The sequence below is a fragment of the Petromyzon marinus genome, chromosome 45 (assembly GCF_048934315.1).
Source record: "Petromyzon marinus isolate PM22_M1 ecotype Great Lakes invasive population chromosome 45, UKy_Petmar_22M1.pri1.0, whole genome shotgun sequence".
Classification (NCBI taxonomy): Eukaryota; Metazoa; Chordata; class Hyperoartia; order Petromyzontiformes; family Petromyzontidae; genus Petromyzon; species Petromyzon marinus.
Window position 1 is genome coordinate 6227081 of NC_133711.1, and position 143505 is coordinate 6370585.

The 143505-nt window shown below is 50.8% G+C and overlaps 3 protein-coding genes and 1 long non-coding RNA gene across 11 annotated transcripts in view; 3 read left to right on the forward strand and 1 right to left on the reverse strand.

The window, feature by feature from the left end:
• LOC116952078 (secretagogin-like) overlaps positions 1-18092 on the forward strand; it is a 66071-nt gene extending 47979 nt beyond the window's left edge. For 4 of the 5 annotated variants that reach the window (XM_076074055.1, XM_076074054.1, XM_076074056.1 and 1 more), the window contains exons 8-11: positions 25-80; positions 2265-2319; positions 4526-4585; positions 10666-11289. In XM_076074055.1, coding sequence (XP_075930170.1) covers positions 25-80; positions 2265-2319; positions 4526-4585; positions 10666-10905 — 411 coding nt within the window. In that variant the 3' untranslated portion in view covers positions 10906-11289. The other variant, XM_032971114.2, reaches the window with a different exon arrangement.
• A 36711-nt stretch (positions 18093-54803) lies between these two features.
• Positions 54804-118008, forward strand: PARD6B (par-6 family cell polarity regulator beta). The gene is made up of 4 exons (XM_032971098.2): positions 54804-55238; positions 86339-86561; positions 113127-113335; positions 114111-118008. The coding sequence occupies exons 1-4, from the start codon at positions 55179-55181 to the stop codon at positions 114945-114947; spliced, it is 1329 nt and encodes a 442-aa protein (XP_032826989.1). The 5' UTR covers positions 54804-55178; the 3' UTR covers positions 114948-118008.
• On the reverse strand, positions 91396-97575 carry LOC116952089 (uncharacterized). Its single transcript, XR_004404386.2, has 4 exons — positions 97431-97575; positions 92653-92694; positions 91694-91766; positions 91396-91521 (listed from the first exon to the last, which is right to left on the reverse strand). It is a non-coding gene; the product is annotated as an uncharacterized LOC116952089 (long non-coding RNA).
• Positions 118009-133733: 15725 nt separating the features above from the next.
• LOC142930915 (uncharacterized) lies at positions 133734-143154 on the forward strand. Of its 4 annotated transcripts, none has more exons than XM_076074058.1 (5): positions 133734-136140; positions 137620-137691; positions 138757-138858; positions 139664-139789; positions 141326-143154. In XM_076074058.1, exons 1-5 carry the CDS (start codon positions 134728-134730, stop codon positions 141542-141544), a joined length of 1932 nt encoding a protein of 643 aa, XP_075930173.1. In that variant the 5' UTR covers positions 133734-134727; the 3' UTR covers positions 141545-143154. The 4 variants fall into 4 exon arrangements, 3 of the variants coding, with proteins under 3 accessions (XP_075930173.1, XP_075930175.1, XP_075930174.1); XM_076074060.1 differs by having other exon boundaries at positions 133734-136119; XR_012946897.1 differs by lacking the exon at positions 141326-143154 and adding an exon at positions 141161-141313 and having other exon boundaries at positions 133735-136140; positions 139664-141130.
• The last annotated feature ends 351 nt before the right edge of the window (positions 143155-143505 follow it).

Below are 143505 nucleotides of genomic sequence, written 5' to 3' on the forward strand. Positions count from 1 at the left end.
TCGGTTTTTGCGAAAACATTTCAGATGAAGCTTTTTGATCGAAATCAAGACGGACGCCTGGATCTCACGGACATGGCTAGGTATGGATGCTTATCCACTTGCAGTTAATCGATTCATTCACTCGCTCATTCATTCAGTTATTCACTCGTTCGTGCGGCCACTCATTCCGTCGATTGAACGATTATAACGGGGCCTTGTTTGATTGCCATGAAGAACACTGAACTTCGTTTACCCACCCATTAAGAATTCATTCACTCCCTCATTCGTCAACTCATTATATGTAATGGCTCATTTGTTCAGTCGTTCAGTCAACGCGGGTCGACTGGGCCTCCGCTAGGTCGACTCGGACTCAAATGAGCACCCGGTGCGGTGTGCAGAGATCAGCACTGGGGAGACAAAGGCGGCCGGGCGTGGTGCTGGCCGCAACACCCATTAGGGTTGCTAACTGTTACATTGCTGCGGCATCTCTGTCGGTGGTAGCGTCGTTTAATAGGCTTTTTATTTAATACAACAGTAAATCTATAAATAGTGTAGCGCTGGAGATGGAGCGGTACCTCGTACCGTCAGTGGCAGCCCAAGAGGGGAGGGGCTGCTGGGGGCTCAGGATCCCAGACTGCTAAGCCCCTCGGCGCTCCCAAAGACGGTGGGGGGGGGGGGTGTTGCGGGGGTTCTGGGATTCCACGCAGCCCCACCCCTCGATGGGCAAGGGGTATAAAAGGGGACCTCCTCAGCCGATCTGGACCCAGTTGTAGACCGAAGCCCAGCAGCTAGCTAGGACCCTGAGACCCCCTAGCCCCGCTGTCCTTATCAGGGCCGGGACTCTGTGCGGCTCAGCGGTGAGACCCTGGGAGCCCCTGGCCCGACGTCCTTGTAAGGGCTGGGTCCAGTGGGTCAGTGGTGGGAACTCGCACCCTGGCTAGGGCGAGTTAGAATAGCCTCCCCCTAGGCACCCATAGCCGGAGGACCCTGAGTGTAGTCCTGTGTTAGGGCACGTTAGCCCGGAGGCAGTACCCTCCCTAGACAGTGGTGTAGGTGGACCCTGAGTGTAGCCCTGTGTTAGGGCACGTTAGCCCAGAGGCAGTACCTTCCTAGACAGTGGTGTAGGAGGGCCCTAAGTGTAGTCCTGTGTTAGGGCACGTTAGCCCAGAGGCAGTACCTCCCTAGACAGTGGTGTAGGTGGACCCTGAGTGTAGCCCTGTGTTAGGGCACGTTAGCCCAGAGGCAGTACTTCCCCAGACAGTGGTGTAGGTGGACCCTGAGTCTAGCCCTGTGTTAGGGCACGTTAGCCCGGAGGCAGTACTCTCCCTAGACAGTGGTGTAGGAGGACCCTGAGTGTAGCCCTGTGTTAGGGCACGTTAGCCCAGAGGCAGTACTTCCCCAGACAGTGGTGTAGCCCTAAGTGATCTGGGACTGTACTGCCGAAGTGTGGTGTTAATAAATAGTGTTGCCTCTCACTACATTAGCATTGCCCTCTCATCTTAGCAAATGCCACAATGCATGTTTGATTGTCGCACTTGTTTTTTAATGGGGATATTAAGCCAGTGGCAGAAGAAAAACAAAGTTATTAAACTTCAAAGAGCTCGGCGTAATCTGTCTAAATATTCGCCGGTTATTGCTTAAACAAGTATTGTTGCACCTTAGACAATCCCAGTGCGTGGTGGGTTATCATAATAGACGTGGCCGAATGGAGTCGTTAGCTGTGCAATTTGTACGTGGCGCTGTGTGGCTGTGAGAGATTGTGCCGCTCATTACGGGACACCTGATGCGTGGCTGAGTGTGGTGGGGTGTTATTTGTGTGCGACAATGACTCTTTTGTTTGTGTGTCTGTGTGTGTAGCGGGGAGCGGTAGTGTAGTGGGGAGCGATAGTGTAGCGGTTAGCGCGCTGCGCTATGAACCCGGCGACACGGGTTCGATTCCCGCTCACGGCCAACACCAGTGACGATTATCTTAACCGGTCCTGGGCCTCCCCTAGGTCGACTCAGCCTCAAATGAGTGCCTGGTGCAGTGTGTAAACATTGCCACTAGGGAGACAAAGGCGGTCGGGCGTGGTGCTGGCCACCCACCCCCTCGTGTACCGTTACCGGCCTTCATAGGTCTGTTAAGGCTATATGGGGGATCATTATCTTCGTAAGTGTGCGCATTTATTGGCCTTAATAGGTGCTCGCTAACAACCCTTTCCCCAACACTCTTAGCAGGTCAAAACAAAAATAGATGTTTAAAAATATCTTGTAATCATTATTCTTATGTTATTGTTTTCTTGCAGAATTCTCTCACTGCAAGATAATTTTTTGCTGCAATTCAGAATGGAAGCCATGGAGGTGATGTGCCTTCTTGTCGTCATCATCACATTGTCAACGCGTGCCCCTTTCACTGGTAGACTCACTCAGGTGGTGTCAGGTGGTGTCAGGTAGTGTCACGTGGTGTCAGGTAGTGTCAGGTGGTGTCACGTGGTGTCAGGTGGTGTCACGTGATGTCAGGTAGTGTCAGGTGGTGTCACGTGGTGTCAGGTGGTGTCACGTGATGTCAGGTAGTGTCAGGTGGTGTCACGTGGTGTTAGGTGGTGTCAGATTCCTTGTAAAATGTTTCAGTTTGGTGTTTTAACATCTTAACACCGAATTTTGATTTAAAGCTTTCGTGACTGCAGTAATTCATATTCTTAGCTCTTTCGGTAAAGCCACGTTGAAGGGAAACAATAAAATATATTTTATTATTTTATGAATATGAATATCTTAACACCGGTTTTTGTCGCCAGAAAAAAGGGGAGAACTCTATTATTAATACTCATCTTGAGACGAAGTCGCCCGTGATCAAATCATGTTCTCGTGTGCACCGACTCGGTGTATGTATGTACATTGAACTTCTATCGCACCGTGCGTAGCCAACCGTGCTCATCGTATGTGTCCAGGAAGGATAGCAATGACTGCACACACACACACACACATTTCATTAATTCAAATTTTATTTTCGCAAAATTCATTTATTTTCCGCCTATGAGAATTAAACGTTCGGATCTGATTGGCATGCCATGCAAGCTCTTTGTGGGGCGTATAAATAGTATACATTTTACGCGCGAAAGAGGCCTATTAAAAAGTGTGGAATTGACATTATTATTTTTACGACGTTCAATGGGTACAAAAATAAGAACCCCGAGTGAAGCGTGAAATATTCCGTGGCCAAACATCGAGAGCAGACGAGTTGTTCACGAGAGTTGCCCTCTTCGGTGTAGAATTTCATTAGATGAGAAGAAAACAAAATCGGAAAGATGCCACCGGCGTGTGCGAGCGTGCTTGTCCAAGCACGTTTAGACTCGCCATGCGGCTAACCATCTACACAGCGAACTATGTACGAACATCGTTCATTGCGCCACGGTGGCTAGGAGATGATAACTACCTCGCCCGGTATACAGGAGGTCGTGGGTTCGATCCCAACCCTGACGCCTGCTGCTGCTGTATATTTGGAGTTTGTGTGTCTCACTCCACGTGGTCGCATGGATTTTTCTCCGGGTCCTCCGGTTTTTTGCCTCACACATTTAGAATTAACGTCACCACACGTTTAGAGTATTTGGCTGCTATACATTTGCATGTGGTAAGCCGCTTTGTTGAGCTATCATTCGTGGTCAGGTCGCTTCTGAAAAAGAGCTACATTTCTAAGTGGTCCTTACCTGGTAAAAAAAAATTTTAATTGTAAAATAATTATGTATCGACCATTAAATATATATATATCCACGTGTCAGCCCGTATCCACTCGTGGGCAGAGTGTTGGCGCAGTGGTTAGCTCACGGTGCTCCTCACTTGGCGGTCCGAGTTCGATACCCAGCGACGGGTAACATCAGTGGCGAGTGATATCTGAACCGGTCTCGAGGCTCCCCATTCACCCCTCCCCATCACCTGCTTCCCCCTCGCCCCCTCCCCTTCCCTTCTTTCACCAGCCTGCACTATGCAATGACCAGCGTGGAGAAGTATGGCCAAATCCCCCTCCGCCCCACCCACTCCATGACCAGGCACGGTGTGGTGAAGGCCGTTATCCGGCAGTTGATTTACAAATTGGCCTTCGATTTTTTTTTTCTTACATAATTGCAAGCCGTCATTTTCGCCGCGCGTGCTGGGTGCTTATTTTAAGGGCGTTCACTTGACCTGACGAATCTCCCCGCCACGCGGAGCGAAACGTCGGACACCGTTCGCGGAGCCGAACATGACAAACAAGGGGCCGTCGGGAGAGCAGCCCACCCGGGGAAAAATCTCACGGCAGAAGATTTTCGTAGGCTCGCGTCTCACGTCACAGTCGTCAAGCGGGCTTGGGAATTTAAAAAATAAATAAAAATGTTCTGACAACCAAATTATGTTACGTTTCATCTCCGCATATAAAAAGGACATGCTGTAATAGATTAAAATTACCGACTGATTAAAGGTCTTATGCGGGGGGGGGGGTGGATTGGGGGGGGGGCAGCAGTGATTGAGAGTGGAATGTGCGGCGTTCTCGTCGTCCTAAACCTCACACTCCGCCGTCTGTCTCCATCGTCGCCAGGATTCGGGAATGGATCAGCGGAGAGCTGATTTTGAGAAGATCTTCGCCCATTACGACGTGGTGAGTGTTCACTTTCGAATACATCTCTATACCGCGTTGAGCAGCAATCGTCATCATCACCGCCACTTGATGAAGGCCCCCCCCCCCCCCGCACGCCGTGTCGGTCATGGGGGCGGGGGTTGTTTTGACCATACTTCACCACTCTGCTCAATGTGATTTGATTCAAAGGGGAGGCTTCAGATATGGTTGCCACCGTAAGGTGTCGCTGGCCGTGTGCGGGGATCGAACTCGGCTCCGCTGGGCTTGCCACGCGGCACGCTCAACCGGTGTACGCACGCCGCCGCCACGTACATGCACAGTGTCGTCATCGTGAGCCGTGGTCAATCCGCTGCTGGCTGGATGAGGGTCTCCCCAAGCCACCTCCGGCAAATCCCTGCGATGTAAAAATAAAAATAAATAGAAAAAAGATACAAAATAATGATAATCCCGTAACCGATAGTTTACGCAGAGGAAATGAGCGAGCGTTTTGATTGGCGGGACGACGGCTGGTGCAACGCTACGCTCGAGAATCGAAGGCGAAAAACGACTTCGTGTCAAACCCGAAACCCACTCGCCAAATCTGACAGCTGCGAGAGACAACTTCAAGCGCCCCCCTCAGATTAATCGACCGCAGCGCGTGGCGCTGAGGGTTGTATTTTTAAAATAGAATTTTAAATATATATATTTTTGAATCTCCTTATCTCCCCCTGATTCTCAATTTGTTTTAAATTGGGATTTTCGCGTAGACGGACTGCCCGCGATGAGCAGAAAGCCGTTCTTGTCTGGTCTTATTGTTCCTCCGATATCTCGTTAAGGCGCCACGTATAAATAAATTGCCTCTTCCCCTTTTACCCCTACTCTTCCTCGAACCGGGGTCTATGCCACCCACGCTACCCCCCTGCGTCGCTCGTCCACCTCCTCGTCCACCTCCTCTTTCTGCTGCTGCTGCTACTCCCAGAGGGCGGCTGTCTCCAAGCTGCCATGTGGCAGCTTTTCATGAGCCCCCTTCACAAAGACAAAGATCCCCACCCCCCCATATAGCCTCGCCAGACTTTGGGAGGCAAGTGCTGTTAGCGAGCACCTAACGAAGGCCGCCACGGTATGCGAAGGGGTGGGTGGGCCAGCACCACGCCCGACCGCCTTTGTCTCCCCCCCCTCCTCCTCGTGGCCTACGTTTACACGCCGCAGAACAATAATTGTTTTAGGGCCGAGTTGACCTAGGGGAGACCCAAGGCCGGCAGAGACAATCGTCGCCGGCGTTAGCCACGAGCGGCGAGTCGAGCTCGGGGTGGGAGCGGGTTCGCGGCGCTAACCGCTGCGCCACCGCTCCTCGCGCGCGCGCGAGCCCGGTTTGACTGGCAGACAACTCGAGGGCTCCCGCGGGCAGAGCGAGGGTGGCCCTCGACGCCGCTCGTGCTGGATGGGCCCCCCGAGTCTCCAAGGTATGGGGACTCGTGGTCCCGAGCCACCTCAAGGCACAGCCACACAACACGGGAGTTCGTTACTCTTTGGTTTTATTCGGTAAAATCACGTAGGTAAAAAAAAAAACTAATTATAAATAAAATAAACAATTAAAACACGACGTTTCGGCCACAACACAAGTGGCCTTCTTCAGGTGAAGGCACAGAACTGTCGGGACGACAGCACTTCAATGTTGTCCCGACAGTTCTGTGCCTTCCCCTGAAGAAGGCCACTTGTGTTGTGGCCGAAACGTCGTGTTTTAATTGTTTTTTTATTTTTAATTGTTTTTTACCTACGTGACTTTACTGAATAAAACCAAAGAGTATGAATTCTTGCAGTCACGAAAGCTTCAAATCTAGAATATATGGGAGTTTGCTGTTTGCTCTTAGCATGAACCTTGTTTGCGTCGATTAAGGCACGCATTTTCACGTCTGAGACAAAGATATTAACAAAGTCGCTACTGCATAATCCATAATAGACGTTCTTTTTCGGGTTAGATAGCATAGATATATCAGTGTGTCGTTAAACCCGCCACCACCCGGTACAGCCAATTAGTGAGGTTCGTCACGTAACCAAACAAAACGTGCCAATTCGTCACAAGTGCAGCTCACCGGTGTTTACAGACCTCGCCAGGTACTCATTTGAGACCGAGTCGACCTAGGAAGAGGCCCGGGACCTGTTCAGGTAATCGTCACGGGTGTTGGTTGCCGTGAGCGGGAATGGATCTCGGGTTCGCCGGGTTCGTAGCGGAGCGTAGCGCTAACCACTACACCACCGCTCCCTCACAGAGCTGGACACAAGCAAGGGCACGCGCACACACACACGGTGAGACGCGCAACTGCCAAAGCAACTCGCTTTGTGTTCAGGCATCAAACGTGTGGCATGCGTGTGTGTGTGTATGCGTGCGTGCGTGCGTGTGTTCGTGTGCTCCTGTGCTGGTTACTTGTGGGGAGTGGTGGCGCGCTAACCGGTTCGGCCTTCAAAGGTGCTGGCTAACAGCACTTGCCCCAACAGCCTGTTAAGGCTACACGGGGGATCTTTGTCTTTGTGTGATTGTTACTTGTGGGGAGTGGTGGCGGGGCGGTTAGCGCGTTGCACTGCGAAACCCGGCCATCCGAGTTCGATTCCCGCTCACGGCCAACACCGGTGACGATTATCTGAACCGGTCCTTGGGCCTCCCCCTAGGTCGACTCGGCCTCAAATGAATACCTGGTTCGGTGTGTAAACATCGCCACTCGGGAGACAAAGGCGGCCGGGCGTGGTGCCGGCCACCCCCTCGTGCCCCATTCCGGCCTTCATAGGTGCTACTCGCTAACAGCACTTGCCCCAACAGCCTGTGAAGGCTACTCGGGGAATCTTTGTCTTTGGTACTCCGCAAGAGCTCTTCAAACAAACCGGCACCCCCCCCTGCCCCCCCCCCCGCCAGAGCCACGGCAACAGCCGCCAATGGCACAGAAATCTCCACCGAAATTCAAAGGAGGCTCGGATATTTACAATATCAAAAAACAAGCATGAACAGCTTTCAAACTAAACTAAATACAAATTCTCTACTGGCACTGAAAAAGTTTGCAACATTTTTAATTGGGTGGTTTATATCCTGCGCTCATTTGCGTTTTACATTCAGACGGTATTGTGTTCTTTTTGTCACAATAGTAATACATTTTTTAAAATATTATTTATATTTTTAAATCGACCGCTTCGTAGACCCACCGATGGCCTCTCTGCTGATGAGACCCAGGAGGTTGAAGCCGATCCCGCGTTTTGTTTTGCTGAGACAAATCGGGCCTGGGTAAATATTCACTTCTGCGAAGCCAATAATTTCGCGACGTTGCTGCTGCTGCTGCTCCGTTACCAGTGGTGTGTACAAAGCAGCAAACTAACGAGAAATATTCAAAACGTGCCATCAATAACAACGCTGTGTGGCATTAACATTAAAAAAATATATATATTTAGAGAGGCTTACGTTTTAGGAATTTGACTTTCTGATGTGCTTTGGAGAAGAGCCATCGACAGAAAGCGCGTGGCCCTTCTTGCAAATCGCCTTGAGACATTTGCGGCTTTACGAATAAATGTAAATTATAATGATAGCGCATTTTTGGTTTGTTAATGCCACAGTGTTATTGACGAATGCATTGAGTACACACACATCCGCACCGGGGATACAAAGGCGGGCACGAATGGAATCTGGCCGCACCACGACAAACCGCTTGTGCGCCCCGCACGCCCATGAAGGTGCCTCCCTTAGCGAGGCCCCATCGCTCCGACAGTCCGTTATGGGCCAAAACCGTGGCGTGTGTTTTGTTCTTCGTGTGTGTGGGGGGTGGGGGTGTGTGTAGGGGTGTGTGTGTGAGGGTGTGTGTGGGGGTGTGTGTGGGGGGGTGTGTGTGGGGGTGTGTGTGAGGGTGTGTGTGGGGGTGTGTGTGAGGGTGTGTGTGGGGGTGTGTGTGAGGGTGTGTGTGTGAGGGTGTGTGTGTGGGGGTGTGTGGAGGGTGTGTGTGGAGGGTGTGTGTGGGGGTGTGTGTGGGGGGTGTGTGTGAGGGTGTGTGTGTGAGGGTGTGTGTGTGGGGGTGTGTGTGAGGGTGTGTGTGGAGGGTGTGTGTGGGGGTGTGTGTGAGGGTGTGTGTGGGGGTGTGTGTGAGGGTGTGTGTGTGAGGGTGTGTGTGTGGGGGTGTGTGTGAGGGTGTGTGTGGAGGGTGTGTGTGGGGGTGTGTGTGGGGGGTGTGTGTGAGGGTGTGTGTGTGAGGGTGTGTGTGTGGGGGTGTGTGTGAGGGTGTGTGTGGAGGGTGTGTGTGGAGGGTGTGTGTGAGGGTGTGTGTGGGTGTGTGTGTGTGGGGGTGTGTGTGGGGGTGTGTGTGGGGGGTGTGTGTGGGGGAGACAGAACGGAATGGTGGGGAGCGGTAGTGTAGCGTGCTGCGCTACGAACCCGGCGAACCCGAATTCGATTCCCGCTCGCGGCCAACGCCAGTGATGATTATCTGAACCGGTCCTGGGCTTCCCCCTAGGTCGACTCGGCCTCAAATGAGTACCTGGTGCTATGTGTAAACGTCGCCACTGGGGAGACAAAGGCGGCCGGACGCGGTGTTGGCCACCCACCCCCTCGTGTGCCGTGCCGGCCTTCATAGGTGCTCGCTAACCGCACTTGCCCCTACAGTCTGTTGAGGCTACACGGGGGATCTTTGTCTTTGGGTGAGAGGGAACGAGCGGTGTCTCCCGCACCCACCTCTCTCCCTCTCCTTCGCGCACAGTATTTGATGTTCACACAACCGCGTCCGATTGGAGTCTCCGTCCCTTTCCCTCTCTCCGTCCGGCGTTCCAGACCCCTCACAGTCCCCTGCTACACGGCCACCATCTGTCCGTCCGTCTGTCCGTCTGTCCGTCCGTCCAGCCGGCCACCCTGGGTCACGCGCCTCCACAATCTATCAGCGCGGAGTTCACCTTTTGCCGTGGTCTTTACCGCAGGCCCGGTGACGCGTTGCCACGTGGCCTTGCGCTTGATCTGTGCCGGTGGTTTCCTGCTGACGGTCGTGGCCGCGGCACAGAAGGCTGTCTCTCGAATTACTTTCCTACTTTTCCAAAAGTATTGTTTTTAATTCGCTAAAACGACTCAGGTGCGCTTCCACGATGGGACATGGACGGGGGGTTGACAGCCCACGCATGACGGATGGCAGTCCAATGCAAAGCTGTCGGTCCACACCGCACGTTTCAACAAACTTCTCCAATAAACTCTGGAACAACCGCCTGGTGTCTTCCTATAGGCTCTGATAGCCCCTGTAGAAGGAAACACGAGAGGGGTGGTGGAGGAGGGAAAGGGCGGGAGGGAGGGGGGGGTGCCTAAATGCACTCACGAATGCTCTGAAAAATCAAAGTTTCACGGGAGAAGAGGGCAGTGAAGGGGTGGCGACCTTCCTCCTTGCCCCCCTCTTGCACGTATTTCAACCGAACGTCGTACAGCCGGCAAGCTGCCGCGAACGGCGAGAGGAGTTCCACGTGCCCACGTGCAAGCACTGAACGAACCGCATCACCTTCGCTTGCAGCACGCGGCTTTGTGATTGCGTGCGAAGCAACCCCCCCTCCCCGCCCCGCCCCCATATTCCCTATCTAATTTCACTCGAGTTGATAAATTTATTGCGGCTATACATGGCAATTTAGCAGGACTTTTGCCCGCCCAGCGGTCGTGTTAAAGACTCTACGGAGGGAGGGAGGGAGGGAAGGAGGGGTGGCGGCGATGGATCTTTGTCGTGGTGGGCTCCAGCCGGGCCTATTGCTGGCGTCATCCCGAATTCTCCCAGCCCCATTGGCGAGCCATCGCGCCCTTAAGTACAGCACACCGGTGTGTTGGAGAGTCAAGCCACAACATTTACAATCTAAGTCAGTGGACTTGTCCGCAAATCTGACTGTCGCCTGATGAAGCTAGTTTTAATTACTAGCGAAACCTCGTACTCAGATTGTAAATGTTGTGCCTGGCTCTCCAACACATTGGAGAGCCAGGCACTAATTGGCTGTGTCGGGTGGTGGCGGGTTTAACGACACATTTACATATTTACGCGATCTAACCCCAAAAACCTGGATTATGGATTGTTTTTGTTGTTGTTGTCGTTGTTGTTGTTGTCGTTGTTGTTGTCGTTGTTGTTGTTTCTCAGAGCAAGACTGGAGAGCTGGAGGGCCCGGAAGTCGATGGCTTTGTGAAAGACATGATCGGTCTCGTCAAGGTATGGAACCACCCTGTAGAAAGAGACGAAGATGCCCTTGTAAATAGCCTTGGCAGACTGTCGGGGCAAGTTCTGTTAGCGAGTAGCACCTGCGAAGACCGTCACGTTTACAGGTGGGTGGCCGGCACCACGTCGTGTTCCCGGCGCAAAGGGAGATCAAGGGGGTGGTGACGATGATGAGAGGAGAGGAGAGAGAGCGAAGGGACAACTGAGAGAGAGAGAGTGCGCGTATGTGTGTGTGTGTACTGTTTGTTGAACTTCTAACGCACCGTACGTAGGCAAGCGTGCTAATCCCAACGCGAACTTCTAAAGAAATCGATTAGTTCAACGTAAACGATTTAAAAGTGCACGTCTCCCGGTGGCTGCAGGGAGGGAGCAGCGTCCCTTTCCACAGTGGAGGCATTCACAATTGAGAGGGGGGGGCACACACAAGTCAAGCGAGAGAATTTTGACATACGTGCGTGTACACGCGTACACCGGGCCCTTTTGTTTTGCTTGAGTCAGATCAATGGACGTACCGTGGCTCCCCTTGCCGTGCCCGCCGTTGCCGTTCCGTTGCAGCCCAACATGAGCGGCACCGACCTGGACCAGTTCCGCGAGGTCCTCATGGAGCACTGCGACCTGAACCACGACGGCAAGATCCAGAAGACCGAGCTCGCTCTCTGCCTCGGCCTACGCTTCAGGCCCCTGGACTAAGACGCGATCATCCCCCACCCCCGCCACCACCACCACCACCAAGCCACGGCTCCTCCGTGCCGGGCGAAACGAAAATCCCAATCCGTAACTCCGTGGCCGACGGCGCTTCGAAGTCATTCTGCTCTCGGAAACGACGAGCGAAATCCGTCAGCTTATCGTCTCTTCTTTTTGTGTTGTCATTGCGCTTGCGCGAAGCCGATCTGCTGGTCGAGCCATGACCGCGCTTGCGAGCTCCTTGAGAGAGAGTATGTTCCCGTGGCAAGCACGTGTTCCCGTCGCAAGCCCGTGTTCCCTTGACAAACCTGTGTTCCCGTCGCAAGCCCGTGTTCCTGTGGCAAACCCGTGTTCCCGTGGCAAACCCGTGTTCCTGTGGCAAACCCGTGTTCCTGGCACACGCGCGTGTTCCTGGTGCAAGCCGTGTTCCTGGTGCAAGCCGTGTTCCACAGATGTTGCTGTTGTCCCGAGCATTCCCGCGTTTTTGGCCGTGTGTTATCACAGTCGATCGCTTTGATGCACATCGAGCCATGGTAGCTTGGATGTAAATAGGGCCCACGTGTGCGACAGGTCTCGTTGTCGTCATCGCCGTCAGCCTGTAACCCCCCCCCCCCACTGCTGACTAAAGTTCAGTTCAGTTCAGTTTATTTTGGTATAGCCCTGTGAGCCATTCGGCTCTTGAATCGGGTGCAACCACAAAAAAACAAAAACACGAACAAGAAAAACATCTTAAAGTGACTACGTGTCTATCCAAATTCTGCTCAAGACTCCCGTAAAATCACGTGACTCCTGCGTGGCCACGCCCACTGTGAAGCCCCTCCCCTCTCCCTGCCGCCCCCTGTGAGAACAGACTCCGCTCCGTGCATCAGCGTGGCGCCACGGGGTCCGACGGTTCCAAGTTCCCTCCTTCCGCTCCTTTCCTTCCCCTAGCTCATTGACACTTCACTCATTTCCAGAGGTGGGGACGAGGGGGTGGGGGCGGGGGGGAGGGCCGCCAAATCATTTGAAACCATTGGAGGTTTGACAGCAGCGCGATGATGATGATGATGGGGATGTTGTCACTCATTGTGTGTTGTCGGGGGGGGGGGGGTGCGCACGTCAGGGCCCCCCACTAAAGGCCACGAGGGACCTTGCATTGAAGATCACTCTCCTTGGTTGTTCCCGTGCGGTGCGTTCCGCTGATTCTTCCCCCCACCCCCCGCCCCTCTTCATTTGCTTTTTCTCACCGTCTCCACTTCTGTGGTTAATGAGCGAAATTATTTTGGCGACGCAGCGGCAGCAGCTGCTGCTGCTGCTGCTGCTGTGTGAGCAACAGGGGCACAAGCACAATTAACAAAAACAACTCAGCGAAAACTTTAAGTTATTGACGGGGTTTGTCTCTTACTCAAGAACCACCATGCGTGCAACTATTCATACGCCAATTTAAAAGTTGGTCGTCAGATACGAACTTTTATTTCATTCAAATCAGGCCCAATGCTGTAAACAAGTGCGGTCTCCAATTCTTCATGATCCACTCTGTCTCTATCGTCATCTTGTTTATATGCCATGAATAAGGGCCAATTGCCCGAAACGTCGTCTCATGCATATGTTGTTTTTTTTTATTTTAAGGCCGCCGTGTTGTCAACGAATTCGTGTATTGTGCGTGCTCACAACTGTCAATACAACAGCAGCAGCAGCATCACCATTACAGTTTGTGTAATGTTGTTGTTGCTGTTGTTATCGGAGTCTTGTGGACGTGATGAAGGGGAGCGAGCCCGAGTTGGCAGCAAAGTCGCCCTGCCAACCCCGCCTCTTTGCTCCCTCAAAGTCACCTCTGGGGAAACGCTCCCACGTGCTCCCTTTATCCGAAGCTTCAAACGTCTCCAAATCGCTTTAACCGCGGAGTCGTCGATTCGACGCGCGGTGCGGTCCCCCCCCCCCCCCACCCCCACCCCCCCTTCGTCACGCGTGAGCGGAGCCGACGGAGAGCGAAACGGCTCGGAGGTTGTCGCCGTTCGGTCCGGCTCCACAACAGCAAATCATGAAAAATACAAAAATAAAATAGCGCCGGAGCATTTACATCGCACGCACACGCTCAAGCAGCATTTGTTTTTGGTTTAACACGTAGTCGCAGGCTTTCGCGACCAATATCATCCATAAAAGAGGTGTTTTGGGTTAGATCGCGTAAATGTATAAATGTGTCGTTAAACCCGCCACCACCCGACACAGCCAACTAGTGAGGGGTTTGTCACGTAAACAGAACGTGGCCAATTCGTCAGCCAAACCACAACATTTACAACCTGAGAACGACGTTTCGCCAGTAATTACAACCGGCATCATCAGGCAACAGCCAGAGTTGTGGAGAAATCCTCCTCCTGTTTCGTTCCTTAAATAGAGGCGTAGATGTGATGACGTCACTTGTGAGCCCTTCACGTGTGAAGCCCACAGGAGGAGGGGGGGGGGTGTTAATGAATGCATATAAATGACAATGGGTAACCATTACCGGCTGGGATATGAATTTATTTATAAATTAATTTTTGTTCTTTCTCCGCGAGCCCGCCACGGCGAGGGCAGGACAGGTACGGGGGACGAGAATGCCTTTGTGTTGTTTTTTGGTTCCAGGCCGACCCGTCGCTTTCAATGTGTCGCGTGGAGAGCCCTAAGTGACGTCGTCACCGTCGTCATTGATGACACGCCGGTGTGACGCCGCTCACGCCTGACCCTCCTGGGGGGTCAGAGGGGGGCGGAGGAAGGGAGGAGGTCGTGATAGGACTGCGTGGTGGCACTGGGGGTGGTGGCCGGGTGGCTCATAGGTCAGGGACGCTGAGACCCTGCGTTCGAACCTGGGTTTCGGCTGCTACCTGTGATATAAAACGGGTGGTCAAGTATAGTCAGTTTATGATCTCGGCCTCTGCGAGATCCATAGATTCGCAGAGAGATGCACAGCGTCACATAGAGGCCCACAGACTCGCATTGACTGTGACTAAGCCGGGTTCTCTAGTATAGTGAGCCCATTATCTCAGCCTGGTGAGATCGAGACTCACACAGAGATGCATGGTATGTCTATACGTAGCACTTATTTCACACCGTACAATGTCAACTGTGCTAATCGGAGACGCAGCAGAAAGGCAGCAAGCTAAACGCACACAAAAAAAAAACTGTTCTAAAGAGATGAGTTTTCAATTCGGATTTATCAGTGCATCGCTCCAGTGGCTGCCTAATTTCGGAAGATAGAGACCCACATGCTCGCATAGACTGGCTCGTGAGTAAACCGAGTTCTCGAGTTTAAGTGAGTCGATTATCTGAGCCTGGTGAGACCCATAGACTCGCACAGCGATGCATAGAGTGACATAGAGGCCCACAGACTCGCACAGAGTGGGTTGTGGGTAAACCGAATTTTCAAGTTATAGTCAGTTGATGGTCGCCATCGACTGCCCAACAACAACAAAAACTGTCGCACTTAATTCGGCTTAAGTTCCACTGGCAACACAGACACCGACTAAGTGTAGAGAAGACTTCGACGCACTTGGCCTGTGAAGGATTCCTTATTCAAGGAGCCACGTGCTCGCCCTCGAACAGGCGAAGACGCCCACTGCAACAGCCACGAGTCTCCAGCGCATTTCCCTTATATACGATGCGTAGCCACGCCCCTGTCCCCTGGCCACGCCCCTATTCCCGAACCTTCTCGCTGGCCCTAGACGACTCGCTCTGCAGTTTGACTCTATTGTCATTGCACAAGTGATAGCGTCATCGTTTGCGATGTAGGGGCAGCCAAAGGGGGGGGGGGGGTGAACTGCTCACATTCGACTATCAACATTGGACCGCTCTGCATGTCGTTTTTGGTAGAATCCTGTGTTTGGCAGGCGAATGCTGCTCGTGATTTCTGTCGTCGTTGCTGATTAAGAGCCCTGTCTCTGCTGCCGCTGTCAGCTGCCCCTGTCAGCCTGGAGCCTCCCACTGCTTAGCAAAGACCCCCCCCCCCCCTGCAGCCAACCCCCCCCCCCCGTATTCCTCCCACCCTCTCCCCAGCTGCCCCTTGCACGGTCGTTGCATCCATACTTCGCCGTCTTCTGCTCCTGCTCCTTCTCGCAGGCTTCGCTTCCCCGTCTCTCGGTCTCCATCAAGGAGTTAATTCTGCCTCTCATCTCTCCTCTCCGCCGTGCGAGATGTCCCCCTATCGACGATGTTTTCCCCCCTCCCCCCCCCCCTAAAGGTTGTACGGACTTTGTAAGAAAACCATATATAATCCCTGCTCTTCCAGGTACGCTTTGTGGGCATGCAACGATTTCACTGAAAATCTATTATTTTTATTTTGCGCGTGTTATCGTCAGCTCTCTCCGATGTCGGGGTGTTTACCGCGCGTCGCTCGCAAACGACGTCCGACGTTTCGCACCGCACGCGCGGAGCTTCGTCAGGAACTTTTAAAGCTCCGGCACGTGCGGCGGAACGTCGGGGCCGACCCGAAAATGTTACGCACTATCCGCATGGTGATCATCGTCGTCGCCGCCATCGTCGTCATAGTCCTCATCGGCATCGTCACGCTCACGAGTAGACGCGATTATTAACGCGGTGTGCCATTCACGGCTTAGCTTCCTCACCGCATAGTTCACTCGGTCACTGGCTGGACCGCAGTAGACACATGACCAGTCGCCACAGCCACGGCAAGTGTGATCGAGTGTTACCCCCTCGCACGTGTGGGTTCGCTCTCCGGGTGCCCCGTTTTACTCCTACACGAGTAAAACGCTCGTAATTAATTCGCCGATAGCATCTCCATATATAGAGGACCGCAGAGCTTGAGGGAGTGGTGGGTTGGGGGGATTTGGCACCGGCTCGCCTTCCAGCTCGTCTGTGGTTCCACCTCGCACCGCCTCCCTGACAAGATCGACAAGGCAATGTGGTTCAGGGGGTCGTGGGTTCGATCCCGACCCTGACGCCTGCTGCTGTATATTTGGAGTTTGCGTGTCTCTCTCTATCTCTCTCTCCCCGTGGTCGCGTGGATTTTTATCCGGGTCCTCTGGTTTTTCCCTCCGCATTCAGAATCGAGCATCACGCGTTTAGAGAATTTTGGCGGCTGCTATACATTTCTACGCGATGATGATGAGCCCACTTCGTTGAGCTATAATTTGTGGCTAGGTCGCTTCTGAAAGAGAGCCGCGTAGCTCAGTGGGGCATTACCTGGCAAAAATATTTTTTAAAAGTGGCATGCACTTGAGTGCGACCTTATGATAACGCTCATTAATGGCCGTGTCGCATGACCCATCCAGCCATCTTCATCGAGGGCCTAGGTTTGAATTCAGGCTCGAGTCACCCGTGATTACGTTTCGTGGTCTCAGCATCGGCGGTCAACATTGAGCAGCAGTTTCACAACTTAGGCGATGCCACCACAATCACAATTTTAATATCATCATCAAGATCATACGCTTATACACCCGGGTGTCACTTTACTGGTAAACTCCATCTGTGGTTTTAGAAACGGTGGCTTGTTTCACGGATCTTTGTCGCTGGGGGTTTTATTTAATTTATGGCACATACCGGAAATCGACCCCACGTGGCTGAAACGGGCGGCTCTCAGGCGCGCGTTAGGTTTGTGCCCGACGTCCGACGTTTCGCGCCACGTGCCGAGCAGCTTCTTCGAGAGCTGAATCGAAACTCCCCGGTGCTGTTTTCGGGTCGTGCCGTGGGCGCGTCGATCGTGCACGCGCCACGGACGTCCGACGTTCACGCCCGACGCAGACTTGGATTCAGCGAACCGAATCGAAGCTCCCCGGCACGCGGAGCGAAACGTCGGACACGCGCGAGCGACACGGCGGCCCCTAAAAACAACGTCGGTCGGAGAGAGCTCATGCGGCAGTGGTCAGTGACGGATGAAGCTCGTGCGGGCCTGTAGCATATGTTATAAAGGGGCCCTAACTTAGAAAAAAACACACATTAATATTAAAACACAAATGTTTTACTTACATCGTAAAGTAATTGTATGTTTTTCATTTGCTATACAGCCAGATAATACGACAAATCGCTAACCTTTAAACACCCAGTCGTTCGTAAAAGTTGAAGGCGGTATAATACTTTAGTTATAGAGCAAGTGCAGAATCACTGAACCGGAATTGATAGCTTGAAATGATTTAATCGCGGGGGCCCTTGAAAGTGCGGGGCCCGTAGCTACTACACGTGTAGCAGCTACTTCACGTGCAGCTACTACACGTGCAGCTACTACGCGTGTAGCTACTACACGTGCAGCTACTACTACACATGTAGCTACACATGTAGCTGCTACACATGTTGCTGCTACACATGTAGCTGCTACATATGTAGCTACTACATATGTAGTAGTTACATGTGTAGTAGCTACATATGAAGCTACTTTTGCTACTCCGATAATATATAATCCGGCACTGGCTATGGTAGTGAACATGGCAAGTGCGCTGGTGGGGTGGAGGAGGAGGGGCGCGGGAGGGAGTCGGAGTTGATGATAAATGTATATCGAGAAGAGAACGTGGCCCCTATTAGTTAAGGCGTATTTATGTATGGTCACCAGTGTTTACGGGATGAGTGTCGTGATTCAACGTGAGGTGGGCATGCGAGATCTGGAGACCTTTTGCTTAGTGTTGAACTAACTCCTGCACTATTGACAAACGCGCCCTTTCTGTGTGTGTAATAAATTGTGCTAAAAAAGAGTAACTTGAACCCTGCTGATGTTGTACAAGACTGCTTGCTTTACTCTGATTATGAGTGTTGCCGATATCATCATCATACAATCATTATTTTGATAATCATAATCATTATTATAATCATAAGTATCATTTATCATCACATATCAATCGTGATTATCATAATCATTCTTCATCACAATTATTAATGATTATGATGCTCAGTGATGGCCATCATTGATTATTAAAATCGTCATCGTTATTTTTTTACATTATTTGTCATCATCATGATCACAAATCATCAGAGTGATCCCGTGATGATGCCGCACTCACATTCTTGCGGAAGTACTGATGTCACAAAGACCAAGATCCGCGTGAACAGACTGTTGGGGCAAGTGCTGTGAGCGAGCAGCACCTATGAAGGCCGGCACGGCACACGAGGGGGTGGGTGGCCAGCACCACGTCCGACCGCCTTTGTCTCCCCAGTGGCGATGTATACGCATGACACCAGGTACTCATTTGAGGCTGAGTCGACCTAAGGGAGGCCCAGGACCGGTTCAGATAATCGTCACTGAGTGTTGGCCGTGAGCGGGAATCGAACTCGGGTCACCGGATTCATAGCACAGCGCGATAACCGCTACACCACCGCTCCCCATACACACACTCCCACACTCAATACAAATAGCCCTGTCGATCTAATAAGTATGGCACGGCACACGTATAAGATGAGTGGTTGGTGGGGGGGGGCTAGCACTCCACTCAGCAGCCTTCATCTCTGCACTATTGATGTTTACACACCACACACCGGTAGTCATTTACCACTGAGTTGACCTAGGGGAGGAACCGACGGACAGGTCCTGGCCCATCGCTTGGAAGCCGTGCCCGAGGGTGAAATCTCGGGTCACTGATTTCACAGGGGCAGTGCGCAAACCACTGAGCAACAGCTCCCACGAGATACGAGCACGCGCGCATTTCACAGAGAAAGGCAAAGACCCCCCGTGTAGCCTTTACGTACTATCGGGGCAAGTGCTGTTAGTCGGCAACCATACAGGCCGACATGACACAGGAGAGGGCGGGTGGCCAACATCACGCCCGGCCGCCTTTGTCTCCCCGGCGCTGATGTTTACACACCGCACCAGACACTCGATTTTGTATTGTTTTCGGCTGAGTCGACCTAGGGGAGGCTCTGGACCGGTTCAAACAATCGCCACTGGTGTTGGCTGTGAGCGGGAATCGGACTCGAGTCGTCGGGTTCACAGCGCAGCTAACCGCTACACTACGTACATACACACATGCACCACCGACACATGCACCACCGACACGTGCACCACCGACACATGCACCACCGATACGTGCACCACCGGCACATGCACCACCGATACGTGCACCACCGACACATGTACCACCCACACATGCACCACCGACACACATGCACTACCGATACATGCACCACCCACACATGCACCACCGACACACATGCACTACCCACACATGTACCACCCACACACCCACCATCGATACGTGCACCGCCCACACACGCACCACCCACACACGCACCACCCGCACACGCACCACCGATACACATGCACCACCGACACGTGCACTACCGATACATGCACCACCCACACATGCACCACCCACACATGCACCACCCACACACGCACCACCGATACGTGCACCACCCACACATGCACCACCGACACACATGCACTACCCACACATGCACCACCCACACATGCCCCACCCACACATGCACCACCCACACATGCACCACCCACACACCCACCACCGACACACATGCACCACCCACACATGCACCACCCACACACCCACCACCGTCACACATGCACCACCCACACATGCACCACCCACACACCCACCACCCATACACATGCACGTACACTCATAAGCCCTTAATCTGTCGTTGAGCAGCACCCATGCCTGGCGTCACTGCCGCGCCTTTCGTGGAACCGCTGTCAGTATTCATGACCGGGGCTCTGCATCAACCAACCACTCTGAAATCAACAACAACACCAACAACCACCACCACAACAACATAAATAACGCTACACATTCGGTGCGTTTGGTGTTCGCGCAATTTTTGAAGCGCCAGGCAATCAGCAGGGCGCTGCTGCTGCTGCTGCTGCTGTTGATATTCACAGTTAGGGGGAGGGGGGCAAAGTTGCAGTGATTTTTTCGAGAATTTGGCCAAATGTGGAGAGTGAGGCCGCTGTATACACTGGCCCCCTCGATTCGAATGACGCCAGGCGACCTGCAATGTCCACTGTGAAGAAAGGGGTTGGGGTAGTGATAGGGGTTGGGGTAGTGATAGGGGTTGGGGTTGTGATAGGGGTAGTGATATGGGTAGTGATAGTGGTAGAGGTAGTGATAGGGGTAGTGATAGTGGTAGTCATAGGGGTGGGGGTAGTGATATGGGTAGTGATAGTGGTAGGGGTAGTGATATGGGTAGTGATAGTGGTAGGGGTAGTGATAGGGGTTGTGATAGGGGTAGTGATAGGTGTTGGGGTAGTGATAGGGGTAGTGATAGTGGTAGGGGTAGTGATAGGCGTAGTGATAGTGGTAGGGGTAGTGATAGGGGTGGGGGTAGTGATAGGGGTAGTGATAGTGATAGGGGTAGTGATAGGGGTTGTGATAGGGGTAGTGATAGGTGTTGGGGTAGTGATTGGGGTGGGGGTAGTGGTAGGGGTAGTGATAGGGGTAGTGATAGGGGTAGTGCAGTAAGCCTAGTCGTAGCTGGGGTGGCCGGGACAGCGAGTAGCAGTAGCAGGATGGGCTATGGGACAAGAGATAAGTTTTAATTGTGATTATTATTCAAGCCGCAGTGCAATTGATGAGCGTGTTGAATCTTCGCGTTAATCCCGCTTGTGCCCCACTGCCACCAAAGACAACGTGCTGAACTGACACGCACGCCTAGGCAGCTTGTGCCTCTCAAGCAGATTAAAATAACGCCTCGCCTGCGCTCCCTCGGTGAGATCTCACACGTGGTGCTGGGTTTGCGGAATTGGGCGGTATATTTCACCTTCAGAATTTTGCGACGGGGTTTATGAGATTATGACGAAAACAAAAAATAAAAATTTTCACGGACGGAAATTTTACGAAACGTGATACTGCAGTAGGCTTCATATCGGACACAGATTAGGGCATCATTTCTCAATGGTTTGAGGCAGTATTAAAGTTCAGATGGATTTCCTCAACGCCACAAATATCTTGGCCTACGATCCATTTAATACGTCTCTGTCATTGCATCTGCTGCTGAGAAGAGCCCTCCAATCTCTCCACCCATCGGCTCGTGTTATCGCAGCGCCTCTCACAACCTCCGCCCTCATCTCTTACACCAATAACCAGGACCAGCCGCGTGACGAGCGTGGGGGGCAAGCAGGGGGTGCCTTGCTCCCCTCCCCGCCCCCCCCCCTGGTGACCGAAGCTAAGAGTTGGCGCTCCCTTCACAACCACCATCAGGTAAGTTTTTAACAACAGTGTTTAAACAACAACACTTATTTTGCGAAGACGGAGCGCCCCATACAGCGCTAAACGTTCGAGACCGTGTGAGCGTAACGACGATGAGATTAGGGCAAGAGGAGCCCGCGAGACATATCTATGTAATCGTAGCCTCCAGGTGCGACCGTACGAGACAAATCAATTACTGGGGGGCCCCACCTGACCGCTTGCCACACCCCCTGAGCTGATAACGTCGCTACTGCGCCACTGATGAGAAGCCCGGAATCTCTCCACGCACAGACCTCCGGCTATCGCAACGCCGCTCACAACCTTCCCCGTCGATCGCTCGCACCTCAAGAACCGGCGTCGTCGTTTCTCCGTGGCAGTCTCCGCTGCACCTACATCTCACTTAAAAGTAAACTATTTTTTAAAAAAAGTTTTACAAGGTAAGGCCCACCTGAGCCACGTCGCTCTCGGTTTTCTTTTTTTAAATTTCTTTTCAGAAGCTGCCAGGCCCTATCGCGAATGATCGCTCAGCGGGAATAATGTTTCGCGGGCGGCCAAAGCGACACCCTAAGAGCCACGCGCAGCTTCCAACGGGGTCCATTCTAGCGCGTGCCAGGGGGGGGTGGGGGAGAATTAGCCGCGGATCGATCTTCGTTAATGACGAGCGCGCTCGGCGACGATGTCAAACCCAATCAATGTGGTGGCGAGCAAAATGTCTCGCGTCCGCACGTGGACCCATCTCGTTTGGGGGCACGGGGGAGGCGGGCGGGGGGGGGGGTGTGGGAGTCTCTTCGGGGATTGTTCATCTCTTGATCAATTTACTCTCCGATCGATGTGGCCATTTAAGGGCTCAGCTCCCCCAAAGAAGAAGAGGCGGCCACGTGGCTCAGCGGTCTGAGCACCAGGGTTCGATTCCGGGTTTCAGCCGTCCAGCCATAGGTGGGGATTGGGGCGCGGGGGGACAACGCCCTTCCCCCACCCCCGACAAAAAAACTGGGCACCTTTATTCATTTATTTTCAGTATAAGATTTTAAAAAATTGCGTGCATCCACGATTTCATTCCGAATGTGAGGGACAAAGCTCATCCCTGCTGCCAACCCTCCCCCCCAATTCTAGAAGTCAAACTCCACCGATGCGCTCAACCACAGTGGTTAAACCGGGTTTAAACCGGGTTTAAACCGGGTTAAACCGGGTTTAGACCGGGTTAATCCGGGTTTAAACCGGGTTAATCCGGGTTTAGACGAGGGTAAACCGGGTTTAGACTGGGTTAAACCGGGTTTAGACCGGGTTAAACCGGGTTTCTCACGGGCGAGTCACACAGGGACCCATAGACACCGGCGGAGCCAGTGGGGGAGGGGAGGGCTGGCACTTGCCCCTTCAATGATCCGATCGAAATCCTAATTTCCAGAGACTCTATGAGATGATAGGACAATAGTCTGAGTCCATAATTGGCAATAACTAACGGCAAAGCAGTTATAAGCGACTCACAGAATTGTGCGTAGTTGCGTATACAGTACACGACTTCCCTGAAGGCATTCACCTTCAGCGAGCGCGATGCCGATCACACAACGCGGTTCGAATTCGTCCTTCGATCGATGGCTGCCCCATTGCCGCACACACGTCGAATAAAAAGCAAGGGACACGTCTTTACTTACTAACAACTCCTTACTAACAAGTCCTTACTTACTAACAACTCCTTACTAACAACTCCTTACTTACTAACAACTCCTTACTAACAACTCCTTACTTACTAACAACTCCTTACTAACAAGTCCTTACTTACTAACAACTCCTTACTAACAACTCCTTACTTACTAACAACTCCTTACTAACAACTCCTTACTAACAACTCCTTACTTACTAACAACTCTTCTATAATTTTTCATTGCTGGAGGGGTTGCCCCCCCTACCTGCAATGGCTCCGCCATTGCCTATAGACTCACACAGAGACCCATAGACTCACACAGAGACCCATAGACTCACACAGAGACCCATAGACTCACACAAAGTCCCATAGACTCACATAGGGACCCATATATTCACACAGAGGACCATAAACTCATATCGAGACCCATAGAATCACATATAGACCCATAGACTGACGTAAAGACCCATGGACTCGCACATAGACCCACAAACTGGCATAGAGATGTATAGATTCACGTAGACAGTTGTCATTAAACCGTGGTCTCATGTGTAGTCAGTTGATGGTCTCAGATTGTGGTCACAAATGACTAGCATAGAGACTCATAGATTCGCATAGAGACCCATAGACTCACACAGAGACCCATAGATTCGCATAGAGACCAGAGTCCCCATAGACTAACACAGAGACTCATAGATTCGCATAGAGACCAGAGTCCCCATAGACTCACACAGAGACTCATAGATTCGCATAGAGACCAGAGTCCCCATAGACTCACACAGAGACCCATAAATTCGCATAGAGACCAGAGTCCCCATAGACTCACACAGAGACCCATAGATTCGCATAGAGACCAGAGTCACCATAGACTCACACAGAGACTCATAGACGCGCATAGAGACCAGAGTCCCCATAGACTCACACAGAGACTCATAGACGCGCACAGAGACCAGAGTCTCCATAGACTCACACAGAGCCTCATAGATTCACACAGAGACCAGAGTCCCCATAGACTCACACAGAGACTCATAGACGCGCATAGAGACCAGAGTCCCCATAGACTCACATAGAGACGCGGAGGCAAAATATGTTGAGTTGTGATTAAACCGGGTTAATCGTATTCTAGTGCAGTTAAAATAAACACGGAATAATTATATTCAAGTAAATCTAATTTACCGCAAACCAAATTACCGTACGTAATGTAGTGTGGTGCATTTAATATCCTGTATACGTGATAAGGTACACAACTTATTCTGACGCAATTAAAATCTATATTAAGCATCGTACTCACATCAACGAAACATCACGTGTATGCCCCAGAATCGGATAACCAAAGATAGATCATCTCAGCCAGAAGTGTAACATTCATATTTTCAATTTCCCTACAGATAAAATGTATTTTGCCCGTATGTCACCATGCCATGTTTATTTTATATCCTTAACAGACTGTTGGGGCAAGTGCTGTTAGCGAGTAGCACTTATGAAGGCAGGCACGGGCACACGATGGGGTGGGTGGCCAACACCACGACCGTCCGCCTTTGTCTCCCCAGTGGCGATGTTTACACACCGCACCACTGCTCATAGACTAACACTATCCATAGATTTTGATTTAAAGCTTTCGTGACTGCAGGGATTCATATTCTTGGTTCTTTCGGTAAAGTCACGTAGAAGGGAAACAATAAAATAAAAAATATAAAACAATATTATTTTATTTCGGTAAAGTCACGTAGAAGGGAAACAATAAAATAAAATAAAAAATATAAAACAATAAAATAATATTATATAAAACAATAAAATAATATTGTTTCATATTTTTTATTTTATTTTGTTTCCCTTCTACGTGACTTTACCGAAAGAACCAATAATACTATCCATAGACTCAACACTGCACTTACGAATAGCACGGTTGACTACGTAAGGTGCGAAAGAAGTTCAACATACGTATTATGTAATTTGCTAGATTTATTTTCGTGAATTGCTGAGCGAGCTGCAATAATAATTGTAATAATAATCGACGTGCCGGTAAAAGCGCTTGCACACCACGTGGTAATTGGATTCGTTTGGCTGCGTCGGGTGGTGGAGGTTTTTTTGTCGACAGAGAAATTGGTCCAATCATTATGTAGTAGCCTAACCCGATTATATATAAAAAAAAGCATTTATAAATCATAACATTGGCTGCAAAAGCCCTTCGCGTGTTAAGTCAAAATATTTCATTTCAGTTTCCACTTTCCAATAACGCACGTCATAACTAAACCTCGTTTTTCCCCTTTCAGATTTTTATATATATATAACATCGCTAAAATCTCGGTGGGGGCGGAGAAGTGGGGGGGGGGGGGTGCGGAGGCGTGTTTCATGAATCCCAAAGCTACGTTTTGATTAAGTCAGATTTCCAGCATCGCCAAACGACGGGGGCTGGAGTGGCAGGAGTGAGGAGGCGCTCTGTTCCAGCCCAGGGGATGCCGGAGAAAGAGAAATCCCTGGGACAGTTAACGAGGTTTAGCAAATTGGCCCGTTACGTTTCACCGTCTCATCGCATTTGCGGCTCTGTGCCATGCCCCATCGGGGAGGCGAGTCACTGATAATGGACGTCAGCGGTTTGCCATATTCTCTGAGCAGATGCAATCGAAGTAAATTGGGATTTGTATATATATAAAAAAAATCACACACGGCAAACAATTATTAATATATAATTTGCACACACACACAGTATTATAATACTGTTATAATAATATTTAATTACAGACCATTTGCTGGATGAATTCCTCATCCCCGCTTCGCACAGCGCGGAGGCAAATAATACCGATGACGTCACCGCCCCATCACCTCCCGTCCAGCGGCACACCTGGGAGACGACTTTCTTTCCTCCCCAACGAATTGGTGGATAAATCGAAACGCAACATGAGTTTGTAAAAAAAGTTGCGTCTTTCGAGATCCATATTCGTTGTTGAGTCAGGATTCAATCCTTCGTCGTTAAGAACAAGAAAAACCCTCCACCACCCGACACGATCGTCACGTGTGCCCCTATGTGTTTTTTTCCTTGCAAGTGTATTTTTATTTAGTCACGAAAAGGTCCGAAGCCACTGGGGAACTTCGCCGGTCAGAATTTCGTCAACTCATCGGCGAGTGTAAACACAGTGAGACAATGTCGTTGGTTTCTGGATACGCACATTTATGGGCCATGACGCTGGCACTCAAGAGGCAGTAATAACCAGGTGCGGCCTGCCGGATTGCAACCGCGAATCATTTCAACGAGCCGTGAAAGCGCTACCGTTGGGCCACGTCACAGACGGCGGTGGTGGTGGCGGCGGTGGTGGTGGCGGTGGTAGTGGCGGTGGTGGTGGTGGCGGTGGCGGTGGTGGCGGTGGTGGTGGTGGTGGCGGTGGTGGCGGTGGCGGTGGTGGCGGTGGTGGCGGTGGTGGCGGCTCCACGGCATGTGGCCTTGAAATCGAGCGCTGTGGAGGTGGCAGCAGCAAGGGTTGGTGGACCACCGCACAGGGGGCTGCGGTGGAGAGACGCTAACTACCTCGCCTGGTATGCAGTTGGTCGTGGGTTCAACCTCTCTCTCATCATCATCAGGGTGGCTAGAAGATGTTAACTACCTCGCCTGGTATGCAGGTGGTCGTGGTTTCGATCCCGACCCTGACGCCTGCTGTATATTTGGAGTTTGCGTGTCTCCCTCTCTCTCTCCCCGTGGTCGCGTGTATTTTTCTCCGGGTCCTCCAGTTGTACCCTCCACTATTAGAAACGCGCGTTCATAGCATTCGGCTGCTGTAGATGTCCACGTGACGATATGCCCACTTCGTTGAGCTGTCATTTGTGGCCAGGTCGCTTATGAAAAAGAGCAACGGAGCTGAGTGGGCCTTGCTTGGTAACAAGTAGTTTAGAGTTTTTTTTGGTAACAAATAGTTTAGATGTTGCGAAACGTCCTTCCCCGCGTGTGGTTGTCGAAGAGAAGCCGGAGGACCCGCTGCGGCAAATGTGCTGTCTAAAACCATAGCGAGAGCGTAGAATGGATGTGGTGTGCCGAGTGAGTGTGGATGGATTCCCACACCCTGTTGCTTCGTTATACGATAAGGTGTTTAAAATGTTCTTTGTGTATCATTATTATAATAATTTTACCAGGTCAGGCCCACTTAGCGATGGAGCTCTTTTTCACAAGCGACCTGGCCACAACTGGTAGGTCAACGAAGTGGCTTATAGTGTGGGAATTTGAAGTAGCCAAATACTCTGAACGCGGGTCGAGATCGAACCCACGACCTCCTGTATACCAGGCGAGGTAGTTAACATCTCCTAGCCACCCTGATGATGATGAGAGAGGGATTGAACCCACGACCTCCTGTAGACCAGGCGAGGTAGTTAACATCTCCTAGCCACCGTGATGATGATGAGAGAGGGATTGAACCCACGACCTCCTGTATACCAGGCGAGGTAGTTAACATCTCCTAGCCACCGTGATGATGATGAGAGAGGGATTGAACCCATTTCCTCCTGTAGATCAGGCGAGGTAGTTAACATCTCCTAGCCACCGTGATGATGATGAGAGAGGGATTGAACCCACGACCTCCTGTATACCAGGCGAGGTAGTTAACATCTCCTAGCCACCGTGACGCATCCAGTGTTGCACTTTCGCACCCGTTGGTTTTCTCCGTGGGCCGCGCTATCACCCCCACAGGCAAAAACGCTCCTTAAGTGGCCGATAAGACCTTAATATATAGAGGGCCGCAGAGCTCGGGGGTAGGGAATGTAGCTTTGGCTTAGCTGCTCATCTGCGGTTCCCCCTCCTCCTTCCCGGCGCCTCTGAGTCGTCCCCATTTCCCCTCTGTGATACGGGTTGAAATTACGATTATTATAATACCAGACCCCCCCCCAGACCCCCCCCCCCCTGTGATGGGAGTCTCGGCCGTCCCAGAGTAACTGTGCCAGTTCCTACATTGGGCGTGGGCTGATGAAGCCAAGGGTGGTATACAAGGTTCAGCCAGGGTCCCCCTCCCACACCCAGCCTCGCGTGGTTATTCCTGCCCCCCCCCGCCCCCCCGTGCCAGCGAGGCTTGCAGGAAGGCAGAGCGACTTCTGTGCAGAGAGGACATGTACGCATATTCCTCCTCCCGTCACCCACTCGCCGTGTAGCCCGTAACAGACTGTCGGGGCAAGCGCTGTTAGCGAACAGCAAACCTGTGAAGGCCGGAATGGCACACGAGGTGGTGGGTGGCCAGCACCACGCCCGGCCGCCTTTGTCTCCCCAGTGGCGATGTTTGTTACACACAGCACCAGTTACTCATTTGAGGCTGAATCGACCTAGGGGAGGCCCAGGACCGGTTCAGCTAATCGTCACCGGTGTTGGCCGTGAGCGGGAATCGAACCCGGGTGTCGCCAGGTTCGTAGCGCAGCGTAGCGCTAACCACTACACTACCGCTCCCCGCGTGACTACACACACACAGCACCACGCCCGGCCGCCTTTGCCTTTAGATACCCCACCAGGGTACTCGTGTACGGCTGAGCTGACAGCAGCATCACTGCCGCTGTCAACCGGTGGCATTTAGCAGCGTGCGTACTGACATTTGTTGAGATGTGGACTTCAAGCGATAGGGACTGCAAGGCAGTTCTACAGGACGTGCTGATCGTTTTAGTTGTCGTCGTTGTCGATGCATAATGCACAGATGGCCGCGTGCCGATTCAAACACGGTTTGCGTCCTATTGATTTAAGATTATCGTGGAGCGTTGCGGTTCAAAACAAATCGCTGCACGCGAATACAATAATACTGTTATTGTACAATAACACTGTTATTGTACAATAACAGTGTTATTATGTATCGGTCAGCATTTTGTATTTTATTTGTTGGTATGGGGGGCGGGGGTGGGATAGGACCCCCCCCGACTAAAGCAGGGAGGACATCAGATATTCATTCACCCTCTCTCGGGGATTCGGGATTTTGGTGAGGAAGCGCACGGAGGCATGGAAACGCGTGCAGCCAATTACCCAGGCAATCAATCTGTGCGGCGGGGAAGAGGACTGAGTCTTAAGTGAAACGAATATCAGCCGCGTGACAGCGCAGCCAATTCGGCGTGGCACGTACACGCGTAACAAAGACAAAGATTCCCCCCAACCCCCCGTAGCCTCAACAGGCTGTCGGGGCAAGTGCTGTTTAGCGAGCGCCTATGAAGGTCGGCGCACCACACGAGGGGGTGGGTGGCCAGCACCGCGCCCTTTAGTTGACTATACGTCGCACCCAGGTACTTATTTGAGGCTGAGCCGACTTAGGGAAGGTTCAGATAAATTGTCACCGGTGTTGTCCGCAAGCGGGAATCGAACTCGGGTCGCCGGGTTCGTAGCGCAGCGCGCTAACCGCTACACCCACCGCTCCACACAAACATATACAAAGACAAAGATCCCCCATATATCCTGTAACAGATTGCAACAGACTGTAGGGGCAAGTGCTGTTAGCGAGCACCTATGAAGGCCGGAACGGTACACGAGGGGGTGGGTGGCCAGCACCACGCCCGACCGCCTTTGTCTCCCCAGTGGCAGTTTTTATCCACCGAACCAGGTACTCATTTGAGGCTGAGTCGACCTAGGGGAGGCCCAGGACCGGTTCAGATAATCGTCACTGGTGTTGGCCGTGAGCAGGAATCGAATCCGGGCCGCCAGGTTCATAGCACAGCGCGCTAACCGCTACACTACCGCTCCCCACAACAGACACACACACAGAGACACACACACACGCGTACATACGGATAGGTGAACATTTATTTCTTCAGGTAAGGGCCCAATTGAGATGAAGCTCCATTAGGCAAGGTTGTTAAAATCTTTATCTCGTACATCGCAGGGTCGTGAGAGATTGGCGGCGGCTTGGGGGAGGCCTTCATCCAGCAGTGGATTGACCATGGCTGATAATGATGATGATTACTACGATGAGATTCATAAACATAACGGATGACGGGTTGCATCTCGTCATGTTAATATATGTATTTAAAAAGCGAAAGCACGTGAATATATCAACCTATCAGCCTTTCTGAACGACTATAAAATATATAATCGGCGACGAATCGGGCAGAGCGACGCGTCTACTCGACATGGAAGAGTAGGCCGAATCCCGGTGCCGAGTTCGCGGTAGTGGGAAGCCCCTTCCGCGAGCACCGCAGATTTGTGACGGGAGAGAGCGACGGGCGCTGTTGGTTTCGAGTTCTGTGCTGCCAACCCGGAAAGCCGAGTTCGATTCCCGCTCGCGGGCTAACGTCGGTGATGGTTGTCTGGAACGGTGGGTGGTGGTGGTGGTGGAGGTGGTGGAGGTGGTGGGAGGTGGTGGAGGTGGTGGTGGTGGTGGAGGTGGTGGTGGTGGAGGTGGTGATGGTGGTGGAGGTGGTGGTGGAGGTGGTGGTGGAGGTGGTGGAGGTGGTGGAAATGGTGGTGGTGGAGGTGGTGGTGGAGGTGGTGGTGGTGGAGGTGGTGGTGGTGGAGGTGGTGGTGGTGGAGGTGGTGGAGGTGGTGGTGGTGGAGGTGGTGGAGGTGGTGGTGGTGGTGGTGTTGGTGGTGGTGGAGGTGGTGGTGGTGGAGGTGGTGGTGGAAGTGGTGGTGGAGGTGGTGGAGGTGGTGGAGGTGGTGGAGGTGGTGGTGGTCGACTCAAAATCAAATGAGCGCTGTGCCTGGTGACAATATCTAAACACTGTCACTGTGGGGGGAGAGAGGCAGTGCCGGATTAAGCTCGTGCGGGGTCTGTAACATACGTTATTAAGGGGCTCTAAATAAATAAAACATACATATTAAAACACACATTCTTAACTTGTATAGTAAAGTAATTGTATTTTTTACTCGCTATACAGCCAGATAATAGGACAAATCGTTAACCTTAAACACCCAGTCGTTCAAAAAAGTTGAAGGCGGTATAGTACTATAGTAATAGAGCAAGTGCAGAATCACTGAACCGGAACTGATTGCTTGAAAGCGTTTAGCGCGGGGCCCTTGAAAGTGCGGGGCCCGTAGCTACTACATATGCAGCTACTACACGTGTAGCTAATACACATGTAGTTAGTACACATGTAGCTACTACACGTGTAGCTACTGCACATGTAGTTACTACACGTGTAGTAGCTACTAAACATGCAGCTACTACACATGTAGCTACTGCACATGGAGCTACTACACATGGAGCTACTACATACGTGGCTACTTTTGCTCCTAGGATCATCCGGCACTGGGTGGAGGCGGCACGTGCGTGGTGTTGGCCCAATGCGCGTGCCCCGACCTTCTAGCGTTGGTTTGCTATTCGCTAACTGCACTTGTCCCCTGGTGAGGCTGTTGCGGGCTACACGGGAAACCTTTGTCTTTATGCATGTGTGATTCACCCCACCGTGTACTCGAATGCCCCTGATCACCATCATCACCATCACTGCTGTCATCCTGCAATTTAAGCAGACGTCTCTGCGAAATGTCGACAATTAGACGCTCTCCCACAACAACATTGTGCCCGTTGCATCGTCGGCAGTTGGCCACGTGTCCCCCCCCCCCCCACCTAGAATTGTTTGGCGCAGGAAGATAATTTGGAGTACAGATAGTTCTTCCAAAATATATTTTGTGCATATATAGGAGACGTTTCAGGCAATGACCCCTTCTTCGTAGCACCTAGGCAGACAGGCCAGAGGGGTAGAGAGTGGATACGGGTTAAGTGCAGTCTCCAGCTCTCATCGTCCATTCCGGCCTTTCTATTTACGTGCCATGATAAGGGCCACTGCCCGAAACGTTTGTATTTACAACTTTGTTACTTTTTAAGGTCACAATTGTTTTTGACAATTCTGTTGAGTTTTTTTTTCGTTTGCTTATTACAGAGAAACACAGACTGGAATGCGTCATCATCTACACAGCTCGCCATTGTGTTACGATTATCAATCAGGACCATTGCCCGAAACGTCGGCTATTATATAGTTTATTCTCTTAAACCCGCGGTGTCATTGTCGAGGGTTTTGTTTTCTTAACTGTGCTACGCGTCCGAACATATGTGAGCCCACGTGGAGGGAAGAAACAGAGAAAATTAGAATATCAATTGAAAATAAAATCCTTGAAAAATATCGACAATCTTCGAAATTACGACGGTCACACACAACGACCAATGGGAACGCACGGTTCCAGGACAATGCGGAACAATCCGGTTCCTGGAACAGTGCAGTCTCCCGCAGAAGTTACTAGGCATGCGGAGCGAAACGTCGGACATCGTGCCGAGCAGCGCACATATATACACACACACGGAGAGCTGCAAGCAGCAGCGATATCAGCAGCACCGAGAATCTGAATCTTTATTTCGACTGCAGGATCAATCCGATGAGCTATGAAGCTCTTGTTCACAGATAGCCAGTATGGGGGTGGGGGGGGGGAGGGTCACCACACGCAGCGTTGATAAATCCGTGTTAGGCCAATCAACTTTTTTTTTACAATTATGGTTTTTATCCGGGCCATGCCCCACTTCCTATCGCCTCGGATAATTGAGAACTGACTGCCCGTTGATATGACGAGAGGAAGCTCCCGCGCCAAATAATATTCCGGTGGGTGCAGTAATTACGCACACAATGTTTTCATTACTCGGAGGCATGGAAGCTGTGTTCTCTGCCCTCCGCTCCGTGTCATGCATAATGCATGTGTCACGGCTCAACGGATTACGCTGCAGCATAATGCTATCCGTGCTATTGGTATATGTATCATAATAATATGAATTTTACATTTCTAATACGACGCACAGAGAGGACGACTCAGAGAGAGAGAGAGGGCGACTCAGAGAGAGGGCGACTCAGAGAGAGAGGGCGACTCAGAGAGGGCGATTCAGAGAGAGAGGACGACTCAGAGAGAGAGAGGACAACTCAGAGAAAGAGGACAACTCAGAGGGCGACTGAGAGAGAGGGCGATTCAGAGAGAGAGGGCGACTCAGAGAGAGGACGACTCAGAGAGAGAGGACGACTCAGAGAGAGAGGACGACTGAGAGAGAGAGGTCGACTCAGAGAGAGAGGACGACTCAGAGAGAAAGGGCAACTCAGAGAGAGGGCGACTCAGAGAGAGAGGACGACTCAGAGAGAGAGGAGGACTCAGAGAGAGAGGGCGACTCAGAGAGAGAGGACGACTCAGAGAGAGATGACGACTCAGAGAGAGAGGACGACTCAGAGAGAGGGCGACTCAGAGAGAGAGAGGACGACTCAGAGAGAGAGGGGACGACTCAGAGAGAGAGGGGACGACTCAGAGAGAGAGGTCGACTCAGAGGCGCCAGGAGGAGGAACCGCAGACGAGCGGGAAGGCAGCAGCAGCAGCCACGCGGTGAGCAGGAACCGGCACTACCAACGATTACCCAAGCTCTGCGGTCCTCTACATATCAAGACATTTTCAGCCGATCAATGAGAGCCTTTGTACACGTGGGAGGAAACCGGAGCGTTCGGAGAAAACCCCAACACAGTGCGAGGGGGCAACACTCAATCCCACGCGCAGTTTTGAGTTCACATTTTGCCGTTTCGCCTTCTCCCGACGAGCCCGGAGTGTCTATGGCAACCTCTTCGACCGCCCCGGGGAAGGGAATTGGACGAAGATGGAGATGAGAGTCCGTACTTCGCTCCACCGCCTTCTCCAGGCGAGGTAGGCTTACGGCTCCTCCTTGGCGCACACAGGAAGAGAGTTTGACAAGATCTGTGCGTGATCCACCAACCCTGGCTGCTGTCTCCGCAGTGCTGGATTGCAGCCAGCCACATGGATAGCCATGTATCTTGGTTTAAATCGTTTTTCTTTTTTAAAGTTCATCGGTAACCCCATCCGTACGATGGTTACCCGATTTCTGCCCGTATAGAAGTGTCCACCTTTGGCGAGGCCTGGTCGCCAGCAGTGGCAGGAGCAAGCGAGGCAGCCCTACTACTTCTTATCCGTACATTGTGCTCGAAATAAACTCAATACTTTCGCATTATAACACTGTGGCTTTAAAATATATTGATATATTTATAAATCGATATAATCGGTGACGTTTGGAACAATGACCCTCCTTCATAAAGCATGAATAGCAATGGACTTTCTTCATAACACATGAAGAAGGGAAATTGCCCGAAACGTCCACGATTACATATCTATTTTTCATAGCACATGAAAAAGGGTCATTGCCTGAAACGTCGCCTATTACATATCTTTTCGTTTTACAAAGCACATGAAAAACGGGTGATTGCTTGAAACTTCCACCCGTGAGATATATATATATTTATTTTCTTCACGGCACGTGAAAAAGATGGAGCCATCGCCTGAAAACGTCGCCCATTACAAACGAACCGCAAACGTCCTTCCTGCTAAAGGCCACGTGCGGCAGTCACTGAGGTCACGTGCCAGTTGGTCGTCGTGCTGCCTGGCGGCCGCTGACCCGCGCGAACGGCAGCGGCCACCACCACCGCCACCGCCTCCCTCCCCCACCCCGCCACCGAGGCCCCAGCGCCGGCGAGTTAGCCGCCGTCGCCCGGGAAGGATTCAGAGGCGGCAGCGGCGTTGATGTGGAGACGTGAGACTGGGGCGGCGTGGGAGCAGGGGGGGGGGGGGTGCAGGGCAGCTTCTCCACGCCTTGACGTTGTGACGAGATCGATAGAGGAGAAGAGGAGGGGGGCGGTGAGACGGGGGGGGGGTGAGATGGGGTAGGTGGTGAGACGGTGGGGGGGGGGACAGAATGGGGGGGGAGGAGGGATGACACCGGAAGGGGGGGGGTGAAACGGGGGGGTGAGACGGGAGGGGGGGTGACAGGGTAGTGTGGGACGGCGGGAGGGGCAAGACGGTGGGGGCAAGTGTTGTTAGCGAGTAGCACCTATGAAGGCCGGCACGGCACACGTGGGGGTGGACACACACACAGACACACGCGCACAGCAGATGACTTTTGGGTTCGCGTTGTGAACAACTTAAAAATTCAAACTTTATTACTCCCTGTGTGTGATGTGTTTTGTGTGTGTGTGTGATGTGTTTTGTGTGTGTGATGTGTTTTGTGTGTGTGATGTGTTTTGTGTGTGTGATGTGTTTTGTGTGTGTGATGTGTTTTGTGTGTGTGATGTGTTTTGTGTGTGTGTGATGTGTTTTGTGTGTGATGTGTTTTGTGTGTCTGTGATGTGTTTTGTGTGTGATGTGTTTTGTGTGTGTGTGTGTGATGTTTTTGTGTGTGTGATGTGTTTTGTGTGTGTGATGTGTTTTGTGTGTGATGTGTTTTGTGTGTGTGTGATGTGTTTTGTGTGTGTGGTGTGTTTTGTGTGTGTGATGTGTTTTGTGTGTGTGTGTGATGTGTTTTGTGTGTGTGATGTGTTTTGTGTGTGTGTGATGTGTTTTGTGTGTGTGTGATGTGGTTTTGTGTGTGATGTGTTTTGTGTGTCTGTGATGTGTTTTGTGTGTGTGATGTGTTTTGTGTGTGTGTGATGTGTTTTGTGTGTGATGTGTTTTGTGTGTCTGTGATGTGTTTTGTGTGTGTGATGTGTTTTGTGTGTATGATGTGTTTTGTGTGTGTGATGTGTTTTGTGTGTGTGATGTGTGTTGTGTGTGCGATGTGTTTTGTGTGTGTGATGTGTTTTGTGTGTGTGTGATGTGTTTTGTGTGTGTGTGTGTGATGTGTTTTGTGTGTGATGTTTTGTGTGTCTGTGATGTGTTTTGTGTGTGTGTGATGTGTTTTGTGTGTGTGTGATGTGTTTTGTGTGTGATGTGTTTTGTGTGTCTGTGATGTGTTTTGTGTGTGTGATGTGTTTTGTGTGTATGATGTGTTTTGTGTGTGTGTTGTGTTTTGTGTGTGTGATGTGTGTTGTGTGTGCGATGTGTTTTGTGTGTGTGATGTGTTTTGTGTGTGTGTGATGTGTTTTGTGTGTGATGTTTTGTGTGTCTGTGATGTGTTTTGTGTGTGTGTGATGTGTTTTGTGTGTGTGTGTAATATGTTTTGTGTGTGTATGATGTGTTTTGTGTGTGTGTGATGTGTTTTGTGTGTGTGTGATGTGTTTTGTGTGTGATGTGTTTTTTGTGTGTGTGTGATGTGTTTTGTGTGTGTGTGATGTGTTTTGTGTGTGTGTGATGTGTTTTGTTTGTGTGATGTGTTTTTTGTGTGTGTGATGTGTTTTTTTTTGTGTGTGTGATGTGTTTTTTGTGTGTGTGTGATGTGTTTTGTGTGTGTGGTGTGTTTTGTGTGTGTGATGTGTTTTGTGTGTGTGTGTGATGTGTTTTGTGTGTGTTTGATGTGTTTTGTGTGTGTGTGATGTGTCTTGTGTGTGTGTGTGATGTGTGTGATGTGTTTTGTGTGTGTGTGATGTGTTTTGTGTGTGTGTGTGATGTGTTTTTGTGTGTGTGTGATGTGTTTTGTGTGTGTTTGATGTGTGTGATGTGTTTTGTGTGTGTGTGATGTGTTTTGTGTGTGTGTGATGTGTTTTTTGTGTGTGTGTGATGTGTTTTGTGTGTGTGTGTGATGTGTGTGATGTGTTTTGTGTGTGTGATGTGTTTTGTTTGTGTGATATGTTTTGTGTGTGTGTGTGATGTGTTTTTTGTGTGTGTGTGATGTGTTTTGTGTGTGTGTGATGTGTGTGATGTGTTTTGTGTGTGTGATGTGTTGTGTTTGTGTGATGTGTTTTGTGTGTGTGTGATGTGTTTTGTGTGTGTGTGATGTGTTTTGTGTGTGTGTGATGTGTGTGATGTGTGTGATGTGTTTTGTGTGTGTGTGTGATGTGTTTTGTGTGTGTGTGATGTGTTTTGTGTGTGTGATGTGTGTTGTGTGTGCGATGTGTTTTGTGTGTGTGATGTGTTTTGTGTGTGTGTGATGTGTTTTGTGTGTGATGTTTTGTGTGTCTGTGATGTGTTTTGTGTGTGTGTGATGTGTTTTGTGTGTGTGTGATGTGTTTTGTGTGTGATGTGTTTTGTGTGTCTGTGATGTGTTTTGTGTGTGTGATGTGTTTTGTGTGTATGATGTGTTTTGTGTGTGTGTTGTGTTTTGTGTGTGTGATGTGTGTTGTGTGTGCGATGTGTTTTGTGTGTGTGATGTGTTTTGTGTGTGTGTGATGTGTTTTGTGTGTGATGTTTTGTGTGTCTGTGATGTGTTTTGTGTGTGTGTGATGTGTTTTGTGTGTGTGTGTAATATGTTTTGTGTGTGTATGATGTGTTTTGTGTGTGTGTGTGATGTGTTTTGTGTGTGTGTGTGATGTGTTTTGTGTGTGTGTGATGTGTTTTGTGTGTGTGTGATGTGTTTTGTGTGTGTGATGTGTTTTGTGTGTGTGTGATGTGTGTGATGTGTTTTGTGTGTGTGTGTGATGTGTTTTGTGTGTGTGTGTGATGTGTTTTGTGTGTGTGTGTGATGTGTTTTGTGTGTGTGTGTGATGTGTTTTGTGTGTGTGTGATGTGTTTTGTGTGTGTGTGATGTGTTTTGTGTGTGATGTGTTTTGTGTGTGTGTGTGTGATGTGTTTTGTGTGTGTGTGATGTGTTTTGTGTGTGTGTGTGATGTGTTTTGTGTGTGTGTTTGATGTGTTTTGTGTGTGTGTGTTTTGTGTGTGTGTGATGTGTTTTGTGTGTGTGTGATGTGTTTTGTGTGTGTGTGTGTGTTTTGTGTGTGTGTGATGTGTTTTGTGTGTGTGTGATGTGTTTTGTGTGTGTGTGATGTGTTTTGTGTGTGTGTGTGTGATGTGTTTTGTGTGTGTGTGTGTGATGTGTTTTGTGTGTGTGTGATGTGTGTGATGTGTGTGTGTGATGTGTTTTGTGTGTGTGATGTGTTTTGTGTGTGTGTGTGATGTGTGTGTGTGTGATGTGTTTTGTGTGTGTGTGATGTGTTTTGTGTGTGTGTGTGATGTGTTTTTTGTGTGTGTGTGATGTGTTTTGTGTGTCTGTGATGTGTGTGATGTGTGTGATGTGTTTTGTGTGTGTGTGTGATGTGTTTTGTGTGTGTGTGATGTGTTTTGTGTGTGTGTGATGTGTTTTGTGTGTGTGTGATGTGTTTTGTGTGTGTGTGATGTGTTTTGTGTGTGTGTGATGTGTTTTGTGTGTGTGTGTGATGTGTGTGATGTGTTTTGTGTGTGTGTGATGTGTGTGATGTGTTTTGTGTGTGTGTGATGTGTTTTGTGTGTGTGATGTGTTTTTTGTGTGTGTGTGATGTGTTTTGTGTGTGTGTGATGTGTTTTGTGTGTGTGTGTGATGTGTTTTGTGTGTGTGTGATGTGTTTTGTGTGTGTGATGTGTTTTGTGTGTGTTTGATGTGTTTTGTGTGTGTGTGATGTGTTTTGTGTGTGTGATGTGTTTTTTTGTGTGTGTGTGATGTGTTTTGTGTGTGTGTGATGTGTTTTTTGTGTGTGTGTGATGTGTTTTTTGTGTGTGTGTGATGTGTTTTGTGTGTGTGTGATGTGTTTTGGGTGTGTGTGTGTGATGTGTTTTGTGTGTGTGTGATGTGTTTTGTGTGTGTGTGTGATGTGTTTTGTGTGTGTGTGTGTGATGTGTTTTGTGTGTGTGTGATGTGTTTTGTGTGTGTGATGTGTTTTGTGTGTGTGTGATGTGTTTTGTGTGTGTGTGATGTGTGTGATGTGTTTTGTGTGTGTGTGTGATGTGTTTTTTGTGTGTGTGTGATGTGTTTTGTGTGTGTGTGTGATGTGTTTTGTGTGTGATGTGTTTTGTGTGTGTGTGATGTGTTTTGTGTGTGTGTGTGATGTGTTTTGTGTGTGTGTGTGATGTGTTTTGTGTGTGTGTGTGATGTGTTTTGTGTGTGTGTTTGATGTGTTTTGTGTGTGTGTGTTTTGTGTGTGTGTGATGTGTTTTGTGTGTGTGTGATGTGTTTTGTGTGTGTGTGATGTGTTTTGTGTGTGTGTGATGTGTTTTGTGTGTGTGTGTGTTTTGTGTGTGTGTGATGTGTTTTGTGTGTGTGTGTGTGATGTGTTTTGTGTGTGTGTGTGATGTGTTTTGTGTGTGTGTTTGATGTGTTTTGTGTGTGTGTGTGATGTGTTTTGTGTGTGTGTGTGATGTGTGTGTGTGTGATGTGTGTGTGTGATGTGTTTTTTGTGTGATGTGTTTTGTGTGTGTGTGATGTATTTTGTGTGATGTGTTTTGTGTGTCTGTGATGTGTGTGATGTGTGTGATGTGTTTTGTGTGTGTGTGTGATGTGTTTTGTGTGTGTGTGATGTGTTTTGTGTGTGTGTGATGTGTTTTGTGTGTGTGTGATGTGTTTTGTGTGTGTGTGATGTGTTTTGTGTGTGTGTGATGTGTTTTGTGTGTGTGTGATGTGTTTTGTGTGTGTGTGTGATGTGTGTGATGTGTTTTGTGTGTGTGTGATGTGTGTGATGTGTTTTGTGTGTGTGTGATGTGTTTTGTGTGTGTGATGTGTTTTTTGTGTGTGTGTGATGTGTTTTGTGTGTGTGTGATGTGTTTTGTGTGTGTGTGTGATGTGTTTTGTGTGTGTGTGATGTGTTTTGTGTGTGTGATGTGTTTTGTGTGTGTTTGATGTGTTTTGTGTGTGTGTGATGTGTTTTGTGTGTGTGATGTGTTTTTTGTGTGTGTGTGATGTGTTTTGTGTGTGTGTGATGTGTTTTGTGTGTGTGTGATGTGTTTTTTGTGTGTGTGTGATGTGTTTTGTGTGTGTGTGATGTGTTTTGGGTGTGTGTGTGTGATGTGTTTTGTGTGTGTGTGATGTGTTTTGTGTGTGTGTGTGATGTGTTTTGTGTGTGTGTGTGTGATGTGTTTTGTGTGTGTGTGATGTGTTTTGTGTGTGTGATGTGTTTTGTGTGTGTGTGATGTGTTTTGTGTGTGTGTGATGTGTGTGATGTGTTTTGTGTGTGTGTGTGATGTGTTTTGTGTGTGTGTGTGATGTGTTTTGTGTGTGATGTGTTTTGTGTGTGTGTGATGTGTTTTGTGTGTGTGTGTGATGTGTTTTGTGTGTGTGTGTGATGTGTTTTGTGTGTGTGTGTGATGTGTTTTGTGTGTGTGTTTGATGTGTTTTGTGTGTGTGTGTTTTGTGTGTGTGTGTGATGTGTTTTGTGTGTGTGTGATGTGTTTTGTGTGTGTGTGATGTGTTTTGTGTGTGTGTGTGTTTTGTGTGTGTGTGATGTGTTTTGTGTGTGTGTGTGTGATGTGTTTTGTGTGTGTGTGTGATGTGTTTTGTGTGTGTGTGTGATGTGTTTTGTGTGTGTGTGTGATGTGTTTTGTGTGTGTGTGTAATGTGTGTGTGATGTGTGTGTGTGTGTGATGTGTGTGTGTGATGTGTTTTTTGTGTGATGTGTTTTGTGTGTGTGTGATGTATTTTGTGTGATGTGTTTTGTGTGTGTGTGATGTGTGTGTGTGTGATGTGTGTATGATGTGTGATGTGTGTGTGATGTGTTTTGTGTGTGTGTGTGATGTGTTTTGTGTGTGTGTGTGTGATGTGTGTGTGTGATGTGTGTGTGTGTGTGATGTGTGTATGATGTGTGATGTGTGTGTGATGTGTGATGTGTGTGATGTGTGTGTGTGATGTGTGTGTGTGATGTGTTGTGTTTTGTGTGTGATGTGTTGTGTGTGTGATGTGTTGTGTGTGTGATGTGTTTTGTGTGTGTGTGTGTGATGTGTGTGATGTGTGTGTGTGATGTGTGTGTGATGTGTGATGTGTGTGATGTGTGTGTGTGATGTGTGTGTGTGATGTGTTGTGTTTTGTGTGTGATGTGTTGTGTGTGTGATGTGTGTGTGATGTGTGTGATGTGTGTGTGTGATGTGTGTGTGTGATGTGTTGTGTTTTGTGTGTGATGTGTTTTGTGTGTGTGTATGATGTGTGTGATGTGTGATGTGTTTGTATTATTGTAACTTCGTTGCCACTGTCGACTGGCCCCGTCGGCTCGTTCATTCGTGCGATACATTTCCCGTGCTCCGCTCTCGCGAACTCCCCAAAGCAGACTGCAAATTAAATAAAGAAACGCGTGTTTGTTTTAAAATACATATATATAAAAATCATGCATACATTTAAAAGCGGTGAAAAATAAACACGGACATGAATGCTCTCTCCCTGGCGCTACGTGATTATATTCTCGACATTTATGAACGATGGACCAGTACCGCATTCTCCAGATTACAAGGCACGCTTTCCCCTCCCCCCGTAATTTAAATCCAAAGTTGCGTGGTGCGTCTTATAATCCGCGCCTCTATTTAAGGAGCGAAACAGGTGGACTTCCCCACAAATCTGTCTGTCGTCTGATGAAGCTGGTTGTAGTTCATAATAAAGGTGTTTGGGTTAGATCGCGTTATTTATAAATGTGTCGCAACCCTCCGCCACCCGACACGGCCAATCAGTCAAAAAAAAATGTGTCACGTTGACAAAAGACAAAATATTTCATTACAATTTGAGTAGTACGACGTTTCGCTGGAAATTTCATGCAGCATCTTCGGGCGATTTGCCAGACGAGTGAAGCCATCCACCTGCTTCTGGTCTTAAATAGTGCAGGATGGCGTCATCATTGTTGATCCCCATCACGTTTCGAGATCAGAGGCGGAGGTGGAGGTGTATGTAATTATTTAATAGATCGGTAATCAGCCACTTAGCATGTGATCCACCTGTAAGGAATTGCAATATGTGTTGTGTATTACTTAATAATACACTTCCAGGCTGCGCTGAGTCTATAGCTATCACAGCGATTGAAATTATTTGAATTCTTCTCAATTTCAATTGATTCTCTAACTAATTTTGGCCAGTAATAATTAGTTCTGCATACCACTTCAACGTTATCAAAATCAATTGAATGTCCTTGTTGGCAAGCATGCTCTGCCGCTGCTGACAGCTGTGTTTAGCATAATGTAATGTTCCTTTGGTGTTCTTTGAGTCTTACGCTAATCAGCTAATGTTACGTCCGCCACTTGGTGGCGAGCACCGATTGTTTACGGTATCACCGTATTGACGGAGAGGCACAAGTGGGGAGCGGTGGTGCCGTGGTTAGCACGCTGGACGCGCTACGAACCCCGCTCGCAGCAAACTTCAGTGACGATTATCTCAGTCGGTTTTGAGTCTCCCCCAGGATCGGCCCAGCCTCAAAAATAAGCACCCGATGCGATGGATAAACAACATAGCCGCTCGGGAGACAAAGGCGGCTGGGTGTGGTGCTAGCCATCACAGGTGCTACTCGCTAACATCACTTGCCCCAACAATCTGTTAAGGCTACACGGGGGATCTTAGTCTTTGTGGGACAAGATTATTGTTTTTGCTCCAGCAACACCGGGCACCGTGTTTGGGCTACGTCTTACCCAGGGATTATTGGTATTTATAATTATTACTCGGCTCGCTTACCCAGGAAAGTCTCACGACCCTTGATCCGGAGAGTCTTGCCGTGTGTTTGGCAGTAGGAAGGACGAAGCTGGTGCTGCTGCTGCTGTGTGCAATCGAAATTGAGTCATTTTCAGGGTAACTTTTCAGCATTCGGATGTTTGGCCAATACCACGTCCATTGCATTTCTTTTTTTACGTATTCCTCACTAAATGTGTTTTTGTTTATTACCGGAACGCTGCTTAGCGGCTGGCTCGAAGCATAGATCATCGGCGTAAGGCACTACCACGAGGTGAACAAGGTACCGCCTATCCATAACAATCTTGTATTACCGTATACCGATGTATTGCTATTACCCGAGGGGCCGGTTTAAGGCAACATGGTGAAAATTTGGACAAAACAAATCCCGGAACGGAGTTGCAGACAATTTCCGGGCTTAAATAAGGCGACCGGTCTTCACTTTGCGGAGGGTCCCTATATTGGGGAGAATACGGTCCATCTATTTTGCGCGGCTAAAACCAATAGACGGGATTTTTGCCCGTGAAGGCTATTGACTCTTTAATTGTTCGCAAGCATCCGCCCAGCCAACCACCCACACCCACACGTCGCCGCGTTTCATTGGGACGAATTCATTGGCCCGTTACTTCCCCTACCCTGCGTCTATTTGCAGGCCGTCAGTCATTCTCACAGCGCCGGCGAAATATAAGAGCAAAATCAAATTAGCAATTATCCAAATTCAACCGTTCATTCAGTCAACGGCGCCCCCTAAGTAAGGCCAACATGAGAGTGAGCTGTGTGTCTGATGGGCGCAGAACAATCGTCACCATCGTTAGCGTTACCTCTTTGTGGTCCATTAAATGAGCACCAGCTTTTATGAGAAATTGTGCCACGAAGAAGAGCCATTGTCCGAAACGTCGCCAATAATACTGTATATACTTTTTTTCTGTTACGGCCACGCAATGGTGTCATTGACGAATGTCTTGAGTGTTTAAAAATGATTTTATGAGCAAATTTACTCAGGTGGTGAAACGCTCGACTAGTAACCAGAAGGGTTGTGAGTTAAACACCAGGTCGGCGATTGACTTTGCCTATTATCGTCATCATCATAAAGCGAATACCACCGTGGAATATAAACAATACTTGCCCTCGCCATAGCAATGAGTAATTTCCACCACCGGCTTCCATCCATCATCTCTGTCCGTCTGTTCATACATATGTCCATCTTCCTCTTTGTCTGTCTGCCTGGTTGTCTCTGTCTGCTTGCCAGACTGTTGTCTGTAAATCTGTTTGGCTCCCTGCCTATCTGACTGCTTGTCGATGTGCGGGTTTATTGACACGACTCTCCATCCGTTTGTCATATTGTCCATCCTGTCCATCTGTCCGCGTCTCTGTCCATCCGTTCGTTCTGTCTGTCCATATGGTTCGCTTGTCCACCTATCTGTCCGACTATCAGTCCGTCAAATCAGTTCACACATCCATCTGTCCAACCTTCCTCCATCTCTCCCTTACGTCCGCCCGTCTCCGGATCGCCAGAATCACGGGGCAGTGATCGAGCTACTGCGGTGCCATCACTCCGCCCCCCTCCCCCAACTTACTCCGCGGTGGCAGTCGGGCTGCTGTTGCGTGGGCCACCATAACAGTGAGATATGTGAACTTGAGCCCGAGGAGGTGGGTAGGGGGGGGCAAAGGGAGATTTGGGTGGTTACGGCGCTCCACCCCATTGCAGCTTCCCGCTCACGCCGTTGCTGGGCGTGGGTCAGTCGTGGGTCAGTCGTGGGGTCAGTCGTGGGGTCAGTCGTGGGGTCAGTCGTGAGTCAGTCGTGGGGTCAGTCGTGGGGTCAGTCGTGGGTCAGTCGTGCCAACGCAGAGCGAGGCCACAGACAGAGGCCGCAACGACCGCCGCCCGTCCCCGCTTCTCACATCACCCCGGGCGGGCCGGGTGGGCGTGCAGGGGAGGGCGAGCGAGCCTATCTGTTGACGGTGACGAGGCCGCTCGCCCTGAAAGATGAAGGGGTTTCTCCACTCGTGGACGGAGCGATCCATCACGCGCGCGGATACTCCGTGGGGGGGGGGGTGGACGATGCTGGAAACACGACCCAGAGTTATCAATCCTCATCGTCCGGCAGTGAATCTTTGCCAGCGGGCGCCGATCAAAGCCATAAATCAGGGGTTTTTTTTCGTGTGGCGGTAATTTTGGGGCCTGAGTTGGGGGGGAGGGGGTGGGGGGGGGGATTGGAGAATCGCGTAGAGATCGTCAAGTGAAGCGCTCCGATGGGTTTTCGGGTTCGGCGCGATGTCCGACGTTTCGCGCCGTGCGCTGTGAGTTTCTGCAGGATTGTCAAACAACGCACGGTACACATCGGAGAGTTAAAGCAGGTTACGCGGTATTTGCTTAAAATATCAGCGAGACTGCCTTAAAGGGTATATAACATACAACGTTTCGGGCAATGATCCTTCTCCATAGCATATAAACAGAGAGGCCAGAGAAGTGGAAACCCAGTTTGTGTGATGCAACAGATAAGGATCGTGAAACCTTACCCCACGCCCCCTATTAAATATTGACAGGATGTTACTGAGACCTATGCATACGTAGAATCAGAATATGTGTTTATCGTGGAGGAATCCGATGAGCTATGAAGCTCTTTTTTCACAGATGTCCAGTAGGGGCAGCTCAAAACGTTACAATAACAGACTCTACAAAAACACAACAGAAGTGCAAAGTACAGTGTAAGAAATGTAAACAAATCACTTTAAAATATAAAAATAAAACCAAACAGATTGTTTTTATTATCTTGCCAGGTGAAGCCTACTGAACTACGTATTAGCTTATTTCTCAGAAGCAACGGGGACGCAAATAAGAGCTCAACGAAGTGGCTAATAGTGCAGAAATGTATGGCAGCCAAATATTACTGGTAGGAAACGTAGTGGACTGGAAGTCCAACCGGGATTAATTCACAGGAGGCAGGGGATTAATTGTGTATGTCTGTGGATGTCTGTCCACGTGTATCCGGACACCCGGATACAATGGGAGGGGTGGGGCTGGGTGGAGCGGGGAGGGTGGGGATGGGCTGGGGAGGGTGGGGAGGGGCTGGGTGGGGAGGGTGGGGCTGGATGGGGAGGGGCTGGTCACCCCGTGGTGCCCTTATAAAACTCAACGTTTAACCTACTCACGCCGGCTTGTGCCCGCCCTCACAGTCGGGCATATTTGCGGAATACACCACGTGGTACCGCCATTGACCCTGGCCATTGACCGAGCAACCCGACGTTCCTACCAGCTCCCTCCGCAGGAATGTGTTCTAAACGCGTGATGTCGATTCTAAATTTGGAGGGAAAACACCGGAGGACCCGAAGAAAAATCCCCGCGAAGAAAAAACAAACTCCAAACTCTTTGGTTCTTTCGGTAAAGTCACGTGGTAGGTATAAAATAAAATAAATCACGACGTTTCGGGCGCAACACAAGCGTCCATCATCAGGTGGGAAAGCGTGGTCTGCTGCTGAGGCAAAACAGTCTGCCTTTTCTACCTACCAAAGAGTATGGATTCCTGCAGTCACGAAAGCTTCAAATCAAGATTACAAACTCCAAATATACAGCAGCAGGCATCGTCAGGGTCGGGATCGAACCCACGACCTCCTGCATACCAGGCGAGGTAGTTAGGCCACGGGTAAAACGATCTGTCAAAATTTTATGTCGTAACACCCTCCACCACCTGACGGAGCCGGACAAATTCAATTGTCACGTGGCGTACAAGCGTTTGCGGCGCAGACGATTACTTGTACACCAATAAAATAGGGGCACCACGGTGGCTAGGAGATGTCAACTCCCTCGCCTGGTACACAGGAGGTCGTAGGTTCGAGCATTATCCTGGCAATGCCTGCTGTATATTTGGAGCGTGCGTGTCTCTCTCCTCATGGTCACGTGGATTTTTCTCCGGACCCTCTGGTTTTCTCCTCACACATTTAGAATCAACGTCACGCGTTTAGAATTATTTGGCTGCTATAAATTTCCACGTGATTATAAGCCCACTTCGTTGAGCTATAAATTGTGGCCAGATCGCTTCTGAAAAATAGCTACATAGCTCAGTGGGGCCTTACCTGGTCAAATAAAAACAAGTGTTAGTTTGTTAGTTTCTGAGCCAACGGGACGTCACGAAATATATTTGTTGGTCTCTCCTCTTCCCCTTGATTCTCTGTGTCCGTGTCTATTATTTCCCACGTCCTGAACCGACCCTCCTGATCGCGAAAGGCCACGACGTCACCCACATTAGGGTTTGGGGAGCTTAACCCGCTCCTTACCCTAAACCATCCGCCGCTTTACTAAATCATCCAGCTGGACAGTTCTGCTTGGACGCAGCAGCAGCAGGCAGGGGAGGCCCAGGACCGGTTCAGAATATTGTGAATGGGTGTTCACCGTCAGCGGGAATCGAACTCGGTTCGCCGGGTTCGTAGCGCAGTGTAGCGCGCTAACCGCTACACGACCGCTCCACCCACACATACTCACGAAGACAAAGATCCCCCGTGTAGCTTTAGCAGACTGTTGGGGCAAGTGCTGTTAGCGAGCACCTATGAAGGCCAGCACCGGTAGACGAGTGGGTGGGTGGCCGCACCACGCCCGACTGCCTTTGTCTCCCTAGTGGCGATGTTTTACACACTGCAGCAGGTACTAATATGAGGCTGAGTCGACCTAGGGGAGGCCCAGGACCGGTTCAGATCATCGTCATCATCGTTGGCCGTGAGCGGGAATCGAACTCGGGTCGCCGCGCTAACTGCTACACCACCGCTCCACCCCAATACCAACACCCGCTATTCGCCACCAAGTGACGGTGATATCACCACGGCGACTGTGCCAGGCCAGGTGCACTTTGACGACAACGCACTCTGCAGACCAGGGTGGGGGGGGAGAGGGGGGAGAGGGGGGAGAGAGGAGATAACGCGAACACCAAATACAACAGGGGTATCGCCAGGGTCCGGGATCGAACCCGCGACTTCCTGCGTACCAGGCGAGTGAGATCAACGGCTCATTGTGCGTCTCATCTGGACTTTGCATTTGAGCCGCCTGACATTTGACGAATCCGTCGGCCACTTTCATCCTCACGGCAACCATTTAAAGACCCTCTTTTTGTTTTTTGCTGAGTTTTGTCATCTGCTTCAGGTGCGTGGCACGCGCGCGGCCACCCACACTGACTTTTACCGTGGGGGGGAGGAGGAGGGGGGGGGGTCAATGAGAACTCGGAGCAGCGCGTCTTCCTATTCAGCTTAACCTCTTGTACGCAAAAAAGGGGGGGGGGGGTAAACAACATCAATCAAAGACATCGGGCCCTCCGAGTGAAGTACCTCTCGGCCAGAGGCGCGACCTATAAATCCAATATCTGTGCATTCTAGCGGATTGGCGACAACGACTCCCAAATCACCACCCCCACACCCCCCCCCCCCCCCCCTTAATTAATTTCAGAGCGGTGCGAAATCACAAAGGTTACAATTTAACAAACGGCAACAACGACAACAACAACGACGACGACAACAACAACAACAACAAACTCGCGTTCGTAACGCACCCAGAGTGTTACAAATGTCTCCGAGTGTGTAATTAATTTCACGCGGGGAACGAGAGAGAGAGAGAGAATGGAACGGGTTGAGCAAATGGGAAGGGAGGGAGGAAGGAAGGAGTGAAGAGAATGAATGAATGAAGGAGATTCGAAGATGTGGGTCTTTAACGCGGGTGTAAGGATGTCCGTGTGGTGTCACAGCAGCAGCGAGGCCGCTCCGTCGGAGCCGTGCCTGCCACTGTGATGCAGCAGCAGCGAGGCCGTCCTGGCGACTCCGTGGCCGCGACGCCGCCACCTCCGAGCGACGGGGCCGACGCTGCTCTTGCCTCACCACCCCCCACATGAAAACACACACACAGAGCCCCCACATGAACACACACACACATAGAGCCCCCACATGAACACACACCCCCACACAGAGCCCCCACATGAACACACACACACACCCCACATAGAGCCCCCACATGAACACACACACACACATAGAGCCCCCACATGAACACACACCCCTACACAGAGCCCCCACATGAACACACACACACACCCCACATAGAGCCCCCACATGAACACACACACACCCACATAGAGCCCCCACATGAACACACACACACATAGAGCCCTCACATGAACACCCCCCCCCCCACATAGAGCCCCCACATGAACAGACACACCCACATAGAGCCCCCACATGAACACACCCCCCCCCCCCACATAGAGCCCCCACATGAACACACACACACCCCCACATAGAGCCCCCACATGAACACACACACACACATAGAGCCCCCACATGAACACACACACACACCCCCCACATAGAGCCCCCACATGAACACACACACCCACACAGAGCCCCCAAATGAACACACACACAGAGCCCCCACATGAACACACACACCCACATAGAGCCCCCACGATGTACTTACAAAAAAATCCGCTGACTACCTACTGGATCTCCTCTCTGTTTCAAAGAACAAATTTGATCTGAGGTCTTCGCTCATCTACCAGCTTCACATTCCCTATTGCCGCACAAAAACCGGAGGAAGGGCCTTTGCTATTGATGCCCCCAGGGTCTGGAATGCTATTGCCAATAAACTGCAACTTGAATCACTACCTATGATATCTTCGCTCAAAACTGCTCTAGAGGAGTTGTACACCCCTAGCTGCCACTGCTATTCAGTGGCCTAAAATATGGCTCTAGATTTTGGTGTAATAATTTATTTATGTCGTTTATCGTTAAAAAATCGGTCACAGTCCCTATGATCACTGTTACATTGCATTTATGGCTTTTATTTTGGTGATTTCGAAAACGTTTTTTTGTTTTGGCCATGTTTTTGTTTATTGTATACAGAGTTAGACTGATGTCCTTAATCTTAGTTGTCTTGTGGTTGTTGTTGTTGTTGTTATTTTGAGTTGCATCCCACTGGGATTTTTTGCACACAGCGTTGGTGTAGGGTGCTATTTCAGGAATATTTTTGATATTTTTTTCCTGGATTTTTCTGTTTCCACAGTCACATAATCACTTTAAGATGTTTTCTTGTTCGTGTTTTTTTGTTTGTTGCGGTTGCACCCGATTCAAGAGCCGAATGGCTCACAGGGCTATACCAAATAAATGAACTATGAACTATGACATGAACACGCACACACCCCCACATAGAGCCCCGAGGGGAGGTCACCTGGCCGACAGGTTTTCACCCAGAAGCCCTCTCATGGGACCAATCTTCACGGTTTCCTGCGACCAGGGAATTGGGCGACCTACCCCGAGGCTAACTCGCACCGTGGCGCCGTGACCTGGGTTGTAATCACGTGGTCACGACGGGGCTGCCGAGCCACCGCCGATAGGAAACAACAAAAAACACACACGGGCCAGCAGGCAGGTAGAGAGGGTGGGGCAGAGTAACGAGCGGCGGGGAAAACACGGGGCCCCTCCTCTCCGTGTTAGGACGTGTGCGCTTGTTCAAAGAGTAAAAAGCGGACGTCGGAGAGAGCACTAATCCGATTAGAGAGAAGAGGGAAGAATCCGAGGCTCCTGATTGGACGAGAGGCCAGGGGATTAGCGGCACGTTACTTTTGATGTAAGTACAATAAAAAGGGGGAGAGGAGGTAGTAAAGGGCAGTCGTGTTCTGCTGAGGTCAAGGATCGGCGGAGTCATCGTGCCTGCGACTGGATCGTCCGTGAGACGAGTCGCAGTGCAGCCAGGCCCCGTTCCCAGCGAGGACTACGTGCAGCCTCGCCTTCCCACGGCTTCCTACACCTCGGAGTCGAACCGTGAGTACGTAGGAGAGAGGTGAAATCAAGGGGAATATCCGTAGGGAGAGTGATTAGGGAGAGACGGGGACAGATTGAGTCCTAGACCACCGGGAGATAGGTTAGACCTGCCCTGCTGGCCCACACTGACACGGGTAGTTTAGCTACGTTGTTCGCGGAGAATAAATCGCCGGTAGTCAATAAACCTTGCCGTGTCGTCCCTGCGAGTGCGGAGAGGAGTGCACGGTGCTGTGAGCCTTCTCGTTCTGGTATCCTGTGTTCGCGCACGAGCGTGTATTCTACCCGCGTGTGTGCGCTCGCCGCTGCGTGTAGCTCGTAGTTAACGTGTACGCGAGGTAGACGGGCATCGTGCACGCGAGATCACGCGTGCCGCCTCTGCTTAAACGTGTGCGTGAGATAGACGGGCGGCGTGCACGCGAGATTAGCTGTGTAGCTCGTGGTTAACGTGTGCGCGAGGTGCACGGGCGGCGTACCCGCGAGGTTAATCACACAGCCCTTTAAATCTTCTCCGGGGCACCTCCTCCAATCGGCTGCACGTGTACGAGTGACGCCCCCTGCCCTCTGACCCCCGACCCCGGGTCCCGCGCGTGCGATTTGTGCGCGGCGCCGGGCAGGTAGCCGCGTCGAATTTTGGTGGCTACGCGCCAGCCCTTTAAATCATGCCTCGTGGGGCCGCAGCGAAGAGGGGTGGGGAGTCGGTGAGCAGTAACCCTCCCCAGGACACGGAAGAGGGGAGCAGTGGATCCCACATGAGCGAGGGGACGGGGGTCAGCCTCCCCGACATCCGCCGCCTTTGTTTTTGGCCCCCCACGCTCGACCAAGCCCGGGCCAAAGTTCGTTCTCAGTAGCACTGAGGGTCTGTTATGAGAACTGCACGGTGGTCACTCTTCAATAAAGTTCAGCGCATCAGCAGCATCAGCAGCAGCTGCAACAACAACCACCGGTAGCTGATCTGGCCCACAAATTAAATTCCCGCTGATGCCACCACCACTACCACCACCAGAGCGCAGATGCCAAACAAACCCCCTAAGTGTGAAAATTTACGAATACGTTTTACCCTTTCTGGCAATAAAACAGGTGTTAAGAGATTCAAACACCAAATAAAAACCTTTTGCAAGCAATCGAGTCTGCATTAACCACACGCAGTACTTGTGGTGAACATGCAAACAAACGTGCTGTCATAATATATGCATTGTCTTTGAAACTGATTGGCTTTGATACTGGCAAAAAAGGTCCCATGATAGAGCTGCTCACCCCGAGCGATGTTCCGATACGTGTGGCATTGTCTTTGTACTGGTCGCCTTTTGGCGTTCTCTGGTCTGACACTGCTGAGACTTTTAGGCTATAAAGAAGGCTGCCTCTGGTGTAGGCCGGTCAGTTTCAAAGACAATGCATATATAATAACATTATCAGAGCATGTTTGTTTGCATGCTCACCACAAGTACGTGTGGTTAATGCAAACTTGATAAGTTGCAAAGGGTATTTATTTGATGTTTGAATATCTTAACACCCCCTGTTGTATTGCCAGAAAGGGTAAAACCTATTCTTGAATTTTCACGCTTTGATACTGGCAAGAAAGGTCCCGTGATAAACCCACCGAGTGACCGAAGCGCCCTGGCATTTCATCAAAATACTTATTTATTACGCTGCAGGAGGAATGGGATGAGCTACAAAGCTCTCCCACCCTCCCCCCCCCCCCACAGATGTCCAGTAGGGGGCCAGTAAGAACGTTCCTTGCGATGCAAGAGGGTCACCCGTTCGGTTCGACCTCCCGGCGCGCCCAGTTGGAACCACGGTGCCAGGGTTGGACGCGTCGCTCCCTCACGCCTCGCATGCTTTCGATGCAGAGGACCCGCGGTTAAAGTTCAGCAACAACAAAAATGTAACGACTCATTTCGACCAATCGTCGGTCAAAATGTCCAAAATTTTCATTTCCTATTCATCACCCTTATGCCCGGGTGAATTAAGAGGCATTTTAAAATTGAATGTGTCAGCGTGACAACCCGAGTTGATCTTGTCTGTTGGGTTGGTGGAGGGACATGCGGTCGTTAAAAATATCTAATTATCCACGACACACGACAAACGAACTCAAAAGTAACTAATTATTAATAATTGCAAAGGTAATTTTCTGGAAAGTGTCATTTGCAATGATCGCTATTGCATTGTTTTAAATAAATATGAACATTCCACCAGTTATCGCCTCAGCGATATAACGTTCTGCAGCCCCCTCGTGATAAAGAATTTAATTGCAGTTTTGGTGGAGCGGAATAAGATATGCCGTTGTCGCGGGCGTTTGAATAGTCCGTGTTATGATCGTCGCTGCGATATGTTAAAGTAACGTTCAATGCAAATCAGCTGGGTTAGGAATAATACGGGTTGGCTGTTACTCGAACCAATGCTGCTCAGATTATGTACTCCGACAAAGGCCGCGTGGCTGATGTAAAAAAAATATGTTTTGGGGTGCAGGAAAAGGTTATGGGGAAGGAGGCGAATTGTGACTATTACATTTTGAACGACGCTAATAATGTATTTCGCGTTACGTATTACTACTGGTACAGAGAATCCTGTAGTTGCGAACGAGCTAGGTTGCAGAGGTCTGTTCGTAAGTCGATTTGTCCGAATTCACTCCTGTCGATTTCAAACGTGTTGTACGGCATGTACACTAAACACGGGGAATGGCTTTAAACGTTGTATGATCTCCCGTAGATGTAGATGCCACTGGTTCTTCATGTTCTGCAGATGTAGATGCCACTGGTTCTTCACATTCTGCAGATGTAGCTGCCACTGGTTCTTCATGTTCTGCAGATCTAGATGCCACTGGTTCTTCATGTTCTGCAGATGTAGATGCCACTGATTCTTCATGTTCTGCAGATGTAGATGCCACTGGTTCTTCATGTTCTGCAGATGTAGATGCCACTGGTTCTTCATGTTCTGCAGATGTAGATGCCACTGTTCTTCATGTTCTGCAGATGTAGATCACTGGTTCTTCATGTTCTGCAGATGTAGATGCCACTGGTTCTTCATGTTCTGCAGATGTAGATGCCACTGGTTCTTCATGTTCTGTAGATGTAGATGCCACTGGTTCTTCATGTTCTGCAGATGTAGATGCCACTGGTTATTCGCGTTCTGCAGATGTAGATGGCACTGGTTCTTCGCGTTCTGTAGATGTAGATGCCACTGGTTCTTCATGTTCTGCAGATGTAGATGCCGCTGGTTCTTCATGTTCTGCAGATGTAGATGCCGCTGGTTCTTCATGTTCTGTAGATGTAGATGCCACTGGTTCTTCATGCTCTGTAGATGTAGATGCCACTGGTTCTTAATGTTCTGAAGATGTAGATGCCACTGGTTCTTCATGTTCTGCAGATGTAGATGCCGCTGGTTCTTCATGTTCTGCAGATGTAGATGCCGCTGGTTCTTCATGTTCTGTAGATGTAGATGCCACTGGTTCTTCATGTTCTGTAGATGTAGATGCCACTGGTTCTTAATGTTCTGAAGATGTAGATGCCACTGGTTCTTCATGTTCTGCAGATGTAGATGCCACTGGTTCTTCATGTTCTGTAGATGTAGATGCCACTGGTTCTTCATGTTCTGCAGATGTAGATGCCGCTGGTTCTTCATGTTCTGCAGATGTAGATGCCGCTGGTTCTTCATGTTCTGTAGATGCAGATGCCACTGGTTCTTCATGTTCTGCAGATGTAGATGCCGCTGGTTCTTCATGTTCTGCAGATGTAGATGCCGCTGGTTCTTCATGTTCTGTAGATGTAGATGCCACTGGTTCTTAATGTTCTGAAGATGTAGATGCCACTGGTTCTTCATGTTCTGCAGATGTAGATGCCACTGGTTCTTCATGTTCTGCAGATGTAGATGCCGCTGGTTCTTCATGTTCTGTAGATGTAGATGCCACTGGTTCTTCATGTTCTGTAGATGTAGATGCCACTGGTTCTTCAGGTTCTGTAGATGCCACCACCGCCATAGATTCCACGACGGTTGAACTTACGACTCTCGGTCCGAACAGGCGACTGGACATACGGACAGGTTTGTTTGTATCTCTGAAAGTTCGTAAGTTGAATGTTCGTGAGTAGAGGAGTCCCTGTATTTACGTTGGCAACGCCTGGAATTCCTGTCAGGTGGAACCGGATTAAGTCGAATCCGGATCTGGGATTTCTCCACCCAGCGATTACAATATTCCGAAGACGTCACCGACCAAACCTCTTTGTTTATTCCACAACGTATAAGAACCGGTGGCGAGGCGCGTGGGGGGGGAGGGGCGAACTGGTAACCACGTGACACCCGTTCGTCCAATGGGCGCGCGCTGTCCCCCCCCCCTTCGCGTCTCCTTATCGTATCCACCAAATACAAAACACCCCCGCCCCTGTGTTCGGCGACGTCACGACCCTGGTAGAGTTCACCGCGCGCCTCGATTACAACGCTCGCGACTGCGACGCGTGGATTCCTGCGGCCATCTTGGGTAAGGGATAAACAAACCGGCTTGAGCTTAACGGGTCGGGTGAAGGTGGGGGATAGGAGGTGGGGGTAGGGTGGGGAGTAGGGTGGGGTAGGGTGGGGGGGGTTAGGGGGTGGGGGGTAGGGGGGGTTGATGACGTCATCGGAATGTCCACGCCCCCCCCCTCCTCCCGCCATGTCCGTCTACCCCCTAGCAAGATGTCCGATCCGGATTCCGCCCCAGTGGAGCGGCGCGCGTGCGTTGAGCGCTCGCGTCAGGCGTCCGGACGTCGTTTCAGAGCCACCCCCTTCCCCTGTGCCACCCCATGGGGTTCACTTTTCAGCATTTACTAAAAGTCTTCGGCCTCTTCGTGCTCTCTCGCTCACACGCTCTCTGTGGGTTGTTGTTGCTGCCGCTTGAAACCTAGTTTGTTGTTGTTGCTGTTTTAAACCCGTAACAATTAGAGAGGGGGCTGGGTTTATTTTTTTTTAAATATAGATATTTAAGCAAAAACACGCAGAAGTTAAAGTTTTTATTACTTTTCACGGTTAAAAGACGCCTTCATGGCAAAACATCAGCGGGCCACGTTGCGGCAAGTCAACCTCATAGAAGTGAAAAGCAAGGTACGATTCCGTCCCCGGTGGGTTCACCGACCCAGCGGGGTGAAGTATGGTCATTTGAGCACAACATCCGTGGACGCTTGCAACAACAACAAAAAAACACACACACACATTGCTCACGCACGGCAAAGCAGCAACCCGCCTCCACCCGCACCTCTTTGTGGATCAAATCGACTGCTTTGGACGATGTCTCTCGCGACGCACGATCACTCCCGCGGGAAGTTGCTAGGACCATACTTCACCACGCCGGGCGTTTGGTGATGGACCGAAAGTGTTACGCACAGTTACCTCCTCCTCCTCCACCCTGTGCAGTGTCCACGTTCACCGACTCGCCATCACCAGCGTGGTGAAGTATGGTCAAACGGGCTTTTGACACGGCACGTAGTAGGGTGGGGGGGGGAGGTGTGAAGGCCTTCATCCAGCAGTGGATCGACGCTGTCACAATACACTGGGCGGTGTTCATGGGTCAATCCGCTGCTGGATGATGATGATGGTGGTAGATGGTTCACTATGCACTGTTAAAGTCGTTTATTTTGTCGTCGTTGCTGCTGCTGCTGCTGCAAACGTACAGAATGTCAAATAGTTAACGTGTTGACGCGTAGGGTTGCGGTGTGGGCGAGCAAGTGGCCCCTGTACAGTGCGTGTACACACCTCCACTGGCCATACTTCACCACTCTGTGTCCTCTGTACAGTGCGTGTACACACCTCCACTGGCCATACTCGCTGGTTTCATTGAAGGTTACGTTAATGCCCTCCCTTTTAAATGCATTAACTGGTACGTAACTTTAACCAACGTGTGCTCTCAAACGTTGAAACGTGTTTTGGGCTAAGTGTGTGTTATAGTGCACCAGCGTGGTTGTGGTATGGTCATATGAACGACGAGGTGCAGGGGGAGATCATTTTAAGTGGATTGGTTAATTAGTTGACGCGTGTCTGCGCGCGCGTGTGTGTGAATTTGATGGTTTTATGGAATAGTTTTGAATGTCTTTAATGTTTTGCAATTGCGTTATTAAAGGCAGACCCGCGGCTTTGAAATGTTGCTTTCCCCCCCCCACCCCCCCTGGGCTCCATACATCGGTTTGTTCATTTATGCGAACATCGTGAATACTGATTAGATCTTTAATGTTACTCGAAACACTTCGGTATTGTCAGATAGATGGCTGTGCGGAGTGATTGCCTTCGTCAACGAAAACGATGCCACCCGCGTGTCTCACTTGCGAGCCCCTCGGTGTGTTCCTCCTGCCTTTTAGAGCGCATTTACTTTTAATTTCGCCACTCCCATCTCCACGAGCTTTGTGATCTTTTGGCTGGCACCTTATTGGGTCCTCCGTTCCCATCACCATCATCACCACCATCACCACCACCGCCGCGGAACTGGCTTGTGACAGCTCCGCTTTGTTGTTGTTTAGCCACGGTGTGTTCCTCCTGCCACAAGCCCCAAACTTTTCAAGGAGACATTTCAAACATCGTCAAGCAGTTTTTATTTAAACGTGCGTTCCATCAAGGTCACACGTTGCTTTAAGAATCATATAGTCCAATAATGTCCGCAAGTGCGTTTAAATACATTTTCGATTCGACCTTCGTGCATGGCAGTTCAAAACAATGGGGCGAGTTGATTGATCTACTAAATTATACTTTTTATTTTATTTTATCAGGTAAGGCCCACTGAGCTGTATTGCTGTTTGTTTTCAGAAGCGACCTGGCCACAAATGATAGCTGAACGAAGTGGCATATGTGTAAATTTATAGCAGCCAAATATTTTAAACGGATGTTTCCAAATGTGAAGGGAAAAATCGGAGGACCCGGAGAAAAAATCCACGCCACCACGGGGTGAGATACACCGCAAACTCCAAATATACAGCAGCAGGCGTCAGGGTCAGGATCTAACCCACGACCTCCTGCATACCAGGCGAGGCAGTTAACATATAGACACTGGTCATGATGAGAGAGAGACACCGCAAACTCCAAATATGCGGCAGACGTCGGGGTCGGGATCTAACCCACGATCTCCTGCATACCAGGCGAGGCAGTTAACATCTAGACACTGTGGTGATGATGAGAGAGACGCACCGCAAACTCCAAATATACAGCTTGCGTCAGGGTCAGGATCTAACCCACGACCTCCTGTATACCGGACGAGGGATTTAACATCTCCTAGCCACCGTGACGCCCAATTTGGCTGGGTGCCGCTCGGAGTTTGTAGTCGCGGTGTTAGAGACACTGAACGTGGGTGCCCACGCCCAGGGCCAATACATAGAGGGGCGTGGGGGCCCCGCGCAAATCTCACCGTGTGGGAGCCCCCCCCCCGACGCATTCAAACTAAACTGGAAGTATTTGACCTCTTGACACCGTGACATCGAAGCGCGGCCCCCCCCCCCCGCACAGCGCGGGGCTCCGGGCGTTCGCCCCGGTTCGCCCGTACCCCACAAGGACGGGCTCTGCGTCGACCACAGTCGATCGGCAGGTCACACGTAGTGGGGTTAAAGTGTGGGCACTGCCGCCATCTCTCTTCTACCAAGCCATCTGGCAGGCCTGGAAGAGTAGGCCAAGTACTCCTTTTAAAGTAGCTTGCTAGAATTCTCTCAATCAAGGGCCCTTATGGCAGCGGCAGCAGCAGCATGAGACGAGCAATTTGCTCTGAGAATTGTTAGCTCGTTGTTTACTTGCGCGTGGGTTTTATGGGTCTGTGTACCATTCTTGTGGAATGTTGTAAGATTTCGAGTTAAGTTTATAATATTTGGACACTGCTTTAATAAAAGGCCCTGCTCGTGAAGTTTAAAGACGCCACCCCACCGGCCCCACCTGGTTTTACGACAGAGTGGTTAGCAACTTGATGCAGTAGTTCGCCGAGCTGCGCTACCAACCCAGCGACCTGAGTTTTGATTCCCAGCCACGGCTAACATCAGTCCTGCACTGACTGGCGTGATGAAAGTGCCAAACGTGTTACCCCATGGCCGACAAGGTATGGGGGAAGTGGTGGATTCATAAAGGGGTGTAAGTGTACGTTTGGTTCCGTGAATCATTACATTAACAATGTTTTTTAAACTACTATGTAGATGTTCGTGGTTGTGCGGTAATAGCTTTCCGATGTGTTTTTTCGGCTTGGTTTTTTTTACTTTAAACTTATCTTTTTGTTACTAGTTATCCTATTTGCTCTGTCGCCGTTTTAACTTTTTTTGAACGAATATATTGTTCCTGGATAAGCCTCTTGAGATTTCACATCTCATTTTGCTTAAAAGTATAAAGGCATGCAAGCAGTATGGGCAGATATCACGCTGCACCTTTCGGCATCGTAATCGTAATGTTTTTACTGTACGCAAACTCAAAGTCAAAAAGTCACCGTGCCCTCATGTCCCAACTTTTGCACTCATATCAGCTGTTAATGTTGAGCAAGTGTTGTAAACTCCACATTCCTGTGGTAGGCAACGGTCTGTCCGTATGTAACCGAGGTGGCATGTGTATTTCGTGGAGAGAAAGGAACTGTCAAAGACAGAGGTAAAGAGGGGAAGGCCTTTCGCCCGCGCTTGAATAGTGGTAGGGCAGGAAATTACGTATTTTTCTGTATGAAGTTGTGGAAGAACTCAGTTGGTTCCTTAAGAGGGATCCAATTGGGGTGAAGTGGTGGTACTGTGGTTCAAGCTCTGCGCCATTAAACTGGCAACCTGGGTTTTATTTCCAGCCATGGATAACATCAGCGGCGCATTATATCCCTGAACTTGCCCCACCAAAGCTGCATTGACGACCCACCGTGGTACAGTATGGTCAAACTACTACACCCCCCCCCCCCCGTGACTAACATGGCACGGGAAGACCTTCACTCAGCAGTAGATTGACAAAAGGCTGTAAATATTACATTTCATAAGGATCGCTTGAATTCTCACACAATGGAGAGAATTCCATGTTAATATGGCAGGGACCGCAGTGTACCATTAACACAACAGTAAGCACTTGCCCAAACTGATGTGCAAGGCGTTTAAGACACCGAGCCAGCATCTCGGACAAGGCTGGGTTCAAGTCCGGGGTTAGAATCTGGCGGGGTTAGAATCTGGCTCTTAGCCTCCGTGATTAAACCGGCTTTTCAAGAATAATGAGTTCGTGGTCTCAGCCTGATTTTTTAACTTGTATTTTACGAGGTAAGGCCTACTAAGCTGTATAGCTCTTTTTCACAAGCAACCTGGCCATCAAAAATGATAGCTCAACGAAGTAGCTTATAATTATGTGGAAATGTATAGCATCCAAATACTCAAAATGCATCTTGATTCAAAATGTGAAGGGATAAAAACCGGAGGGGACCCGGAAACAAAAATCCATGCGACCACGGGGAGAGAGGAGAGACATGCAAACTCCAAATGTAGAGCAGGCATCAGGGCCAGGATCGAATCCACGGCCCCCTGTATACCAGGCGAGGTAGTTAACATCTAGCCACTGTGTCACCTCTGCACGAAAAAAACCCGCTGTTATCATAATAATCCAGAGATGTTGATGGCTTTTAGGTGATCTTCACTCGGCAGTGATTTTAAAGAGTCTGAAAGTAAGATTTGTTTCTGGTTTGTAAGAAAAGCAAACACGGAATCCTTAAAACAAAACAAGCGTTGTTTTAGCTTGATTGGAGTTGCGTTTTAATAACGCGCGTGCGGAAGGAATCCCGTGGGAGTTGCTGCAAAATTTTCTCCGATTAATGACATTGTTTGTGTCTTCAGCAAGTTAAAAACAGAAATAATAAAAGTAGCATTGTGTGTGATTGCACTTGCGTTGTCTCTCTCTCTCTCAACGCAAGTGCACGCTGAACCGCGCGTCGCGCGCGATTGCTGAGCGTAGACCCACGGGAACGAAAACGTCCAACGGCACTTCCAAAGTTGTAGGAGGCGAAAAGGTGTGCATGGACGCGTTTCTTGAAGTGGGTTTCTTGACTTCGAGAGGCGTGCCGGGGCATTCGCGAGCGGAAGCATCCCGATAGAGAGGAGCGTTTTGACCTGCGGTGGGATGAGACGGTTCCATCTCCCCGCGCGGCATTTGGAACGGCGGCGCAAGTTTCTTGAATCCCCCCTTGCCTGCTGTTCACCCAGCAGTGTAAATGGGTGCACAGCGGTTGGTTAGCTGATTTGTAAATGTGGAAGAGTGTATGGCGAGATGTTTACTCCCTCGCCTGGAATACAGGAGGTCGTGGGTTCGATCCCGACCCTGACGTCTGTATATTTGGAGTTGCGTGTCTCTCTCTCTCTCCCCGTGATCACGTGGATTTTTCTCTGGATCCTCCGGTTTCCCCCTCCACATTTAGAATCAGCATGAGTTTAGAGTATTTGGCTGCTATACATTTCCACATGAGATTAGTCACTTCGTTGAGCTATAATTTGTGATGGCCAGGTCAGAGCTATATATAGCTCAGTGGGGCCTTACGGGGGGGGGGGGTTATTTAACCATACTTCATTGTGTTGATATTAGGAAGCCACTGGGAGCTATACATTTTAAAATCTAGATTGAAAACAAATTTCTTTCGAACTGCTTTTTGTGTTTAGTTTGTTGTCCTTCCCCCGCACCTTCGATGAGCACGGTTGGCCATGTACGGTGCGAAAAAAGTTGAACATACATACGTACTACGCAGTACGCTACATACTACACTACGCTGTGCAGTACGCTACATAATACGCTATACACTACACTACTGTACACTACACTACACACCACCATACTAAATTGAAAACTAATTTCTTTAGAACTAATTTTTGTGTATAATCATCCTTCCCCCCCGCACCTCTGATTAGCACGGTTGGCTACGTACGGCACAAAATAAGTTCAACGTTGTACATACACACTTATGTACGTATCAGTCATTCGGGATTTTCCGAAGGTGCAGAGAGTATAGGCGTACAGCACAATAGTGGAATTTGCTGCACTGTCCTCTTCTGCACACAACAACGTAACCCCATAGTCTACAGCAACTGTTATGCCTCTGGTAGCTCCTTCGTGTGCTGAGGATCGGCAATTGCCTGAAACGTCTCCCATTATTATTATATACATGATGCTTCCAAGGCCGCAAGTGTTATTGACGAGTCTTTTGGGTCGTTTTCTTTGGCCGCCCATTGGTGGTTGCCCATCGGGCTCAGCCCTGCTTGGCATCCGCAATTTGAGGAGGTCATTCCGGGGTGATTCGGTTGAGGGCGGTGTTGGTGACGTTTAAGTCTCGGTCTTCTCCTTGCTCTTCTTCCTTTTAATCCTATTCATCCTCTTCCACTTCTTCCTCTTCATCCTCTTCTTTCTCGTCCTCATCTTCGTCGTGTCTCCTCTCCAACCTCTGTGGTCTTTTTCCCAATATTCTGTACAGGCCACCGCTTCCGGTGTTAGCATTGCTCACATCTTGAGGAGTGCATTGTAGGTGCTGCAGGGCATCTCAGGAGTGTCGGTAAAAAAAACGTCCACGGCGCAAATTGGCGTTAAACGCTACGCGCGATTCGACACGTCGCTTCCTTCCCCCTGTTGGTAACGCATTTTTCCAAGTTCGCAAATGACTCGCAGATTACTCAATTGGGATTATACAGTGGCGCAATCATCGCCAACCCCCCACTGTTGCCAACACTAATGCCACATGTCATTCCTGCAAATTAGACTTATCCTGATCTCTGGAGTACTCGCCTGCTTAAAGAAAATAATCCCAACTCAAATATAACCTTTGTTTTGCTGCAAGGATAACATTGTCGTTATCAGAATCAGAATGCTTTTTTCTACTCGAGGAATCCGATGAGCTTATAAAAGATCTTTTTCACAGATATCCAGTCATCTTCATCATCATCATCACCAGCAGTGATCATCTTCATCACGAGCTTTAACGTATCCACTGCTGGACTAAGTCCTCCCCAAGCCATTGCCATACGATCTCGCGATCCGCGTAACCACCTCTGTGCGAAGTGGGATCATTGCCTCACCCTCCGTGGTAGACATCCTCTAGGGCGCGTCCCCGACCCCCCCCCCACCCCCCCTTTGGCTGCCACTCCATCATCGCACCTCCGGTTAGCACGGTCGGCTCGCTACGTATGGCGCGAAAGAAGTTCAACACGCAGCCTGTTCTATAGCGCACGCGGTAGCAGTCGCGTTCCTGAAGAACGCCGCTTTATGGAGAAAAACAAATTGCGTTCAATTAATATAAGGTAACGTGCAGTCCGCGATGACACGTGAGATGCGCACGCACGCCGAACAAAGACTTGAGGTGCGTGGGTAGCATCCTAGAAGCATCCAGCAAGCATCCCACTGCCTTGCACGATGCTACGCCGAGTCAACCATTACTGACCGCCTATTCCTACTCGCGCGAGACCAAGTGCCGTTGGCTCACCCGCGTGAAATCCAATTCGCATCCGCGTTGACCGCCGGCTAATCATCGTCCCTTCTGAGCTCCATGTCCTGCCCAAGCCCACTTGCTTTGTAAAAGTCAGAGCAATGTCGACAACTTGCAAATGTTCTTTTGCTTCCACGTCCCCGAGTCTTCCTTCGTCTCTGCAAATTCCAAGCGTCCACCTCTCGGATTTTCTCTTTTCTTTGTAAGTCCTCTCGTGAATCGAAAGCATGTGCGCACGTTGCAGCGGTGTAAATTTCGCCATGTGGTTGCAGCTGTTTCTATATCTGGACATGAGTGCAGAAGTGGGTGTGGCCGGAGCATGACTGTGATCCAGAATCAGGATCTGAATATTTATACCGGTGGAATCCGATGAGCTATAAAGTTATTTTGCACAGATGTCCAGCAGAGGCACGGGGTCATGACGTTACAACAACAATACAAAAACACGATGGGAGTGGCAAAGTATAGGAAATGTAAACGAATCGCTTGAAACCAAAATATTTACAAATAAAACTAAACATTTTTTTTTCTTACCAGGTAAAACCCACTGAACGATTATCTTCCTTTTCAGAAGCGTCCTGGCCACAAAATGAAAGCTCAACGAAATGGCTTAACGCGTGGAAATTTACAGCGGCACATAGACACTGGTGCATTGGTAGCTCGGGTTCGCGGATCGCAACGAGATTTGTGAATCTCCCAAGCCCCGGCGGGCACAGCAAGAGGGTTCCTGAACCTATCTGTGCGGACGTTAGTGCGTTAACCTTTCAGTTGAACACGTAGGCTTTCGCGACCAATATTATTCATAATAACGGTTTTTGGGTTAGATCGCATTTATTTATAAATGTGTCGTAACCCTCCACCACCCGACACGGCCAATCAGCAAAAAAAAAGTGTCACGTTGACAAAAGACAAATAATTCACTACTTTAGCCCACCGGTGTGTTGAAGAGTGAATTCACATTTACAGTTTGAGTACGACGTTTCGCTGGTAAATACTTCCAGCATCATCGGGCAATTCGCCAGAATGGTAAAGCCCTCGCTTGCTCCCGGTTTTATATAGAGCAGCAGGGTGACGTCATCACTTAACTCATATCAGGTGCAGTGATTAGAGGCGGAAGGGGGGGGGTATTGTAATTATATAATCGATTAGTAATCAGTCATTGGTTATGATTAGTAATGAGTTGTAGATTAGTAATTCTTTAAATCAAAATGTAATGTGTATTATTTCATAATAATTGTTCATGTGGCAGCTGCTACATTGGGCAGACGGGACGTAACATCAGTGTAAGACTAAAAGAACATCAGAGAAATATTAAATTATCTCAAACACAACTGTCGGCAGTGGCAGAACATGCTTGTCAACAAGGACACTCAATTGATTTTGACAATGTTGCAGTGGTGTGTAAAACTAATTATTACTGGCAAAGACTAATTAGAGAATCCATTGAAATTGAGAGGAACAAGAATAACTTTAATCGCTCTGACAGCTACCGGCTTAGTGCGGCCTGGAAGCGTATTATTAAATAATACACATTACATTTTGATTTAAAGAATTACTAATCTACAACTCATTACTAATCATAACCAATGACTGATTACTAATCGATTATATAATTACAATACCCCCCCTCCGCCTCTAATCACTGCACCTGATATGAGTTAAGTGATGACGTCACCCTGCTGCTCTATATAAAACCGGGAGCAAGCGAGGGCTTTACCATTCTGGCGAATTGCCCGATGATGCTGGAAGTATTTACCAGTGAAACGTCGTACTCAAACTGTAAATGTGGATTCACTCTTCAACACACCGGTGGGCTAAAGTAGTGAATTATTTGTCTTTTGTCAACGTGACACTTTTTTTTTGCTGATTGGCCATGTCGGGTGGTGGAGGGTTACGACACATTTATAAATAAACGCGATCTAACCCAAAAACCGTTATTATGAACGTTAACCTTTCGTATGCGCGGTGGGGGGCTTCCTTCCGTGCACTCTGATTTCCCCCCCCCACACGATGCCGAACGTTGTCTTAAATGGAATTTGCCACCACAATCCCAAATGACGCACACAATACACAGCTCTCCTGTCGGTTATTATAATGCCCGTGCATTTAGCAGGGAAAGCCTCATTGTGTCTCGAGACACTTGTTCAGGAGGGTGCTGCTGCAACCGGTGTGTTTGGCCACAGACCAGCAGTGGAGCGCACAGACATTGCCCCATATCGTGTCGACAATTTTAACATTTCGCGATCAACATCATCCATAATTCAGGGGTTTTTTTGGGGTTAGATTGCATAAATATGTGAACGTGTCGTTAAACCGCCGCCACCCGATAGCCAAATAATAATTTTCACGAGTACAGCACACCGGTGGGCTGTACTAGTGACGATTTGGAATGTTCTGTTTACGTGACAGCCCTTACTAATTGGCTGTGTCGGGTGGTGGTGGGTTTTACAACACATTTTTTTATATTTATGCGATCTGTATTATGAATTTTCACATTAAACCTCCGTTTTCTTGGGACGACGGCTAACCGGAGTTGGCTCGAGTGTACACCGACATGGCAATTATGAAGTGATCGCAAAGACACTCTACCCCCATGGCTTCTATCCATTGTACCAGTAGTTATTAACCTTGACTGCAACCTTGCACCCATTTGGTTCTCAGTCGTTAAAAAATGTATAATGTCAATAAATACAGAGGTATGATGAAACATAGTAGTTGTACGTATGTGCCCGTGCTTAATAAAAAAAAACCTGGCCATGTCTTGCACCCCCAGATAGGGCATCTTGCACCCCCAGGGGGTGCGTGCACCCCAGATTAAGAACCACTGACTAATTTCTCCCCAAAAGTCCTCCAGTTGAAGGCCAACTCTCAAGTTAGTAAAAAAAATTCAAGTTGGGGGGATTTCCACGATCGGGCAAGTCTTCGCCAGAAATGTATGTCTAGTTTTTTTGTGTCTCGGGCATAATTCTGATGTTGGAATTCAGGTCGAGGAACGGAATGGTTAGGAGGTTGCGATTGTGGTCTGCAATGCGTGTAAGCCTACCTAATGGACTAATTTCTTTGTCGTGATGACTCTTATGGTTGTGCTTTTTGTTTTGGTGCCGTTTCTTAAATTTGTTTATTCGTTTTTGACTTTGTAGGGGTTTCCGTTTGCTAGGCGTGTGTGTGTTGTGCTCTGTCACGCTGTATGCAGCCAACCGCCTATATGGGATTTGGTTCTTATATATAATTACTGTACGGCGTTTTAGAATGCTGTTGGCATGAATGACGCTACATAAAATGAAAGTATTGTTATTATACGGGAGAATTTGTGTGCTGGCCCAAATTGGCAGCCAACTGGAGCTGTCTAAAGACTAAAGGAAATGGGATGTGGGGGGAGCAACAGCAGAGTACATTCTTGAGATTTATGATTCATGGAAACCTGAGTTTAGTTCAGGTCAGTTTCCCTTAAGCAGGAGAGGAATGAAACTAAACTATTGAAACTATTTTGATTTAAAGCTTTCGTGACTGCAGGGATTCATATTGTTGGTTCTTTCGGTAAAGTCACGTAGAAGGGAAACAATACAATAATAAAGAATCTGTACTATGGATGATATTGGTCGCGAAAGCCCTACTACTGTTTTAAATTTTTATTATTTTATTGTTTCCCTTCTACGAGACTTTACCAAAAGATCCAAGAATATTGAAACTATGTTTATTTTACCAGGTAAGACCCACCGAGTTATGTAGCTCTTTTTCAGAAGCGACCTGGCTTTCATAAATGATGGCCCAATGAAGTGGCTTATTAAGTGGAAATTTATAGCAGCAGCCAAATACTCGAAACGTGTGATGTTGATCCTAAATGTGGAGGGAAAAACCATAGGACCCGGAGAAAAATCCACGCGACCACGGGGATAACATACATACTCCAAACATAGAGGCATCATGGGTGGGATCGAACCAACGACCTCCTGTATACCAGGCAAGGCAGATAACATCTAGTCACTGGGGCATCCGAATAAACCCATTGAACCCAGAAAACTCAGAAATGCATGAAACCAATTATGAGTTGATGAGTGTGAGTATTTTTTGGGGAGAGAACTGACCAGGGCTCAACTCCTCACCAAATCCTCTTCAGGTTGCTAGTAGGTTACATTTTTCAACTGCATCTTGTTTAATCAGGTGAGAAGTCAAGAGGCCAGGATAGCCTACGTATTTAAATTAGACCAGAATAGTTTAATTTGCCAGAGTGACCTGGGGGCATCGGTCTGCCGGAAGGCACCAATGATTGCTATGTATAATCATCCCCATCTCAAGTGAGTAAGTTGCGGTGTAAATTTTGAATTTGGTCAATTTTGACCCAGACGCTGGCATACAATGGCCACCCTAGCGAATTATGCCAGGGGATCTTTAGCGTTCACTCCGAACCGGACGCCGCGTGATATTGTCGTGGTTATTACACCGGCAAGTATTGACCAGGGCCGCTGCTGTAAATCGAACCGTGAACTTCTGCAGCAAGCCGTGAATGCGCCACCTCTGGGTCCAGGGGTCGGCAACCTGCGGTTACGGAGCCGCCAGCGGCTCTTCAAGGACTGCTTCGCATACCGCGTCAACCCACACGGTTTATTCCGTATTCTTGTACAGGGAAATTGAGTTTTTCAGGTCCATAGGCGTACAGCCGTTTCAATACAGGCAAAAAAAAGTGTCTTATTTGTTCGTGACGGGACTTTGTAGGATGAATGTTGAGATTTATAAGGGCACGGGGTGACCAATGAGGTCTAAATTGGTCTGTAATAAGGTAGGCACTGATAAGTGGGTTAACAGGTATGGCTTGGTGAGACGTTGTTGACTCAGGGTCGCTGTCTTGTATTCACGTGCAATTGCGGCTCTTATATTATCGTGTCTTTTTTAGTTGTTACCCAAATCTGGAGAAAAAACAAATGGCTCCTCTTGTTATTTTGATTTGCCCGACCCCTGCACTAGGCCATGGTAGGCATGAGTAGATGGCACATGGACCCTGTAGCCACGTCTATGGCTCGAGGTATACTGAATGTGGTGTTACGGCATACGGAAATATTTATCTGGTCACCGAATCGCACAGCGCGGTTAATACCCCCCCCCTCCACTCATGTTCGGTGAGCCCCCATTAACAACAAAAACACATCTTTAAATTCCCAGCGGCTTTGGCCTACTCAAATAAAGGGACATCAATCCGTCAGTCAGATGTTGTCCCCCCACCCACCCCCGCCATTTAATTCAACGCCCGTGTCTTGACTGACTTGCGGGAATAAAACAGCACGGATTGTTCCAAACAGTAAGGCCATTGCAAAACCCGGCGGCCGTATGAATTGTGGTAAATTTTGTGTTGTTGTCCCCCCCCCCTCCCTCATTCGTCCCCCTTTTGTGTCCTTTTAGCAGTCGTAGCAGTGTGGGTGTCTTGCTTAAGTGCCGTGGCAATGGTCGTCACGAGCTGTGTTTACCCAGGGTTTCGGTTTGAGACAAATGATCGGACAGCATTTGGATTTTTTTGTAATTCCCCCCCCACACACACCCCACTTTCTTGCTCTTTCTAATGGTTTCTGACTGAAGTTGAAAGCGTGAATGCATCGGCGCTTGTCCATCTGTGTGAATTCCCAGGGGCCGTTGTAAATTTAGTCAAGAAGGTGATGGTCCAGTTTGAATGAAACTTCAGAAAATAATGGCGGCATTTATTTTGTTCGTAATTGAGGTTTTTGTTTAAGGCTAGATCGCGTAAATCTGTAAATGTGCCGTTAAAACCCGCCACCACCCGACGCAGCCAAATAGGTGAGGTTTTCCACGTAAACACAACGTGCCACTTAGTGACTACTTCAGCAGACCGGTGTGTTGGAGAGTAAACCCGCCACAACACTTACAATTCGAGTACGACGTTTCGCCGATAATTAACAACCAGCCTCATCAGGTGACAGCCACAATTGTGTGAATCTGACACGTACGTTTTTGGTTCCGTGACAAACCTCGCTAATTGGCCGTATCGGGCGGGGGCGGGGGCGGGTTTTAACGCTACATTTATCTTTACGCGATCAAACCCCAAAATAATCTGTACTGTGGATGATAGTGGTCGCGAAAGCCCTACTGCTACTACGTGTTCAACTTCAAATGGCACCGTTGGACCCTGACGCAGGCACACAGTTGGCCTGCTCTTGAGACGGACGTCGGGGGCACCTTGAACGTGCCACTTCGAAGCAGCGGTTGCTCAAACATTGCAGTGCTTGAGAAATTCCAGTTGTACCCCTGTTTACCGTCGTTTTGCAAATTACGGTCTGTGTCCTATAACGTGGCGGTGGCCGTAGTTGCATTCCCGAAGAGCAGCACTGCGTCTTAGGAAAAATGGCGTTATAATAAATAATGTATGAATATAGGGGGTGTAAAGCGCGAGATGTGCACGCGGGCCGAACAAAGACTAGCGGCGCGTGGGGGTAGCATCGAGGAGCATCCAGCAGCGTCCCAATCAATGCCTTGTGCGACGCTACGCCGAGTCACCCGGTACGGCCCGCTTATTCCTCCCGGCGCGAGACGTGGTCCCGTTGGCTCGCTCGCGTGAAATCAAATTCGCGTCCGCGTTATAACAAAAATGCGTTCCCCGATACGTGCGTCGCGCTATGTATCCAACTCGCGTCGCGAAAAACAACACGCGGCGTTATAGAACAAACTGTGCGTGGGCGCTTTATCAACACCGCCACCAGTATCATCGAATGCGGAAAACCTCCGGTGTTAAACTGACCGCCACCAGATTTGCGCCGGCGCCCCCCCCCCCCCCCCCCCTCCACACGCTCACGCCGCCGGCGGCATCGTCTGCCCTCTGTCGTTGCCCCGTCGCCGCTCAGCCTTTCGCCTCCACCGCTCGCCTACCCCGTGAACCGCTTTGGCTTAACGTCGTTTCGACATGCGTCGCCGCACCTTTCAGGAACGCATTCCCCCCCCCCCCCTGCTCCCCCCGGGGTATTACTGTACCTGCAAATGACTCAATTGGGATTACACGCAGCAGCAGAACATTGCCTCCCATCCCCCACCCCGTACTGCGTAAATTTTGCAGGACCCTGCTCGGTGAGGCTTCCCTGGGTAAAAGAAGCAGAATGATCATCATAATGATGCGAGGTTGGAGGGGAGAGTTCTGTAGGTCCTCCTGGCACAGGATGGGGCATTGCCGATGAGCGTTCAGACTTTGACTCGTGAAAGTTCACGAGCCTGCGAATAAGGAGGGAAGCACGAGGCGCCAGCTACACGTTCATCAATGTTCGTGACATCACACGCTTTATCGTGAATTCCCATACCTTAATTACGTATTCATGTACACCATCATCATCACCGCCATCATCATCTTTCACCAACCGACCACTGATCAACGTGGCGAAGTGTGGTCAGTTAACCCTCGTGCGAAGACGCTGATCCAGCAGCAACTATATACATAGCCAACCGTGCTCATCGGAAGATGTGGGGGTAAGGACAAGAAACTAAACACAACATACAAGCAGTTCCAAAGAAATGAGTTTTCAATCTAGACTTGAAAGTGCATAGCTCCAGTGACTTCCTAAAAAATCAACCATCAGCAGCTACGATCTAGATGACATGCGTACACACCACGTGCATTTCCCTGGCTCCTTGTAAGCCTCGGCGGCAGTACTATAAGGAAACCCAAAATACTGGGAGAGAGAAAAAGAACGAACGGGGAGAAACGTCTGGCGCCTGGCCTGCCAAGCCCGGCCTGCCAAGCCCGGCCTGTCAGGCCAGGCTTGGCAGGCCGACTTTGTTTTTGTGGCAGACGTGGTTCACGTACCAAAGCCGACGCACGCAAAAAAACACCTCCCAAAACTAGATGGCTGGCAGCGCCGTGTGGGACACCTCATGCCCTGTGTCCTCTTTTGTCCGAGCGCATTTTTTGGGCCGCTCACTGCCGCTGGCAAAAAATGTTTTGCGTTTTCCGGGCGCGCGCGCGTTTTGTGTGTGTGTGTGCACCTGGGTCAGTCCCGTGACCTACTGCCAGCGGGCGTTCGACGCTTAACGTGACCTTAAAGTGCACATAGCCTGGCACTAGCGTCGCGGTGACGTCACCGCCACTTAGTGGCGAATGGCGGTTGTTGTTGTGTGTGGGGAGTGGTGTTGTAGTGGTTTAGCGCTACGCTGCGCTACGAACCTGGCGACCCGAGTTCCATTCCCGCTCACGGCCAACACCACTCGACGTGAACTGGTCCTGGGCCTCCCCTAGGTCAACTCAGCCGCAAACGAGTACCTAGTGCAGTTTGTAAATATTGCCACTAGGGAGACAAAGGTGGTCGTGCGTGGTGTTGGCCACCCACCCCCACGTGTGTCGTGTATTTATGTTTATAGCATGCGTGTGTTTGTACTTCCGTGTGTGTGTGAGCACGCGCATGCCGGCCTTAATAGGCGCTCGCCAACAGCACTTGCCCCACCAGCCTGGAAAGGCAGTTCGGGGGATCTTTGTGGCAAATTACGGCTGTTGGTGTTATTGTTGCAATGTGTGTGTGCGTGTGTGCGTATATGTACGTGTGTGCGCTTGTATGTTTGCGCATACGTCCATTGTGCACCTGGGTGTGCAATGTCGTCGTGCAAATACAAAGATCCCCATGTACAGTGTCTTGCGTAGACTGTTGGAGAAAATCCTGTTCGCGAGCACCAAATTAAGGCCATGCTGGCGTTAATAGGTGCTCGCCACTTGGCAGCGATATAAAGAACAGCCAACAGTGGGAAAACCCCGCTCGCCAGGATTGTAGAGGATGCGTAACAAATGTGGTTCACAAGATAGAAACGCAGGAAAGCGCCGTGTCTCGATTTCACATCCGTTCCCTCGGACGATGGATCTGCTACCCTCACTCTCACTGCAGGACAACATTTTTCTCTTCCTCCTCCACCTCTGGCCACGCGGCTTGGCTTTCAAACTCTCAATTCGTTTGGCTTTTCGCCATGCTACAGGCTGATCCATTTCAGAATCAGAATGTTTATTTCACAGGTGTTCAGTATGGATTTGTCAGCAAGTGCCGCGGTAGTGAGACGTTAACTCACTCGCCTGGTACGCAGGAGCTCGGGGGCTTGATCCTGATGCCGGCTGTATATTTGGAGTTTGCATTTCTCCACGTTATAAGCCAGTTCGTTCAGCTATCATTTGTGGCCAGGTCGCCTCTGAAAAAGAGCTATACAGCTCAGTGGGCCTTACCTGGTGAAATAAAAAATAGTTTATATATAAACATTTTTTTCAAAGTTATAGATGCCCCGCTGAGTTCTAATGGATCCTCTCACTTCCGAACCCCTCATTGAGTGTCGTGAAAGTGGTGCCTCCCATGTCTTAGAGGCGAGTGTTAAAATCTTTACTCTTTGGTTCTATTCGGTAAAGTCACGTAGTAAAAATAAAACAACAAAAATCACGACGTTTCGGCCACAACACAAGTGGCCTCCTTCAGGTGAAGGAACAGAACTGTCGGGACGACAGCGCTTCAATAAACGCTGCTAAGATTCGCAGCGTCTTTTAAGCTCGGTGGGAGGAGCAGGGCGCCTTGACAAAGGAGTTTACATCTCAAAAATAGCTGTGTTAAAGTGTTGAAGCAGCAGGGTGTTAAAGTCAGAAAATTAGCTGGGGGATCAGCATGTTGTTGTGTAGAGGGTGCGGAGGATGGGTCACTGTGTGTGCAATAGAAACGGAAAAAAAAATTAAAGATCGCAAAGAATGTGCTGTCAGGGGAGAGTAGAAAAAAGGGTTTAATGGAAAGTTCGGAAGGAATATGCTTGGTATACCATTACTTGAAATTGCTGTTAGAAATTAGTTGACGTTTGGTATGATTTAAAACGCCTTTCCAATGGTTGCTTAATTTGAAACCATCCTCTCGGTTGAAGTTATGTCTGTGTTTGTATATCTGAATGGCTTCGTGGACAAATCTCTGGTGATAACCTGTAGGTTTACAGAGAACCTTGGTATCGGAGAAGACAATCTCATGATCACCCATAGCGTTGTAACAATGATCAGCCACAGCAGATGAATTCGTTCTGCCGTGTTTAAGATCTGATTTGTGCTCGTGAATTCGGTCAGAGATATGTCGTTTCGTCTCCCCGATATAGCAATCACCGCACACACACAGTGACCCATCCTCCGCACCCTCTACACAACAACATGCTGATCCCCCAGCTAATTTTCTGATTGTTACACCCTGCTGCTTCAACACTTTAACACAGCTATTTTTGATATGTAAACTCCTTTGTCAAGGCGCTCTGCTCCTCCCACCGAGCTTAAAAGACGCTGCGAATCTTAGCTGCGTTTATTGAAGCGCTGTCGTCCCGACAGTTCTGTTCCTTCACCTGAAGAAGGCCACTTGTGTTGTGGCCGAAACGTCGTGATTTTTGATGTTTTATTTTTTACCTACGTGACTTTACCGAATAGAACCAAAGAGTATGGATCCTTGCAGTCACAAAAGCTTCAAATCTAGAATAGTTAAAATCTTTGTCAAGTTGTCTTGAGATGGGTCATGAGAGATTGTGGCTCCTTGAGTGGGCCTTCACTCAGCAGTGACTAAGGCTGATAATTATGATTACCGGATTTTACCGCATATAACCCGCGGGGTATACCACTTTTTACAAACAAAATAAGACTGCGGGGTATATGGAGGTGCGGGCTATCCCAAAAATATTTTAGCATGTCATAACTCGTTTTATCTTTTCATGGTAGGACTATCCACTATGCAACACTTACCTTTGACTAAAGCACTGCTGAATAAACCACTCATACTAAAATTGCACGTGTTATCACGTTTTAAATTATTCGAATTGTTTGTACAATGAAACGACAATGTTTGAAGTGGGCACATTTTGTTTACCGGCAACGGGAGAGCTCGGGGGAGAGAGCTGGGGGGAGAGAGCTGGGGGGAGAGACCTGGGGGGAGAGACCTGGGGGGAGAGACCTGGGGGGAGAGACCTGGGGGGAGAGACCTGGGGGAGAGAGCTGGGGGGAGAGAGCTGGGGGGAGAGAGCTGGGGGGAGAGAGCTGGGGGGAGAGAGCTGGGGGGAGAGAGCTGGGGGGAGAGAGCTGGGGGGAGAGACCTGAGGGGGAGAGACCTGAGGGGGAGAGACCTGAGGGGGAGAGACCTGAGGGGGAGAGACCTGAGGGGGAGAGACCTGAGGGGGAGAGACCTGAGGGGGAGAGACCTGAGGGGGAGAGACCTGAGGGGGAGAGACCTGAGGGGGAGAGACCTGAGGGGGAGAGACCTGAGGGGGAGAGACCTGAGGGGGAGAGACCTGAGGGGGAGAGACCTGAGGGGGAGAGACCTGAGGGGGAGAGACCTGAGGGGGAGAGACCTGAGGGGGGGGGGTTGGGGGCGAGGCAACAGCGTTACTGTAGTGCCGCTATTGTCTGCGCAGTGCGCAATCTACCAGTGCTAAAACTGTACTTACTTATCTATCAGTTGTGTTACTTATTTGATATTTACTTTTGTTACTTATTTACTGTTTTAAGTTCACTCGTTTCCGGTTAGTTTGTTTTCTTTGTGCACGTTATGATTTTAATGTTAACAATTTATAGTGGAATGTATTACAAATGTAAATTTTGTATTAATATGATGGAATTAAGCTGCGGTAACGACGTTAAAGATATGAATGCATGCGGGGTATATGGAGGTGCGGGCTATCTGAAATTTGTTTTAGACAAAACGCTATTTTTGCGGTATATGCGTCTGCGGGTTATATGCGTATGCGGGCTATATGCGGGAAAATACGGTAATATTTGGTGGGATGCACTTAAAGGCTTTTAATAAAAATGTTGTGTTCTCTATTATTTAGTTGAACACGTAGGCTTTCGCGACCAGTATTATCCATAATAGAGGTTTTTTGGGTTAGATCTGGTAAATATAAATGTGTCGTTAAACCTCTCACTACCTAACACAGCCAATTAGTAAAGTTTACTCTCCAACACCCTGGTTTGCTGAACTTGTAACTAATTGGCATGTTTTGTTTACATGACAAGCCTTACTAATTGGCTGTCTTTGGCTTCTGGTATCTATAAATGGTTCAGCTTGTACAAACCCTTATCAAAATTCAATGAGGTTGACTCCTCTCATTGACTGCCCTTATACTATCTCGCTCGCTCACGGCTTTGCATTGTACTTGTACATCCCTTTTGTCAATCCACTGCTGGATGAGGGCCTCCCTAAACTGCGCTGGTTGTGTGGGATATTTGACCATACTTCACCAGGCCCGGTCAGTGCGGGTTGATGAAGGGGCTGGCGGCCCTGAACTGATTCGGATAACGCTCATCACTGATGTGAGCCGTAACCAGGAATTGAACTCGGGTCACCCGGGTTCATTGGAATTTCAAGCGACTCAGTCGTGAGTGGGTTGGACACATGGGTAGAAGGGGATGATGATGATGATAATAATAATGATGATGGTCACTTGGTAAGATTGGTGACAGTGACAGCCCAGAGAGAGGCCACACCAAGGAAGACGTCCGCTGTGGAGATAAAGCAAATGAGACGAGTTGATTTTGATGAGCGAAATTAATTAGGGCACCATGGTGGCGAGATGTTAACTACCTCACCTGGTATGTCCTAGGTTCGATCCCGACTCTGACGCCTGTATGTTTGGAGTTTTGCATGTCTCTCGCCGTGGTCGCGTGGATTTTTCTCTGGGTCCTCCAGTTTTTGCCTTCGCATTGAGAATCACGTGATGATGGTTATTATTTGTGATGGTCAGGTCGCTTCTGAAAAAGAGCTATACAGCTGAGTGGGTCTTACCTGGTAGAATACAAAAAATCAGGCTGAGACGATGAACTCATTATGCCTGAAAAGCCGGTTTAATGACGTTGACTGAGAGCTGGCTTCGAACCCAGCCTGTCCGTGATGCTGGCTCGGTGTCACAGTCATTATGAACCGACAAGCCACCCCCAACCAACTCTCTGTGTGTTCATATTAAAAGCCTTTGCATGAGTTGGGGCAAGTGGCTACCGTCGTGTTAATTAATGGTGAGGCCTTTGTCCATCAGTGGATGGATCATGCCATGATGTCGATGATGATGATGAAGGCATATGTAACGATTTCATAATCAGAATCTCTATTTAGACCGGAAGAGGAATCCGATGAGCTATGAAGCTCTTTATTTCACAGATGTGCAATAAAGAGCGAGTTACAACGACAAACAATACAGAACAAAAAAAACCGATTGGAGTGCAACAAACAGACAAGGGAAGCAAGTCACTGTGAATAAATAATTAAAATTTTAAACGTATGAATTGCACAAGTACATAAATTACTGCCGATTTGTCAACACTAAATGCAAGCTTGGAGTAAGGCAGCAAAACAACAACAACAACAGTCCCAGACCACACAGCAAGACAACACACAGTAGTAGTCCCTCAATAAAGTTGCATGTTAAAATCGAACTATCGATACTGTACACGGGTAAGGACAGACGTTACAAATCACATTTGCAAATGCGGTTGTATCCAGCGCAAACCTGCTTCAGGATATTATTTTTGAAGGAAGATTTACGATGTTGAGGGAGGAAACGAGGTTGTTCCAAAACGCTGGTGGTGCTCCAACGGCGAAGGCTTTGTCCACCTATTCCAGATCCTCTTCTCAGCATAGTTAAACGGCAATTAGGTGGACGCCGTAGGCTCCTTGGGTTTTTGACGTCGAGGCTCGTGAATTAGCTGAAGAAAAGCGCAGATTTGCCAAGAGAGATTTGAGGGATGTAGAGGGCCCAATGTGGATTTCTCCTTGCGTCCAGCCAATTAGCAAGGTTTGTCACGTAAACAAAACTTGCCAATTCGTTACTAGTGTAGTGGGTTCACTTGAGAGACGCACAAATTCAGGAGGCAGCGCGTTTATTCTGCGACCACAACGGGGTAACTACATAATCAGTAACCACCACGGGGTAACTATATAAACGAGTCAGGTCAAACTAGTACAGCACACCAGTGTGTTGGAGAGTAAATATTTTATATTACATTATATTTACACGACATAACCAGAAAAAAAAACCTCTTATTGATAATATTGGTCGCGAAAGCCACGTGTTGAACAGAGGTCACAATGGTAGGGTCCTGTATGGTACATCGAGTGCCAATCGAAGAACGCGATAACAAACGAAACGAAATCGGCAGCGATTTTCACATTGCCAGCCTGCAGATAAATAAAAAGGTCTGACACAAAGTGGTTTAGATGACGACTTTGCCCGGAATGTTAACAATGCACACCCGAGGAATACAACCGCACGGTGAGAATAGACGTTGTGCGTGAGCAGCAGGAGTCGGGGAGTGGAAAAATTCGAAACTCGAAGGCCATTACCTGTGTGTGACATAAGCACAAGAGTCCAATCCTTATGTAACATGCAATCTTTTGCGAGAATTGGCTCCGCTGTGATTTCCCACGCGTTAATGAAAAGCTTTAGCCTGCAACCAAACTGCCCGGAATGCGCCCCCAATCATGTCACATCTCGACAGCTAAGCGGGTTTTAGCCTGGATAGTCGTTGGATGGTTCGCGACCACTGTGATGCAAGCCAGGTTGTCATGGGCGGCTACGGGACTGTGTTGTGCGCGATAGGCAGGACACTGTGCCGCTATGCTCCTACGTGTTATGTTGTCTGCCTTTGCCCGCATGCACTGACTGGTGTGGTGAGGTACGGTCATATAACCCCCCCACCACCACCACCACGACCCACACGGAATTGGGAGGCCCTCATCCAGCAGTGGATTGACAAACAGGTCTGTGCATTAACCATCACCATAATTATTATCCACCGTCGTCGTCATCATGATCATCGTCATCATCCCGCTAAAATGGATAATACGAGTACCGCTTTGTCGACAAGTCAACAACGACCGCTTGCATGACGCAAAATATCCCACGACTCTCCCTGCAACGTGGAATTCTCGCCATTTATTTTCTCACGGCCAACCCAAGACGGAAGACCCCCCCCCCCCCCGTGCCGTGCTTGGGGTGGTGGGGGGAGACACGCCGACGTTTGCCTGCTCGAAGGAAAAGATTGCGATGAACACGGCTGCGTGGGTCGTCGTGCTTTCGAGTTTATTTCGGTGAAAACTCGAGGGGATGGGTATATTACAGGGTGATTATTTCACGCGAGAGACCTGGATTTGCCAGGGTGGCCTACTTGCGCCTGCGTTGCCCCGCGTACGCGCGTGTTGTTTTTTTTGTTTGTTTTTGTTGGCACGACGTCCGACGTTTCGGCGCACGTGGGCGTCGGGGGTGGGTTTCCTTCGGGGTTCTCCGGTTCCCTTCCATCGCTAAAAAAAAAAGCATCCCGTGTACGTGGTATCGAAGCTGAAAATGTACCTGCGATTTACTCAATTGGGAATTTCACATGTAGCATCACGTGACCCACCCCCCACCCCCTCACCCACCCCATCCCCTACTACGAAAACCTGGCAGAGCCCACCTTGAGACGAGTGTTGAGCCGGGGAGGCCTTCCCAGGCTCAACGAGCGGACGTGAGAAACTGTGCCCCCGGAGCGTCTTGAGGGAACTGGTTTTGGTGAGCGGAGAAGCTCCCCCGAGCGCGCGGGGTGACGGCGTCAAGCGACGCGCGGTACGGCCCGAAAATACGCGGCCGAGCAGACGGGGGGAAATCAAGAAACCCGTGGGGGCTTACTTTTCGATCGTTCCCAAAAAAAGATAAAAAGCTCGTTAAATTCCGAGGATGGGGGGGGGTGGGGTCCCCTATTTCCTCGCGGGCGTACGGGAAATCGTTGGTCCGCGCGCCGGCATTTAAACGCAAGCGGCAGTCCCCCCCCCCCCGGACCAAACTTGCTTCCGCTTAACCTATCGCGGCCACTCATCTCTCACCTCCGCGTTCATTATTCCGCCGTTGCGCGTTTGCGCCGTCGCTTTGGCCATGACGAATGGCAAATCGTTGGCGAATCGACGCCGCCGTCATGCGGCATGCTGCGGCCTGACATCGAGCGAGCTTTTATTTTTGTTTGCGTTAAAAAAAAAAATGTTTTGCAAAACAAAATGTGTCGGTGCATCGCTCACACGCTTGCTTGCAAATATTAAAAAAAAAAATGCTCACCATTAGTTTTAATTTATTTCTAATCTTCCAAGATGCTTCCGTGCGACGCGTTCATCCCTTGACAGGTGCGCTCGCTGAAAATGTCATCTTCCGAGTGTTAATATTGACCGAGAAGCAGTGAAATAAACACACACGAAGACCGATACAAATTATACCCCCCACCCCTTCCCCCATATAGCCTAACACAGACTGTTGGGGCAAGCGCTGTGAGCGAGCACTTTTGAAGGCCGGCACGGCACATGAAGGGGTGGGTGGCCAACACCACGCCTTTGTGTCCCTAGTGGCGATGTTGACGACACATCGCACCAGGTACTCAGAGGGTGAGTTGACCGAGGGGAGGCCCAGGACCGGTTCAGATAATCGTCACCGGTGTTGGCCGTGAGCGGGAATCGAACCCGGGTCGCCAGGTTTAATAGTGCAGCGTGCTAACCGCTACACTAGCGCTACCCACAAAGAAAGACAAGTACAAAGATCCCCCGTATAGCCTTAATAGACTGTTGGGACAAGTGCTGTTTGCGAGCACCTTTGAGCTGGCACCGCTGACATTAGAAGGGTGTTTGAATGGAGGCTCCATCCATCCATATAAACTTGGACGATCTCAGTCTTGGCCGTCACCACAGCCTTGCACGGAGAAACGTAGCGTCCGCGTAGAGACCGCGTACGTTCATAGGGTGAGCCGGTGAGACTCGCATAGCCGCTTGTGATCGTCTCATCTGCACGTAAAATCGCATGGAGACCCCGCAGACACATGTACCGAGGCCCGTAGACTTGCATGGCCACACGTGGTCGCCAACCTGCACGTAAAATCACATGGAGACACGTAGACTTGCATGGCCACACATGATCGCCAACCTGCACGTAGACTCACATGGAGACCCCGCAGACACACCCGTAGGAGACCTGTAGATTTGCATAGTCGCACGTGATCGCCCCACCTGCACGTAAACTCACATGGAGACACGTAGACTTGCATGGCCACACGTGATCGCCAACCTGCACGTAGACTCGCATGGAGACCCTGCGGACACAAGTAGGGAGACCCGTAGGCTTACATGAAGACCATCAGACTCGCAACGGACAGAGTTGTGAGAAGGTTGATTGACAGCGAGAGCATATTTGGGATACAACCGGGAACTTGACAGAACAGTGGTGCCAGTTTTTTGAGGGTCTGGATGCTGGCTGTAGAGTTGACCATCGATTAACCAGCATACGATTATCCGGCTGCTTGCAACATTATCAACATCATCATCCGGCGGTCCCGGCCCAATCCGGCGAAACCGGCAAAACCGCTCCAAAGGCTGCGACCAGTCCCGCGATCGACACCGCGTGATTGGCAAAAAAAAAAGTAGCTATGCTTGATTTCGGTGTTAAATATTTGTTACAGTACATTATACACTACATACAACGACAACGATTGCAGTACTGCACGTAATGTACATGACCCCATGCAGAGTCTTCGATATTGGAGTGGTAAGTACGGTACAGTGAACACGGCAACTTTTTACAGCAGGTTTATTTATTTATTTATTGCACTTTAATCTAGTAAAGGAATTTAAAACACTAATAGGCATATAACACAACAGCTAAAAAAACAATATTTTACAAGAATGTGCAAAAATAAGCTCTTCGAAATAATAATGATGTAGTCATTATCCGGTGTTTCTGAAAATCCTGTGCCCCCCGAAGCCGCCGGATAATCCATGATCGACTGTAGTAGTGTGGCATGTATTGTAGTGTATAACAGTGTAGTGTGTAGTGTACGATATAGTAGTGTATATCGTAATAGTGGAGTGTATACTAATGTAGTGTATAGTGTAGTATGAATGTTGAACTTATTTCGCACCATACGTAGCTAACCACGCTAATCGTAGGTTTAGGCTCCATGGGTACCTGAGTAGATGTCTCAAATTCCAAGCATGCACTGCTCTCTGTGCCGTTTTAATCAGTTGCACTTATTGATTCTTGTTATCTGTACTGAAGTCTGGCAGTATAATCCTGCAAAGTGTTCAAACTAAAGTAGAGTTTTAACTTTTTTTGATGTTTACAAAGCCCTGTTTCGGTGTCCACGGCACTGTTTAAATCGCATCATCAAACTACTGAGAAAAGTAAAGCGGGAGCTTGGGCAGGACACGTCCCCGTCCGATTAGCACGGTTGGCTTACGCAAAGCAGCTCAACGTACAAACGTCATGGCGGGAAGGGACGCTGGTCAAAAATGTATCACGGAGTGGCAGCGCCAAGGGACGGGACGGTCGCCCCGAGAGGACGTCTCACCGACGAGACGGAGGGATGAGATCACGTCATAACCTGTAGATTTAAAGCTTCCGTGACCGCAAGGATTCATCTTCTTTGGTTCTTTCGGTGAAGTCACGTAGAATGAGAATAAAATAATAAATTGATAAAATAAAATAGCACAATAACATTCTCACGACGTTTCGGCCACAGCGCAAGCGGCCTTCATCAGGTGAAGGGGACGAGACTGTCTGGGGGGACAGCGCTTGTGTTGTGGCCGAAACGTCGTGAGAATGTTACTGTGTTATTTTATTTTATCAATTTATTATTTTATTCTCATTCTACGTGACTTTACCGAAAGAACCAAAGAAGACACGTCATAACCGTGAGGGCGCTGGGATGGTAATGGCCCTCGGTGTTTCGGTGCTCGCTCAAGCGTGCGAGGGTCAAAGACCGCGGCTTGGGAATCGGGCCGAAAACTCCTGCCATCGACGAATACAAATTTTCGGAACCCTAACCTTTGGAGCCGCGAGCGTTCGGAGTAAATGATCCGTGTCACATTTTTTTTCTTCAAACTTTCTGTCGGTTCACCTGCCCCCTTGCCATTAATGATTGACAGTTTATACGACGGTGACTGGTTGCCTCTTGAGAGAGGGCTGAGTTTTTTTTTCACTTAGTGTCATTTGCTCGAGCTTTGACTCAGAGTCATTTCCGCTGGGATGTTGATTGCTTGAAGAGAGCGCACCTTAAAAAAAATGAACACCCCCCCCCCCGCCCTTGTCAATCCACTGCTGAATGATGGCTCTCCCCTTACGCCATGTCAGGATGTTGCTTTTCATTCTCAAGTTCGGCCTAGGCATTTTCTTCTTAAGCGCGAAAAACTCCCCCAACGGCAACTTCGCACCGGCGGTGACGACAGTGGGTTTTGGCGCCGCTCGATTTTAAAAATTAAAAGAATTCGGATCGTCCAATCCTTTTTTTTTCTCTAGGCATTTCTTCCCCACCCCGGATTATTTTTTTCCCTTCAGATTTAATTTGAAAAGCGTCGCAAACAGCCTCATTGTCTCAAAACTTACGCGGGCGCCAATTACAGCGAAATTCCGGCTCTCATCTTCCATCACCACCCGAGGCATTGGTGTGTGTGTGTGAAGATCTGAGTGCAAATTGCGCCTGAGCTGGCACTTGACTGCAGTTAGCACACCTGCAGTGTTTTTTTTAAACAACAACAACAACAATACTTTAAAATTTTGATTTAAAGCTTTCGTGACTGCAGTAATTCATATTCTTAGCTCTTTCGGTAAAGTCACGTTGAAGGGAAACAATAAAATAATAAAATATATATAAAACAATAAAACTGTGTATTTTATTATTTTATTGTTTCCCTTCAACGTGACTTTACCGAAAGAGCTAAGAATAACAACAAGACTCTTTGGTTCTTTCGGTAAAGTCACGTAGGTATGAAATAAATTGAATCACGACGTTTTGGGCGCGACACAAGCGTCCGTCATCAGGTGTGACAACCACAGCAAGAAACAAGTGCTGAAGTGGGCAAAAGGGGTGCTTGTATCAAGACAGGGGGCGGGGGCTACAACAACAATAATAATTGATGTCTGTAAATGGGCCGCGTTTTATCCGTAGATGCCAATGCCCTGCCACCGTGTATGGAAGTCGGCGAATACACAGAACTCTGCAGGGTACACGGTCGGAACTAGCCGGGGGGGGGGGGGGATTAGCAGAGTAAAGGCCGGTTTAAAGAGGTGAGTTTTCAAGACGGGAATTCAATATAGCTGACCATTCTCATTAATGTATCATTGTTTGCATTTTGAGTGAAGCGGGTGGGAGGTTCTTTGGGGGATGAGGTGGGTGGGTTGGTGGGTGGGTGGGTGGGTGGAAGCAAGACCCTTTCAGATATCACTTGCCACCGATGTTAGCCGTGGCTCGAAGTCGAACTCGAGTCGCTGGGTTTGTAGCACTGCACGTGAACCATTGTGCCACCCCAGCCACCACCTCCGAACCGAGTTCGATACCAAGCCAGGGCTCACGTCCGTGTCGGGTGATATCTGAACCAAGTGATTTACATTTTCTCCTTTGTAACAGTCATAATAGTGAGAAGCACAAACATTAATAACTTACAGCTCTGTCAAATCACTGCTGCATGAAGGGACCTCTGTAAGCCGTGTCAGTCAAATGGCTTTCGCTGGCTCAGGACTGGTTCAGATATCACTCGCCACTGATGTTAGCCGTGGTCAAAAAATCGAGAACAGGTGGTCGGAATTTTAGCACTGCACACGAACCATCGCACCATCGTTACAACCCCAGACACCACCTCCGAACCCCAGTTCGATACCCGGCCAGGGCTCACATGCGTGTCGAGTGACGTCCGAACTGCTCCTGGGTTACCAAACCCCGTTCGGCAAGATGCAGTGACTAGCCGTGGTGAAGTATGGCCAAAGTACCGCTCTACAATGTGGCAACGCACGTGCGCGCGAGGCCTGCGCCCAAAAATGGAATTTACAAAGAGGCTGTAAATGACAATTATGATTATTGTTGTTGCATATTCTGGGATCTCAAACATTTGTGGCCGAAGTTCAAATGGAGATAAATGTGTGCGGCGTTTCCCGACAAAGGCTAGAGTTTGCAAGCGTTGCAAGTCTGTCCCGCCGCCTCGGCCAGTCATGCACGTACACATTTTTTTACACGTGACTATCATTTTTATCTTGCTCTTTTTTTTTGCCATAAGGAACCACTCGGTACTTGGCACGGCGCGCGCTGCGTGTGCGGGGCGAGCCTGAAATCGTGATGTCGGCTTCGGTCGAGCCACTGTGCCACCGCTCCAACCTCATTGCTGGGCCGGTTGTTGGTGGTGTTGTAGGTGGTGACTACACACGTGGCTGCCTGTAATCCAGAGCTGTAGAGGCAGCAGCGAGGAGGGGGGGTGGGGTTGGTGGATCACCGCACACAGATGTTGACAAACTCCCTTCCCGTGGGCGTTGAGCGGGTGGCATACCCTCGCTCGCCTGGAGAAAGCAGTACAGCAAAAGTGGACGGCCATCTATTCCATCTGTATGGGATAGAGTGTTGCCCCCTTGCATTTGTGTTGGGTTTTCTACGGGCGCTCCGGTTTCCTAATGAACATGTAAATACTCATTAAATGGCTGATAACCCCTCCATGTGTATCTAGAGGTCTGCAGAGCTTGGGGGTGCCGCAGGGATTGAGCGCTGGTTTTCCGCGTGGCTGCGTTACTGTCTGTGGTTCCTCCTCCTTGTGCCTCCGAGTCGTCCTCTCTCACCCGCTCGTTATTATTCGCTAAACGCGTGTCAGACAGGAGCACACAGCCCTGGTGTGTGTTTACAAAATAATAATCTTTTAATCTTGTGCTAAGAATACAGTGCCTTTTACTTATATTTGTGCCGTATTTGATTATGTTCTGTTACGTTGATATTCTTCTTTCTTTTGTGCCGTTATGGGTTTTTTTCGATGCACATGTTGTGAACCCAGGGCTTCCTTGACAGAGATGATTTTTAATTGTTATATATGTTTTATTACGCTTGTGTACATTGCGTACATTGAGTCTCAAGACTCGTTTTGTTCAGGAGGGTCCTGCCAAATATTTTTCAGTGGGGGGGCGATGTTACTACGTATGTATGTTGAATTTCTTTGTATGTTGAACTTCTTTGTATGTACGTTGAATTTCTTTCTATGTACGTTGAATTTATTTTTATGTACGTTGAACTTCTTTGTATGTATGTTGAATTTATGTGTATGTACATTGAACTTCTTTGTATGTACGTTGAATTGCTTTCTATGTACGTTTATTTTCTTTATATGTATGTTGAACCTATTTGTATGTATGTTGAACTTCTTTGTATGTACGTTGAATTTCTTTCGCACCGTACGTGGCAAAACGTGCTCATCGGACATGCGGGGGACAGACAAGAAACTAAACACAAAAAGCAGGTCTCAATAAATGAGTTTTCAATCTATTAACGCCAATTGACTAAGCATCAGGTCTTTTTTTCAGCACTGGAATGTGTTTTGCCAATACTGGGTACATTTAAGGGTTTGTTAGCAATGGGAGTAAACTTGAGAAGCTGGAAGAAACCCATGCAGAACAGGGGGGAGAACATACAAACTCCAGAGATAATGGACACCCGAGTCGGGAATCGAACCTAGGCATTCCTTGCCGTGAGACACAAGTAACTGGTCACCGTGTCACTCGGAGGATGCCTGTGGCTAGTTGGATGTAATTTCTGTTCGTTCGCGTGATTATTTTTAGTTGGCATTATAGCTTTTCAGTGTCATTGCTATGATCAGCACCTCCGATTAGCACGGTTGGCTATGTACGGCGCGAAAGAAGTTCAACGTACGAACATACGAGTGGAAGTACTTGCGCCACCCTGCCGCCCAAAGTCTAGGTCTCGTTGAACTTAAGTATGGGACTTTCTCACTTAGCACGTTAATGATTCCCAAGCGAATCGATTAATTGTCAATTTTGGGGGTCGTAATTTGAATTGAGAATGTAAAATAAATCGGGCTAGTTTTTAATATTTCCTCTTTATTGTTCCACTTTGAATTTCAGTATTTTTTTTTACAATTTTGTGGTCGCTTCGTTAGCCTAAGTGTAACCATCGCATGTACCCGGCTACATTTATTTACACTAAGTAGCATTTTAAGAACCATTAGTGGCTCACTTTGCATACTCTTTGCACACAATTATTACTTGCCAGTGGTGGAGTGGGAGATAAAATAATGACACGCCTAATTAGCTTATGCATTTTATCTTCTGCATACAATTTGCATAATCGTAACGAATTATTTCTCGCACGCGCAAATTGCGTGGCACGAATTAGAAACCTGAGCAATTTCAACTGATCAATCAATCTCAATATTGTATACATATATGTAAACAAAATTACCTCAAACACCATTCATCAAGAACGCTGCGGTCTTAGAGAGAAGAAGTGAATAACAGCGGGGCGTTTTGAGCAACGGTCTATTTTCTTAGCAGACACCGAGAGAGAGGCCAGCCCAGAGTAGATTAAGAATCGGCCAACCTCCCTGGCCTCTCCGTGCTGTGAACCAATGGCGATTGAGTCAACCTCGCCAACCGAGATGCGAACTCGCAACCATCGCAATCGCGAGCCGCTCTCGCTCTTACCGCTGAGCCGCCCCGGCCACCAGGCTCGCCCAGAGAGGGGGGGGGACCCTCTTTGTGTGGATCCCCCTGGTCGTCTTCCGTCGTCTCAGTGGGTTCTACGCGCGTACTCGGACTCGCGAGCGCAAACGATCGACTTCGGGCGATTCCATCCGCCGGTTTTAAAATCGCGTGGTCGTCGGCGCCGCTGCTCCTGCACCTCCGATTGGCGCGGGTTGGCTGCGTACGGCGCGAAAGAAGTTCAACGTACACACCCGCGTGCACCGCTTGCTCAGCGTCCCTCTTAGTCTCGCGGTCCCTCTCCGCCTCTCCGTCTGACTGTTATCCGCCATCCCCCGTCTTTGCGTAGTTCGAGGCGGAGTTCCGCCGCTTCTCGCTGGCGCGCTCGCGGCCCAGCTGCTTCGACGAGTTCTACGAACTGCTGCGCCTCGTGCACTGCGCGCCGAGCGCCGAGCTGCTGGTGGGCTACGCCGACGTGCACGGGGACCTGCTGCCCATCAACAATGATGACAACTACATCAAGGCGCTGTCCACCGCCGCACCGCTCCTCCGCGTCATCCTCCAGCGCAAAGGCGAGTCGGTGACGGCGTCGGGGTGGTGGGGGTGGTGGGGGTGGTGGGGGTGGTGGTGGGGGTGGTGGGGGGGGGGGGGGTAGATTCACGCGGTCCGACGGCAGCGTCGTTGTATCCTGAAGCTTTAAAATCGCATCGTATAGTGAAAAAAATAATATGGTATTGTAAAATAATATGGTATAGTGAAAAGATGATATGGTAGAGTGAAAAAATAATATGGTATAAAGAAATAATATGGTAAAGTGAATACATAATATGGTAAAGTGAAAAAAGAATACGGTGAAGTGAAAAAATAATCTCCTTGGTTCTTTTGGTAAAGTAACGTAGAATGGAAATAAAATAATAAAAATAAAATAAGATTCTCACGACTTTTCGGCCACAACACAAGTAGCCTTCTTCAGGTGAATGAACAGGACTGTCCAGAAGACAGCGCTTGAGTGAACATTGCTAAGCATGGGTCGCGTCTTTTAAGCTGTGTGGGCGGAATTAACATACGAATTAGCGTGTCACCCGGCACCACCACCGGATCGGAGGATGGTGGCGGCTGGGCAGACAGGAAAGGAAGGTTAAAGAGCAGCCAAGGTGCGCTGCTCTGTCCTGTGTTGCGTTGTAACTCTGCTACAAACTGGACTGCTATACAGTACAATATTATACCTTCCAATCTAAACTACATGGTATAATATCATATCCATAGACAAAATTCCACCTTTGAATTATACAATGCGCTACTATAGACTACACTATACTTTTGACTATAAAGTATTAGACTTGTAACATTACACTGTCTTATTCTATCAATCCTACTATATACCACAATGCTGTATATTCACTATACAATTACGATACTATATATTGCCTTATGAATTATGTTAAACATTACAATGTTATACTATTATACCACATGCTATAAACCATACCATTGACCGACGTGTGAAAGGTATTAAGAGGCAGTGCCAGCGAATGGACTGCGGTCTGAAGGTCACCGTAAAATACAATCAATTGAGAACCGAAATGGTTTATAACATCTTTCCAATGGTTACTAAGCCAGAATCCATCTTCTCAGTTGAAATTGTCTCTGTGTTTGTATATGTGGATGGCCTCATGAACGAATCTCTCATGGTAGCCGGATGGCTTGCAGAGGACCTCCGTCTTGGAGAAGTCAATGTCATGTGAGCCCACTGAATTATAACAGTGATCTGGCACGGCTGAGGAGTTAGTCCTACCGTGTTTCAAGTCTGCTTTATGTTCACGGATGCGGTCCGAGATATGTTGTTTGGTTTCTCCAATGTAGCTGCTACCACAGAGGCAACTTAGTTTGTAAACGCCCGGGTACTGTATCTCTGGAACCACATCTTTTACAGACGGAACCAGATCACGGATTTTATGTACTGTGTTGATTCAGACCTGGATCTTGTGTTTATTCAGGATTTTGGAGATCTTTTTTGTGACCCCCGCAATGTAGGGTAAGGTGATGGTTTTGAATGGCTCCTCAAGAGGATCCTTCTTCATGACTGGGGTGATGGCTTTGCGGATTGTGTAGTCGGAGTAACCATTACCCTTGAGAGCTTGGTGTACGTGCTTGAGTTTACTGGCAATGTGTTCCTGGTCGGAAATGCATTGGGCTCTATGGTATAGAGTCTTGATGAGGGAGTTCTTCTGGGATGGATGGTGGTGGGAATCCGGTTTTAAGTAAGCATCCGTATGGGTAGCTTTCCTGTAGACAGAGTGGCTCATTGAACCATCAGGTCTCTTTTTAATTAAGACATCCAAAAATGGTAGCTTGCCACCTTTTTCGACCTCCATGGTAAATCCGATGGCTGGGTGTGTGGAATTGATGTGGTCGAGGAATTGGTCTAGAGCAGGCCGGCCATGTGGCCAGATGACAAAATATGTCATCCACGTACGTCTTCCATAAGGTCGGGCGTAGAGTGGCAGTCTGGATGGCGTCAGTTTCAAATTTTTACATGAACACGTTGGCTACAACCGTAGATAGGGGGGAGCCCATTGGGGTGCCCTCAGTTTGTTTGTAGAAGGTTCCATTCCAGGTGAAGTATGTGTTGGTTAAGCAGTGTCTCACCAGGGGGGGTACATCAGTATGCAGTCCTTGATGAACCAAGTCTTCAATGATTGCGATGGTGTCAGGTACCAGAACTTTGGTGAATATGGAAACAACATCAAAACTGACAAGCAGGTCGTCTGGGGACGGAAATACCCTTGATTGTCGATACGAGGTGAGTAGAGTTTAGTACTGCAGAGGTGGTTTTTCCAGTGAAAGGTCGCAGGATATCAGACAGAAAACGAGCCAGTTTGTAGGTGGGGGAGTTGATAGTGGAGACGATGGGACGAAGGGGTGCATTGAATGAATGGATCGTTGGGCAATATTATTATGAACAAATAATATTGCCCAACGATCCATTCATTCATCCGTTACTCATCCAGGCTCAAAACGCTGCTTGGCTTCTGGGATCTGGTGAGATGCGGTGCGCGCTGTACCGGTGATTTGGTCATCGGCCAGTGACCGTGCTGAGTCACAAAATCCAGTCCGCGAGTCACCTTGGTGCCGCGAAGCCCTTTCATGTCCAATCCTCGGCCACGTTCGCAAAAAACAAGAGTTTTGTTTGCAGCTAAAAAGGGGTGACTCTTGCGCTCCCGTGTTTAATGGCGGCTTAGAAATGAATCACGCATGCGTGTTATTTCGGGGCGAATGTTGCCGATCCTGTTTGGAAGGCGCTGTGAGACACGGTGTCTCTGTGTGTGTGGGTGTAGTTGGACTCGGCCTCCAAAGAGCAGCCTGGCACGTTGTGTAAACATTAGCCACGAGGGACATGACGGCGGCTGTGCTGGCCCCCCCCGCCTCGCAAACAGCACTTGCCCCTGCAGTCTGTTCAGGCTGGTGGGGGGGGGTCTTTGTCTTTTTGTGGGTGTGAAGCTAACAGCACTTGCTCTAACAGCCTGTTGAAGGCTTATTTGGGGTATCTTTGTCTTTGTAAAGCAGTGTTGACTTTGGCGAGGTCCGATCCTGGACCCTCCCCTAGGTCAACTCAGCCTTAAATAGTAATTGGGGAGACAACGGTGGCCGGGCGTGGCATTGGCCACCCACCTCCTTGTGTGCTGTGCTGGCCCTAATAGGGGATAGCTAACAGCACTTGCCCCAAACAGCCTGTCAAAGGCAAATACGGGAGATCTTTACAAAACAGTGTGTCCGTGCGGGGTGCGATAGCAATAGCGGTTAGCGCGCCGCGCTACGAACCCAACAACCTCGGTTTGATTCCCGCTCACGGCCGAGGAACTGCGGCGAATATCCGAACCGGTCCTGGGCATCCGCCACGTCAACCGAGCCTTAAATTGAGCGCCTGGCGCGAAGCGTAATCGGCATTCAAAAGACGCCGCACGGTCAACGTCACAAACCCGCTCGCTTGCGCGATCCACCGCCGCCGCTTGACGGTAAGTTTTTTCTGCGCCCCCCTCCGTCGTTGGCCTCGCCGCCGCGCGCCGAACAGCGACCTCCTTTGTGTGCGCGGTCAAGTTGTCTCGGTGGCAGCACGCCGACGCGTCGTTGTCATCTTTCGGAATTCAATAAACCCTGTTGCTGGGTGACGCGATGGGGCTCGTAATTGGCCGTGTCCGGAGCCACTGAGCTGGCACCGTTGTGACCGCTGCTTGCACCGTCAATGCGGCTTTCGGTCACCACCACCTCCTCCCCCCCCGCCGCTCCCGTTTTCCGCAATTAAACGCGAGCGGTTGGAGCGAGTCGATGTGAAAAAAAAATGCAGTTGCGTAAATTAAAAAAAAATAAACCTTGAAGTTGAAACGTGAACGACTGCCAAGGCGACGACGGCACAGACCTGCAACGCTTGCATCTCTCCCTTGATGTAGAAAATCTGGACGCCGTTATTTCCGTTTTAATTATAGCCCCTACTTGGTTGAGATGCTATAATATATAATAATTATAATTTCCGGGTCCCCCTTTTGTCAAATCGATTTTGGGTGCAGGGCCTCACGCGCACTCGCGTTGCCGCTTTAGAGGGGTACTTTGACCATACTTCACGACAGCTGGTCAGTGCATCTTTCTGTGAAAGGGGTTTGGTAACCCAGGAGCAGTTCGGATGTCACTCGACACGCATGTTAGGCCTGGCCGGGTATCGAACTGGGGTCCAGAGGTGGTGGCCGGGGTGGTAACGGTGGTGCGATGGTTCGTGTGCAGAGCTAAAATCCCGGCCACCTGTTTTCGATTTTTAGACCACCGTTAACATTAGTGGCGAGTGATGTCTGAACCAGTCCTGAGCTAGAAGAAAGCCCTTTGACTGACATGGCTTACAGAGGCCTTCATGCAGTCGTGATTTTACAGAGCTTTAAGTTATTAATGCGTGTGCTTATAATTATTATTTTTGCAAAGGAGAATGTAAATTATTTTTTTTGTTGACATTATGCACGTTTTTATTCACGGTATGTGTTCCGAGCAAATAAAAAAACACATTACAGAGAGGGGTTTAAAATTCCTCCTCGTTTCAATCTCACGAGCAAAGCGTTTACCCTCGGCTCGCTGGAACGGATAATCTGGCGCTGGTGATGCTGCCGAGAGAAAAGCGATAAAATGTTTTGAGACGTTACAGACATCCTCTTATCTCGTCTGTAATATATTTACGCCGCTTGTTTATCGTCAAATGCCAGAATTCCTGAGATCATGGGGCTCTTGCTTAGCTCTTGGGCAGCTGCGTCTCTTGTTGTCAGCATTTCTCAAGGGGGCTTGCTCTTCTCTGATGTGTCCGACGTTTCACTCCGTGGTGCTGGGAACTTCTTCGGTCTCCCTCCCCCCCCCGCCCGCTCCACGTGTGGCGCGAAACGTCGGACGTCGTGCCGGACAACACCACGCGGTACTAGCCGGAAGCACGCCGGGTGAAGCCGACGCGCCGCAAAGCAGGAATGAGACTAATCCACGTCCTTTTTTTTTACGCCTGCCCTGTTGAAACAAAGTCAACTTGAAAGTTTGCAACGGCGAAAAGCCGACGTGACGACAAACTTAGAAACCCCGCTGATTGCGGTCGCACCCCCACTCGCGGCGATTCGGAGAGGTGGGGGGGGGGGTGTAGGGTCAGAGTTCGATTTGAAGGACATCGTTTTTGTTTTCTTACCGTCGTCTAATTTCGAAAGCTTTCCAACTGGCGCTAATTAAAGGCGTCGATGGTCCCCTTTGGCTCCATCCGTCTGTCATGGGGGGGGGAGGGGGGGGTCATGGGTAACGCCGAATGAGACTTTAACGTGAAGTTGCGTCTCTCTGTTTTAATCTCAGCAGAACACGGTACTGTGTATGTGTGTGTGTGTATATACAAGGTTTAAAATAGGCGATGTTTCTAAAAGAGGCGATGTTTTGGGCATTTTCTCTTGTTGTATTTATAACCACACTGACTGGCTATTTATTAATTCACCTCCTTTTCATTGGTGGGGGGGGGGGGTGAGGTTGCGATGTGGGTGGGGTTTGCTGGGTCGGGAGTTGCGGGGAGTGGGCTGAATTTATAAGTGGCAGGTTAATGACCAGAGTCTAAGTTTTGCTAAAGTTTCCCGGAGATTAGTTTGCAAATCTAGTTGAACATTACCCCCGCTTCCCTGCTTGAGCACCAATTTACGTTGGCAGCTCCTGAGCAGGTGATTTAAGTGAATCGTTGGGTGGCTCTTAATTTAAGACTCCCAGGGAGGGCGTGAAAGCATTGGCCAATTTAACGTCTCGTCTCCTATTCACACACACGGGGAGGCCTGGTGTCACACAACAACAACAACCCTCATTCGCCAATGAGTGGCGGTGACATCACCACGGCGCTTGTGCCAGGCTATGTGCACGTTAAGACCACGTGAAGTGTCGAACGCCCGCCGGCAGGAGGTCACGGGGCAGACCCAGGTACCACGGGTCGACTGACCGAGACGACTGGCCGATGCACCTACCTGTGCCCCCTACTGTGCTGTGTTTTAGCCGCCCGGCACTCCGCTCGTTGTTGTGGTGTCACACAGGCACACATACGCACAAGCGGAGACCCTGGTGTCATGCAAACAGCGCATTAAGAGTCGCAACGAGGATGAAAGATCACAGCTTGCTCACCGATTCCGTCCGGTCCCCCCACGTTTTCAATTGGCTCTCATGCTGTTGGGTTGGGGGGGGGGGGGTGTTGGGAGAAAACAACGTTTGGATGTTTGCAGAATTGTTATTTCATCGGTGGCTCTTTAATTGGCCGGTATCCATGAAGCTGAAGTTACAAACAGTGAAGCAACTTTATACTGAAATTGCGTTGGGTATTGGATCATCGTTGTGAGCGTTCTATCAATAGCCCCCCACCCCCACCATGGAATTTATTACTTCATTCTTTGGAATGTATTATTTAACGTAGATTTATGTTTGTCCATTATTTTTCACTTTTTTAATACGATTCATATGTTCGTCATTGAGCCGTCACTGTTTTTTTTTACCTGCAGTTTTTTTGCTTTTTGTTCTTTTTGGGGACCTGAGTCGCTCACAAGCGAGAATATCCAGCAGTGTCACCGGTATTGGCCAAACATCCCGTATCTGAAACGTTCCCTTGCATACTGCTCGACTGGCATTGCACCGGAGCCATTTGCAGGCGATCACAATTCATTGTTGACGGCACCCACGAGAGTGAAATTGGAACCATTCGAGAGCTGTGCCACCGTGAGGTGGCTACCCACATGTCAAAAAAAGCTTCTGGTTCGGGACTCACAACTACGGGAGGGGGGGGGGGGGTGGAGGGGACCCCCTCCTGAAATTAACGAGTTTCAAGGCTGCGCCAAAGTTTTCCCGGGGTAAACACCGAGCGCCATGCTCAGGTCTTCGGGCAAACCAAGACAGTGAGATGCCAATTTTTTTTCTGATTCGGGAATAAAAAATATATATATATAAACAAATATTTCAAGAGCCGCAACGCACTGTTGGTGAACATACGAGAGACCGGTGGTCCTTCATGAGCCGCATGGTAAACTGGACGACTTCCATGGTGAACTGGACTCCCATGGCGAACTGTAATCCCATGGTCAGACGTTATCGACCAAAATAACAAGGAGAGCCTTTTTATTTTCGAATTTCTATAGCCTCACTGCAGCCCTTAAAGAGCCACCGCGTGCGGCTCCGGAGACCGGCAGGTTGCGAACCCCTGATGATCATCATGGTCAACCCAAATAATAATGCTAACAATTCTGTAGCACGCAAAACTGTGATTTCCCTTTTCGTTTACGAGCGACGGGCAAAGACCGGAGGCGTGCCCCCCCCCCTCGCGAAGCAGCTAAAAAGACAAAACGACGACAAAAAGACAATGGCGTTTTTGGAGCCCGATTTTAAATTATTATCTTTAACTTTTTATTTCAATCGCCCGGCGGCGTTTCATCTTTCGGCACGCGGCGCCGCGCCGGTTTGTGGGAGCGCGGCGCCACTCACAGGGGATCGCTCCGTCCCGGCGAGGTGAGAACCACGCGCCGCAGAAAGTTCCAGCGACAACATGGACGGCTGCTGCTGCCTGCTGCATCGTGGCTGCTTGCTGCTGCTACATCGCTGCTGCTGCTGCTGCTGCATCGCTGATGCTGCTGCTGCTACATCGCTGCTGCTGCTGCTGCTGCATCGCTGATGCTGCTGCTACATCGCTGCTGCTGCTGCTACATCGCTGCTGCTGCTGCATCGCTGATGCTGCTGCTGCTACATCGCTGCTGCTGCTGCATCGCTGCTGCTGCTGCTACATCGCTGATGCTGCTGCTACATCGCTGCTGCTGCTGCTACATCGCTGCTGCTGCTACTGCTGCATCGCTGATGCTGCTGCTGCTACATCGTTGATGCTGCTGCTAGATCGCTGCTGCTGCTACATCGCTGCTGCATCGGCACTGATGCTGCATCGCTGCTGGTGTTTGCTGCTGCTGCATCACTGCTACTGCATTGTTGCTGCTGCTGCTGCGCTGCTGCTGCATTGCTGCTGCTGCGCTTCTACTGTATTGCTACTGCTGCTGCATCGCTACTGCATCGCTACTGCATTGCTTCTGCATCGCTGCTGCATTGCTTCTGCATCGCTGCTGCATCGCTTCTGCATTGCTACTGCTGCTGCATCGTTGCTGCTCCTGCATCGCTTCTGCATCGCTGCTGCATCGCTGCTGCTCCTGCATCGCTGCTGCATCGCTGCTGCTTCTGCATCGCTGCTGCATGGCTGCTGCATTGCCGCTGCTGCTGCCGTTTTGAGGGCCCCGTCGCCGCTTACCCCAGCTACGTGGGAGGACCCAGTGGCGAGTGCCGGGCGTGAATAGAGCGACGCGCCGTGTTGTTCTTACCAAGGCTCCAGTGCGATCGTACAAAAACAACGAGAGAGAGAGAGAGACCGCCGATCGCATAATTTGGCACAAAACTAATGGGGTAGCAGCAGCGGTTAAATGTGTCGTCAAAAGGACCGCGTCTGATTTCATCCGGATATTAATAGTCTCGTACATCAGTGAGTTTGAAAAGTGTGAGGGAAATGTTCGTACGTGCAGATGGTTATAAAATTATGCCCCCAACATTGACACATAATGGTCCACGCTTGGAAATTGAACTGGCCCAAGGACTCTGGCTCACCATCTCATTCTTTCATCAACTTGCCAGCCCACCTCACAATTCGTTTCACGTAGCCATCCATTTACTCAGGCACTCCCCAATCCACCAACCCACCACCTGCCAACACACTCAGCACTCGCTCACCCACTTATTCACTCAACCACCCACTCACTCAACCACCCACTCAACCACCCACTCACTCAACCACTCACTCACTCAACCACCCACTCACTCACTCAACCACCCACTCACTCAACCACCCACTCACTCACTCAACCACCCACTCACTCAACCACCCACTCACTCAACCACCCACTCACTCAACCACCCACTCACTCAACCATCCACTCACTCAACCACCCACTCACTCAACCACCCACTCACTCACTCAACCACCCACTCACTCACTCAACCACCCACTCACTCACTCAACCAGCCACCCACTCATTCAACCAGCCACCCACTCAACCAGCCACCCGCTCACTCACTCAAACATCCACCCACTCTACCACCCACCCACTAACCCACCCACTCATCCACTCAAGCACCCACCCACTTACCCACCCACCTACACAACAACTCCTTTACCTTCCCACTCACATACCCACTGACTCAAACACTCACTTCAACCATCCACTCGACCACCTCGCTCCCGAACCACTCGCCCACACCACACGCACCACTCATCCACCACATGCCCCATCACGCAAGCCCAAACTAATTCCCCGCCAACACACAGCCGGCGTTCGCTCGCTCGCTCGCTCACAGTCGCAAGCACACACAAGCAGATATTCACAAGCCCGACGGGCTTTCCGGTTTAACCTGTCGCACGCACGACTTCATTTCATAACTTCGCGTCGTCGTGAGACCGCATCCTGGTCACACTGCAGTGAGCAAAAAAGGAGAGGGGGCTGAGGCTGGGCTTGTGGCGGAGGGAGGGAGAGGTGGAGGTGGAGGGATGGGCGGAGCCACGGTTGCCACTGGGAGTCGGTGCAGGTTTTCTCGGAGCCCTACGTCACGCTCACCTGAGCCGCATTCCGCGCGCTCCTACGAACGTCAGCTGTGGGGGGGGGGGGGGAGTGCGTTGGTGGTGGGTCAAAAGTCGGAGGCAAGGTATTGCGTAACAGCGGCCATCCGTCGGTCCCCCATTGACTTCAGCAGATTCGTTTTGGCCAGAGTATGGATGTACAGAAGCATTGGTTTGTGTTGGTTTTTTTACGGATTTTTATTGTTGTAATGATGGTGATCCGCATTATTGCGCGTGTTTTACGCAGGAGTCTGAAGACTCTCATTGAGAGTCCTGCCAAGCTTTTGCACTCAGGGGCTACGTTGCTTTGCATCATCCCAATTAATTAATCTGCAGGTACATTTTCAGCACGTTGGACTTTTGACCATGACGAATAAAGTAGTGACAGTGATGTAGGTGCCGTGCCGTGTTGGCTAGGAAATGTTAACCACCTTCCCTAGTATACAGGAGGTTGTGGGTTCGATCCCGACCCTGACGCCTATTTATTTGGACTTAGCGTGTCTCTCTCTCTCTCCCCCTGTGGTCGCGTGGATTTTTCTCCATGTCCGTTTTTTTTCCTCCATATTTGGAATCAACACGTGTTTAGAGTGTTTGGTTACTACTATACGTTGCCATTTGATAAAGCACTTCTTTGAGCTATCATTCGTGGCCAGGTCGCTTCTGAAAAAAGAGCTGAATAGCTCAGTGGGCCTTGCTTACCTGGTAACATTTTAAACGTAGCTTTTTTGTTTAGTCTAATTAGGCGAAGGCACAGCCCCTGCCACGAGAGTGACACCGGGGGTCACCCGTGCAAGCGACTCGTCCCCCGGTCTCTCGAACCTTCTCACCTTGTTTAATAAAAAAAAATCACTCTAATCTCTCGCCGGCTCGCACGCACCTCTGCTGGCGCAAGCATCCCCACGAGAGGAAGCTCGAAGGAAGCCATTGGGTTTGCTCTTCCCGCACATCTGGGTCAGACGGGAGTGCCCATATTTAAATCCCCACCTAGAGTTGGGGAGTACCCACACGTCACCCCACCATGACGTGAGCTGCCGATGGACTTGACCGCGTTGGCTATGAAATCGGGTTCATGAATCAAGGGGGCGGCGCGTTTTGTTTTCAGAGTCAGAATATTTTAAGAATCATAATTATTTATTCCTACTGGAGGAATCCGATGAGCTATAAAAGCTCTTTTCACGGATGTCCATTTTCTGGCGCACTGCCCTCTGCTGCCCACCTCCGTAGCCCAGCGGCCTTTAACACACAACCTGTTGTGCACAGGGGTTGCCCATACCTGGCACCAGATCCTGGCTTGACCGTCGCCTTGCGGCCCGAGATATGACGAGATCTGGGCGACTTCCGGGTCATTCTGGACACCTGTGGAAGAAAAGAGCTTTGTGGTCTCATCGGATTTCCTGCAGTCTAAATAAAGATGCTGAACTTCATTCGGTCGGAGGCAAACGATGGACTCGCCGCCACGCTCCAGTTTGCGTGCAGCCGTCGCCTTCGCAACAGCAGCAGCAGCACTGTACGGCCTCTTATCGCACCGCAAAGCCGCTGTGGTGCCGTGACAAGCTGGGAAAGCCAGTCGTGCGACCGAGGCTCCTCGTGTAAAAAAGAAACGAATACCAAAAGATAGTTGTCATTTTTTTTTAAATATCTTTCGCCTCCACACACCCCCCCCCCGCACCCATTTGATTTAGGTGGATTGTCACTGTGGCGACGTGTTTCGTTAGCGATTTGATGTATTCAGGAGAGGTGAGATGAGATTTTTTTTTTTAGATTTTGTTCCGCTACGAATAGCACTTGTGGGGGCGGGGGGGCGGGGGGGCGGGGGGGGCGGGTACTGTCGCTGTGCTGGCCGCACATGGGTCAATTAACATTTTGATAGTGTCACTCGTAATTCATTACAATCGCAGTGCGATTGTAAGTTCAGCTCACATTGCTGCTCAAAGTCCCGAGCGACTACACCATTGGCGTGAGCGAGGAGGTAGAGCTCACCTGTTTACAGCCCCCCCTGAGCCGGTGGTGGACATTCCTCGTTCCTATGGCAGGGGTCGAGTCTCTCCACACGACAACCAGTGTTTGCATTGCCACACGCGGTGGTACTCATTTTATCGACCCCTGAGGGATGATGGATTTGAACTCACCTATACCCCATTCCGATTATTTATTTATACTGAAGGAATCCGATGAGGTATAAAGCTCTTTTTCACAAGTAGAGGTCTGTTGTTGGGTCTGTGAGCCATGCAGCGTCGTCTCCCTCCCTCCCTCTCCTCCCTCCCTCCCTCCCTTTCTCCCTCTCCCACCGTCTGTTTCCCCCCCACCTCTCCCCGCCCCCCCCCACTAGCCATGCTCCACGGCTCCCTCCTGAGTGGGAGGTGTCGCCAGGTCTAATTGAAAAGGGTGCGATAAGAACAAGCGGCAGCGGCAATGGTGGCGGTTTTGGTGGGAAAGTGTCTGTTGGCGGTGGGCCTCGAGGGAGCTCTGTGATCGCTTTTAAAAACTTCGGAGTTTAGGGGACATCGTGCCGCCGCTTCTGCGGACGGATTTGTCTCTTCCCCCACTCTGTGGCTCTCCCCACTCGCTCGCTCGCTGCTGCGTTGCGATGTATGTTGAACTTCTTTCCCATCGTGCGTAGCCAACTGTGCGCGCTAATCGGAGGTGCGGAGAAAGGACAACAAATTACATGCAAAAAGCGGTTCTAAATTTATTTTTTCAATCTAGATGATTTAAAAGTGCGTAGCTCCCGGTGGCTTCCTAATATGGGAAGGAAGAGCTTTCCAGACGGACGGTAGGGGCTGCAGCGAGCGGCTCGGAAACGCCGAGGCGGCACGGCTGAGAATCCTGCGTTCGATTCTGGGCTTCGACCGCTGAAATTTAAACCGGGTTCTCAAATGCAGTGAGCCTGATGGTCTCAGGTCGGTAACCAATAACCGTCCGTATAAAATGTAGGTTTTTTTCTTCTCAATTTGCCCATCTTACGTCCGGGTTATGCAAAAATATATATTGGGCCTGTCATGGTTTATTTTTGCTGAGGTGTTGGATCAGAATCCAGATAGCGACACGAGATTAGCTACAGGTTCGCAAGATGACTCGCGCTGACATCCTGGGTTTCTGTGAAGAGACGCTGAGATGTTCTGGATTAGTGTCAAGGGTAACTGAGGTTCCTGCTCGTTTTTTTTCGAGTCATTGCATCGTAGGGAAATCCTGAGGTTTGAATGCAGGGGCAGCCAGTGGAGGTGGCCGGGTGGCTGAGGTCAGAGTTCAGAGCGCTGAGCCGGCTGCCTGCGGTTAAACCGGGTTTGTGTTTAGAGGGCACCGTGGTGGCGAGATTTTAATTCCTTCCACTGGTACGGGGTTCGATCCCGACCCTGACGCCTGCTGTATATTTGTAGTTTGCATGCCTCTCTCATTCCCAGTGGCCGCGTGGATTTTTCTCCGGGTCCTCCTGGTTTTTCCCTCCCACATTTACAATTAACGTGACGCGTTGCGAGTATTTGGCAGCTGCTATAAATTTCCAAATGATGATAAGCCACTTCGTTGAGCTATCATTTGTGATAGCCAGGTCGCTTGTGAAAAATATTGCTGTATAGCTCAGTGGGCCTTACCTGGTAAAACATTTTTTTTTTAATAAATAGTTTATAGAGACCTCTTTATAACAGAAGGAAACTGCAGGCTGAGGTGACCGATAAGGCCCGGGGGAGGTTTGACAAACACCTCTGGATGAGCCAGCACTTTGCCCTGTGGGAGGAATGCACGCACGAGATTCCTCGCTGTGGAGGAGGAGAAAGAGGAGGAGGAGGAGGTGGAAGGAGGGGGCCGTCGTTTGGCAGGCCCAGTGCTCTCTTATCTACCCCCCTCCCACCCATCGACCCCCCACCTCCCCCACAGCCGTTAACCATTAACGCGGCACACGTGATCGTTATGGTTTTAGTGGCGGCAGGCAGTCGTGATAGACGACGTCAGGCCGGTGTGGAAGAGTAGGCCAAGTACCCTCTTGTTTTGTAGGCTCTCTTTTGAGCTCGCTCTGGCGTAGGTTCCTTCCTGCAAGCAGTGTTGCGAGCCAGGAAGTTGCAGGGCTGCACTTGTGCACTGCACTGTGAAGTTGATGACACCCCCCCCCCCCCAGCGAACATCAGTGGGGAGTGATGTCTGAACGGGTTCTGGACCTTCCCTTTTCACTGCCCTGCGATGAATAGCATAATGAAGTATGGTCAAAACAACTTCCCTTGACCAGTACAGTAAAACCTTGGATTGCGAGTAACTTGGTCTGCGAGTGTTTTGCAGGACGAGCAAAATTTTTAATTAAATATTAATTTGATAAACGAGGTCTTGCAATACGTGTAGTGTACGTATACGCTTTGTCTGTTGAGCGTCACGTGATCACAACTGATATAAGAGTGCTTTGATATACGAGTGCTTTGGATTACAAACACGTTTCCGGAGCGAATTATGCTCGCAATCCAAGGTTTTGCTGTAATTGTGTGGCGATGCCTTCATCCAGCAGTGGATTGACAAAGGTTAGCAAGTTGAATTCTTTTGTGATCTTTCGCCATGCAATGATTCATCCTCCAGCTATTCTGCGAGTTATCAGATTGTCTTCCACACGAAGCCAAGCACTCGTGGACCAAACCCTCCATCGACGTTGGAGGGTTTGGTGGCTCACTCACACACCGCGTGCTGCGTGAAACTCCCTTCCCGATGCCATTCGTAGGCTTGCCAGGTGAATGAGACGGCACAACAAAACGTCGGCTCCCCTTGTTCCGTCTGTGTGGGGGATAGACTTGTTGCTCCCTCGCGTGCGTGGTGTTTTTCTTCTGGTGCCACAGTGGCGAGATCGTTAACTACCTCGCCCTGATATACAGGAAGTTGTTGTGGGTTCAATCCCGACCCTGTCGCCTGTATAATTGGAGTTTGCGTGTTCTCCCCGTGGTCACGTGGATTTTTATCCGGGTCCCTCGGTGTTCCCCCTCTACACTTAGAATCGACAACGTGCATTTATAGTATTTGGCTGCTATAAATTTCCACACGATGATGATAAGCCACTTCGTTGAGCCACCATTTGTGATAGCCAGGTCGCTTCTGAAAAATAGCTCGGTGAGGCCTTACCTGGTAAAATAAAAATAATTATATTCCAGTTGTGCTCACAGCATTATCATGAGACAAATCATCCATTCAGGGACCCTAGCAGGGCAGTGCAAACCTCTTCGATTTAGAGAACGGCCCGCAGAAGCGGATATCGCAGAGCTACGGCTCTCTCAAGCCACCTCTGGTGCAACAGTAGAGGGCAGCACGGTTCCCACTGCCTCCGAGGGTAATGTTCACCGCGTGACATTCCAACCGAGAATGAGCAAATCCCGGAGCTTGAATTCCGCCACATGAGAGTGCAGAGCGAAATTGAAACGTTAAGAAGCCTTTGGCGACCGGACTGAACCCATCGAATCCGGTTTACCCACTTCTCGCCGTGGCAGTGTTAATTATTCATTTTATCGGTGATTTCACTCGGCCGGGGGAAATGACCTTCCTGCGAGCGTTCACAATTGTGGGACGCGGCGGTAAGGCGAAGGCTTCCGTCCGTGCCAGGCTCGGAGACCGAAATGAACGCTCTACGAGCCAGCGCTCTGGAGGCACAGTTGGTGGATCGTTGCAAGCTAAAAACGAAAACTCTTTAATTTTTTTTTATTTGACCAGGGTCAGGTCCCTCGCTGAGCTTTTTATACGGCCACTTGTTCAGAAACGACCTGGCCACCACAAATGTTAGCCCAACCAAGCGGCTAACATTTCGTGTGTATAATGTATCGCAGCCAAACACTCTTAAGCGCGTGATGTCGATGATAAATGTGGAGGGGAAAAACAGGAGGACCCGGAGAAAAATCCACGCGACCACGGGGAGAGAATGCAACCTCCAAATATACAGCAGCAGGCGTCAGGCTCGGGATCGAACTCGCGACCTCCCGTATGCCAGGCGAGGTGGTTGACATCTCGCTGCCTTGGTGCAGCGGTGGCGAGATTCCCTTGCCTTCCGCTCAGGTGTGCTTGTATCCCATCTTCCACTGCCCCCCCCCCCCCCCGATGGAATTAATTAATTCCTTGCGTGCCGTGGCCTGCACTGGGAAAAAAAACTAATTGCCTCGCCTTGTTGTGTTGGCACGCGGCGAACGCGTGGCCGCGTGCCGATGCCGTTACGGCTCAATCAATTAAAATGCAAATGCACGCCCCGTGCCGCGCACGGCCTCTTAATATTTCGCGAAATTCGCAAGAACGCCGTCGTACGTCACGCCGGTTTTATTCTGCCGCCGGTCTCTTTTTTTATTTTTCCTTCTTTGTCGCCGTCGCGCTTTGACAGCGTGCGTGCGCGTAACAAACCCCCCCCCCCCCCCCCCCGACATCGCATGAAAGCATGGAATAGATTCTGTATTATTAACCCAACCCCCCCCCCCTCCCCCGAGTCTTCTGCTGCAACGCCAACACCGATCATATCTGGAACAATTTTGCCTCTCTCTCGCAACTTTTTTTTTCATCCGTTGCTATGCTCCGAAAAGTCCAGTTGGGATCTGTCTTTTCGGAGAAGTTTTCCAGCCCCTCCGTGTGAACGACAAACAGCCCGCGGGAGGTGGATGTGTCGCATGTCACGCCGGGAACTCGACATCAGAGGGTTGGCACCTTTCCCCCAGCCCGCCCTGCCACGCAGAGCACTGCACCGTGTCTTCTCCTACCACCCGCAGCGTGTCGTTCTCGCAATGCGAATTGGGGTATACATCGCGATGGAACACATTAGGGAGCGCTTTTTGTTTGCATGTTGATAACGTGGAATGCGAATTGGAAATAACGCAATCGAGCGAACGGAACTACACCGCGGCGCGAGTCGGAATAAGCGGTCGTGACGGCTGGCTCGGCGTAACATCGCACGAGGCATCGGGACGCTGCTTGATGCTTCCCCAGCCTTTGTCCGGTCTGCGCGTACCCATCTGACGCGTTATCGCGCGGGCTGCGCTTTACCCGACGTTATTTAATATCACGTGATTTTTCCATCCCGCGGTGTTCTTCAGGAACGTCACTCCCCGCGTTACGGGAGAACGGACGGCAATGCTCGTAGCGTGACGCACTCCGCGCCTGGGACTCGTCACCTCCCTCACGCTGTGTCTCTCTACTCCCTCTTGTGTTTACCCTTTTTAAGAACCTCCCCCAACAAACAAAAAAAACGCCCGAGAAATAAAAGTGATTGATTGATGGTTGATATTAATGTCGAAAAGAAAAACGCAGATTGCAATGTCAGGCATCCGTCACGTTCGGGTTGGCACCGCTGATGGTTATTAGAAATCCCAATAATTCGAGTGGTCCTTTCGTCGGCAACCTTTCAACGAACGCCGGACGGTGCGCTCGGGATGGAATGGGCCCGCCTGTGGAATGACGATGATGTTTATGCACAGCGCCTCGTCAAGCCGCTGCTGTGCGGCGCGCGGGGGTTGTTTGACCGTACTTCCGGAAATCGTGAAATCGGGGAGCGTAGATGTCGGAGCATAGTGCAGTACAACAACAGATGTTGCCGCACGGTCCTCTGCTGAGCACGACCTAGCTCCTGCAGCAGCCTGTGACAAGATGTTTTGTGATCACGTGACAACGGAACTGTGAACTGTGGAGAGATGTTAACCACCTCTCTTGGTATACAGGAGGGCGTGTCTCTCCCTGTGGTCGTGTGGCTTTTTCTCCGGGTCCTCTGGTTTTTCCCTCCACGTTTATAATCAACATCACGCGTTTAGATTATTTGGCCGCCATAAATTTCCACGTGATGATGAGCCACTTTTGTAGAGCGACCATTTGTGATTGCCAGGTGGCTTCTGAAAGAGAGCTACATAGCTCAGTGGGCCTTTCCTGGTAATATAAAAAATAGTTCAGTTTTATTATATAGCAGTCTCCCCTTTTGCACTCTAAAGGCTCAAAGCCTTTGTCGCTTCCGTTACGGTGGACCGCTACCTGTTGCCAATTGTATACGGAAGCCGTGAGCAGATTTTCTGAGCACAGATATGAAATGAGAGCTCTTGCTGAGCGGTGTAGCGGCTGGGTGTTCAGTCTGCCGGAGCAGGAATATAATAAGCCTCGACTGCCAAGGCAAAAGGGTTTTATGTACCGTGGTGGTCATTTGTCAGTGTTGTGTATGTGTGCATTTACCAAAACAGGCGGAGTGCTGGCCACACGCCCCCTCGTCTGCCACATAGGTGCTACTTGCTAACGGCACTGGCCCCAACATTCTGTTAAGGCTATGCGGGTGATCTTTGTCTTTGTTATTTACTGAAACACAGCAGGGGTGGCACAGTGGGGAGGGCACAGGTGGTGCATCTGCTGGTCATCTCACTCGGTCAACCCATGACACTACATGGGTCTGTCCCGTGACCTGCCACCAAGCCTGCCTCGCTCCACGTGACCTGAGAGTGCACCTAGCCTGGCACAAACACTGTGGTGATGTCACTGCCACTTAGTGGTGAACGACTGCGGTTGTTAGATTTGCATCGTGTGTAAGAGCGCCTGTGTGTGTGCGGTTGTGGGTGGCGGTGCTCGCGAACAGTTGGCACAGTGGGAGGAACAGCTGGTGGATCTGCCGGTCATCTCAGTCAGCCAACCCATGGCACCTTGGTCTGTCCCGTGTCCTCCTGCCAGCAAGCTTTCGACACTTCACGTGGCCTCAAAGTGCACCTGGCCTGGCACAGGTGACATCATGGGGACGTCATCGTCACTTAATGGCGGGTATTGGTATTGGCGGTGCTCGCTAAATGCACTTGCCCAACAGTCTGTTGAGGCTATACGGTGGATCTTTGTGGGCGGCGGTAGGAAAATACGCCCGGGTTCAATTCCCGGTCACGGTCAACATGAGCGATGAGTGATATCGGAACCAGTTGTGGGTCCTCTCAGGTTGACGTGTCCTTGGAATGAGCGACAGGTGCGGTGCGTAAACATCGGCGCTGGGGAGACAAAGGTGGATGGGCGTGGTCGTGGAAACATCACCCCCCTCGTGCGCTGTACCCGGTGCTTGCTTAACAGTACTTGCCCCAACAGTCTGTTAAGGCTCTACGGGCGGTGGGGGATCTTTGTCTTTGCAGCATTGTGACCGGTCTTCAAAGTGCACATCATCGTCAGAGGCCAATTATATCCGTGGTTAAGTCGATATCCTTTTGTGCTTTTGTAAATCCATTCCACGCGACTGACGCAAGCGTCTTTTTTAACGTCTTCCACGGTGATGCAAATAACTTTGGCCTGCGTTCCGACTGCACTGCAGGCACGGACCGCATGGCCTGCTCGTAATATCGCGTACAATTGAATTCCATTACGGGGCTGACTCACGTCTTCCGCCTCCCCGCCTCCCCCCCCCCGACAGCAAGAACAGAGATGAATGAATCAATGCATGAATGAAAGATGAGGAAGCATTCTGTCGAGGCCAACAATCTCAATCAGAAATCGTTTTGCTTCAGCTCTCACTCGGAGTGATCGGGAAAAAAACCTGCTGGGAGCACAGGTCATAAAACTACGTAGCTCTCAGCGTGATTTTGTTTGTTTGTTATTTTACCAGGCAAGGACCCACTGAGCTGTAGGCATCGCTCTTTGTCAGAACCGACCTGGCCAAAAATTAAAGCTTAACGAAATGGCTTGTCATGGTAGAAATGTATCGCAGTCGAATACTCTAAACGCGTCATGCTCATTCTAAATGTGACGGGGAAAAACCGGAGGACCCGGGGGAAAAATCTATGCGACCACGGAGAGAGAAAGAGACGCGCAAACTCCAAATTTACAGGCATCGTCAGGATCGGGATCAGGCGAGGTCGTTGACATGCCGCCGCCGCATCGCCCCTCATTTAAAGGGATGATCCCCGTCATAGTTCTGTGATATCTGGTTCCACGGGCAGCACTCGGAACACAAAAGGGTTGCACTGTTTATTGAGGGTTCCGAATGGTTACTTTGTCTCAGGACAGGACGACACCGATAGCACAGCATTAGCCGCAATAATCGTTAGCCACTACTGGATGAAGGTTTCCCAACGCCATCACCAAAACTCACGGTCCTGCAAAACTCACCGTGAAGCGCGGCGCTTTCGGATGCGCTTCTGCGGCCGTCTGGAACGCTCTTCGTTCCGATGTTAGGAAGCCGCTGGGAGCTCTGCACTTTAAAAATCATCGTCTGGATTGACAAACTCAATTCGTTCGAACTGCTCTTCGTGTTCGGTTTGTGTCGTCCTCCCCCGCACCTCTGATCAAGCACAGTCGGCTGCGTACGGTGCGAAAAAAGTTCAACCTTTTGCGTGTGAAAATCCACCCAGTGGCTTGCGTGCCAGTTGATTGCATCGCTCTACCTCCGTCGTCAGCGAGCCTTTTGTTCGCGCATCCCCCTCCCTTGGCTGCCACTCCGTAGCTAGTCTCCGCCAACGGCCTCCTTCGTCCCTTCTAAATGGCGCGTCCTGCATTAAAGCCCACGGCACTTTTTTGTTTGCCGACAGCAAAATTGCAGATTATAATTGGGGGAAGAGCTTGCGTGGATTTTATATATATGTATACTCTTTAAATGTGTCTCATTGCTCGCTCGTTTTCTGTGTGTCAAGCCACGGACTTTTTCATTCACACCCCTGCACGCATGTCGTTAACGCTCAGCTTGGAGCCTCCGCACCTCCCCTCCTCCCACCTCCCCACCCCCCCTCCTCCCCACCTCCCCACCTCCCCTCCTCCGCACCTCCCCACCTCCCCCCCACCTCCCCACCTCCCCACCTTCACATTCCTTCGCGCTGCCGCCCTCGTCATCCTAAAGACTCACCTCGACCCATTTCGTTCGCTCCCCCCCCTCCTCTCTCTCCGCGCGTGCGCCGCTCATATTTATTTTTTGTTCTTTTCCCTCCCGCGTTGGCCGTTTGGCCTCTCTCGCGTTCTGTCCGCGTTCAGCGAGGAGCCGCCCGTCGGGTGTGAAGGAAGCGCGGCCTCGTGACGCACGAAGCCGCGGCGTCAGGCACGCGGCTCGCCACGTTGCGCAATCGCCGCGTCATCGCAAAGCACAAACAAAGTTCCCCCGTGTGCAGCCTGCCACACGGTCTGCTGGGGCAAGGGCTGTTGGCGAGGACCGATGAAGCCCCGGAACGGCGCTCGCGGGCACGGTGTGGCCGGCACCACGCCTGCCCGCCTTTGTCTCTCGCCAAGTGCCGATGGTGTTTACATCTTATCACGGTGGCGAGACGTTAAGTACCTCCTGGTATGCAGGAGGTCGTGGGTTCGATCACGAACGACCCTGACGATGGAGTTTGCGTGTTCTCTTTGACCGCGGCCCTCCGGTCTTAACCTCTGCATTTAGAAATATACTTTTAGAAATGTGAGTATTTGGTTGCAATACATTTCCATGTAATAAGCCACTTTGTTGAGCTATCATTTGTGGCCAGGTCACTTATAAATTGCTATATAGCTCCAGTGGGCCTTACCTGGCGAATAAAAAATAGTTTAATTGTTTATACGCTGCACCAGGTACTCATTTATGGCTAAGTCGACCTAGGAGAGGCCCAGGACCAGTTCAGCGGTTTACGAGCGTCGTGCACTAGCGACTGCACGACCACCGTGTCGCGCACGCACACTAAGGCAAAGGCAAAGGTTCCCCGTGTAGTTTTACCACTCTGGTAGGGGTAAGTGCCGTCAGCGAGTGCCAATTAAACGGTGCATTTCATGGTGGTACGGCCAGCACCACACTTATGTCGAAGGCGGATCGAGAAACTTAACACGGTGGGGGGAAGGCGGAGGGAGCGGTGGATGGATAGAGGTGGTCCAGAAATGTCAGGCTTTTAAATCAGTGCCTTACACTGATAAGTGAAATATATATATCATTCAATGTATTTTCTCTGATAAATATAAACAACAACCCCCACGGGGGTCCCAGAGTGGATCCACTACAGTGCTAATTTTTACACACTGCAGCAGATACTCGTTTCAGGCTGAGTCGACTTAGATGTGAACCAGGCACTTTCTGATAACACTTAGACCTCGTAAGCTGCCTTTGAAACCAGGTGCCAGGGGCTCAAAAGACTTGGCGCTAATCGCTGCCCTTCCGTTGCGCCCAACATTGACCCACACATGCAAAGACAAAGATCCTCCGTGTAGCATTAACAGACTGTTGGGGCAGGTGCTGTTAATGAGCACCTGTGAAGGCCGGCGAGGTGGGGGGGGGCCGGGGTGGCCAACACCACGCCAGGCCGTCTTTGTCTTCCCAGTGCTGATGTTTACACAGCACACCGTTTGAGGCAGAGCTCGCCTCGGTGAGGCCCAGGACCGGTTCATCTATGAGTGACTGTTATTGGTCGTGAGCAGGAATCGAACCCGGCTCGTGGGGTTTATAGCACGGTGTGCGAATCGCTGTACCACCGCTCCCCAAATGCACATGCAAGGTACGCGAGGGGGTGGGTGGTCAGTACTACGCCCAGCTGCCTTTTTCTCCCCAGTGACGATGTTTTTACACACCGCACCAGGTACTCATTTGAGGCAGAGTCGGCCTAGGGGAGGCCCAGGACCGGTGTTGGCCATGAGCGGGATTAAAACTCAGGTCGCCGGGTTTCGTAGCGCAGCGTGCTGCGCACGCACGCATTCCTACGTACACACAGAGACGCACGCGTACACACACACACACCCAGAGAGAAAAAGACACTCCCACACACAAAACACTCAAACCGCTCGCCCAATTGCCACGAGGTCTTCCGGCTGTCGCGCACCAAAACAAAAACACGACTGTGCAGTCGGTGACGAATTGTTAATTTCATTGCGTGCGGCAGCTGGCCGAGTTATTTTATTATTTTTATAACAGTACAATGCGTTTGTTCTAAAATTCATCATCGTTATTAATCACTTGTTTTTCTTGGCGGCGTGAAAACCTGCACAGATTTATCCACGGTCAGACGGCTTGGCAGATAGCGGGGGGGGGGGGATGGTGAGCCCACTTTACCCTCAACTCGGCCGTTTAACATCAACCATCATCATTGTTCCAGGGTGGATAGAATTAGTATACCGGTTTTGCTATGTTGTGAAACTGACCCTTTCCATAGGCGTGTGGAATTTCCGCAGGCAGATGCGTTGCACTCGGCCGGTCTACGTCTTCTAATATTGAATGCAATTGTCAATCGTCTACCGAATGAAGGGTTTTTTTGGGTTGTATCGCGTAATTGTCAATGTGCCGTTAACCCGCCGTCACCCGACGCAGCCGACTAGCAAGGTTCGTCACGTGGCCAAAACGTGCCGATGAGCTCTTACTTGAGCACATCGGCACGACGGCGAGTAAGCCCACGACATTTACAATCGAGGACTGTCGCGTTTCGCTGGCGATTTACAACCGGCTTCATCGGGCTTATTTTTTTCCCTCCAGAATTGTGAGGAAGTCTTCCTGCTGCCGCTCTTAACAGAGCAAGATGTGAGCCTATCAGGGTGCAAAGATCAGAGGAGGGGTGTGGGGGGGGGGGATGATTGTAATCACATAAATTACAAATGGAAGAAGACTCCTTTGCAATTCTCGGTCCGATTTCTGCCGTCTCATTTCCGTCGTTTGTCGTTTAACCGGCCGGGAAACTCGGCGGCAGAGCGAGCGGCCCGCAATCAAGAGGTAGCAAGTTCACATTGTGGTTGGTGGTTTGACTCCGGCCCATCAGCCCTCCGATGCAGATAAAATGACTTACCGCTCCATGGGGATGTCAACAGAGGTTGCCCGATGGAATAGACCCGCTCCCACCGAAGCAATGTGTACATTTCCGCAACAGCGCTACGAACGGGAGTCGATCACCGATACGTCGATGCCGCATGCGATCAGGAAATCACTTTTGACTTTTGATTCTTCGTTCAGCCTGGTAACCGGGACTGTTTAAAAAAAAAAATTATTGACGAGCAGGTAAAAACACTGCGGACGATCTTTTCGCAACCCACCAACCCCCGCGTTGCAGGCAAAACCCCCGCGCCAACCGCCACGGTAGCCGGCTCGACGCGACGGCGGAGCTGGGGGGTGGGGGCCCCCGAGCCCAGGCGCGTTTTGGCGAGCGGGCAAAATGAGGATTTATGAACAACCGCTGGCCCCGATGGTGGCGTGCGGTTTAACGACGCCATGCCCGAGCGCGCTGGCGCGGGCCAGCCACGCTGGCGCGGGCCAGCCACACTCTTGCCGTGCGGCAGGAGGAGGCCCGCTGTACGGCGGCGGGAATTGGGGGGGGTTAGATGCCGCAAAGCCATCGTGCGTTCGCGTAACGTACGCACACGTGGCCGACCGCGTTGATCGGAGGTTGGTCGCGGGGGGGGGGGGGGTGGAAAACAAACTAAACACACAAAGCGGTGCTTAAAGAATGAGTTTTCAATCGAGATTTAAAAGTGCCGTACAGTGAGGGAAAAAAAGTATTTGATCCCCTGCTGATTTTGTACGTTTGCCCACTGACAAAGAAACGACCAGTCTATAATGTTAATGGTAGGTTTATTTGAACAGTGAGAGACAGAATAACAACAACAAAATCCAGAAAAACGCATGTCAAAAATGTTATAAATTGATTTGCATTTGAATGAGGGAAATAAGTATTTGACCCCCTCTCAATCAGAAAGATTTCTGGCTCCCGGGTGTCTTTTATACAGGTAACAAGCTGAGATTAGGAGCACTCCCTTTAAGAGTGTGCTCCTAATCTCAGCTCGTTACCTGTATAAAAGACACCTGTCCACAGAAGCAATCAATCAATCAGATTCCAAACTCTCCACCATGGCCAAGACCAAAGAGCTCTCCAAGGATGTCAGGGACAAGATTGTAGACCTACACAAGGCTAGAATGGGCTACAAGACCATTGCCAAGTAGCTTGGTGAGAAGGTGACAACAGTTGGTGCGATTATTTGCAAATGGAAGAAACACAAAAGAACTGTCATTCTCCCTTGGCCTGGGGCTCCATGCAAGGTCTCACCTCGTGGAGTTGCAATGATCATGAGAACGGTGAGGAATCAGCCCAGAACTACACGGGAGGATCTTGTCAATGATCTCAAGGCAGCTGGGACCATAGTCACCAGGAAAACAATTGGTAACACACTACGCCGTGAAAGACTGAAATCCTGCAGCGCCCGCAAGGTCCCCCTGCTCGAGAAAGCACATACATGCCCGTCTGAAGTTTGCCAATGAACATCTGAATGATTCAGAGGACAACTGGGTGAAAGTGTTGTGGTCAGATGAGATCAAAATGGAGCTTTTTGGCATCAACTAACCCCTCCGAGTCTGGAGGAGTAAGAATGCTGCCTATGACCCCAAGAACACCATCCCCACCGTCAAACATGGAGGTGGAAACATTATGCTTTGGGGGTGTTTTTCTGCTAAGGGGACAGGACAACTTCACCGCATCAAAGAGACGATGGACAGGGCCATGTACTGTCAAATCTTGGGTGAGAACCTCCTTCCCTCAGCCAGGGCATTGAAAATGGGTCGTGGATGGGTATTCCAGCATGATAATGACCCAAAACACACGGCCAAGGCAACAAAGGAGTGGCTCAAGAAGAAGCACATTAAGGTCCTGGAGTGGCCTCGCGAGTCTCCAGACCTTAATCCCATTGAAAATCTGTGGAGGGAGCTGAAGGTTCGAGATGCCAAACAGCAGCCTCGAAACCTTAATGACTTGGAGAAGATCTGCAAAGAGAAGTGGGAAAAATCCCTCCTGAGATGTGTGCAAACCTGGTGGCCAACTACAAGAAATGTCTGACCTCTGTGATTGCGAACAAGGATGTTGCCACCAAGTACTAATTCATGTTTTGCAGAGGGGTCAAATACTTATTTCCCTCATTAAAGTGCAAATCAATGTATTACATTTTTGACATGCGTTTTTCTGGATTTTGTTGTTATTCTGTCTCTCACTGTTCAAATAAACCTACCATTAAAATTATAGACTGATCATTTCTTTGTCAGTGGGCAAACGTACAAAATCAGCAGGGGATCAAATGCTTTTTTCCCTCACTGTATCTCCCAGTGGCTTCCTCATGTCGGAAAGGAAGAGCGTTCCAGACGGCCGCAGAAGCACTTCTGAAAGCGCCGCGCGATGATGCGGTGACGCATCTTTGTTCGATGGCTCGCCTAAAGCCGCCGCTGCAGCTGCTGTCAGGATGACCGGCGTTCGCGTGATGGTTTATGCTCGCGTGATAGGGTTACATGGAGACCCATAGTCTCTGTCAGTGCGACCCATAGGTATACAAAGAGACTCGTAGGCTTGCGTAGAAGCCCCTTGGGCTTCAAAACTGGCCCATTAGATCAAAGCCTTACCCAGAGCGATGAGGACTACGTATCTGTAAATATGCAAATTAATTTTGCCCTGACAATCGCGCGCTGCCTACCCCGGATGGACGCCTGCGAGCGCACGAATCTTCTTCCACACTCGCTACATTTTTTTTGACCCTGAAGCTTGACCCTGAAGCTTGACCCTGCAGCTTGACCCTGAAGGTTGACCCTGAAGGTTGACCCTGAAGCTTGACCCTGAAGCTTGACCCTGAAGGTTGACCCTGAAGCTTGACCCTGAAGCTTGACCCTGAAGGTTGACCCTGAAGGTTGACCGGCGGGCGACGTGGCCGGGTGGGCAGCGGCGCCGTTTGCCGCGCGTTTTTGCGGAAGCTCGCGCGGTTCAGGAGCGGCGGCCGCCCTGGTTAATACTTGCGGGGGGGCTCCGTATTAACCCCCAAAAGGACGACGCGTTGTTTGGGGGTCCCGTGGGGCGGTATTTACAATAAAAAGAGCGTGTGATGTCGCCAAGTTTGAAATTGTACTTTTAAATGGCCTATTTGGGTCAATACACATCGCAACGTCGCGCCCCCCCCCCCCTCTCTCCTGTGAAACGACCGCAGGGACCACGCCTAGCCCTGAAGCGCAGCGTCGCCGCCTGCTCCGATAGCATCGCTCCGCTAGGGCAGCACGAACACCAAACCATTCGGATCCACAGACGACTTGGCAAATTTTATACGTATGTATTCTTTTTGTATTTCTGTCCAGCAGAGGATGCCGACTACAACGCGTTTGGAACCAACAGCCTCTTGCGCAAGAAGAAGGTGGGCCTCCCGGGCCTCCCGGGCCTCCTCCACCCCCGAGACAAGCCGCGGCCCCACCGCGACATCGGCCTCCCGCAGGACTTCCGTCCCGTGTCCTCCATCATCGACGCCGACATCCTGCCCGAGAACGTGCGCCGAGTGAAGCTCTACAAGCAGGTATGGGGGCAGGGACTGGGCAGGTACGGGGGCAGGGACTGGGCAGGGACGGGGGCAAGGACGGGGGCAAGCATGGGGGCAGGTACGGGGGCAGGGACTAGACCGGGCAGGGATTGAACGGGGCAGGGACTGGATGGGGCAGGGACTGGACGGAGCAGGTACGGGGCAGGGACGGGGCACCGACGGGGCCAGGGTCTGGACTTGGCAAGGACTGGGCAGGGACAAGGGCAGCGAAGGGGGCAGCGACGGGACGGGCCAGCGGGGATATTGCCCAGGGCTCTTGGGAGAGTCTCTCCCGTCTGTGTCCTCATCTCTCGCCCCATCTCCCTACATCGCATTTTAATATTTCCCTGTCACCCCTATCTCACCCATCGCCCTCTATCTCCCCATTGTCAATGTCTCACCCCGTCTCCCCGTGTCTACCCCCCCATTCACCTATGTCTTCGTACATTTTATTCCATAATGACATCTCACACCTCATTTTGTATCTCCCTTCATCTGCCCATGTCCGTCCCCTATCTCTGCACATCGCTCGCCATGCCCCCACGTCTCCCCGTGTCTCGGCTATCTCCCCGTGTCTCCCCTATCTTTCCATCTCCTTTACATCTCCTAATCTCATCGAGTCTCCCACGGGTCTCTTCCCATCTCTCCTCAAACAATATCCATCTCCCCACATCAACAACAACAACAACAACATCCTAATCATCTCCCCCTCCTATCCCCTCTGGCCTATCGACCCCCCTCCTCCCCCACCTCTCACCCGCAATCCCACCAGGGCTCGGAGCGGCCTCTCGGCTTCTTCATCCGCGACGGCACGAGCCTGCGCGTGATGGCACGCGGCATCGAGAAGGCGCCGGCCGTCTTCATCTCGCGCCTCGTGCCAGGGGGCCTGGCCGAGAGCACCGGCCTCCTCGCCGTCAACGACGAAGTGCTGGAGGTGAACGGCATCGACGTCGCCGGCAAGACGCTCGACCAGGTCACCGACATGATGGTGGCCAACAGCCGCAACCTCGTCATCACCGTGCGGCCCGCAAACCAGCGTCCCGCCGCGGCCGGCGGGACGCTGTCCGGCGGGACGCTGTCCGGCGGGACGGGCACGACGCTGTCCGGCGGGACGCTGTCCGGCGGGACGGGCACGACGCTGTCCGCGACGTCGTCCTCCTCGTCTTCCGGCGGCGGCGCCAGGGGGGGGGGCGGTGGGGGGGCGGCGGCGGCGGCCGCGCGGAGCAACGGCGCCCCGGCCGGCGAGCGCCCGCCCTACGTCATCACCAACTACACGGACGAGGACAGCGGCGAGGAGAGCGACGAGGACCTGGTGATAGATTCGCCGGCGGCGTTGTCGTCGTCGTCGTCGTCGGCGCCGTTCTCCCTGGAGCCCCTGCCGCTGTCGCCCAACGGGGAGCTGTCGCGGCGCTTCCGGTCGGACGCGGAGCTCAACGGAGGGGCTCAGGCGGAGAGGGCCGGGGGGTCGCGGGGGGGTGGCGGCGGCGGCGGGGGCGGCGGCGGGGGCGGCGGTGGCAAAGCGCCGGCGGTCGTGGCGAGAGGTCACGGGAACGGCGGCGCTCTGCAGCAGGGCAGCATGGAGGAGGATGGCACCGTCATCACTCTGTGACGGCGGAAGCGCGTGGTGGCGGGGGGGTGGGGGGGGGCGTGGGAACGCGCGCGTGCGCGATTTGAACTTTGACCTTCGAGGGCTGCGATGGCGGGATGTGCTGCGAGGTCACTGCGACCGGGCGTAGCGCGCGGGAGGAGGAGGTGTCGTCGTCTTGTTGAGAGATCTTCTTCACGGTGGTGGTGGTGGTGGTGGTCGTAATCTCGTCGTCGTCCGTCATCGTTGAGCGTCGTCGCCGTCGTTTTTAAATTTTCACTTTCCGTAAATTTCCTCTCGTCGTAATCGTCGCGTTGGTCCCGTTAGCGTCCGTTGTGTCTCGGCTGCGCTCGCCTTCGTCGCAGGTGTCCGTCGTCGTGGCTGTCGTTTTGATTCTTGTCGTGTCGATCATGTTCGTCGTTAACGTCGTCGTCGTCGTCGTCGTAATCATCATCGTTTTCGAACGTCAGAGTCATCGCGTATTAATTATCGACGTCTTGTCGAGGTTGATGCCATGTCGTCACATCCATTGCCGCCGTCGGCATCGTCAGAATAATGACTGTCGTCGTCGACATCATGATCATCAGTGTCGTCACCATCTCCGTTGCGATCATCTTCTTTGCCATCATTGTTATCGTATTTCATTGCCATCTTCATTCTCACGTCATCATAATCGGTCACCATCTTCATCATCAGTTGTCCTGATCCTCCATTGTCAACACCATTATCATCGTTAGTACGAGGCGAGCCGACTACTTCTACACAAAAGCACAGTCACTCTGGCTACTTCATCTCTTTATTACATTGAGTCTTAATATCATGATTATTATTATTATTATTTCTCAATCGAGTCTCCTTGTCATGTGGCTTTCTCTTAAGTAATGTGCAGCACTGCTACTGACGCACGCGCTCCCAACCGGTTGTCTCCCCGGTATCGGCAAAATCGTCGCCTGCCGTTTCCGTGAAGACATTTTATCGGATAGCAAACAAATGATGGTGAAATTTTTGTGTTTTTTTTTTAATAATCGTCTGTGGTTAACGACGCGGTGCAAAACGGCTCGGGGTGGGGGGGGGGGAGTGGGGGGGCCGCTTGCGCGCCTGCACCGTCGGCCTGCCGGAATGTTCTCCGTCACTTCCGCCACCGTCGTTCGTTGTTCGTTTTTTAAAGAAGTTAAATAAATAGAATCCCCTTTGTCAGCTAGACCGCCGAGGGTTCTGGGTGGGCGGTCGAGCTGCCCCCCCCCCCCCCCACACACACGTGGTTACGTCACAAAGCAGTCGTCGTCATGTTGCGATTGACGTCGCTCATTTTATTTACCCCAGATGTTTTACTTCCCGATGAAATATCTATGAAATTACAAGCACAAAACGCTAAAGTTCTTAGTCATTAAATAGCTTTTATCCGTTAAAATTCGTCGTGCTTTTGCAGAAATTGCCGCAGTTTTGTCGCGAATTCAAATTACACTTGCCGCGAACTGACGGGCTCCCCCGTACGTGATAAGCTTCGCAGATTTGTAACTTGGCAAATGATTGGAAGGCTCGTTCGGCCGGCTTGCGTTGAGCGAACTGTTGGCCGAGAACATTTAAAATAAGCGAATCTTTCTTTTCAGCGGAATAAACAATGCCGATAGGTACGCGATATGCACATTTCCTGTGCACGGTTACGGCACAGCGGTGCAACGCGGGGGAATCGTGAGATTTTATATCGTTCGGCGAGAAATTATTTTGGCGGCTGGCCGAGGCGGCGGAGAGGGCGGCGGTTGCGACGGCGGAGGGGAACGGGTGGCCTGCCTCGCAGGCCAAGGACAAACCAACAACAACAACAACAGCAACAGACAAATAAACAAAATAAATGATGAGTGAAACGGGGCGCGATGATTAAAAAAAAGGGCTGCGCTTTCCCGTCGCTGGGGGAGGGAAGATATTTTCCACTGTTTTTAGAGATGTATATTTTTGTAGCGGTCGAGATTCCAATTCCACTAAAGTGCCGGCAGCAGGATTAGTAAGTTGGGGACGGGAGGTGGGATTGGGGTGGGCGGGGAGGCGGGGAGGGGGGCATGACACTTGGGCCTTGAAGCGGGGGATGGGAGGGGGTGAATTTTTTTATCCGAAGAAAATGCAATGATGTGATATCGGTACTGTACAACGTGTACGCAAAGTGTGCTGTGTGTGTGTACGCGAATGTGTATCGTGCTTGTGTGTGTGTGTGTAGGGGGAGCGGTAGTGTCGCGCGCTACGAAGCCGGGGCCACCAGAGTTCGATTCCCGCTCAGGGGCCCAGCACCAGTGACGATTATTTGTACCGGTCCTGGGCCTCCCCTAGGCCGACTCAGCCTCAAATGAGTACCCGGTGCGGTGTGTAGCAAACATCGCCACTGGGGAGACGGAGGCGGCCGGGCGTGGTGCTGGCCACCCACCCCCTCGTGGTGCCGTTCCAGGCCTTCGTAGGTGCTGCTCGCCGACAGCGCTTGCCCCTACAGTCTGTTAAAGCTCCGCAGGGGAATCTTTGTCTTTGCTTGTGCGTGCCGCGCGCGATTCGTGACGCGCATGGATCCTGCCATCGTTTGCGGGATCGCCTGTGCTCAACCTGTGCCACGCTTGTGAATGCTCGTTGCGTGCGCGCGGTTGGGCGCTGCCACTACGGCGGCGATGGAAACGAACCAGCGGTTGCAGCGCGTGGATATAATCGTCAACGGCGATGCGAGCTTCCTGTCTGAATGTTCTTTGCGCGGGGGAAAGAATGATCGTCCCCTGCCTGACGATGCACCCGCAGTTGGTCTTGTAATCCCGTTAGCGTGGAATCGCCAATCTACGTTGCCTTTGTGCACGCGTACACCGTGTGAGAGTATGTGTGTGTGTGTATACCGCCCGTGTGTGTACCGTGTATGTAAACACGCAGACGCACACGCGTGTACTGTGTGTGTGTATACCGCCTACCTGTATACCGTGTATATAAACACACAGACGCGTGTAGCGTGCGTGTGCGCCGTGTACCGCACGCACACGCGCCTCACCGTCTCTTCCAAATTGACGGCTTTATAGTCGCGACTGAACAAAAGCAAACGAAAAGAGAACTCCCCCCCCCCCCCCCCCAAACAATCCCCACATGGCTGTATTAAGTAAATCAAATCAGCTTCTTACGGCTTAGTAGTAATGAACAGAATAATGAACTTCCGTCTTTTTGTTTAAAATGTTTTTGTTGTTGTTTTCTACCCGGCAAGCAAAGAGCGCGGAGGGACTGCGTGACGATGTAGCCGGAGCGGCTCCTCACTACCCCTTCCCCGCTGCTCACTTTTATAGTTGACTCGCGTGGGGGGCTGCTCGTGGGGGGCTGCGTGTGGGGGGTTGCGTGTGGGGGGCTGCGTGTGGGGGGCTGCGTGTGGGGGGCTGCGCGTGTTTTCCGATCGCGATCGCCCCCGCGACGCCGTTGATCGTTTCATTTTTTTTTGGTTCGTTTAACTTTTTGTTTTTCATGAAAACCCCAACGACGTAGTTCGCTCTGTGCGTTCGCACCGCGCGGGAGCACGCACTCATCCCGTCGCGGACGTGCGGGCGATCGCCGCGGAACTTTTTTAGGCAATAAAGCTTATCGAGCCAGGTCTTTCTTTTTAAGTAACCTCCTAAGGCTTTTTTTTCTGTTCGTCGGTGTCGGCGTCCGGTTGGAGTGTTCTGGTACTCGTGTGTGTGTGTGTGTGGTTTTTGTTAAACCCCGTTTTACTCCCACCGGCACACCGCGGCCGAGCGAGGACGGGAGCCCGAGCGGTCCCGGTCGATTCGTTCTTTCCCCCGCCACGCTTGGCAAGCTCGAAATGAAACGCAACGCGCCGAACGCACGAGAGACGTCTTCCTCCGGTGGCGGGGGGGGGAGGAGGAGGGAGGGCCGGCGGCGGCGGCGGGGGTGGGGGGGAGGTCGAGCGGGGCCAGCCGCAGGCACTGTCGACGCGTTGCATCGTGCGTGCGACCTCGGGTCTCGGCGTTGTCGCGCACCGCGTGCGGGCGTCGCTGCGCTCCGCGGCATCCCAGGTTCGATCCCTGGCCGCAGCGTGCATCGGAACCACCGGGGGTGCTCCATTCAGTCTCTGACGCAGGCTTCTGGGGGCCTTCCTTAGGCCGCACGGCGCGGCAAACGCGGTCGCCGGTCCACGCGAGTGGAGCTGTGACCAACGGCACCCGCAGTGCTGTGCAACGCGAGAGCCTTAATCGGTGTTCGCTCGTGGCTCCCACCCCAATGATTAGACCAATATTGTACACGCGCGCACACGCCCACCTATACAGGGTGCTTCAAAATTTATTTAACACGTCTGAGAATTTGCCTCCGGGCTCTGGGGGCTACCTGGAGAAGATTCCAGGCACTTGTTGACAACGATGGCGAACAAGTAGAGACTCATATTCTTGGTTCTTTCGGTAAAGTCACCACGTAGAAGGGAAACAATAAAATAATAAAAATATAAAACATTAAAATTCTCACGACGTTTCGACAGCAACACAAGCAATCATCATCATCAGGTGTGAAAACCACAGCAAGAAAATTTGAAAAAAGTGGCGGGCATTTTTCTATTTTTCTTGCTGTGGTTTTCACACCTGATGATGATTGCTTGTGTTGCAGTCGAAACGTCGTGAGAATTTTATTGTTTTATATTTTTATTTTATTGTTTCCCTTCTACGTGACTTTACCGAAAGAACCAAGAATATGAATCCCTGCAGTCACGAAAGCTTTAAATCAAAATACTTTTTGGTTCTTTCGGTAAAGTTACGTAGAGAGAAAATAAGTTAATTATAGAATACGACGTTTCGATTGCGACACAAGCAATCATCATCAGGTACGAATGAATGATGAAACTAGTTTATTTTTCGATTTAAAGCTTTCGTGACTGCAATGATTCATCTTCTTTGGTTCTTTCGGTAAAGTCACGTGACTTTACCGAAAGAACCAAAGAAGATAGTTTATTTTTATTTTAGTTGCTCATTCATTTAATGAATGAGAACATTTTTTGTTTTTTTTCTCATTCATTCGTACCTGATGATGATTGCTTGTGTTGCAATCGAAACGTATTCTATTTTATTTATTTTCTTTCTGCGTGACTTTACCGAAAGAACCAAAAAGTAAGACGATGCTTATTTAACCGAAAATAAAATGCAACGAGCCACATTGGCAGCAAGGCGCCAGCACTAGCCAAGGCAATCTAACACCTGTCCTCATTAACACTGATTTATACTGTGCCAGAACGACTATACCCTGGACGCTACGTTGGCCAGCGTGCATCTGCCTTGCAGAAGTCATCTAACCTCCTGAATCGTGACCTCAGCCCCCACAGCATTGAGAGCTGTTAATGGCCTTGGGTCGCTCGTTATTGGAGCCACCTTCCGACATCACGGATGGGGAATCGTTTTCGAGTTGGGCGTTTCGTGGCCGCTCACTTTTGCGACGCGATTCTGCCACTTGCAAACGAATCCCTGCAGTCACGAAAGCTTTAAATCAAAATTTAAGTGGAGACTCTTTGACTTTTTGAAGCTATTAACGTTACATTTGTTATCATGTTACGGTGCATTCGTTATTTTCCAATTAAAAACGATAGTCCCATATAAGTGTTAGCATTTGTAAGCACCCTGTATATACGGTACATGAAATGCTGGTCAAAATGCGCAGACTCACTCACTGCCCGTGTCCTTATCATTTTTGCCAACGGGCGAATGTGAGTTCGGACTTTACGGCCACATCGTTCACGAAGCGGTTCCTTTTGTAAAAGTCTATCAAATGGGAACACATTTAATTCAGGGTGAACGCTCATTCGGGGTGTTTAAAATTCGCTCCCGCTTAGCGACGCGCTGAATTGTCGCCATTCACGGCTGCCGGTAAATCGTTCAACATCGTGGTGAAGATAGCGGCCTCTCGTGGCTGTTGGGGAGTGTGGAGGGGGGGGTGGCGATGCGGACCCAATCATCCACTCGTAGGTTACGGCGTTCCCTCGCTATTCGCGAGGGATACGTTCCGGAGATGGTCGCGAATAGCAAATTTCACGATGATATTGGCCTACGAAACCGAACCTTTTAAAATGAATTACCTTAAATGCGTGAATAAGCTATTGAATACGTGGAAATTATCTCAGCGCTTGATCTCATTGCAGTCGCGTAAAGTTTCGGATGCGATTCGCGGATAGCCAAAATCGCGGACGGCTCGTTGACAGGTTCGCGAATAACGAAAGGAAACCGCGCAGCTTGAGAATCTCGGTGAATCGGTGACTCGACGCGTTGGCGCCGTCGCATCTTGTCGGCAAACGTTTATTGAAACGGAATAAACAGCGATGAAATTAACGACGACAACAACAATAGCCAGGGCTTAAATTCGTACTGAATATATTTTTTTCTGGGTCAGTGTTGTTGGTGCCGTGACGAGTAACCAGCCACAACCTGGGGCAAGTCGATTTGCCGGATACGGCGTGCCAAGTGCGGCGTGCCGAGAACGGTGTGCCGGGTACGGCGTGCCGAATGCGGAAATGCGTTCAGGGTCGCGTGGTGAGACTGGAGTCGGTGAGACAAGACACTCTTCGCCGCAGCCTTTTGGCGAGATCGACACTGGACATGGAAATATTTTACCGGTTAATAAATTTGAAATTAATACCCCGACGACGACGATATCGATGGACCCGCTAAAAAACTGCCTTGCAAAACTTGGGAGTGTGTATGTATGTTGAACTTCTTTCTCGCCGTACGTAGCCAATCGGGAGGTGCGGAGTGGCGCACACATCTCCCAGAGTCCCATCGTTAAACAACAACAACAACAACTAAAAGTAGAGCGGCAATCTCCTTCGCGACGTCCATCTCTGCCGCCCGGGAGGGATCCTACCGAGAGCGAAAATAAAAAGACGAAACCGGCTTGGAAGTGCGAAACAGCTGGAGGAATGCGCTGCTCGGCTCGCGAGGACCGTGAGTGTCGTTCGCCCGCGCGTCTGCCCGCGTCTGCCCGCGTGTGTGCTTCACTAGCGTGGGGCAGCGGTCAGTGCGCTGCGACACCCCCAGGGAGTTCCATCACACCGGTGTGCTGTGCTCGTAACGAATTGCCGTGGGCTGTTTACGTGGCAAACTTGACTTGTTGACTTGTTTGGCTGTGCCGCCGGGTGGTGGCGGCGTTTATATTTACGCGATCTAACCAAACACACACAAAAAAACCTCTTATGGATGGTATTGGTCGCGAAGGCCCTCCAACGTGTTCAACTGAGTTCGATTTCTGCTCTCGGGACGCCGATGCCAGTGACGATTATCTGAACCGGTGCAGGACCTCCCGCAGGATCGACGCAGCCTCAAATGAGCACCTGGTACGGTGAGCAAAAAGATCCGAATTCTAAAAAAATATATAATGCCGCCTCTTGTTATTTTGGCTGCGCCGACCTCTTGCGTTGGACGATTACGCGATGCTCAGAAGATCCCAAACACGATCGAAACTACCCTTGATTTAAAAACCATCAAATATTTTTTTCCCCCCGCAAAAATGTGATTTCATATATATACACACACACACCATTTGTTACAGCAAACAAACAATCCCAAACTCACCCCTGGTACAGTGCCACACGTGGGTCTCGCACGTGGTCCGAGACACCGCGTCTCGCCAACGCCATCAACCGCTCGTCCCTTCCTGTTCGGTGTCAAAAGTCTCGCACCCGCTTGAGAGTCGATGAAAGGCGCTGCTGGAATAAGCTCTAATAATTAGTACTGTTTCGTCTTAAACGTTCTATAAGCGTCGACGTTTTTCGGTTTTTGTTTCGCCCTCCACTTGGTGAATGTAGAAGTGCGAGGAGCGCCCAGGATGTTCCCCGTGCCATCGTTTTACTTTTACGCTTAAATTTCTTTTCTTTAAATCTACGACACGTACAATTGTTTAGCGGATGGTTTTTTATTAGTTTCGTCAAAATCCAGCGTAGGCGGAATAAAAAAAAAGGACCCCACGGAATCGTTCGCTCGCAAAGTCGCTCGCACTCGACGATGGAGAGCCGCGGTTGTTTTAAGTCACGTTTCTGTCTCGCGCGCGCGTGTCGTGTTCGCGCGTTGAACTTCTTTCGCACCGTATGTGGCCAACCGTGCTAATCCGGAGGTCTTAGAATCCATGACGAGTCTCTCGCGTAGAAAATTCTGCTCTGCCCTGAAGTGGCTCCGTGATGGCTGGGACGTGGCCGCGCGTGTCCCTGACCAGCGGCGCGCTTCGCTACGAACCCTGGCCAAGCCGAGATCCGATTCCCAATCCCGACCGATAACAGCGGCGAGTATTTGCACCGGTCCTGGGTCTTCCGTCGATCGACTCACCTTTGAATGTGTACCTGGTGCGGTGTGCAAACGGTATCAGTGGGAAGACAAAGGCGGCCGGGCGTGGTGTTGGCCAGCTAATCCCGCTCGCGGGCCGTGCCTGCCTTCATTGGTGCTAGTCGCTAACGGCACTTGCCCCAACAGTCTGTTAAGGCTACACGGGGGAATCTTTTGTTATTCTGTACAAGGTAATGATGCAGTCCTATTGGCAACCCATAGAGAAGCGTTAACACCTAGGGGGTTGAACGTCCATGTTAGAGACGGAGCGACTATCGACGAGGATTTAGACTCTTGAATCCTGACCACGATTTCGTGGATGTGGCGGTGGAATTTCCGTCCAGCAGTGGGTGGAGCATGGCTAGCGGGGACAGAATCCCACCAGGAAACGGAATTCACTCGCAACTGCAGCTGGGCTGCGAATCCGATTATCAAAAGTGCTGTCATCGGTTGCTCTTTCGAAGGATCGGTTCGATTTCCTTGGCCCGGCTGATTAAAGCAAAAGTAGCTTGACCTGGAGATGATGGTCCCTGGGGCCTGGTTACGTCATCGTTGGTCGATGACGTCACGCTGGGCGTGGCTCGCAGAGGGGGGGGGGGTTATCAGAATCCATGATCGAGGCTTTTTGGGTGAGATCGCGTAAATATATAAATGTGTCGTTAAACCCGCCACCACCCGACACAGCCAATTAGTAAGGCTTGTCACGAACACAGGACAAGCCAATTCGTTACGAATTCGTTACGAATTGGATGTGGCGGGTGGTGATGGGTTTAACGACATTTATATGTACGCGATCTAACCCAACAAACCTCATGTATAATATTGGTCGCGAAAGCTTACGTGGTTAAACAGAATCAGAATATGTATGCTGGAGGAACCCGATGAGCTATAAAGCGCTTTTTCACAGATATGGGGGTCTACCGACGTTTTTTAGATTTAGGGGGGGGGGGGGGGGGCGAGTCGTCAACGACGTAAATCAATCGATTAAATGTTTTATTAGGTCGATTAATCGACTTAAAAAAACATTTAATCGACTCAGCCAGGTGGTGGTGGCTTACGCTGCACGTGACACAGCCTGTTATGCGACACTGTGAGTGCAGCGGCGAGGGTTGGTGGATCACCGCACAGATGGGTTGTGAAACTCCCTTCCTAGTGGGTGTCCAGGAGGAGCCGTACCCCCCCCTGGCTCGCCAGGAGTAAGGCGTTACAGCGAATGCGGAATCCTCCTGTATGACGGGATAGAGCGTTGCCCCCTCGCACGCTCCGAGTTTCCTCGACGCGTGTGAGGATTCATTCCATTGGCCGAAATCGTCTTAAAATAAAAACCGCCCAATGTGGCGGCAGGACCCTTCTGAAAATGAGTCGGTCCGTGCACTGTGGCTTCCCTGGATAAAAAGAGCGCCACGGTGGCTAGGAGATGTTAACTACCTCGCCTGGTATGCAGGAGGCCGTGGGTTCGATCCCGACCCTGACGACTGCTGTTAAGTTCGAGTTTGCTGTGTCTCTCTCCCCGTGGTCGCGTGGATTTTTATCTGTGTCCACCGGTTTTTCCCTCCACACTTCGAATTAACATCACGCGTTTAGAGTATTTGGCTGCTATAAATGTCCACGTGATAAGCCACTTCGTTGAGCTATCGTTTGTGACCAGGTCGCTTCTGAAGAACAGCTGTATAGCTCAGCGGGCCTTAGCTGGTAAAATAAAAAAATATAGTTTCAATAAGTCATTATTGTTAATCGACTAATCATCCCAGCTCTACGTTCAACTCCTGACCCACTTTGCAGACGCTACAATCTTTTCCGGCGAAGTAAGTTGTCTTGGTGCAATATCATCCATCCATCGACGTGGTTTCTTTTGCTGTTGTCCGTGAGGTTAAAAACAATGACGAGGGTAGCGTTGCGGAGAGCCTCGAGGCCTGCAGTCGTGGTGGTGGTGGTTATTGCCGGTAGGGTGAGACTGGAATGCGTTGTGAAAATGACAGCACACACGTGGCGCTTTTTGTTGATTTGAGAAGCTTTTAGCGCTTTCCTTGGGGTGTCGCACTGTGATCCTGGACGCACGTGTGTTGAACTTCTTTCCCGCCGTACGTAGCCAACCGTGCTAATCGGAGGTGCGGTCCTACCTACCTGTCGACTCGCCAAACAATTAGGTCACGAGTTCAAATCCCGGTTCAGAGGGCCAACTGATCCCATCATCATCGTCAACTGGTGTATGCTCGGTTATTAAAATGAGTACCGCTCTGTGACAATGTGGAGGTGATTGGCCCGCGGGAAAAGGCTGGCTCCCGTTATGGGAATGTGGAATTTCAACCAATTTAAAAAATCCTGTCCCAGGATTTGCCACTTTTTAAAATATATATTTTTTTATTTTACAAGTGGGTAGTTACATAAATAATGTAACTCTACGGTAAGATATTCCACAGTCGACCTAGTAACGCAAATACAACCGTGGTGGTGGTGGTGCTGCTGCTCCTGATTCTGCATTGCCAGCGGCGCACATGCTGCACAATTAGCAAACTCCAGACGGCCGTCAACACTGCGGCCCTGAGACAATGTGTATCACAAGGTGACGTTTCGGGCAATGGGCCTTCACAGCGGAGAGCCGTAGCGTCGCTTTAACAGTATACATTTTCCCTTTTTTTTAAGGCCACGGTGGTATTGACGAGTGTGTCGAGTCTTTTTTTTTAAAGAGTGTTGCATTTTGAAGGTGATACATTCACGGTCTCGGGGGAGAATAGGGCTCGTGTAGTGGAGGGAGGAGGGTTTTGATGATTTTGAAAGGAACGCACCATTGACCACCTTCGCGGCGCGCGTGGAGAAGTTCGTCGGTCCGAGTGCATCCGGAAGGGCCCCCCACGTCAACCAACGCATTGACTGATGATTCGTATCTGGTGAATTACCGCACTAAATCGGTTGACACGCTACATCATAAACTCACGCGCGGCTCTTTGCCAGTGCAACAACGTCGCTTCAAGGCGATGGTTTCTTCTTCAGGTGGGGTGCACGCTGCACTCCGCTGGGGGTGCGAGATTCCCTTCCTGGGGGGAGGGGGGGGGGGCGGGCGGGCGAGACGTAGCTAGATTATTTTTTTAGAAGGTAAATAATCTAAAAGACAAATTAAGCACGGGCACGTGAGTAACTAACTCTGTTTCATAAAACCCTGTGTAGTTATTAACATTGTACACTTTACGTCTAAGGCTGCAGTAAAGGTTAAGAACCACGGCCTTAAGGCCACTGCTCTCGCCGTGCAAGTTGTTCAGACATACTTCACCCTGCACCGTACTGATGGGTGCTGGTGCTGGGTCCCCCAGACCGGTTCAGTCATCGCCCACCGCAGTGGGGAATCAAAACTCAGGCCGCTGGGTACACAGGCCGCTTCAAAAACGTGTTAACACTCACATGGGACCATCGTTTTTTTACGGGAAAAGAACGGATAGGAATACACTGTAACGTGATAACAAATGTAACGTTAATAGCTTCAAAAAGGTTAAAGAGTCTCCCACTTGTTCGCCGTCGTCGTCAGCGCGTGCCAGGCATCTTCTGCAGGTGGTCTCCAAAGCCCGGAGGGCGACGCATTTCTCGTGGCGTTGTCGCAAATTCTCAGAAGTGTTCAAAACGTTTTTGTATTGTTGCGATGGCGCTAACCGCTGTGCCACCACTCCACCCCGACCCCCCAAACAAAAATCGATTAAAGAATGTACACCGATGACAAACAAAAATTACACAATCGGCCATGTTCAATCCACTGCTGGACGAAGTCCTCCGCAAGCTTTCCGCCATACCAGACGCTTGTTGGTCACCAGCGTCTTCTTTAACACGTCCGACAAATGTGCCTCCCGATCTCGCGTTTCGACTGCTCTTCGTGTGAAGACGACCGGAGCCGAACCTGCGACGTTCCTGGGGGGGGGGGGGTGGGAGGAGAGAAGAGGGGTGACAAGAATGCCACGGAAAAGTGCAGCCGTGTCCCTTCGATACCGCTCCACGTGAGTCGATCGCTAACGCGGATTTTGTTTTTCTCGGTCAGCGACAGACCGCGAGTCGGTATCCAAATGCCATCGCGTTCCTTGTCCGCGCCTTGCAGGAGGCGGCGTCTGCCCTCTAGCGTTCAGTTCCCCGCTCCTCCGGTTTTTTTTTGTGCTCGCTGCGCGAAATCTCGCAACAGCACCGCCAAACCCAGTGCCGGATTATCCTAGTAGTACATATGAGGTAGCTGCTACACGTGTAGCAGTAGTTACACGTGTAGCAGTAGCTCCTAGTAGTACATATGTAGTAGCTACACGTGTAGCAGTAGCTCCTAGTAGTACATATGTAGTAGCTGCTACACGTGTAGCAGTAGCTACACGTGCAGTAGCTCCACGTGTAGCAGTAGCTCCTAGTAGTACATATGAAGTAGCTACACGTGTAGTATTAGCTACACGTGTAGCAGTAGCTCCTAGTAGTACATATGTAGTACTACTAGGAGCTACTTATCTGGCCGTATAGCAAATTTTAAAAATACAATTACTTTACTATGCAAGTAAAACAAATTGTGTTCTAATATTTACGTGGTTTATTTATTTATTTCGGGCCCCTTTATAAAATAGACGACAGGCCCCGCATTGGCTTCATTATCATTCGCGCTCTGCCGTGGAAACACGACGTTGTGGACGCGACCTTACGTGTCGTTTGTGACACAAAATTCGCTTTATGCGGGTTTTGAATTCGTCACTCGCCGTGCGCGGCTATGCGGGTCGGACGTGGACGCACAGACATTGCTTTGTAATAACACGGAGTAGTAGCATTAGTAGGTAGGGGCTTTCGCGACCAATATGCATAATATACGTTTTTTCGGGTTAGGTCGCGTAAATAAAAATGTTTTGTTAACGTGACTAACCTTGACCAATTGGCTGTGTCGGGTGGTGGCGGGTTTAACGACACATTTATATATTTACGTGATCTAACGCCCCCCCCCCCCAAAAAAAACCCCAACTCTTATGAGCTGTGAAATCTGTACACCGTTCTGTCTCACCACGTATAATTACGAATGCGTTTTAATGGTTCGTCGGTCATGTTGGCTTTCCAGATAGACATTATTCAGCAGCAATTGATTGAAGCGACCTCTGGGCGGATTTCAACCTTCGTGGGTCTCATCAGCAGAGTTCCGTCTCGTTAAACAAATATACCTGGGTGACGGGGATGTTGTGGCGAGAGAACGCCGTATAAACCGCGAGGCTCCGTTCAACACAACCCCTACACTGCCGATGAGCCCTGAGAATTGAAACCGGTCCAGAGTATGCTAGCTTAAAACAATTTCTGCCGGAATTATGATATTGGTGTTGAAAGCCAGGCGACCGAGGGACGAGGAACTGCATTTATTTAAATTGCAGACCAATCAATATATTTTAATTTCTCAGCGCTGGAATTTTGTTGTCAAGTTCTGGAGATTTTAGGAAACCCACTACAATATGTTCATCGCCACGCCTGCGGCTGAGAGTTTCCGCAGTTGCGCTGCGTTTTCGCGGTTGTGTGTTGTGTTTCGGTACGATGTCCGACGTTTCGCCGCACGGGCGGAAACAGTTCGCTTCCCAGAAGACGCTTCGAGCACGTGGAGCGAGCGGAACGTCGGAGCATCATGCCAGCCAACGATGCGCTGCAAACCGAGAGCAAATTGTGAGGCCAAAATGTAACGCGCATTTTTATATATTTGTGTGTGTGACTGTCTCTGTGCGGTCATTGGTAACGGACCTAAGACCATCATCTGACTACACTCGAGAAATTTTAAGAATTAACTTATACGAGGCCCGGTTCAAGCACGAGTTAGTGGTGGTGGTTGTCCTGGAGTGAGAGTAATGCTGGGTGTGTGGATGTTAAAGTTGTAAGGACATCTATTGTACTTGACGTGAACTGAGCTGACAGGCATAGAGTGCTGTTACGTCACATGTGTACACATGGGTACGTGTGTGTGCGTGTGTGTGCGTGCGTGTGCGTGCGCGTGCGTGCGCATGTGTGTGCGCGCGTGTGTGTGCGCGCGTGTGTGTTCGTGTGTGTGCGCGTGTGTGTGTGCGTGTGGGTACGCGTGTGTGCGTGTGTGTGCGTGCTTAAGTGTGGGGAGCCGGTAGTGCAGTGGTTAGTGCACTGCGGCAAAACATCCGGCGACCCCAGTTCAAATCACGCTCGTGGCCGATTACTGGCGAATATTTTAACCGGTAGGTCGGCTCAGCCTTAAATGAGTAACCTGGTCGCGGCGTGTAAACATCAGCATTGTGGGAGACAAAGGTGGCCGGACGTGGTGTTGGCCACCAATCACTCCTCACCCCTTCGTGTGCCGTGTCGGCCTTTATAGGTGCTGCTCGCTAACAGCACTTGCCCCAACAGTCTGTTAAGGCTACACGGGGGATCTTTGTGTACTTCAGTCGTCTTTATTTTGTTTTATCAAAATGCCCCCCACCCCACACACCCTCTCCCTCCACCCTCCGCGCGTCGAAAGTCTGTGCCGGTTTTTGAAAGATTTGTAAAGTGGGAGTCGAATGTGCGTATTTGGTTGGGAGCGGTGGGATTCCGATTGAGAGAGAGAGACACGGATCTGCTCCAGTCCAGGGTTTTCCAAACTCCAGATTTCGCGAACGACACCACCACGCTCCCCCCCCCCGTGTTAACCGTGTTCCTCCTCCACATCCAAATACAAATGAACGCATTCCACGCTGCTTGCACGCGCCCGATGATTGCTAACCACGTCCCGCGTGACGCACCGAGCAATTAACGCTGTCCGCGTCACGTGGGAGCGTGTGTGGACTACACGGAACACGCGCACACACGGAACACGTGAAACACACGGAACACGTGCACACTACACGGAACACGTGTGCACACACACGGAACACGCGCACACACGGAACACGTGTGCACACGCACGGAACACGCGCACACACGCACGCTGAGATCTCAATCTTAATTTGAATCGACTTTTATCAATGCAGACGTGTTTCTAGCTTAGCGCGTCACGTGGGACGTGTTATACAATCATCTGGCGCGTGTAGCGTGGCACGAGTTACAGTACTTGGCAATCGAATGGGGAGGAGTACATTGGTAAACGCGGAAAGACGGAGAATGGTGGCGGGGTGGTGATTCGCTCGGACTGGAATTTGGGGAAACTTTGTATTACACAGCGCTCCGCGCAGACCGGCGTTTATTTTTTTATATATGATGATGATTAATAAGCGTGTGTTAAATACTGTATAGTGTGACGCGCAGCGGCGTCATGATTTTAATTGAAAAATAAACTTGGGTTTAATTAATCAGTCGAGTTCAGTGCCTGATTTTCTACTCAACACACCCACGACTCAATAGCGGGGCGTGGGATCATTACGATTAATTGTAATTCAGATTATAGTTAATTATCATTAATTATAATTAAACATCGCCACTGGGGAGACAAAGGCGGTCAGGCGTGGTGTTGGCCACCCACCCAGTGTCGGACTAAGCTAGTGCGGGGCCTGTAGCATTTGTTATAAACGGGCTCTAAATAAATAAATAAACGTTTATATTAAAACACAAATGTTTAACTTGCATAGTAAAGTAATTGTACTTTTTTCATTTGCTATACAGCCAGATAACACGACAAATCGCTGACCTTAAACACCCAGTCGTTCATAAAAGTTGAAGACGGTATAGTACTATAGTAATAGAGCAAGTGCAGAATCACTGAACCGGAATTGATAGCTTGAAATCATTTAGCGGGGGGCCCTTGAGAGCGCGGGGGCCCTTGAAAGCGCGCTTCGAACCCGGCGGCTCGAGTTTGATTCCCACTCACGGCCAACATCGGCGAGGAATATCTGAACCGGTTGTGGGGCCTCCCTGCGGTCGACTCAAACGAGTATAGTACCTGGTGCGATGTGTAAACATCGTCACTCGGAAGACAAAGGGTGCCGGGCGTGGTGCTGGCCACCCATCCCCTGGTGTGCCGTGCCGGCCTTTCGTAGGTGTTACTCGCGCACAGCACTTGCCCCAACAGTCTGCTAAGGCTACACGGGGGATTTTTCGGCTTTTCATGTAGAGGATGGTAACGATGACCCATCTGTTGCTGGTAGCTGTTTTATGCCAAGATTCTTGTAATTAACTCCTCCGCCCAGTGGCGGCTCGTGACATCTGCACTATCGGCGAGGCTGTCGTGAGTGACATCTGAGAAGATGACGGTGTCCTAATCTTAGAAAAACCTCGTCTTGTTTTTGGCCTTCCCGTGCAAGTGATACAACGGTCTTGTCCACCAACGGCGAGGCATTGATGAACAAATACGACGCAAAACAACGAAGCACTCAAATGCTGATCGTCGCTAATTCTTCGTTTGTCGCCCTCCTGCTGTGGTTTTCGCTTTTTGCGCGTCAAGACCACGGACCCCGCTGTTGTTTGCGAATTGCGAGCCCGGCGTCGTGACGTCGTCATTACAGCCGCGGGCGACTTGGATTTTTCCCACCGTCCTCAATCGGGACTCAAACGGCGTGGATAAAATAAGGAAGCCAATGGGCACGCGTAATGCGCCAAGCAAAATGTACGTCGATTCATTAATCCCACCACCCCCATGCACCCCCCCCCCTCCACTTAGCGAAAGAAGAACACACAAGTGACGTAATCACAACTACGCCTCTATTTGAGGAACGGAAGAGGTGGACTTCACAAATCTGGCTGTCGCCTGATGAAGCTGGTTGTCATTACTGGCGAAACGTCACGGAACTCAGATTGTAAATGTTGTGGCTTGGCTCCCCAAAACACCGGTGGTGCTGTACTAGTGACGAATTGGCCACGTTCTGTTTACGTGACAACCCTCACTAGTTGGCTGTGTCGGGTGGTGGCGGAGTTTTAACGACACATTTATATATTTACGCGATCTAACCCAAACAAAAAAGAACCCTGTACTACGAATCGCAATAACCCGAAGGGAAATCTCTCACTCGGAGTACGCCTGCAAAGCCGCCTAGAGACCTCCCCTAAACACAAACGAGACGTGGCGTTCCAGCGGTTTCTCATGCGAACAACTTAAAATGTTATCTTCGTTAGGCCATTCACGTTGAAACAATCATTGTTATTATTTTTATCACAACAAAACTATTTATAGAAAAGTACTTTAAGTAAAAAAAATCATCTCCATCTGCTTGATAGGGTGGTGTCCCAACGCCTCCTAGTGGACAAACCTCACCTGCCTACATCCACCGGACGAGTCACCACGTTTACAGGGAAATTGAGGGCCAGTTGTCAACCAATCCGAAACGACTGAAGTTGCGCGTCGTATGTACTTTGAATTTCTTTCGCGCCGTACCGAGCCAACCGTGCGAATCGGGAGGTGCGGGGGGAAGGACAACAAACTAAAGTCACACAAACAGCACTTCTAACGATACTAGTTTTCAATTTAATCGAAAGATAAACTTGGTTTGAATTAATCAGTCGAGTGTTTGCCACATTAGGTGGGACTAACCCATTTCTACCGGGGTCCATCTGGACTCCACGGTCCTGGATTTTACATTTTCTTGTCAGATATCGAATGCTAAGCACGGTTGAGTTTGAGTCGCGCTTGGATGGGCGAACTTTGCATGCCAGGGCAGCGCCACGGTGGCTAGGAGATGTTAACTACCTCGCCTGGTATGCAGGAGGTCGTGGGTTCAATCCCGACCCTGACGCCTGCTGTAGATTTTGAGTCTGCGGCGTCTCCCTCCCATCATCACGGTGGCTAGGAGATGTTAACTACCTCGCCTGGTATGCAGGAGTTCGTGGGTTTAATCCCGACCCTGACGCCTGCTGTAGATTTTGAGTCTGCGGTGTCTCCCTCTCATCATCACGGTGGCTAGGAGATGTTAACTACCTCGCCTGGTGTGCAGGAGGTCGTGGGTTCGATCCCGACCCTGACGATGCCTGCTGCATATATTTGGACTTTGCAGTGTCTCTCTCTCTCTATCATCATCACGGTGGCTAGGAGATGTTAACTACATCGCCTGGTGTGCAGGAGGTCGTGGGTTCAATCCCGACCCTGACGATGCCTGCTGTATTTGTGGAGTTCGCGTGTCTCTCTCACTCTCTGTGGTCGCGTGGATTTCTCTCCGGTTCCTCCGGTTTTCCCCTTCACATTTATAATCAACGTCACGCGTTTAGAGTCTCTGGCTACTGCTAGACATGTCCATATGACAAGCCTACTTTGATGGGCCATCATTAGTGATGGCCAGGTCGCTTCTGAAAAAGAGTCACGTATCTCAGTGGGGCCTTTACCTGGTGAAATAAAAAGTGTGTGTGTGTGTGTGGGTTGCGATCTGTCAAAAGTTCAGCACATGGGGAGACAAAAGCGGCCAGGCGTGGTACCGGTCTCGCCGTACGGACGTGATGGAATACTGTACGTATGTTGGATGTCATTGTATTGACCTTCCAATCCGCCACTGCTGGATGATGGGCTGTTTGACCATACTTCACCACGCTAGTCTAGGCAGGGGGCATACACTTGGGAGTTTTCTGCACCGCCCTCTGCAGCCCAGCACGTATAGCAGCAGCCTGTAGCAATGTATAATGTAACCATTTCTATTGTGGATCATTTATAGCAGCAGCCACATACTCTCAGCGCGTGACGTTGATTCCAAATGTGGAGGAGAAACACCGGAGGACCCGGGGAAAAATCCACGCGACCACGGGGAGAGAGAGAGAGAGAGACGCAAACTTCAAATACACAACAGCAGGCGTCAGGGTCGGGATCGAACTCACGACCTCCTGCGTACCAAGCGAGGTAGTTAACATCTCGCCGCGCGCACGCACAAGCCATTTAACGCCGAAGTCGACCTAGGGGTAGGCGCCAGAAACAACAACAACAACAACTCGCCACCAGATGTCGTTGGGTGAGAGCAGCGGAAATCCGGGGAATCGATTTCGGCGGCTCTTGAACATCGCGGTGGCAAAAGGGAGATTTTTTTTTGTTAGGGCCAACACATTGCGCGGCCGTCTTTGTCTCACCCCTCCCGATGGCTACGCGTCATTTAAGGCAGAGCCGACCTAGAGGTGAGTGGGCGGAGGGGATGTACCAGAGATGATTAAAAATTATATTACTTTTTAATCGTCGCGAGAGGCACCGGGGAATCGAACCGGGACAGCCGGCGTGCGACGCTAACCACTGCGCCACCGCTCCCTCCTCTCGCCCGCCCGTGCAATACAATGAGCGAGGCTCGCACGCCGTGGCGAATGTGTCTGCAATGTGTAGTCATCATTATTGTTTTAAAAAAACAATAATTTACAAGACGGATAATTAACGCGGCCGTAACAAAGGCGAGAGGTGAATGAACGCAGGCGTCCTCTCGTACATTGCGCTCCGCGGTAACGATGCAAGTGGGTAAAGCAGCCGCAGCATCAGAAGAATCATCATCAGCATCATCATCATTTGCAGGAGCGAAGTCATCGTTATCTCATTCATCGTGAGCATCATCATCACCACCATCACCGGCATCGTCATCATCATCACCATCATCAGCATCGCCGTCGTTACCATCATCTGCATCGCCATCAGCAGCAGCATGAACAGAAACGGCGGTCGGTTTTGGCAAAGGGAGACTGGGAGACAAGGCCCAGAGACGGAGGAGACTCGGGGCCCACAGACGGAGGAGACTCGGGGCCCAGCGACGAAGGAGACTCGGGGCCCAGAGACGGAGGAGACTCGGGGCCCAGAGACGGAGGAGACTCGGGGCCCAGAGACGGAGGAGACTCGGGGCCCAGAGACGGAGGAGACTCGGGGCCCAGAGACGGAGGAGACTCGGGGCCCAGAGACGGAGGAGACTCGGGGCCCAGAGACGGAGGACACTCGGGGCCCAGAGACGGAGGAGACTCGGGACCCATTGGTGGAGGTGACTCAGGACCTAGAGACGGAGGACACTCGGGACCCAGAGACGGAGGAGACTCGGGGCCCAGAGACGGAGGAGACTCGGGGCCCAGAGACGGAGGGCCCAGAGACGGAGGAGACGGAGGGCCCAGAGACGGAGGAGACGGAGGGCCCAGAGACGGAGGAGACCGAGGGCCCAGAGACGGAGGAGACTCGGAGCCCAGAGATGGAGGAGGTTCCGGGCCCAGAGACGGAGGAGACTCGGGGCCCAGAGACGGAGGAGACTCGCGGCCCAGAGACGGAGGAGACTCGGGGCCCAGAGACGGAGGAGACTCGGGGCCCAGAGACGGAGGAGACTCGGGGCCCAGAGACGGAGGAGACTCGGGGCCCAGAGACGGAGGAGACTCGGGGCCCAGAGACGGAGGAGACTCGGGGCCCAGAGACGGAGGAGACTCGGGGCCCAGAGACGGAGGAGACTCGGGGCCCAGAGACGGAGACTCGGGGCCCAGAGACGGAGACTCGGGGCCCAGAGACGGAGACTCGGGGCCCAGAGACGGAGACTCGGGGCCCAGAGACGGAGACTCGGGGCCCAGAGACGGAGACTCGGGGCCCAGAGACGGAGGAGACTCGGGGCCCATTGGTGGAGGTGACTCAGGGCCCAGAGACGGAGGAGACTCGGGGCCCAGAGACGGAGGAGACTCGGCGCCCAGAGACGGAGGAGACTCAGGGCCCATTGGTGGAGGTGACTCGGGGCCCAGAGACGGAGGAGGTTCCGGGCCCAGAGACGGAGGAGGCTCGGGGCCCAGAGATGGGGGAAACTGAGGGCCCAGAGACGGAGGAGCCTCGGGGCCCAGAGGCGGAGGAGCCTCGGGGCCCAGAGGCGGAGGAGCCTCGGGGCCCAGAGGCGGAGGAGCCTCGGGGCCCAGAGACGGAGGACACTCGAGGCCCAATTATGGAGGAGACTCGAGGCCCAGAGACTGAGAAGACCGAGGGTCCAGTGATGGAGGAAACTCAGGGCCCAGGGATGGAGGAGGGGGAGTTCCTCCTGCACACTGTCGCCATGGGACTCGCCGGGAGCCTGAGAGCCGACGTGAGCAAGGAGGTGTGTCAGGTGTGCCACGTGTCAGCCTGTGATTACCTGTATTAAGTGTCACGTGTCATCCTGTGATTATCTGTATTAGGTGTTAGGTGTGTCACGTGTCATCCTGTGATTATCTGTATTAGGTGTTAGGTGTGTCACGTGTCATCCTGTGATTACCTGTATTAGGTGTCAGGTGTGTCACGTGTCATCCTGTGATTACCTGTATTAGGTGTCAGGTGTGTCGCGTGTCATCCTGTGATTACCTGTATCAGGTGTCACGTGTCATCCTGTGATTACCTGTATTAGGTGTCAGGTGTGTCACGTGTGATTACCTGTATTAGATGTCAGGTGTGTCATGTGTCACGTGTCATCATGTGATTACCTGTATTAGGTGTTAGGTGTGTCACTGTGATTAGGGGCCGTCCATAAATGACGTCACGCCATTTTGGACGATTTTTGACCCCCCCCCTTTCGTCACACGGCGTCACAAATGTCTGACCCCCCCCCTCCCAGGTGCGTGACGTCATTTATGGACGGCCCCTTACCTGTATCAGGTGCGGTTGTGACACGTGTCATACTGTGATCAACTATCAGGTGTCACGTGTGTCACACTGTGATTACCTGGATCAGATGCAGGTGTTAGGTGTGTCACGCTGTGATGACCTGTATAAGGGACAGGTGTGTAACGTGTGTAGTTGTGTCCCCTATATCTATATCAGGACTTGTTGTGTCAGCTGTGTGAATGTGTCATTCATGGCTTTATCAGGACGAGGCCTGTCAGGTGCACGTGTCAGGTGTGTATGTGCCACCTGCAGCAATATCAGGACAAGTGTTAGATGCTGGTGTGTGTGGGCAGCTGGTGCGGTGTGTAAACATCAGCAGTGGGAAGACAAAGGCGGCCGGGCGTGGTGCTGGCCTTCATAGGTGCTCGCGAACAGTCCCGGCAGTCTGTTCAGGATATGCAGGGCAATCTTGGTCTTTGTTCATCTTAGTGTGTGTGTGTGCATGAGAGCTCGCTAACATCACATTGCCCCAACAGTCTGTTAAGGATACCCCGGGGGTGGATCTTTGTCTTTGTTCTTATAGGATTGGTGATGTTGGGGGGGGGGGTGTAGCGGTGGTGCTGCAGCGATTAGCGAGCTCACGGCGAACACCAGCGGGGAATATCTGTGGAAGTCGTACGATGCGGGGGTGGTGGTCTTTGCGTCTGTGGGTTTGCACAAGTTGGTGGGGAGCGGTGGCACGGCGGTTGGTGCACTGCGCGACGAACCGGCCACGGCTAACATCAGTGGCGAGCGATTTAGGAACCTTCCATAGGCCTCCACGCACATCAACTCAGCCTTCAACCGAGTGCCCGTTGTAATCCGTAAACATCACTGGAGACACAAAGGCGGTCGGGCGTGGTGCTGAGCACAACACCCCGTGGCAGCCATTATAGTTTCCCGCTTATCAGCACTTTGCCCCACGGTGTGTCAAAGGCTACATGGGGGGGTCTTTGCCTTTGCTCAGGTTTTGGAACTGGAGATGAGCATAGAGGCGATGCTTTCCCGCATGGAGGAGCTCTGTGGAATACTGGACATGGTGAGAACCAAAGAACTATCATCACCGCCATCATCAACACCATCATCGTCGCCATCAGCACCATCATCTTCATCAGCACCAGCATTAGCCCCATCAGCACCATCATCATCACCGTCAGCACCATCTCCAACAGCATTTACACCAGGGCTCCATCGCTAACATCTCCAGCAACATTGTGACCATCATCGTCACCCTCGACATCAGGGACTACCTTCGTCACCGACTGCGTTGGATGAGTGTGGCAATGCAAATGAGACGGTACCAATGGGAACGGCAACACAAAGATGACGGACAAGAGCGGGTTCTTGAATGGGATCAGGAGCCCGAATCGTGACCACGCACACCACAACCCCCACCAGCCCCACCCACACCACAACCCCCACCAGCGCCACGTACACCACAACCCCCACCAGCCCCACCCACACCACAACCGCTACCAGAGCCACCCACACCACAACCCCCACCAGAGCCACCCACACCACAACCCCCACCAGCGCCACGCACACCACAACCCCCACCAGCCCCACCCACACCACAACCGCTACCAGAGCCACCCACACCACAACCCCCACCAAACCACTCACACCACAACCCCCACCAGCACCACCCACACCACAACCCCCACCAGCCCCACCCACACCACAACCGCTACCAGAGCCACCCACACCACAACCCCCACCAGAGCCACTCACACCACAACCCCCCACCAGAACCACGCACACCACAACCCCCACCAGCCCCACGCACACCACAACCCCCACCAGCCCCACCCACACCACCAGCCCCACCCACACCACAACCCCCACCAGCGCCACGCACACCACAACCCCCACCAGCCCCACCCACACCACAACCGCTACCAGAGCCACCCACACCACAACCCCCACCAGCACCACCCACACCACAACCCCCACCAGCACCACCCACACCACAACCCCCACCAGCCCCACTCACACCACAACCCCCACCAGCCCCACGCACACCACAACCCCCACCAGCCCCACTCACACCACAACCCCCACCAGCCCCACGCACACCACAGCTGTAACCGCGTGCGTGTGCCAGGTGAGGAGAGACACGCACAGCGTCCGGGACGACGCCCTGCCCCGTCTCCACGCCCTCGTGCCGGGCGTGCGGCACGTGTTCGCCCGCGTCGAGCAGCTCGAGGTGCCGCTCCCCAACCCGCTCCGTCTCCGCCACGGGCGGTCGCTCCCCGCCTCGAGCCGCCCTCCCGGCTACGCGACGGGTCCACGGCCAGATCCCGCCCATGGGCGCAGCTCGCCGTCGCTCCCTTCCTTCCGCCAGATTCGGCGGCTGTTGGCAACGCGCGGTGGTAATCCGACACGGGCAGGGTCCCCGCTCGCCTCACCGCGCGGTCCACGGGGCCTGGACGAAAACCGCTCTTGCGGTTCTCGTCACCTCCGCCGCCTGGCTTCAGGTCTTCACCGGTTGCTTGCCGACACTTTGGGTGTCCCAACCGGTTCTCGGCTTTACACGAGTAGCACGCGGTGCGGTAGGCATCGCCACTGGGGAGACAAAGGCGGCAGGGCGTGGTGCTGGCCACCTGCCCCCTCGTCAGCTCCGTCGGGCCTTCATAGGTGCCGCTCGCTAACAGCACTTGCCCCAAGAAGCATTTTAAGGCTGCGCGGGGGACCTTCGTCTTTGTGCGAGCGTCCTTTGTTTGGCCGGGTGCGCTGCGCTACGAAGCCGGCGACCCGGGTTCGAATCCCGCTCGCGGCCACCAGCACTGGTGATGATTATTTGAAGAAGTCCCTGGGCTTCCCCTGGGTTGACTCGCAGAGAGTACCTGGCCCGCTCAGGGCGGGCGTGGTGTCGCCCGCCCGCCCGCCCGCCCGCTCCGTCGTGCGCTGCCGTGCCGGCCTTCGTGGATTTGCCGCTCGCCGAAGAGCACTCGCCCCAGCAGTCTGCTAAGGCCACACGGGGGCGGGGGGGGGGGCCTTTGTCCGTGCAGGGCTTCGTGCGGACGCTGCAGGCGGGCGTCTCGTACCTGGAGGAGCAGCTGAACCGCGCGGAGAGAGACCTCACGCGGCGACCTTTCCCGGCGAGGATCCGTCGGCTCCTGTCGCAGCTCGCCTCGGTCAGACTCACAGCCACCGCCCCACGGGACGTCGGTCATCATCCGAGGTTCTGCGACTCGCGTAAAGCTGATCCTCGTGTACATCAAGCAGCTTCACCCTTGTCGACCCTTTCCCGTTCCCACGACGCGCAGGGGGGGCGCTTGGCACGGATTGGCGCCGGCTGTCGTTGAGAGCCGCGGCTCTCTGCGGCGAGTGACGATGCCTTTATAAAAACAAACATATTCTTAGTTTTTTCGGTAAAGTCACGTTGAAGAGAAACAAGAAAATAATAAAATATATATAAAACAATAAAAAAAAATTCTCACGACGTTTCGACCATAACTCAAACGGTCATCTTCAGGTGTGTTGGTTTGCATAAATTTATTTTTAAACGGCGCATTTATTTCAGCTGCGCGTGACGCCAACGTTTTTATAATTATTTTCTTGTTTCTCTTCAACGTGACTTTACCGAAAAAACTAAGAATATGAATTACTGCAGTCACGAAAGCTTTAAATCAAAAATTAAAAACAAACATTTTACTCCGGGCCGCTCGCGCGTTCCCGAGGTCCGGCGGTGAACGTGGGGGGGGGGGCGGGGGGCAGGGGACGGCGTCCTGCTACTTGCGGACGTCTCGGACACGGGAGCGGAATGAGGGCGACATCGCGATCGCCGGACACCTCTTAGTCCTTTGTAGCAAAAACATTTACAATAAAACCGTATAAGAATAGGTTTTTGCCCTTTCTGGCAATAAAAGGAGTTGTGCTAAGATGTTCAAACAAGAAACGGAAACCTTCTGTTGCAAGCAATCAAGCACTGCATTAACCACACACAGTACTTTGCGGTGAACATGCAAACCAAAAACCATGCCGTGGTAGTATAGGCATTGTTTTAACATCTTAACACAACCGTTTTATTGCCAGCAAGGGTAAAACCTATTCGTATATGTTGATACTGGCAATGTCCCATGGTGTAGCTGCTCACTCCGAGCTCTCAATGTCCTGATAGTGGAATTGTCTTTGTGCTGTTCGCCTTTTGGCGTCCTCTGGTCTAACACTGTTAGTGAGACTAGGCTCTAAAGAAAGCTGCCTCTGGTGTGGACCAATCAGTGCCAAAGACAATGCATCATGTACTCCAATAGCGTGCTTGTTTCTTTTCATGTTCACCACAAGCACTGTGTGTGGTTAATGCAGACACGATTCGTTGCAAAAGGTTTCAGTTTGGTGTTTTAACATCTTGACACGGCTGTTTTATTGCCAGAAAGGGTCAAACCTTTTCTGAAAATTACTCAATTGGCATCAGCGGCGGCGGCGTCATCGCACACACCCACCGCGACAACTTTGTCGCGAAAACTCCTGCCGAGGTGAGCCGAGGTGAGCCGAGACTCGCCGAGGTGAGCCGAGACTCGCCGAGGTGAGCCGAGGTGAGCCGAGACTCGCCGAGGAGGCCCTCCTGGCTCGGCGAGCGGCGACGGTGGAACCGGCGTGGGGCCGCCGCGGCGGCGTTCCGCTCCGACCGCCGTCTCCGCTCCGCCCCCCCCTCCTCCTCCCGCCGCCAGGGGACCAAGCGGCCTCCCGTGGACTCGGAGTGCCGCCCGACGTTCCGCGCGGCGCCCGCGTTCCGCACGGAGCGCTTCGTCGTCTCGGCCGCCACGCCCGTCCCGGCGGCGACGGCGACGATGCGAAAGGAGGCGGCTACGGTGGCGGCGACGGCGACGGCGGCGACGGCGACGGCGACGGCGGCGACGACGGCGACGGGAAGACGCGAAACTTCCTGACGGTCGACGAACCGGGAAACGACGCCCGACGCTGCGAACAAAAATCACCCGGCGCTGCCTTGGCACTCGTCGATCACAACACTGTGCGGCCTTAAGAGGAAAAAAAAACTATATCACGGGCAGCGGCCCCTTTTCATGGGACGAGACAAGTCTTCATTCTCTCGTACGGCCGCTGATGTAGATGCAGAGCAAAAACGACTGTCACATTCAGGTGGTCGAACCAGGCAACCGCGTCGGGAGCAGCGGAGTGGTGCATCATCACTGCGATGTCTCCTTCGCATTTGTGGATCGCGCATTGCATCGTTATACGTCGTGTGGTCCGTTATGGACGACCACAGTCGCACAGTGCATCCGGTATCATCCACATCTGCCATCGGCCGAGAGAAATGGATAGTTCAGAGATGGCGATTTTCTGACTGGCTGGTCGGACTGAAGGACGGATAAAGTTTCTTGCACATAAGGATATGCTTAAAGAGCCGAAATATGAATTATCACGCATTTCATCAGTAGATTCCACCAATGTGGCACCGTGTATGAAAAGCCAGGAAATAAACAGAACATGCAGGGTACACGGCCAGAACTAGGCCATGGGTAAAGGCCAGTTTACACGCTCGCCCACTCACCGACTCGCTCACCCAATCACCCGCTACCCACTCATCCATCGATTCACTCGCTCAGAACCCACACGGCTTGCCGAACACCAGTGGCTCGGACGTGTTACAGTCTTCGAGCAATGTCGAGATCGAATCGCTTGCTAAACATAAAACGTTCCGTCGTTGTTGTTGCTGTTACGGAAGGGCGTGCGGCGACGGCGTGAGTGTGCGTGGCCTCGCACGCCCAAAGAGCAGGGGGGGGGGCCCCCGGGGGGGCCCCCCCCCCTCTCTCCCTTCGCGAGTTTCCGTGCCCGCGGTTTCTCTGCACGTCCGAATCTCCCGAAGGCAATGACAGCGCAGGCCTCCCTTGCTCGGCCGGCTTTTGTTGGCTTGCGTTTGTCTTCATCGTCATCGGCGTCGAGGCCACTTGGCGTCGCGAGGGGAACCACGGCAAGAGTGGAACCGTGCGGTTCGTCGTGATGCGCTGCCCGCAAGATCTCGCCACCGTGTTTGCGATTGCCGCCGCAAGCAGTCATCAATATTATCACTATCACCACCACCATTATTAAGATCATTCATGCCGTCACCACCTTCATCATGATAAGAATCGCCAGCACCATCATTAGTTTATTGTCCTTCCCCCCCCCCCCCCCCCCCCCCGCACCTTCCGATTAGCACGGTTGGTTGGCTACGTACGGTGCGAAAGAAGTTCAACATCCATCATCACCACCATAATTATCAACATCATACCCATCATGATCAGCATCGCCACTATCACCACCATTACAACACTGGGAGTGTGGCGTTTCACCTTCTCGACAATTTGATCAATTGTCGTTATTTAGTTATGGTCCAAGATTTAGTGTTGTTGTTTTTTTTTTACACGGGGGATGGCAGCGCCTCCAGTGGCCGCAGTAGCGATGCAAACCATCATCACCATTATTCACTTTTTCGTCGTCATCGTCTGTATATTCACAACGGCAGTTTTACCGAAATATTAAAATCCGCCGCTCGTGAGATGGACGTTGCAGAACTTTTCTTGGCGCAAGCGCGACTCCTCTCTTCAGAAGCAACAGCGTCGTGCCGCTATCGAAATATTCACCCAACATCGGTTTTCTCCGCGCACTTTCACTTGAGCTCACGAACGACGATATTATATTGCCGGGCAGGAGTTTGACTCTGGGGTAGGGGCTATATGCGCGCTCCGTCAGGATTCGCTGGCCCTGTCGCGAGCCCTTTCAGCCTCGACCACACCACGTCTTGGGAGCTCAACACGGGTCGTCAAAAGTCCTCAGGGCCGTGTGTCCTGAGTGACGAATTGGCTCTTGTTCTAGCTATCTTAGCACGCTCCGACTTCAAGTGGGATTT

What these genes read in the sequence shown, in the direction of transcription:
- PARD6B (XM_032971098.2), top strand. Translation starts at nt 55,179, where the DNA reads ATGGCAAAACATCAGCGGGCCACGTTGCGGCAAGTCAACCTCATAGAA. An exon ending in TCATAGAAGTGAAAAGCAAG is followed by an intron (nt 55,239 to 86,338) that starts GTACGATTCCGT and finishes GTCTTTGCGTAG; the next exon opens with TTCGAGGCGGAGTTCCGCCG. An exon ending in CGTCATCCTCCAGCGCAAAG is followed by an intron (nt 86,562 to 113,126) that starts GCGAGTCGGTGA and finishes TCTGTCCAGCAG; the next exon opens with AGGATGCCGACTACAACGCG.
- LOC142930915 (XM_076074058.1), top strand. Translation starts at nt 134,728, where the DNA reads ATGAACAGAAACGGCGGTCGGTTTTGGCAAAGGGAGACTGGGAGACAA. An exon ending in TCTGTGGAATACTGGACATG is followed by an intron (nt 137,692 to 138,756) that starts GTGAGAACCAAA and finishes TGCGTGTGCCAG; the next exon opens with GTGAGGAGAGACACGCACAG. An exon ending in TCCTGTCGCAGCTCGCCTCG is followed by an intron (nt 139,790 to 141,325) that starts GTCAGACTCACA and finishes TCCCGCCGCCAG; the next exon opens with GGGACCAAGCGGCCTCCCGT.